Source organism: Callorhinus ursinus, unplaced genomic scaffold (genome assembly GCF_003265705.2).
Source record: "Callorhinus ursinus isolate GAN/ISIS: 27379988/994484 unplaced genomic scaffold, GSC_fseal_2.0 scaffold15, whole genome shotgun sequence".
In the NCBI taxonomy this organism is placed as follows: Eukaryota; Metazoa; Chordata; class Mammalia; order Carnivora; family Otariidae; genus Callorhinus; species Callorhinus ursinus.
The window spans coordinates 39,343,746-39,456,085 of NW_027397077.1; the positions used below are offsets into that span (position 1 = coordinate 39,343,746).

Genomic DNA, 112,340 nt, shown 5'->3' on the forward strand with positions numbered 1-112,340 from the left:
GTGTTCCCTTTCTCACTGTGTCTCTCTGTGTCAAATAAATAAATAAAATCTTAAAAAAAATTAAAAGGATAAGGTTTGTTGGACTATTGGTCTTCTCTTAGTAAGAAATCACAAAGGTTTTTCTTTACCTTTTACATAAATCTACCTGGAAAGGAAAGATTTTGTGTCTTACCAAAATAATTTACTGTGCTTCATGTTGTCTCTTTCAGGTCTTTGATTACTGAAGAAAACCTAGTCTTCTCAATATTAAAAGAGCTAAGGGTGTCTTGTTTTTAAACAACTATGTAACTTTCTGTATTTGCCTTTAAAGTCTTTGTCACTTTGATTAAATGGATTTTTTTCAAAATAAAGTTTTACCTGGGGTGCCTGGGTGGCTCAGTCAGTTGAGCATCGGACTCTTGGTTTTGGCTCAGATCATGATTTCGTGGGTCCTGAGATGGAGCCCCCTGTGGGGCTCCACATTCAGTGGAAGTCTGCTTGAAGATTCTCTCCCTCTGCCCCCTCCCGCCCCCGCTTGCATGCTATCGTGTACTCACTCTCTCTCAAATAAATAAATAAATCTTAAAAAAATATAAAGTTTTAATTATTTAAGTAATCTCTACACCCATGTGGGGCTCAAACTCATGACCCAGAGATCAAGAGTAATATGCTCTTCTGACTGAGTCAGCCAAGCACCCCTAAATGGGTATTTTTGACAGACTTACCCCAAATCAAATTCTAAATGAATTTTTTTTTAATCTTGAACTAACTTTGAGAATTTCAGAGGGTCCCTAGAACATCTCAAAAGATTCTTTCTCCCTATAAAAAGGGAAAATGTTAAACTAGGTTTATTTGATTTATTAAATTACAAAGGAAGCATGCCAAATAGGAAGTGATGTTTAATCTGCTTAGTTTATATTTGTATGGGTATTTTTTTTTTTTAAGATTTTATTATTTGACAGAGACACAGCGAGAGATGGAACACAAGCACTGGGAGTGGGAGAGGGAGAAGCAGACTTCTCGCCTGGCAGGGAGCCCGATGTGGAGCTCGATCCCAGGACCTTGGGACCATGACCTGAGCCGAAGGCAGACGCTTAACGACTGAGCCACCCAGGCACCCCTGTATGGGTATGTTATTAACATACATGTTCCAGAACTTGTATAAAATTCCTTAAAATCTGATAGGCCCTGGCTTAATCAGTTAAAATTTCAGGTATTGGGGCGCCTGGGTGCTCAGTCCATTAAGCATCTGCCTTTAGCTCAGGTCATGATCCCAGGTTCTTGGGATTGATCCCCCATGTCAGGCTGCTGGCTTAGCAGGGAGTCTGCTTCTCCCTCTGCCCCTCCCCCTTCCTTAACCAACTGAGCCACCCAGTGGCCCTGGGAGCTGTTTTTATTTTTTTTATTTTTTATTTTTTTTTTTAAAGATTTTATTTATTTATTTGAGAGACAGAGAGAATGAGAGAGAAAGCACATGAGACAGGGGGAGGGTCAGAGGGAGAAGCAGACTCCCTGGTAAGCAGGGAGCCCGATGCGGGACTCGATCCCGGGACTCCAGGATCATGACCTGAGCCGAAGGCAGTCGCTTAACCAACTGAGCCACTCAGGCGCCCCTGGGAGCTGTTTTTAAAGGGGGAAGATGAGGGCGCCTGGGTGGCTCAGTCGTTAAGCGTCTGCCTTCGGCTCAGGTCATGATCCCAGGGTCCTGAGATCGAGTCCCACATCGGGCTCCCTGCTCAGCGGGAAGCCTGCTTCTCCCTCCCCCACTCCCCCTGCTTGTGTTCCTCCCTCTCTCCCTGTGTCTCTCTGTCAAATAAATAAATAAAATCTTTAAAAATAAATAAATAAAAAATAAAGGGGGAAGATGAGGAGGTGTGGCGGCATATGAAATTTTCCCTTTTTTGGTAACTGTGTCTGGTTGTAAGTAGCCCATTGGTTAGTTAGGGCCTATGGATATTTTGAGGTGTGTCACCTGGTGGGCCTGTCTGTATTCTGCCAGGGTGTCGCTGTGGTCCCTTTCTACATTCCATTGCTCAAGCCTATTTGCCTAAAAGCAGCCTCTACATTTTAGGATTCTTTTCTCCACCTTTTCCCTTCCCCTGACCTGTAAAGATAATGCCATTGTGCACATATCTCAGGCCATTACAAAGGAAGGTAAATCAATTGCTGGATTTGCTATGCTGCCCTGATAATCCTATAGTTCTTTCTGCTTGTGACTGATTTCTTCCTGATTTCCAATGCCTCAGTTTCTCTGGAACAAGCTTGCTGGATAAACACTTCTGGGGAAGTGGAGACATAGTTACATGAAATACACAAAATACATAAGTCAACTGGCCTAAAGAAATATTCTCAGTATTCTAGCTGGTTTGGATCATGGATATTTTTTTGTTGGTAATAATTATTACTGTCTCCCTATACGCTACATTTTCTCAAAAGTTTTATTTTTTTTAAAGATTTTATTTATTTATTTGACAGAGAGAGACACAGTGAGAGAGGGAATACAAGCAGTGGAAGTGGGAGAGGGAGAAGCAGGCTTCCCACCAAGCAGGGAGCCCGATGCAGGGCTCGATCCCAGGACCTGGAATTATGACCTGAGCCGAAGGCAGATGCTTAACGACTGAGCCACCCAAGCGCCTCTCTCAAAAGTTTTAAATGAATGTGTGCAACTGTTGATCATCCAACATATGATTTCTCTCCAACTGGAATGACAACAGAGAACTGAAGAACATAACCAGTTCCAAGGATATAATCCTGATTATCATCTCTTTTGAATACTATACTGAGCCCTGAAGAGACAATGGTAACTGAGAGTCACACTGATACTGATTTTTTTTTAATATTTTATTTATTTATTTGACAGAGAAAGACAGCGAGAGGGAACACCAGCAGGGGGAGTGGGAGAGGGAGAAGCAGACTCCCCACTGAGCAGGGAGCCTGATGCGGGGCTCTATCCCAGGACCCTGAGATCATGACCTGAGCTGAAGGCAGACGCTAATGACTGAGCCACCCAGGCGCCCCCAATACTGATTTTTTTTAAAAAATCGAACCATTCAAGAGAATGATCAAAAAGGGGAACGGGTGAAATAAATTTTTAGTCCCAAGATAGAGCCATTCCTGACTACCAGGTTAACAAACTGAAACTCAGATAACTTGTAAATGCTCTGCTTGACCAGAAACACAGTAGCTTTAGTCAGCCAACCCCCAAACACCAAGCCTGAAAGAGAACTTCAAATCTCTTCATTGTGACTTCAAACTTTCGAGTTAAGTTCTTCCTTCCAGCTTATTTCTTAACTTTCAAGCAAAAGATCTTGCTGGCAAAGTATCAGATGGTGGGAACCAAAACTATCTCCTCAAGCAGTAAGGACTGCCCTAGCCAGCCAGACCTCACCCATGACAATGACTGACCACACCTTTACTGCCTTAGGTACCCACTGACCTTCGTCCCACATTTTCCTTATATAAACCTGAAAGTATTTTTTGGCATTTTGGAGTCTTTGAGGTGCTAGTCGGTTCTCTTCCTTGTGTTGGCCTCACTGAAATAAATTCTCTTGTTTCACTACCACTTGTTGCTCTGCCTTTGGGTTTTGTCAGCATTGAGCGGCAGAACCTAATCGGTCTGGGACCCCCCCGCCCCCAGAGTCTGGTGCTCTTGCATCCCTATGCCCCGGCTACAAGCCAACTCTGGGCTCTCTACTTACTTCCTTGTTCCTTATTCATTTTCGATTTTTTTCTCTTCCTCGTCCCTTATTCTTTATCCTGTAAAAGCTTCCTGTCTCCTGCCCCATTTTGCAGTCCTCTGGACCCTTGGGACCAGAGACTGCCTGCTTCAGGAGGTATTAAGTAAAGTTTGTTTTTATCACCTGTTAAAAAGAAACAATAGGCCCCAAATGGAGTCAATTTTGCTAAGCACCATCAAGACTTAAAACCTAACCTAGTTGCAGTTTCAGCCTCTCCCAGGAGTGTAATTTTAAACCCAATTATTCAGGAATTTACTGATCAGCACTAGTGAGGTAATCTGCACTTTAATAAGACCCCCTGTCTGCCCCTAAGGAAAGGTAAACTGATGAATGAGCCAGTCTTTTAACTTCCTTGTCCTACCTTCTGACTAAGAAATCCTTCCATTTTTTTTTACAGTTCCCCGGAGGTCCTTTCTATTTGCTACCTTGGATGCTGCTGGGTTCATGAACAGTTGATTAAAGCCAAATTTCCTTGAATTTCTTTTAACACACCTAAATTGTCTTTAAAAAAATCATTTTGTAACACTACTAATCTGTTAGAGATAAATGCTGAAATATTCACAGATGAAATAATGAGATTTGCTTTAAAATTATTCTACTGGCTGGGGTAAAGACTGATTAAACAAGATAGATTGGCATATGTTTATTATTGTTAAAATGGACTAATGGATATATGAGGGGGGTCATTATACTATTCTCTCCACTTCTGTGAATGTTTGAAATGTTCCATTAACAGAAAAATAATGGTGCTTTTCAATCACAGAATTTCAACATAGTTATGACTCCCCTTTCCTTCTTTGATAACACGGGTTGACTATAGGAGCATTATAATCATAGGGACGTTGTGAGGAGTAGTGTAAAAAAAAAGTGCCTTATGAAACGCTGTTTTATTTTTACTATTACTACTATGATTGCCAACACTAATTAGTTGCCTCCAAGCATTCCTTCCTCCTCTCTGTAATGGTTTATTCCACTCTTCCTCCGGTTATTTCCCATAGTTCCTTCCTCCTAGTTCCCGCACTAACACCCCTCCCGCAGCCCCAATGGTTTAGCCCGGCTTCCCCAGGGGAAACCCCGAGGGGCGGAGCAAGAGTTATCTGCGAGTAGCCCCGCTCCCTCTCCCTAGACCTTTTGGATCGCTCCACATTTGGGGTGGGTCGGTAATCACGGGGCCGGGCGCGAGTCCCGGGCTCCGATTGGTCAGGGCCGAAGTAAACATCCGGCAGGGTGGGGCGGGGCCGGAAGTGGAAAGGGAAGGCGCCTGCTGAGGCTTTTCCGGAGGTTCCGGACTCGGAGTTGGTGCCTCCAGATGCCATGGGCAGGGCTGAGGCGCGCTGAGGGGGACGCCGGGTGCTGAAGGGGACGCGGGGCTGGGCCATGGCGGGTGCTAGGGCCGCCGCCGCCGCCTCGGGGGGGCCGTCGGCTTCTTCGGGCAACCCGCCGCCGCAGGAGCCGGGGCTTGGGGAGCTGCTGGAGGAGTTCTCCCGGACTCAGTACCGGGCCAAGGACTGCAGCGGGACGGGCGGCTCTAAGGTGAGTTTGGAGGTGTAATGAGCACAAAGAGAACTCCTTGGCTTGAAAAGTTACAGAGGAAAGGCGGAGGTCAGGGGTCAGAGGAAAAAGAGGGAAGTTCCCAGGGTCTGGACCCGGAGGGTAAAGGGTCGGGTTCAAAAACCGAAAAAGGAAGAACTGGGGTCAGAAGAAGCCAAGGAAGGACGTCCTTTGGTTTGAGACAAGGCGTTTGGAGGTCAGGGATCAGAGCTGAGGGACCATGTTCAGACATTAGAGAGGGAAAGCTGAGGAGGATTCTTCCTGTGCATCAGGTGTGGGTACAAAAGCCTCAGGTTGAGATGATACCAAAAAGTATAGAGGATTGCTCCAGGTCAGAGGTCAGAATGGAACCAAGACATGGGCCGAGTGTGTTGCTTCCTTTAAAGCCTTAGCGTGACTTTAGGCCCATCCTTTTCCTTCCCCTACAGATAGGAAAACAGCCCACACTCCCTCTATTCCTTTAAAAAGCAAGTTTCAGTTCCTCTTTTTTCTACCCTTGGGATTCCCTTCAGTCTTCTTATTGCCAGACCTGGAAGGTATCCAGCCTGGTAAGGCCATTCCCATCCTAGGCACTGTTTGGCAGTCAACTGGGAATCTTGCGGATCCTCCTAGCTCTTATTCCCCATGTGCTTTTGGCAGGTTTAGCATCAGGCTTTCCAGTGGGATTCTGTTCCATTCTGGGCCATGAAACTCTGGTTTGGCTCCAGGCGTATTACTTGCTGGAACATACTGCAGTTGGCATCCTGCTACTCTCTGGAGTAGCCTAGGGAAGACTTAAGTAATGATGGGATTTCCCACTCTCCAAACAACCAAGTGGTTTTCAGAGCTTAGCCTGAGGACCACCTGTTTGAGCATTGTCTGGGATCCTTGTTAAAAATAAGGTTCCTTGATCCCATCCAGTTCTACTGAGTCAGAATTTCTGAAGGTGGGAACCTGGAATTTGCATTTTTTAATAGGCTTCTTAATGATACTCATGCATCTTAAAATTTGAGAATTCCTAGTTTAAGCCACTATGAGTTTTCCCATTGGTCTTTTGAGTGGCTGTGGAGGGTCAGTGGTTTGCTGAGCCTCTCTTCCATCTTAACACCTCTAAAGATTAGGGTTGTCTTAAGTTAACCTGACTTTCACTGCAGCTGGCCTTAAAGCCTCTCCAGGCTTCCTGATCTCTTGTAGACTTCTCAAGATAATTACACGTCTTATGCCTTTTTTCTAGTGGACCTTTCCCTGAACTGTGAACTAAATAAGAGCAATTTTAAGGGGAGCTCATCCTTTTATTTGATAAATAAATAGAGTGTGGGGAGACAGCCTTGTCTGTAGCTTTTACTCATTACACTAACTAGAGTGTCTAGGTACTTGTCTGTGGCTAGAGAATGGGGAGTAATCTGGAGCCAGGGGAAGATAATGGATTAATGTTAAAGTAACCTAGAGCAAGAGTTCTTAATATTTTATGGATTGTGGACCACCTTGAAAATCTAATGAAAATTGTAGCCCTTTCCTTCAAATGCTTAACAGTTTCGCTGCAACATTAAGGGGTTCAGAGACCTCCCAAAACATAACCACATATAGGTTAATGAAGTATACATCTAGGGCCTGTGTCCCAGCAAAGTGTCTCTTCCTGGCATTGAATAATAATCACAGAGGCACATGTCATTCCCAGTGACCTCTGCAGGTCCCGAGCTGCCTAATTCTCATACTCAGAATCCCAGAATCTTCTTTATGCTCAGGTCTCCTCCTCTGTGCAGGTTGAGCGCATTGAGAAGAGATGTCTGGAGCTGTTTGGCCGAGACTACTGTTACAGTGTGATCCAAAATGTGAATGGGGATATCTGTGGCCACTACCCCCAGCACATCGTGTTCCTGGAGTATGAAAGTTCTGAGAAGGAGAAAGACACGTGAGCATCATGTAACTAGAGTGTGCCTGTCTGGGGAGGCTCTGACAGCTCATCTCCAGAGTCAGGAAGTCTGCAACTGGGCGGGGAACTGGGCGGGGTAGGGTAGACTCACTTTCTCCAGGTATGAAACCTTATCGGACTCTTTGTTCCTTTCAGGGTTTGGTAAGTTAGATTGACAAAGTAGCATGGCATAGAATGAGCAGTTGGAAGTCACAATCCTGGACTTTTGTTTCTCCCCCACCCTAGGGCCCACTAACCTAAGACAGCTTACATCACACCTCACCATTCTGAACCTTAGTGTCCTTTTTTAAGAGAATGGGGTGGGAGCTGTGCTGTGTTGTTGACATTCTTAAGAGCACTTAACCGTTTATAGGGCTTAAGAGCCTGAGGTCTGGGGTCAGACTGCTTTGAGTTTACGTGCTGGCTGTGTAAGTTACTTGGGCAAATTATGTAATCTCCTTTGTCTCTTGGTTTTCTCATTGGTAAGTTTCTGTCTGTTTAGAAAAGTGGCTAGTGCAATCCTAGATGATAAATGGGGCTATTACAAGCCTGGCATGTTTATTGTAAGAACTAGAAGTAAGAGCTACCATTTATTGAGGGCCTACCAAGGCCCTAGTGCTTTCTCTGGGTAAAAACAGGTCATACACGAGCATATATAAAGCACCCAGCACAGGATACAACCAAAGGTCGTCAGTAAATGGTGGCACTTGTTTGACTCTAATAAATCATGACATAATGGAGGCTCCAGGAAATGCTTTATGTTGATTTCAGTTTGTTCCCTTAGTCTCCGTGCTTGCTGCTGATTTTAAGAGAATCCAGGAGCTGTTGTCCACAGTATCTGTGAAAGCATGGCCCTGTAGATGCGATGTTATGATGAGTGCAGCAGGCCCTCACTATTGAAGTGTGCCCATCAGGAACCTGCTAGAGACTCTGAATCTCTGGCTCCAGAGCCACTGAATCAAAATCACAGCCTAACACGATGCCCTAGTGATTCATATACACATTAAGGTTTAGGAAGTGCTGCTGCAGACAAACCAGGGAGAATGGTTAATTCTGCCTGGAGTGTGTGTGTTTAGGAAGAGCCCGTGGTAGAGGTCCTCTTCAGTGGGAACTGGAAGGATGAGTAGCAGACCTGACATGTCCTAAAAGACCAATTTATATATGGTCTCGATCATATGGGCAAAGAGTGTGGACTTGTGGGTGTTAGTGGTTTTATTGTGCTAGTATCCCCTGAGCACTCATTAAAATCACAGATTTTAGGGTCCCTGAATCAGAATTTCCAGAATCTGCATTCTTTGAGAGCTCTCTAGATGAGTCTTAATATACTGTATAGCCTCAGGAACACTGCTAGAGGCCACAGGGAGCCAGAGAATGCTTTGCAGCAGAGGAATAACCAGGTGAGAGGAGTCTAAGGACTAAGCCTTAGATTCCTTATCTGTAAAATGTAATTTCTCTTAAGTGTGCCATCTCATGAGGTTGTGGTGGGGTTCACTGAGAAAAAGGAAGGTATTAGGAAAACAAATTGTATGTAGATCATAGAAATTATATCATATCCTCAGTCATATAACTTAAGAACTCCAGGGATCTCTGACCCTAAAGATTTGGATTTTGTTAAGGCTCCATTATATTATGGTTTCTATCTCTTCTTAACTTCTTCCAGAATTAGTTAGGTAGACTCAACATCTAAAAGCCCTTAGCTACAGTTTCTGAACAAGATCTCTTTTTCCTTGCCCTTGCCCTCCCCTCCACCCTCTTCAGTCCTGGCTGATGGTTTTATCTTGGTGCCCCAATGGCATTCTGCTATTAAGCTAAGCTTTAGTCAAGATGGTGCTGCTTCAGCTAGACTATGAGCGAATCACCTGCACTTTTAGTGACAACACAAAATCTGACTCAGTAGTCTGGAGTGGGGCCCGAGCTTCTGCATTTTCTCACAAGCTCCCAGGTGATGCCACCCCACCCTGTAGTAGAAGTACATTAAGGAACTCTGTCTTGGTTGCCCCACAGCAGCTTTTCCTGGAAGGAAACCAGCGCAGTGCTGATGGCAGTCGAGCCCTTAAAGAAGGGGAAATGAACGTTTGCCGAGGGCCTAATGTTTGCCAGGTGTTAGAGTTTCATGCACTAGCTCCCTCAAGCCTTGCAACTACCCAGTGAAGTAGATGGTATCACTTCCATTGTCCCGGAGAGAAAGTGACAACCCAGGGAAGTAACTTGGCTTTCCCGAAGACCACAGAAGTAGTAAGCAGGGTGGGTTTAAAATCCGGGTCTTTCCTCACTCTGCTCCATGGGTCTCTCTGCCTTTTCTTTCTGTCATCACCACAGTTCTTCCACCAGCAGGGCCGCACCTTCTAGGCCAGGGCCACGGTGGTGTATTCGTCACCCTAGAGGAGTTATTGAACTTTGTTTTTACTTTTTACTTCTTGTAAGGCCTTGAAGTAACTCTGAGTGGGCAGTGCCTTTCAGTTGAAGAGAAAGGAGTATATGCATGTTTAGGTGGGAAGAAACAGAACTTTTTGCTTCTTTTTTTTTTTTTTTAAGATTTTATTTATTTATTTGACAGAGAGAGACAAGTGAGAGGGAACACAAGCAGGGGGAGTGGGAGAGGGAGTACAGGCTTCCCGCAAAGCAGGGAGCCCGATGTGGGGCTCGATCCCAGAACCCTGGGACCATGACCTGAGCCGAAGGCAGATGCTTAACAACTGAGCCACCCAGGCGCCCCAGACTTTTTGCTTCTTTACATACCTGGCTTTGGTGTTAATAGGACAGTAATTAGACCACATTACACAGGGTAGAACTGGATTTAGGAAGTGGTTTAGTTCTGTTAATCCACCTCCCCAGTTTAGCCCATCATCTGGGAATAGAAGTCTGGATAGGGATCTCTGAACAGCCAAGACATGTGTTTGTCAACAAGTGTTCATTGAGCTGCTGCCATGTGGCAGTCCCCAAGGATCCAGTTGGAAGTCCTACCAGATAAAGTCCCTGCCCTTAGGTCTTTTGGGTAACACAGACCAATAAAGAAGCAATGACTGTGTAACAAGAACCAGAATTATGGGAAGTACAGATGAGGCACTGGGGGATAGTGGTTAAGTTCTGTACCTAATTCCAACACGGGAGGGACTGAGGGGTCCCCCACACCACCAGTTCTTGGACATGAGCTGGGCGTCCTACGATTCAGCTCAATTCTGACGCTATCTACACAGAGATAGCATCAGATTCCACAGGTTAATAGCTCAGTCCCACAAGACAAACGTAAATACACAAGCCTGCGTTTATTCATTCAAATCTGAGTATCATGTGCCAGACATAGCTCAGTGCTTAGCACCGTAAGAAAAAGATCTTAAGGCCAAGAGATAATAAAAATAAAAGCAGGAACTATGAGAATGGAAGCTGAATTGGTTCTTTGAGTAGGGGAACTAGCAAAACAAATCACCACCTAGCCTGACCAGAAAAAGTATGCCACTTCTACATTAAAAGACTGCCCACAGCCCCTAAGAGGGAAATACTGGCATGTTTTCCATCTTGGTTTTATGGAGTTTGCCGAATGGAAGCTCTCAGCCTGGGAGAATCACAGTTTGAAGGCATTTAGAACTTGGAGGGAGCTGCTAGTGTGACTAAGTGAGATCCTGTTGTAATAGATGGCGCTGATCAGATCTGTGAAAATGGCCTGGGGCCACCAAAAGGCAAGAGGAAGACTACTATGGACAGTATTGTATGTGCTGTTTCATATTCTCCTGGCATCTGAGTTGAATTAGGAGATTATTTTGTACTAAGGTGCCTTTTATTTTATTTTATTTTATTTTATTTATTTATTTATTTGACAGAGAGATAGAGAGCACAAGTAGGCAGAGAGGGAGGCAGAGGGAGAGGGAGAAGCAGGCTCCCCGCTGAGCAGGGAACCCGATGTGGGGCTCCATCCCAGGACCCTGGGATCATGATCTGAACCAAAGGCAGCCGCTTAACCAACTGAGCCACCTAGGCGCCCCCCGAGGTGCCTTTTTATTTCATAGAGAAACTGAGTGAGGGGAAGTGGCAGAACTTGGTTTTCAGTGAGCCATGGACTTTCTAGGGCATGGCTGGGTGGCCAGTGCCACCCTGTAGGCACCTTGAAGAAGCACCCCAGCCTCTTCAAGTTTGCCATTCTTGCTGACTCCAAAAAAGAAAAAAAAATGACTACAAAAGTAACATCTTAAATTAGACCTTACAGAAAAACACACCATGGGAAGTGTAAGTTCTGTTCTTTCGCCCCCTTGTTCTCTTTCCAAGATCATTAAACTGCTGGTCCAGGTTTTTATTTGAACCCCTCTTTTTAACTTCAGTTTCAGACCCCCACTTGATAGTAGTTAGTAACTGTGGCTTGCGAATATATCTATGAAGACTACTAAGAATCAGCAGTATTTTTAGAAGACTATTAATCCCACCAGCATCCAGATAGCCTTAAAAAGTTAACCACAGATGTGTTGAACTTACTCATTTGGAAAGAGTTATTTGTGTGCATTTGCTGTGCGAGAACACCTGGATGCCCAGAAGGATTAGGATATAGAAGAAATTAAATGCCCTCTAGGACTTGACCTGGAAGCTCAACCTTATAAGGAGGGAACATGAGCGTCTTCCCTCCCTTCTACTCATTTAATCTACATAGTGTCCCACTCTTTTAACTTTCCTGCCTCTCCTTGTGCAACCAGAAGCTCTGCCTGGCTGATTTGGATTGGTAGGTGAGTCTATAAGAAGAGACCTTGTTTTTAGGGTCTACTGATTTGATTATGGCTTTGACTTGCTGGAGCTCATCTCTAAACCTGACTCTCTGATGTTCTGGAAGTCTCCTTACCAAACCCAGTGCAATAACTACTGTATTTCTCCATGCCACAAATAGCTGCTTTTTTACCTCCTTTGCTCCAGCATTCCCTGCCCTGTTTGCTGTTTGGACTGTTAAAAGACAGTTGGAATGTTGATGAAATACCAGAAGCTTATCACCATGTGAAATACGAACCTTCTTAGCCTACCCCCTGAAAGATCACAAAAATGGCCCTGTGATTTCCATAGGGTCCCCGGGACAACTGGTGTCTTACTCTGGGAGTCAAAAAAGGTACATCCCGGACGTAATCAGCATCTAGTTGGCCATGTATATTTCTGTATTTTATGTACCATGTCTTCAAAGTAGCTCACTTGTTTTTTCATTTTAAGGATTCTAAAATCAGGATGACTTAAATTTTATTACCTATAATACAGCATTTTTTTTCTCTTCCTGAAAAGCTTAACATATCCATGATCTAGAATTTAGGGATTAAAGCATTTACTAAATTTCTTTTTTTTTTTTTTTAAGATTTTATTTATTTATTTGAGAGACAGAGAGAATGAGAGAGAAAGCACATGAGATGGGGGGAGGGTCAGAGGGAGAAGCAGACTCCCTGCTGAGCAGGGAGCCCGATGCGGGACTCGATCCCGGGACTCCAGGATCATGACCTGAGCCGAAGGCAGTCGCTTAACCAACTGAGCCACCCAGGCGCCCAGCATTTACTAAATTTCAAATGAGTATTCACACACACATCTGTAGACTTCACATGGGGTCTTTGTGAACACACACACACACACACACACACACACACACACACACACACACACAATGCCCATTTAGAAGCCAGCCTGACCTGACTCTTGCCTGTGCCTTAGGTTTCAGAGCACTGTGCAAGTGAGCAAGTTGCAAGACCTTGTCAACCGTAGCAAGACGGCCAGGTGCAGAGGGCGGTTTGTCTGTCCAGTGATCCTGTTCAAGGGCAAGGTAAGAATACACCATTCCCTTAGACCCTGTTCTGGGGTAACTGTCTGAATGCAAAGTGCATGGTCGACTTGTTCTCAGCATTTGCCAGCCAAATGTTGGGTGATTACTGGGTACCTGGTGCTGTGCAACGCAGGCCAGAGAAACAGACCGATTCTTTTTTTCTTTTTAAAGATTTTATTTATTTGACACAGAGACAGCGAGAGAGGGAACACAAGCAGGGGGAGTGGGAGAGGGAGAAGCAGGTCTCCTGCTGAGCAGGGAGCCCAACGCAGGGCTCGATCCCAGGACCCTGGGATCATAGTGACCTGAGCCAAAGGCAGATGCTTAACGACTGAGCCACCCAGGTGCCCCAGCAACAATCTAATTCTTATACCACCTTCCAAGGGAGTCTATGTAGGGAAGGGATAGTCACACCAAGAGTACCCCACCCTGTGCTTTTTTTTTTTTTTTAAGATATTTATTTATTTGTCAGAGAGAGAGAGAACAAGCACAAGCAGGGGGAGCGGCAGGCAGAGGGAGAGGCAGGCCTCCTGCTGAGCAGGGAGCCCAATGTGGGACTCAATCCCAGGACCCTGGGATCATGACCTGAGCTAAAGCACATGCTTAGCTAACTGAGCCACCCAGGCATCCCACCCCACCCTGTGTTCTGGAGCCAGATTGCCTAGGTTCAGATCCTGGCCCTGTTACTTCCTGCCTATACAAGGCCTCAGTGTCCTCCTCTATAAAATGGGGATAATAATCATGCCTACATCAAAGGTTTGTGGACTAGATTAGATCAGGTAAGTTAATACATTGTTGTTTGTTCGTTGTTTCAATCCTATAATTTACTAAGTGTTTACTGAATGTATATTAGGTTTCAGGCCTTAAGATACATCAGTGTGTAGACAAAAACCGTTACCCTCATGGAGCTTATACTCTAGTGACGTTCGTTAACTTGGCTCCCCAGTGTGGTCTCATTTACCTATCTTTTAATAATCCTTTGATGTAATTGATGTTCCCATTTTGCAGATAAAACGAAGTCATTTTTTTTTTAATTTTATTTATTTATTTGAGAGAGAGAGAGAGAGAGAATGAGAGATAGAGAGCACAAGAGGGAAGAGGGTCAGAGGGAGAAGCAGACTCCCCACTGAGCGGGGAGCCCGATGCGGGACTCGATCCCAGGACTCCAGGATCATGACCTGAGCCGAAGGCAGTCGCTTAACCAACTGAGCCACCCAGGCGCCCTAAAACGAAGTCATTAAGTAACTTTGCCAAGTTTACCAAAAGAGCTGGGATTTGAAGTGAACCTGGAGTTCCCTCAGGCTACCACACTGAAATTGAGGGTCCTCCAGTGTGGTGTAAGAGAAGCTTGGACAGCGGTGTGGAGTGACTCACGGTGGCCTCATTAAGTGAGCAGGCCTTGGCTTGAGAGCACTGGAGGAAAAACAGAATGCTAGCTGGCACACAGATGGGAGGGTGCTCCTAGCAGGTGGTGCAACATGGGGAAAGGCATGGAGATAGGAACCAGAGGGGCCAGGGCACTTCCCTGGCTGGTTGGGGAAGGTGCGTGCCAGGTCAGAGGGTGGAAGGGATTGATTGCAGGAGGCTGAATGCTGACCAAGGTGCTTGCAATTGCCAGGAGAGCAGTGTGATTTTTGAGCAGAAATATAGGAGGAAAGTAGCATTTTCGGGGGGATTAGTCTGGGAGGAGCAGATGAAAGTAGAGAGAGCCTGGAGGAGGAGAAGGGAGCAGATGCAGTCTCTCTCTTCAGTTGGCAGATACATGAGCATGTGGCTTGCAGAATCCAGCTGCGGTTACTCAGTGTGGGTGGTCGAGTGCCTGGGCAGTGAGGAGGCGAGATGTGAGGCTTGTTTGGGCCCCTTTGTGCCTGCCTTTTCGTGAAATGGGAGAAGGGCAAATGGGGGGGGTAGTTAGGAAAGGGGACTTGAATGAAGGCTTGCTTGGAGAGGTCAATTGTATGGAAAAGCTGATATGGAAGTTCCTGAAGTTGATCATCTTACAGCTTTTTGTCCCCCTCCCCCTTTGGGAAGCTGTCGGGTTCCTGCAAGTTATTGGAACTCCAGTTTAAAGACCACTGCTCTATGGAGCATCGTGCTTGTCACTAGAAATTACATAGGTAATACTCAAACCAGTGTTTGCCAAAGAACAGTAGTTTAAGGATACGCTTGTGAAAAGCATTCCCTTTGTCTGTGAATGAGAAATTCTGCATACCTGAGTTGGCCTGACCACAGGCTCCCCATTCATAAAGTCCGTTGGTACAGGTACATTGATATAACAAAGGCTCCGAGACGTCTTGTAGCAGAGAGACCTGTGTAGCTTTGTCAGGTCTGGTGTTTCTCACTGCTTTGTCTGTACATCACGAGGAAGGAACTTTCCTGAATGTGTTTGAGAAGTGCCACACTGAACAGCTGAACAAGTGGGGTTGCTAAGTGGCAGATTGTTTGCACTTACAGACTAGGCAGGCCTGTGAAAAAGAGCCCTAAGCCCCCTGATTTCAGAGGAAGACTGGGGAGTTAGAAGGATTATTCTGAGGAGTCTTTGCCCTTAATCCTGCTTTCTTCTCTTTTTACACCTTGTCCAGGCAGTGAGATACCTTTCATACCTTTTGGCTTCCTCTGACACAGTCACTTTTTACCTCCCTATCTCCCTACATGGGCTTCATTCTCATTGCGTGTTTGAATGTCTGTCATTTCCTCTCTGCCGTAATCCCTTTGAGGACAGGGGCCTTGTCTCACTGTTGCCCTCCCAGCACCTAGCGAAGTACCCCCCGGCCTAGGCGTGGAGGCTGAGCTCCTGTTGGATAAAGCAGTAGTGGGCCCTCTGCTAGTGTCTGGGCGACAGAGATGAATAAGGTGGCCCTCGTCCTCGTGAGCGCAGTGAGTGGCAGACAAGTGAACGGGCAACCGAGCGGGGGAGTAGGAAAGGTAGGAGAGCATGTTCTGTTGTGAAATGAGGACCTCCTCCTCAGATGTGTGGCACACGGCAGGCGCTTGGTAGCTAGGGCGGTAGTGGCAGTGTTTATTACTAATACTTCAGAGGCAATACCTCTGCTAGGTTGGGGAAGGCAGGTGTGTTAGGAAGTGCTTGCTTCCTTCAAAACTCAGTTCAGTGTGGCTAGTGCAACTGAGGAACAAAGTGTTTGATGTTATTGCAGTTAATTTATAGCTGAAACAACATGGAATTTTTTTGTGAAACACAACCGTATTTGGGGTCAGGACTATTTTCCCCTTTAAATGCTAAAAGTAAAGGGGCACCTGGCTGGCTTAGTCAGTACCCCATGCGATTCTTGACTTCAGAGTCATGAGCTGGAGCCCCACGTTGGGCATAGAGATTACCTAAATTAAAAAAAAAAATTTATTAGTAAAAAAAACAAGGCTAAAAGTAAAGCATTCTAGTAAAATACAGATCGAATTTTAAAGATTTAGTACAAAAAATGTAAAATATTAATGATTTTTAAAGTGGCTATATGTTGACATAATATTTGGGCTATAATTGGGTTAAATAAAATATATTATCCAAAAATTTTTAAAAACTCAGTTCGGGGCGCCTTGGTGGCTCAGTCGTTAAGCGTCTGCCTTCGGCTCAGGTCATGATCTCAGGGTCCTGGGATCGAGCCCCACCTCGGGCTCCCTGCTGGGCGGGAAGCCTGCTTCTCCCTCTCCCACTCCCCCTGCTTGTGTTCACTCTCTCGCTGTCTCTCTCTCTGTCAAATAAATAAATAAAAGCTTAAAAAAATAAAAAAATAAAATCTTTAAAAAAAAAAAACTCAGTTCAGGCATTCAAGGGTAAGGTATTCTCCCTATGCCATTTTCTTCCCTAACACTTGAATTTGACAAGTCATCTTTCTCTTCGTTTCCTCCCTTAAGAGATGGGGAGTAAAGGTCTGCCACTTTTATCTGTGTGTCAGAGTTGGTTAGTAGATGAGCAAATCCTACAGAGCGATACTCTTCATGTGGAATTAGAGGCCTCTCACAATTAGATAAATGGAGAGCATTCACAGTGCATCCTGCTTTCTCAGTCAAGAGCTAAGCTTAAAGTGCAGAAGTGATAGGGTTATGGTTTGGAGCCATGAGGCTGAGGAACAGGGCTCAGGAGATAGAGTCTGCAGTCCAGTACCGCTTCCACCAGGTACAGCCTGAGGACCTTCCTTCAGAGGAGGGTAGTGCCTCACTTGGGGAGTTAGCCAACTTGCCCATTCTTTTCAATCTGCTGAGTCCTCTGGGCCCGCGTCTCGCTGCCTGACTTACCAAAAGGCAAGGACAGACAGATCTAAGGGATATGAGAGAACTGGGACAGAAAGAGGTGTCTGGACCTAGAAAAGAGTTCAAGAAACAGTCTCAAAACTCAAGCGCCAAAGACAGTGTGTGTCTCTGCTCTGAAAAGCTTCAACGACAACAACAACAAAAATGCAAAGAAAAGTGAGATTTGGTATTAGCAACTTAGATGACGGGGGAAGGGTGGGGATGGTAACATGCCAGTCAAACTCAAAGAAGCTTTCCCAGGCGGCTGCCGAAGATGGCAGAGGGGCAGGGCCTGGTGCTCGATGGCAGAGGCTATCTCCTGGGCTGCCGGGCAGCCATTGTGGCCGGCTGGGTGCGGCTAGGCTTGGAGTCGTGCGCTGTGAGGGCATCAACATTTCTGGCAATTTTACAGAAACAAGTTGAAGTAGCTGGCCTTTCTCTGCAAGCGGATGCACACCAACCCATCCTGTGGCCCCTGCCACTTCTGAGTGCCCAGCTGCATCTTTTGGCGGACGGTGCGAGGCCCGCTGCCCCCTCGACCCAGCAGGGCCAGGCTGCCCTGACTGCCTCAAGGGTTCCTGCCACCCTATGACAAGAAAAAGCAGGTGGTGTACTCGCTGCTCCCAAGGTTGTGTCTGAAGCCTACACAAAAGTTCGCTTACCTTGGGTGCCTGGCTCATGAGGTTGGCTGGAAGTACCAGGCAGTAGCAGCCAGCCCTGGAGGACAAGAGGAAGGAGAAGGCCGAGATCCATTACTTGAAGAAAAGGCTGCTCATGAGGCTACAGAAACAGGCTGAAAAGAACCTGGAGAAGAAAAATGACAAATACTCAGAAGTCTTCAAGACCCACAGACCCCCGGTCTGGGCCCAGTAAAATTGGCTGTTTATTTCTGTGGGAGGGAAGCCCTCAAAACAAGCTGAATGCCCCCTATTTTCTTGCTCCTAGGAATCAGACCTCCCCACTTAACGTGAGAGTTTCTTAGGTGCTAACCCTGGGGATTGACACTTGCCTACTGCAGTTTTCCACTTCCCTACTCCCCATTACTGGGGTGGTCCCCTTAGAGCATCTCTTAATGGGGGCTAGAGGGAGGTCCATGGATGGATTTGGGAGAGTCCAGGAACCTCTAAAATGTAAGTTAACTGTGGTGCATACATTTTTTTTCTGGGGATAGTTGATCATTTTCATCAGATTTTCAAAATGCTTTTGGACCCAGAGAAAATTAAGCAGCCCCCACCAGAGTGTATCCTCCTCAGGCCGGCAGGAATCCCCGCTCATGTGCTTCATCACAGACTGCCCGGACAACCTTCCCACGAATCTCCTCTTGTCCTCAGCCCTGAAAAAATACCACACCCTGCCTTAGGTTGTATCCAGGTTGCTTTTCTATTACCTGCCCCCTCCTGCAGGCCTCCACTACCTCAAGAGAGCTGGAAGGTGACCTGGTGATGCCCACCCACACACCTTTCCTGTAGCAACAAAACCTTGTCTCTCCTATTATCTAATAGGTAGAGAAGAAAAAGAAGCCCTCAGGCAGTATTTTGCAGTCTTGCGGGGACCTGCTTTACCTTGCCAGTCTGTATGACCTATTCAGAAATGAACGTCATCCCTCTCTGTCATGCAGCTGTCCTCTAATATAAACTCCTAGCCACCTCACTGCCACCCCTAGCCTTTAGCTAAACTCTGGGTTAGTTGGCTTACCCATTACCACCTATCTCCCATGTCCCCAACCCAACCGGATCCCATCACAGTTTAATTAAAGATACAGCCTTAAAATTAGATTTTGAAGTTCAGTCCAGTTGCTTGGTTTCTAGGATTCTAGCTCTCAAAGTGATTTTTAAGTAATGAGGAAAAGAGTAAAAAAAAAAAAAAGGTAAGCAGTTATAGCTACTACATTTCCTTGGTAAGGAAGAGAGAGATGTAATTTAAAAAAAAAAAACAAACCAAACCACCGAAACGGTTCTCCCTTAATTGCCCCCCCTGCTTCAGAGGTTCCCCCCCCCCCCCCCCCCGCCGTGCTAAACAGTTGCAAGTGATGATAAGCACACAGGCTTTGGAGGTGGGTAGGTCTAGATCAAATCCCAGCTTACCCCTCCTTGCATGACCTTCCGTATCACTTCACCTTCCCGCGCCTTTTATGAAGCAGCGACAGTGCATGCACCCTGCCACGTCTCCTCATGGGCTCACTGAAAATTCAGTGAGAAGGTGGTATAAATGTTTCAGTGCCACGCCCAGCACACATACATAGACCATAACATCGAATCTTATACACATGCACGTGTGACAGCCCCTAAATCTGTCCATTACTCTTAGTAGCACTCTGGTGCCTCTTGTTTGGGAGAGCTGCTCCCTTGACAGGACGTAGATTAAAAATTCTAGGCATTCTTCAGATTGACTGCTGTGGCCTGGGTGCTGATAAGACTTTGGGGAGTGCTCCTGGACCCAGAAGCTGGGCCTGGAAGACTCTGCGGAGTCCTAGGCATTCCTTCAACTGTGCACACTTGAGAAAATCATCTTGACCGTTGGCCAGAGTGTACAAACTTGCGGATCTAAATGTACAGCAGAGTGATTATAGTTGTTAATGTATTATATGCTTGAAAGTTGCAAAGAGAGATGGTCTTAAATGTTTTCACCACATAAAAGAAATGGTAATTGTGTGACATGATAGAGCTGTTAGCTGACTCGATGGTGGTAATGATTTTACAATCTTTAAGTATATCAAATCAGCATATTGTAAACCTTAAACTTACACAGTATTGTATGTCAATTATATCTCAATAAAGCTGGGAAAAACAAGAACAAAAAACCTAGAAAAGCATCTGAAAATGTTGTTTCTCTCCCAGCACATTTGCAGGTCGGCTACCCTGGCTGGATGGGGGGAGCTATATGGACGCACTGGCTACAACTATATTTTCTCAGGTGAATACTGAGCTACCTCCTCTGACTAAGAACAAGAGCCCAGATGTAGAGGATAGCCACCCACACCACAGTGGCATAGGTAGAGAGTATAAGCAATCTGGGTGGAGACCAGGGGCCTTCCCTTCACTCAAGGAGATGCTGGGGTAAAGAAGCCTGCCAGGCATAGGGGATATCTGATGCCGAAAGACATGAGGGCTGTCCTTGGGGGTGGTGTCGGAGTGGGGTGGGAGGAGCCTGGTCAGGAAGGCCCTGGGTGGAGCCCTGTGCAACAGCCTTGGTGCTGACAGGTTTCTCTGGCAGGGGGTGCAGATGATGCCTGGGCAGATTCAGAGGACATCACCGAGGAGGACTGCGCTCTTCGGTCAGTGCCAGATTGTTATGGATCTGGGCTTGTATTGGGGATGGGGTATCTGACCAGTGGTGGGCATTTTCATACCGATGGTGTATGTTCATCACTGGTCCAGGTGAGTGCTTTGGCTCCTTTCCTTCCACGGCTAAGTCCATGCCCCTGAAATAGGGTCATTCAGGTCCATCCCATAGCTTCTCACCAGAGCTGATTTTATCGGCTGTCTGAGCAGTCTGTCTCCCTCCTGGGCAATATCTCAGCCCCAGGGTCTACGGGTCTGAGACAGGGCTCAGACACGTGTGTGTGTTCAAGCCCCGTGGTTTCCAGGGTGTGACCAGGGTGCTGACAGCCAGCCTGCCAGGTGTCACAGCACATCTGGTACCAAGGCACAGGGCAGGGGCTACAGTCCCCATGTGGGAGACCCAGAGACTAGAAGTTACACAGTTCATCAAGTTGTCATCAATGCCATAATAGAGCTTGATACAAAGAATTATTTTAGGCCCCCTTAAAGGGAGGAAATGGGTTGGTTCATGCTCTTCTACCTCCTTTCCAAATGTTTTTAGAAAATGACACCCTAAGATATTTTGGAAAAGCTCCTTTGCATGCATGGCCTGTACCCGTGGGAAGTCTTTAACTGGTGTCAGGCATCTCTGGAATGCACACGAGCACCCTAGTAAGATCAGCTGCCCAAAATCATGGTTTGGTGCATGAAAAGGCATCTCACTATGCCCAGTTCTGCCTGTTAGTTCCGAGAGCAGCAACCCTGGCTTGTGCTCAAGAATGTTTGGCTCTCCCCCTGAGATCAGACGACCTCTGCCTCAGCCAGGCTGTCTTCCATAGCATACACTGTTCTTGGCGAGGACACTGCTGTGGACAGCAAAGCAGTGGGCATTAAAAAATTAATGGTGACTGTACTCATTCTACTTTTGTCTTTATCTGTATGACCGATCAAAAGACAGCCTGGGGGATTAGGAAAAATTTTATCTCCTTGCTGCTTAGACCTGCTAAGAAGAGGGAATTCACTTGGTAGAATTTCACAATCGGGTGATAAAAGAGCTCTAAAAAGTCCATCTCCAACAAGCATTTCACTCTGTTACATTATGAGCAAATCATATGGCTAAAAATGGTCATAAATGGGAAAAGGGCTGGAGGGAGACAAACTCATGGAAGCTCAGAGACTCTATCAGCCACCAGCTTGCTGCTTTTTAGAACTCAAGAGATTATCTTGAGTCTTTTGGCTTAATGCCAAGCAGGGCCAAAAAGCCCTTTCCCAGTTCTTGGCTGCAAATTGCTCCTCTTTGAAATATGTTCCACAGAGCAGGGTAATCTCTTAGAAAGTCACCTTCCCTGAAGCCAGTTGTCCTGTCTCGGCCCTCCTTCCATCGAATGGAGAAGGGAAACAGAAATTCTTGCCAGTGACATCTATACTTCCTTGAACATGCTCCCTACCCCCCAGACTTCTCTGAATGAGTGTGCAGTACAACTTCTCCCTCCGGCTCTTTGTTTCAGAAGTTCCGACACACATCTTTTTGATAAGGTCAGAGGCTATGACATCAAGCTGCTTCGGTACCTGTCAGTCAAATACATCTGCGACCTGATGGTGGAGAACAAGAAGGTGAAGTTTGGCATGAAGTAAGTACAGGCCACCTCCTGCATTGGTGATATGTTCACCGCTTTTCAGGTCGGTGATGGTATGCAGCAGTTACTAAGGGCTCACTATATGCCAGGCCTCATGCTGAGGGCTTGCTGTACATCTTCTAGCTGTATCTTCAAACATTCTTGCAAGGCAGGTTCTACTATGCCCCTCTTGCAAGTGAGAAACTAAAGCACAGAGAGGTTAAGTAACTTGCTCAAGGTCATGCAGGTAATAACTGAGGGGCCACGAGTCTCTAACCTGCGCTCTGCTGCCTTCTTCTCTTAGAAGCTCTTGAAGGTTTGTCCCTTGGCTCCAAGTTCTGCACCATCTCTGGTAGGTTAGAGTCTCTTTCTAAGTGGAACAACAACAACAAAAATCAGTGTATATGCCCAATTTTTACTTCACATATGGACCAAATCTTGAAATTTGATAAGGCAAAATTTGAAAATAATGGAAGTTGGGTTGAGGTGATGAGATTGTAGAATTCCCCCCCCCCCAAAAAATGTTTTATTTTTTCATAATACTGACTTTTACTTACGCGGAGGTTGTCTTAGAAAATAAGACGTACTGAGGCCTTACGGCTCAGCTGTGCACAGACACCTGAATATTCCCTTCTCCCTTCTTCCATCAGAATGTCCAAAGTCTTTCCCTTTCAGATGCCATTTGTCCGCCCTGTTGAGGAGTGTCCTCAGTGAATATTGGAGAAGACAGGAGAGGCTAGAGTCCCCCAGAAGCCGCCTTTGGACAGTGTCTCAGTTACTTGTTCTCATCTCATTCCACCCTCTGGGTCAGGGTGGTCGTGCTGCCTTCATTTGTGGGACTCAGCGGGGAGGTTGTTGCGCTTTTGGATGCTGCAGAATTGGAGAGTAACCTCTCTTGCTTGATAAGTTAGAGTAGGGGGCAGAGAAGTTACATTTCTTAATTGTTCAAGGTCAGCACTGCTGAAGGGAATCATTCCTAAATCTGAAGAGTAGTTTCTTTAGCAAGAGGTTCATTTTACATTGATGTAATACTCATTGGGGAATGGTGCATATGTGTTGTGATGCCATAACACATTGTGTCCTGTCTTGTAGTGTAACCTCCTCCGAGAAGGTGGACAAAGCCCAGCGCTATGCCGACTTCACTCTCCTCTCCATCCCGTATCCAGGTAGGGAGCTCTTTTCAGTGTCTAGTCAAGAGACAGGTTTCCTAGGACTGGGTGCTCTCGGAGGCCATCTGCAGGCTTCTATACTGAGGTACATAGGTGCTCTAGAGCTTTCCCGGATGATCTTAGGTTTTGTGTTTGTCTTGTTTTAAAGATTTATTTCTTTATTTGAGAGAGAAAGAGAGGGAGAGAGGGGAAACTATGCAGACTCCGTGCTGAGCACTGAGCCCAACATGGTGCTCAGTCTCATGAGCCTGAGATCCTGACCTGAGCTGAAACCAGGAGTCAGACGCTTAACCGACTGAGCCACCCAGGCGCACCGCCATGCCTCCTCTCCCCCACCTCCCATCCCCCCTGCCCGGAGGATCCTATGTTGATCAGCATAGGACACTGTGGGTCTCAGTCTTAAGCTCTCACACTTAGGGTAGGACACTGTCCTGGAAGGCACTTTCCATTCGGGGTCCAGGGATTGACCCCTGGCTCAGGTACTACTACTACAGCCCTGAGCGAGTTACTTCACCTCTCCAAGCCTCAGCTTTTCTCAGGTGTCATTTGGAACTTCGAAAGGCTTAACTCAAGGTTTGTTGTGAAGCTTAGATGAGATCATGTTTGTGAAGGTGCTCTGAGCAGGTAAAACACTATTTCAGCATAAAACAACATTACCACTACTCTGTGTCAGCAACTAATCATGCTGCGCCAGCCTTTGTGGATTTGAACCTTTGAATGTCTGTCTTGGGGTGATCAGGTTGTTTATGGAAATTGCCCTAGGTGAGGCCCTCCTGGTGATGAAGAACATAATTGCTGTGTCCCCAGTTGTACACCATGGGTGGCCTCACCATGTTGTAAAACACTTTGGCGTACACAGAGCTTAGCTGCACTTGTCTCTGGTGCCCAGGTACGTATGAGACCTATGGCCAGGGCAGTATTGAATGTACTGGATAGTAAAGCTATGTCCGGTTGGTAACATTGAAACTTTCTGATCATTACCTGCTTATTCAGCAAGGGCCGTCAGAGAGCCCTAATGTCAGCCAGGACTTTGTCAACAGACAGCAGGAAGTCTTCTCTTTCTCCTTGAAACCTCTCTTCTCCTTCTCAGCATCAGCATCCGCCTTCGGTCCTGTGCTGGACCTTGTCTCCTCACGTTGGAGCCACATGGCCAATAGCAAGAGCAGGCCAGGGACAACAGGTTTGCTCTACAGCAGGTCTTCTCATTAGAACTACAAGTTTATCTAGTGACTGGCAGGAGAGGGTATCCTCCCCAGTGTGAGCTGGTGGTATTCAAACCACGACCCTTGATAGCCTGGCACTCTTCCCATAATGGCCTCCCCTGGAGTCTCTCTTCACTCTTCTCTGCCAGCTTAGCGGTTAGTGCTACGTAGAGCAGGGCGCGAGTCCCAGCCCTATAGTTCTGTGTGTCTTTGAATAAGCACCTCAACCCCGCCTCACATTGGCTTCATCCTCCATAAAATGAAGATAATGGGGCTTATCTCAAGGTAAAGTGCCAGATCTACCCCTAACAGGTGTTCAGTAAACAGCAGACTAAATGATGGGTACACAGGGAGGACAGGCTCAGGGAAATTTCTCTTCCCTGAAAGCTGTTGGGGGCAGATGCAAACCATGATGGTGATGCTGTAGGCTTGAGCCACATTGTGACAGAAGTGTCCTACGCAGAGTGTCTGTGCTGGAGCAGTTAGATAGCTCTAAAGCTAATTTTCAGACCCAGCTCCCAACTCCCAGATGTTTTGGGGGTCCACAGACCAACGTATTCTGCTGAACAGGAAGAGTCTGTGCTGTGTGAGGAACCACGCGTCACTTTCTTTGTTGTTTATATTTAGGTTTTAAGTAGAGTTTGGTTTGGAAAAAATCGTTTTTTTATTTTATTCTGGCATGTTAATCACCATACATTACATCATTAGTTTTTGATGTAGTGTTCCATGATTCATTGTTTGTTCATAACACCCAGTGCTCCACACAGAACGTGCCCTCTTTAATACCCATCACAAGGCTAACCCATCCCCCCACCCCTCTCCCCTCGAGAACCCTCAGTTTGTTTCTCAGAGTCCACAGTCTCTCATGGTTCGTCTCCCCCTCTGATTTCCCCCCCTTCATTCTTCCCCTCCTACTTTTTTTTTTTTTTTAGAAAAAACAGTTTTGCAGGAAGTTTGCATACTACTTCTCCAGAACTGTAGCACCGCACCCTTTCTGCTGTAGTGTGACAACTTGCTACAGGACTCCCCAAATCTTAACACCCTTTGACCCCGTTATTCAGCAGGCCATAATGCAGCTAACTCGGGGTTGAGGATGTTCATTGTGATGTCTGTTTATACTAGCAGAACACGAGAAGCATTTTCATTAGAATGATGATTACATAGTCATAGAAAAATGCTTAGAATTTTTGATATGGAAAGATGCTTAAGATGCTAAGCAGGACACAAAATTGTATTAGTACAGTGTCAACAATGTAAGGGAAAAAATGCTTTCACAAAAGGGCGAGCAGGAAATAGCCAAAATGGTTAAGACGCTACAACCTGTGAATTTTTTTCCCTCTTCTTCCCAAGGTATCCGTGTACTACATCTGATAGTTGTGTGTGTGTCTTGGTGGGAGGGAAATTAGTAGACTCCAAATCAATAGAAACCATAAGGCCAGAGGTGGGGGAGATGCCATCACACATCCAGGTAAGGGGACGGGAGAGGCACTTTTTACCTGCTCTGCTTATGTTCTTTACAATTTCTTTACAAGCCTGGATTACTTCTTCCCAAGGAAAAGAAACAGTTAACCATTACTGAAAGGCCAGTCATGAACTGTGCTTTGTAGCTGTTCATGCATCTCAGCTGAGTCCTCTGATGACTGTGAGGCCAGATGGGAACTCTGATGCTCTCAGTTCTAGCTCTGTTAGATGGACTTGGATTTGGACTGGCCCTTGACCTGGAGAAGTGTTCTTGGGAGCACTTCCTTCAACACACGAAAATAGCTGAAGATTCAGCTACACAGGTCTGATTGGTTTTCTTCTTGAGTGAATGGCTGTTCTCACCCCTGCTTTTGGTCTCATCTCTCTTGTCTCTCAGTGGGTTTAGGAGTCTGTTTAGGTAATGAATGTCAGGCATTGCCCTGGGTACTGAATCTCTTTTAATTCTGTCCAGTTCTCTCAAGAAATTGCCTCTGCATCACAGGCTGGCCGGAGCTCAGCCCACAGCCTGCAGTGTTGATTTGAGCAGGTCAAGTTTGGGGAAACTGGTCCTTCGAAGGAGCTCTGAGAGATAATTGGTGGCTTTACTAAACCTGGGCTCATAAGCCCAGGGCCCCTGTCTGATATTTATATTTCTTCTTTCTGCCAGTGAGGCACCTTAGACTGGAGCATTAGAGCTGAGGATGGTTTCCTGACTTCTCGATCAGCAGTGAGGCCTGAGGGATTAGAGTGCAGAAGTGTGTGTGGCTTGGAAGCCCGGGATACAGGACATGGGCTGCGTCTCCAGACCTTCCTCTCCGAAGGAACCTTTCCAGTCTTGCCTGGGGTGGCCTCACACAGGAACTTGGCCCAAGAGTAGCTGGGGAGGTTCCATGTGAATTTTTTTGGCCTGTGGCCACCTCCACAGTATTTCGACAGCTCTTTTATTGCCTTTGGGTGGGGACCTCACCGGGCTTGGACCTGTGGTCAAAGGCATGTGCCCTCTGAAGTTTGTACTGGTTCTGGTCGAGGAAGTGAGAATAACTTCAGGAAACTGCGTCGAAATGCCTTCTCCCACTCTTGAAGCCACAGCAGCCAAAATGCTCCCTGTGCTGTGGTAGATGAGTAAGTCTCATTCTCTGCGACCAAAGCCCCTGTGGGCCCTCCCTGCAGAAGCAGCATGGTATAACCAGCACTATTATTATTCATAATACCAATGGCTGTCATTCAAAAGCCATCTGTACAGTGCTTGCTAGGTGTTTTATATGTAGTATTTCATCTTCAACCATTTTATAAATGAGAAAATCAAGGCTTAGAGAAGTTAAACCACCTGTTTGCAATCACAGAGGTAAGTGAAAGGCTCAGATTTGAAGCCGAGAATGTTGCTGAAGCCCTTTCCGCTGTTCCTCTCTATATTCCTGAGGGCCTACTCTGGCAGAGTTTCTTAGAATTTTTCTAGAGAATGAGACAGAAAAGGACCTCTCAGCCAGGTTTGTTGGAGACGGACGTGTCTCTGGAGCACCTGTCATGTTTCAGGCACTGTCTGTGGTCTTTTCTGCTATGTCCCTGGAGGCATGTGAGGTTGGTGTTAGACAGGAGGGAGAATGGTCCTCGGTAACTAGGGGAGTGGCCGAGGAAAGTGCCGTCGGCACTCAGATCGTAAACCGTGCTTTGTTGGCTGGCTGTTGGCACTTCAGGGACGTGTAGGAAAAAGGGACCTGAAATCAGGGAGAAGTGACCAGTAACTGCTGAGCCCAGCTGGGGACAGAAACAAAGAGGTGTGCTGGCAGGCCGTACCCATCAGGAGGGCTTGTAACTGGAAACCAAAGGAGCACTAGCTCTTGCCTGCCCGTGCCAGTCCCCACCGGTGTCAGCCATGGTCTCACATGGGCCCACCAGTATGGCGGCCACCTGGGTCCTTCAGCATTCAGGGGCATCTCGGGAAACTGGGCTAGCAAGGGTGATGTCTTAACTCTGCCCTTCTCTTGCAGGCTGTGAATTTTTCAAGGAATACAAGGACCGAGATTACATGGCCGAAGGGCTCATTTTTAACTGGAAGCAGGTATGAGCAGTGACATTCGTCAACTTGGGTCTTAACGTTTCTTTGCAAAGGGAGAGCACAGGGAACAGCTTGCAGTCTTTTTGGGGAAAACAACTACCTTTTCCTTTCTCTTCTCTGCCATGGATGAGTATCCTTATTTTCCTTCCCTCTCCTCTTTCTATGCACATGTTGGAATTCTCATATATGCTTTCCTCTCCCCCTTTAATTTATCCCTTTCTTCAAAGGTTTTTTTCAGGGACAAGATAGGAAATATCCTTTCTCTCTGCTCTACCATCTGCATAAAAAGTGGGACCTGCATTCTGTTCCTTTCTCAGTAGGCAGGAGCAGGCCCCGGGAGCCTGCTGGACGCTGACTGCAGAGTCATCCTGTCTGTCGCAGCAGCGAACAGTAGAATGGCCCACTGAAAAACTCCACTTGCAAGCAATGTCTGGTCCCTTTGATTTTCAGACTGTCACTCCTAGGGCAGCACAGGCATCTGGCCCAGAGAAGGCAAGCACTGTGGAAGGATGTCCTGCCTGCCTATGGAAGCCACAGCTTCAGGGTCGTGACCCGCCCTGTCATCATGGCTTCTCCTGGTGGCCACCTGCATCTCACAGGTGTCTTTCTGCCCTCAGGACTACGTCGATGCCCCACTGAGCATCCCCGATTTCCTGACTTGCTCTCTGAACATTGACTGGAGCCAGTATCAGGTGAGGGGCCTTACTGGAGCAGGGCAGGATAAGGGAGGGATGGAGGGGGTCCCCGGTGCCTGCCCTAGAAGTCTTTCATGCGGATACCAGAAGGGCTGGCTCGTGCCCTCTGACCTCTCACAGCCTAGCACAGAAGGAGCTGCTTATCCATTTAGCTCTCTGCAGATTTGCTCTTGGCCCAGAAAATGAAAGCTTTCCGATCATGACTCACTCAAAGATTTACATCCCCCAGCAGCTTCTGTTTCCAGAGGACCTCATGGAGTCTGCTGTTCCAGCTCTGGGCTTTAGTGACTTTTTTTTCATTTTCCTTTTAAATGCATGTTCTGCCAGAGGAAGTGCAGAGCTGTCTGACCTCGTTTGATTATAGAAACTTTAAAATTATTTCCATTGTTCTCCTCTCCCCTCTCCCCATGGAAAGGGCCCCAGTCTTACTGGATGGATTCATCCAGTAAGCATGTTTAGCCCACTGTAGAAACCTGAAGGCCATCAGCAGTTTCCTTGCCACTTGCTTCAGCCAGGACAAGTAGGACAAGTAGCCTTGCTCTCCCCACTGCCTTCCCCATGTCTGTTCCTTCTGCCTGGATGCCACTTCTCACCTTGTCTTCTCATCTTGTCTGGCTGCCACACTGCCTTTAGGATTCGGCTCCCGTGTCCACTCCAGGAAGACTTCCCCGACATACCTCCTCTCCCCTCTCCCCAGAGTTTGGATGCCTCTATCTGCATTCCCATTGACCCTGGGCATATCTGCCATGGAATTTTCCACTGAGCTGAAGTCACTGATGTAGAGATCTGCTTCTCCATCTCTGGTAGACTGAGCTCCGGGAGGATGGGGAACACCAGCTTGTGCATCCCCAGCACAGAAACTGGCACGGAGCCTAGAGCCGGAGAAGCCAAGCCAGTGCATCCCTAGGAAACATCCTGTTTCCTTCCCTTTTTTTGTCCCTGGGTCTGGACAATTCCCATCTAGCCTTGAGGTCTCTCTCTGGCAGAGAGGCCAGGCTCACCGATTAGGCAGCTGTGTGCTCCCGTATCACCTTGAGCTTTGTTGTCCTGGTCTGTAAGGGGTCTGTAAAGGCAGAGGCTGTGCTCATCTTTTACACCCAGCCTCTGACTACAAAGTCGGTACTGCATAACTCTCCGAATGAGTTAGAGTGGTAGCAGGTGTTCTGTCTGCAGGTGAGGGAGAAGAGCAGGCCAGTTTTTTGTTGTGCCGCAGAAGCCTGGAGAAGCAATGGGTTGGGGAACCCTATCCCCTGGTCTCATGTCCTAGGCAGTACCTAGACAGATTGAGTGGACAGATCTTTGTCCCCAGAGATTCCAAAACTTGCAGGTTTCCTTCTTAATTTGTTGTATGCAGAGGTGTCAAATGGGCCCTACCTCCAGCCATTCTTAACTCTTCTTTCTGGCACCATTCTATTTTTTTTTTTTTTAAGATTTATTTATTTTAGAGAGTACGCAAGCATATGCACGCGCACACCGGGGGCAGAGGAAGGGGGAGAGGAGAGAGAATCTCAGGCAGACTCCCCACTGAGCCTGGAGCATGACACAGGGCTCGATCCCATGACCCTGAGATCATGACCTGAGCTGAAACCAGGAGTTGGACGCTCAACCCAACTGAGCCACCCACGCACGCCTCTGGCACCATTCTTCTTATGCACAAACTAGGTCTGATGAACGACTTAACCAAATAAGGTGCAAATAGGGGTTTAATGTGTTGATGCTGCATAGGATGTAGGTCTCTTTAGGAGGGAGTCCTGTGCATATGAGGAAGAGTCCTGCTTAGTAGATCAAGGCCCTGGATCTAGGCCCCAGCTTGTTCGGCCCTTCTGTCAAGGCTTTGTGGTTTTGAGCAATGGCCTCACTTTCCTCAAAAAGTGGTGACGACAACACCTATTTCAGAGTTGTGGGGAGGTTCAAATATGATCACGGTATGAAAGTGGCCTCTTAACTGAAATGCCAGATCAATTTTAATGATGATAATTCAGAAGTAGGCTGCTAGCCTGTTAACTCAAGGGAGTGAACGCTAATAAAATTCTAGGCACAAAAGTAGGAGGGCAGGGCATTTTCCCGTCTCCAGTATTGCTCAGCTACTTGGTCTCACTGGGCTTCCCACCATCCTCTTCCTCAGCCAGGTGTGGGGTCTGCCTTGTTAGCCGCTTCAGCATGAGTGTCCAGGACTCCCTGTTAGTCCTCTTTATCTCCCCAGGTGACCTCATCTATTGTCCACTCCGTAAGCCCACTGCTCTCCCCTACCCGGGATTCTGGGCCATGCCTTTCTTGGGTATCCACATCTACATCACCTTTTTTTTTTTTTTTTTAAGATTTTATTTATTTATTTGACAAAGAGAGACACAGTGAGAGAGGGAACACAAGTGAGGGAGAGGGAGAAGCAGGCTTCCCACAGAGCAGGGAGCCCGATGTGGGGCTCGATCCCAGGACCCAGGATCATGACCTGAGCCGAAGGCAGACGCTTAACGACTGAGTCACCCAGGTGCCTGTCTACATCACCCCTTATCAGTGTCCCTTCAGGCAACCACCTTAAACTCAAACTGTCTGAAATGGAATTGGCCACAACCCACAGCACCCCAGGCCCTCAACCGTTCACCCGGATGCTCAAAGTCAAAATGTGGGTTTTTTTCCTGCCACATCCATTGCCCGGTCCCATCAGTTCTCTAAATCTCTGCTCCTGGTGAAACTCTCCAGATCTTCTTGCCTCCATCTCCTGTACCACTAGCCTAGTCCAGGCCACTGGCATCTGGGTGCGTCTCATGTCTGAACGGGCGCTCCGTTGAGGGGGAGCTGGAAGTAGTGAACGTAAAGCATTTGAATAGGGCCTGGCAGATAGGAATACTCAAATGATGGAACAAGGTCATCATTGTCACCCCTTCCTTAGAATGCGCTACTGACTGTCCCATTTTCCTCAGAGTACAGTCCAGTGACGCTTAGTGGGCCACTCGGCTCCCCACGGTCCAGCCCTGTGCTTGTGACTAGCCGTCCCTTCCCTCTTCTCTAACCACACTGACCTCCTTTTGGCCTCTCAACAGAAGAATGCTCTCCAGGTTTGCACATGCTGTTCTCTCTGGCAGAAAAAACTTGTCTCCTTTCCCTCCCCTCTTATATGGATGTCACTGCCTTCAGGAAGCTTCCCTACTGGTCCTCATGGATCATACTAGGCTCAGCTCGCCAGTTACAGGGTCCTGCACGATCTCACAGGTCTCCTTTTAGTCAGCACACATGTAGAAGTTCACTTTGCCTTTCCGCCCCTGCAGCCCTGTTAGGGGGCTGGGACCGTCATGGACACTGCTGTTTCCCAGGGCCAGGCCTCCAGCAATGTTCCCAAGTGCAGGAACCCTTCTGGCAGTACATGTATGGGTGTTGCTGCCCTCCGTGAAAGGGTTGATTTCCTTAGAGGTCTGCTCATTCTTTCTGTGGCATAGGACCCCTTCCAGTGGTGGCTACTCCTATGAACAGTCAGAGAAGTGACATTCTGCAGTGCCTTCTCGTCCCAAAGCACTAGGCCTTATAGATGCAGAGATTCCAAAACAGCCTCCGGCCCTCACTGGGCTTAGGCTGGGAAAAGAGGCAACAGCATCACCATCACCTGGGTAGTAGAGGTGTTGACCAGGGGTTTCTGAAGACTCAGTAGAAGATAATAGGGCTGGGCCTTTGAAGGATGAGTAGGAGTTGGCCAGCCATGGGGAAGAGTACTCCAAGCATAGACACATAAGCAGTGGCATGGTGCTGAGCTCTGTCCCCAGAGACTTGTTCATGGAGCACTTATGAAGAGAAAGTTAGTGCTGAGCCTAGATTTTAGTGTGTTGCTCAGGTCCCCCTCACATTCTGCAGTCCCCTCAAACTTCAGTTTCAGACTCTGCTATCAGAGAAGTCCCCGCGGTGTAGCATGTGACTACAGACGTGACTCTCACGGTCTGGCAGGGCTGGGTTCAGATTAGCTCTGTGACTTTGGGCCTCTCCCAACCTAGAGCTCCCCAGCCTGCGGTTTCTGTGCCAGCACTGGGCGCAGTGAATCTGCTGCCTCTGCTTGGGCCTTGGTGTCCCCTTCCAGTCGCCACCATGGCTATCGGAGCTCTGCAGGCCACTGCCCTTGGTCACTTCCTGCCCTCTTGCCACTGCGGCCTCTCCCCGGCTTACCTGACCTTCTTGGGCTTCATGCTGCCGCATGGCTCCTGCCTCCTTCCTTGCCCCTCTCCTGCTTTTCCACACCCGCAAGAATCCCGGCTCAGGGGAGATCTGTTGGCAGCGGTGTCTGTGACAGGTTGAGCCAGACGAGCGCCGAGCCCCGTGTGCTGCTGTGGCTAAGGACACTGTGAGTGGCGCGCTGCAGCCGCCGTCTCCAGAGCTGCCGAAGTAGGTCAGAGCCCTCCAGGGCCCGGGCGAGGCTCACGTAAATGAGCCTGTTCTCAATTCCTGGGAAAACCATTCCAATTCCAGGTGCCATGTTCACCCTCCCCCAGGAAGTGCCCTCTCACCGGCACCCGCTGGCCTCTCCACTCAGCCCCAGAACACTGGTAAGCACTTGAGGAGGGAGGCTGTCCCCAGCTGGGGGGAAAGGAGCCTCCAAACTGGCTCAGGCCCCTCCATGGAATTCCGGATTCCACTAGACGGTTTCTCAGAGCATCTGGTCTAGACCTTTAGCTTGGGCTAGAACAGAAGTACCATACTTTCTGCAGTTTTTCTTGTTTTTCATTCCCCCCCCCCCCGCCATGGACCTCCTGTTTTAAAAGATTTTGTCTGCCAATCAGACTGCAGTTATTATTCATCAAAAGACAGAGGATGCAGGGGCGCCTGGGTGGCACAGTCAGTTGAGTGTCCAGTTCTTGGTTTCAGCTTGGGTCGTGATCTCTCGGTCATGAGATCGAGCCCTGCATGGGGCTCCGTGCTTGGGATTCTCTCTCCTCTCCCCCTCCTACTCACTCTCTCTCTCTGTCTAAAATAAATAAATCCTTTAGGGGCACCTGGGTGGCTCAGTTGTTAAGCGTCTATCTTCGGCTCAGGTCATGATCCCAGAGTCTTGGGATCAAGTCCCACATCAGGCTCTCTGCTCCTCGGGGAGCCTGCTTCTCCCTCTCCCACTCCCCCTGCTTGTGGTCCCTCTCTCGCTGTGTCTGTCTCTGTCAAATACATAAATAAAATCTTTAAAAATAATAATAATAAATAAATAAATCCTTTTAAAAAGTATGCAGTGAATAGCCGTGAAAAGTGAATGAAACATGGTTGATGAGGAGGTTGAAGGTTGGTATTTTCTGTGATGTGATTGCAGATGAAAGAATGGCTCTTTCCATTTGGCACCAGTGCTCACGGGCTCAAGCCTCTGTTTGCTTCTCTAACCTCACTGGACAGCCATGCTGGGAGCCCAGGGCTTAGAGAAGGCTAGTGTGTGGCTGCTGCTGGCTGTGAGGCTGTGAGTTGCCCAGGCCGCTGCATGGCTTCCCACTCCTCACCATCACATCGTGTTAGAATGCCGGGTAGGGGTGGCCCACAGGGTGAGGGTGCAGGGAGAGGTGAGAGGAGCTCTTAGCGTGGGAGTGAAATCTCAAATTATCTGGGATTTAGGGCCTAAGGCCTGTGACCAAGATTCTGGGGTACTTGTTGCCCAAGAATAACTCTTGGATTTTATTTCGTAAATACCTTAAGTTCCCAGTCTGAGTGAAATATCGATTCCTAGACACCTTTTATCGTTCGTCAACAGAGTTGGGACCTGGTGCAACAAACACAGAACTACTTGAAACTGCTGCTTTCCATAATTAACAGCGATGGTGAGTCTGCCTCCTCCTCAACCCTCAAGCCATTGGCCCTTCTGGGTATTCCCAGGTCATGATACCATGAATATGTTTGTTGGGGTCACACACCTGCCTTTTGCTTTATGGGGGAAGGATTTAGGGATTCCCTTGGCCATTGGCAAGGGAATTTATTCCTCAAAACCTTAGAAAACAAAATTGTGAGCTCATTACCAGCTGAACTATGCACAGTGTTTCTACACTAGGTCAGCTGACCTTTGATCATCAGTGTTGTGTGTGGGGCCAGAACTGCCTCTTCTAATTCAGAAAGATGAGAGAAAATCAGTTCTGGATTCTTACTGGGCACATATGAAAGTCCCTAGAGGGCCTGTTCTCCGGATGGTACTCCAGCTGGTTTGGCTGTTTTGATTGGATGGGCCCATCATGCTCAGTGTCTCTAGGGTGGGCTGACTAACTCATCGATACCAGTCAAGACTTCTGTGGGGTTGCTCTTGCTTAAACAAGTGGAAATGTATTAGCTTATATAACCAAGAAAGCCCCAAAGCAAAGCCAGGTGCCTAAGAAATGTCACAAAGAATCCCCTTGTTTCTCATACCCGCTGTCTCATTAGCTTTGTAACCACTCTTGTTTCCTGCCATCTGACCTCCCCCAGAAGAGAGAGAGAGAGAGAGAGAGCACCTCTGTCCCAGAGCTCATGCTCATTGACCCGCTTTGGGTCAAGTGCCCATCCTTGAACCAGTCACTGTGGCCAGGTGTGCAAAAACGTCACATGCCTACCTCTGGAGTTAAGCAGTGGTTCTCTACCTGGGACAGTACTGCTTCTGGGGAAGTGGGTGTTGTAGGAACATGGAGGAAGGGGGCTTCTGGAAAAATGGGTGTTACAGGCACTGGAGGAAGGCTACTAGCATTTGATGCGTGGTTAGCCAAGAATCCCAAATGTCCTGCAGTTCCTGGGACAGCCCTGCACAGTGAAGAGTTGTCTTCCTCCAAAATACCTGTAGGGACCCCTGAGAAATGCTGGGTGGGGATATGCACGTCAGCCCCACCTAAATGACCTGGGCCGTACTACCCAAGCAGTACTGCTTTTCTAGAAAGGTAGCCAGAAGAAAGAAGAAGAAATGCTGTGTACAGAGACAAGTGCCTGCCACCCACCTCTTTCTGGGAGTAGGTGGGAGAAGAATCTTGGGGAGGCCCTGCAGGAAGAGGGAGACTAGGGGTGGCATGGCTCTCTAACACCAGACCATGGTGGTGGCATGTCCTCTTCTCATGCACCCATGTTTGCTTTGCTTCTGGGTTTCCTGTCGTGTGGTTCCTGAGTAGATGACAGCGGGCTGCTGGTACACTGTATCTCAGGCTGGGATCGGACCCCCCTCTTCATCTCTCTCCTACGCCTTTCCTTGTGGGCTGTGAGTATGGATGGGCTGGGCCTTGGGGTCAGGGAGCTTGCTGAGGCCATCTACCAAGATCTCTGGGAGCATTAGGAGTGCCTCCAGAAATTAGAGATTTGGGATGAAGAACCCCACGTGTTCAGAGCAAGTGTTAGGTTTAACGCTGTTGTAGGGACTGTTGGGCAGCCCGGTTGTCACTGGGTCTGTGGTTGCAGTTCAGCTCCTGGGACAAGGAGGGGGGCTTTGTCATGGGGAGTCATATTTCTAATCTTAGCATGTCTCTCTGGTCTCTTCCAGGATGGGCTTATCCACACATCCCTGAAGCCTGCTGAGATCCTCTACCTAACCGTGGCCTATGACTGGTTCCTCTTTGGGTAAGCCTTCGGGGAATGTCAGGTTGTTGGGTGGGCACCATGCCTTGGGAACAGTGTTTCTGTGTGTATCTGGATGTGGTGGCTCCTGTGACAGGGTTAGAGGTAAAGACCATCCCACCTCCTTGGGAAAGACTGAAGGTGCTTGTCAGGCCCCGCCTGAGATTGTGGTGCCAAAGCCATGGTCTGTCCCTGTAACTCCAGGCCCCCTTTGCCCTCCCGTCTTGGGGCGCTGCTCGCTTTGACCTCCTCGCCTTCTTGTTTCAGGCACATGTTGGTAGATCGGCTCAGCAAAGGAGAGGAGGTGGGTACTGTGAGCAAATGCTGGGGCTCTGAGAACAACGGCATGACGTCCTGTTTGGCATCCACACTTAGGGGGCAGTTCCTTGCCCAGTGCGTGCAGGGAGCGGGCAGCATGGCCACAAAAGCACCAGCACAACAGCCCCCATCCTGAGCCTCCGTTCCTGTCCTGTGCAGTAGAGAATAACGCTTGCCCACACGGCTGCCCTGAGCTCCGGCTGTCAGTCCGCTTCTCCTTGCTTTGGCTGCCGTCTTTCTCACAGGTGACCTTGTTTTCTGCACTCAGTTACAGAACCAAATTACAAGCCTTTTCCTCGGCTCCTCAGCCCTACGGCTGCAACCCAGAGGCTCTTCCCTGTCTCTCTCTCCTATTCACACCCGTGCAGCAACTTGTAAGCCCCAGGGCCAGCGGGGCAAGCAGGGTCCTGCCCGGCTGCTCCCCACCAGCCCAGGGCACAGCCAGCTGGCCTCCGGGGGCTCCTTACTCTCTGGGCGCTGTCCACTCTTGCTCTCTCGGCCCTCTCTGTACCCCAGCCTTTTCTGCTTTTCGCAGCCTTGGCCTCTGTGGTACGCTTATTTTTCAGGCTGTTTCCCCTGCACGCAGACCTGGAGTCAGACCTGAGTTTGAACCCTGCTTGTTCCACCTATTACTTGGTGACCTTGAGTAACGTGATTCACCTTGAGTCTCCTGGTGCTGATCATGCTGCCTCACAAAGAGAATGAGTCTAGGTGCCCAGCGTGGAAGCTGTCACACAGCATTAGCTCTTTCTCTTCTGCCCTCTGCCCACCCCACCCCCCCTTTCCTGAAGCATCTTTCTCACCCTCCTGAGGCTGCCTTCTTTCCAAGCATCTTATCTTGTGCCTCCTCCTTTTGTTCCTCCCTCTCAGTGGCTCCTCAGGAGCTCCTCTCCCCTTCCAGATCTCTTCGGAGTGCTTATCGCATCTGCAGGGGCTGCAGAGCTCATAAGCCTATTCCTCAGGGGCCTCCATGAGCTCTGTCAGAGGCAGTGACTTTGGCATTGAAATCAGCACGTAAAGCCCTTTTGCAGCCTCTCATTTTGAGACTGGCGCTCCAGAACATTCTGCCCTCCACGCAGCCTCCCCCACCCTCAGAGCAAGCCAGATTCTGCCTTCAGAAACTGGACAGAGGATGAGGCCGAGTCCAGTGGGGTCTGGAATCAGACCCTGGCCGTCTCTCATCATAAACAAGAGGGTCTCCTCAGCTCAAAGGGTTGGTTTTCAGGGTGTGGGCTTTTCTCTTACCCCTACCAGACACTCTAGACGCTGATGCTTTAAAACAGACAAATAAAACAGAGGCCTGTTAAACGGCCTCTCTCCTCCTCCCCGGCCCTTGAGGTTCACAGCACACTAGCATATTAAAGACTAAAGTCTGTGGTGAAGACACCTATTTAATTTTATGTAACCCAACATTTTCGTACTGACCTAACCTGGGGCACCCTCCCTCCCTTTTGGTGAGGGGGCGGTGTTTGTTTGAGGAAATCATATGGGGCTCTGGGATACCATGTGGGTGTTTATCCAAGTGAGGGTTTGATGGACCACACCTTTCAGAATCACTGGGGAGTTTGTGTAAAAACTGCAGAGACTGCCTTGTGTGCACTTCATGGGGGCCCATTTGACTAGGGCACTGGCGGGAAGGGAGGAGAGAGGCGGTGGGAATGCAGCTAGAGGTCAGGAGCCTCCTCCTGCCTCTGCACACCTCAGACTCTGGCTGCCCTTCACCCCTGGTTCTTCTGAACCACCATTTCTGGGTGTTCCTCCTGCAAAATCTGATCCCTTTCCCTTCCATTATGTTCCTGCAGTGTCTGTTAATCTCCTCACCCCCAAATCTCTCTCCCAGCTGTTCTTCCTGGTTAGCCTCTCTCCTTGGGGTCCTTAGGAGAGGCTGAGGGAAAAAGCTGCCATTCTCTTTATCCTTTTCAGTGGCTTGAGAACATGCATGTTGAATTTGAAGATGGTTTGAAAACTCACTGCCTTACCCTTACACATTCCCTTCCTTCCTTTCCCTAACCCAGACACATTACCTTGTCTGCCAAACCCTCTCCCACCCATTTATACCATTTATAGAGCAGAATATCCAACAGGGTCCCTGAGGCAGGGCTGTTGTCCATCAGGGTTGACCCGGTGGCTGGCTGCCCTCTCCTGGGGGCTCAGCCACTTAGATTACTCTCCTTGGAGAAAGCTGTCTTCTCATGTATGCTGCTTTTTGGTTTCTTCAGATTTTCTTCTTCTGCTTCAATTTTTTGAAGCATATCATCTCTGAGGAGTTCTCTGCTCTGAAGACACAGAGGTGAGGAGAGACCTGTTCTCTCACACTGGGCAGGGCACTCTGGGAAGGGCCACTCTGGGAAGAGTAGGCAGGGTCTCACTCACTGTCTGATTCCCTGCCTGGCTTCCTTGCATGCTTGGCAAGTTGGTGTCTCGACCCTGCCTTCCCTCTGAGGCCAGGGTAGGGATTCCTGGTGAGAGCCAGTGGGGAAAGAGGCTCTGTTGCCCATGAGGCAGGCCTGGGGTCAGCCTGCAGTCATACTAACAGAAAGACTGTGGGACAAAGGAGTGGTCTCTGGTGACTAGGAGAGCAGGGCACATTGCTGCCGGGGAAAGCCAGCCTAGGGACAGGAGGACTCCCAGCACTCCACAGTCTGACTGAGACAGCAAATTCTTCTGCCTGCCCTTTCCTGGGCTGCTGCAGAGGTGTGTCTGCATCTCTGTGCAGCCCTCCACTGTGGAACAGTCTGCCTCCAGCCTGGGAAACACAGGAGTCTTGCCTGGCAGTTGCCTTACAACCTCTCTGAGAGTTGGTGTCTTTGAGTTCACTTGGCTCCAAATCCAAGCTCCTAGGTGTGTGGGGCCAGATTGAACTCTGAGGGGCCAAGGTGAAAGGGAGGAGTTGGGCTTTGCTGGCCTTTCAGAAGTGGCCTGACGTTTTGCAACACTCTGGGTAGGATCTGTCTCATTGATTTGCCAGTGAGTTGGAGCTTCTTTCCCAGGCAAGCAGCATGCTGGGTATGGAGACAACAGGGAAGACTGAATGTAATTCACTATTCTGGTTTCTGTCTGCAGGAGGAAGAGTTTGCCAGCCCGGGATGCGGGCTTCACTCTGGAAGATATCTGTATGCTGAGTGAGTTATTGGCCCCAGCAGATTTCCCTTCCTCTGTGCATCTTTCTGAGTATAGACCACACAGGAACTGTTTGTTCTAGAAACTTTTCTTTCCAGCTGTATGGTGTGGAAGAGCTAGGGGACCAGTAGTGTGAGAAGATAATGTGCTAACCAATGGCACTTGCTTCTTTCAGGACGAAAGGACCGCGGCAGCACCACCAGCCTTGGCAGCGACTTCTCTCTGGTCATGGAGAGCTCCCCGGGAGCCGCCGGGAGTTTCACCTATGAGGCCGTGGAGCTGCTCCCTGCAGGAGCACAGACTCAGGCAGCTTGGTGAGGGGCCAGGCTGGAACTAAGCTTGCTCACAGCTGTGGCCCAGGGCCACCAGCTCCAGGGAGCCCCAAGAACAAAGGGGGCCCCCGACAGTAGGGCTGAGAGCACAGCTCCATGCCCTGCTGTCTCTCCTAGCCCTCAGAGGCCAGCCATCTGGTTGGTGAGGGGCACTGGCCGCGGTGGCCCAGGAACATAAAGGGCTGGGGCTCCCTGTGGGATGAAGAAGGAAGCCACAGGGCTGGGCAGACAGGGTGGAGTGAGGGGAGGCTGGTGTTAAAGAGACTCCCTGGGGGAGCTCCCTTGTATCATTTGCTTGGGGGGTGGGGGGCCAGTTAGAAGAAAAGAAAACAGTAAGTGAGTTCAAAATGATGATGGTGAGTTGGGAACTTATTTGAGGGTGAACTCCTGAGAATCTGATGACTCTATCTCTATAGACAGATGACTCAAACTTTTGTACTGCATTTGGAAGGAGGGGCAGTTACTGAGCTGTAAAGCATCTAGCCTGTGCCCAGAGGCCAGTGCGACACAGCGTTATTTGGATGTTACATTCCCTTTCTGAAGACCCAGTCCTTGCTGCTCATGGCCAAGCCTGAGGCAGTGCTAATGTATACCCATCCCCATGTGGTATTTTCCCAGTGGAAGTAAGGACTGGGCCCTGACATTTGGTAAAAGTGGGCAGAGGGCTTGCCTGGGGTGGCCCCTTGGCCAACAGCCCTACTCTTTATATTGCAGGAGGAAGAGCCACTCGTCCTCTCCACAGAGCGTGCTCTGGAACCGGCCACAGCCCTCGGAGGACCGCCTGCCTTCCCACCAGGGGCTGGGGGAAGCCAAGTCTTCCAGCTCCTCATCCTCAAACCATTCTGACTTTTTCAGGATGGGTAGCAGTCCCCTGGAGGTCCCCAAACCCAGGTGAGGAGCTCCAAAGCCCCTAATGGTGGACGTGATTAGCCCTTCCCTCTTAAATAAGCCTGGGGAGTGGGGTTCCAGCCCCTGAGCTGGTGTCTTAAGATGGTGTCTTGGGACAGAGTGGCTTGGCATGCAGCCTGGTGGGCAGTGTATCCAGGAGGCAGAGGGGTTTGACAAGTTTGTAGGCCTACCCCTGTTTGGAGGATGGGTTAATGTTTGTGTAAGAGCTGGTTTGTAGAATGATTTGAGACTCCTTCCCAGAGCCCTAGCAGATGGGGAATCTAGAAGGTGTACTGATTGCAGTGTGATGGGCAGAGGGTCAGGGCTGCCTCCCCCTATTGCCTTTGGCGGGTCTTGGCCTTCATGGCCCTCACGTTCTGCTTAACGAGATGGACCCAGATCTTCAGAGTCCCTGGTTCTCACATTCCATGTCTGAACTGGAAGGGCAGTGAGGAGAACAGACAGGGAGTTAGGCTAGATATGTGTGGCTCAGGCAAACCTTGGGAGACTCTGTACACCTGAGAAGTGCTCAGCCAGATGGACAGGTGTGGCTGGAGTGTGCTGCAGGAATAGTGTTCCCTAGAAGAGAGTAAAGCTGAGCACTGGGCAGGGGTTTAGGATTGAGGGATGGTCTGGCACTTGGGGAAAGCATTTCCTGGAGGACCCCATACCACTTTTTCGTCATACCCACACAGAAAGAATCCTGTGAGTTGCTTTGTTTTTTAAAGTCTTGAGACTGTCTGGCCCTTCTGGAGAGAACAAAGTGCAGAGTGTGACTTACGAGGTCCTTGGTAAATTCCAAGGAGAAAGGGGGCATTTAGCATAAAGAGCCTTGGAGTCTACCTCAGATTTGAACCCAGCTCTGAAATGGACTGCTCCAAAAGTTTCAGGTCTTTTCCTTGTAGCAGGCCTGTTAACAGTGAGGAAACTGAGCCCCAGAGTCACAGGCATGTTACGAGGGAAGACCTGAAACTTCTGGAGCCCGCCTCCTACCCCCACCCTCTGGCTTTTCTCCATGGGCAAACAGCAGGCAATGGAGGAAGACACCTTCCCCATGCCGGCAGAGCAGGTCCGCTCTAGGTCAGTAGGAGCCCCACGGAGTGCACTGACCAGAGGAGTCCTTTGTGCTCACCTCTGAAGGTGAGCCCTTCAACCCGGAGCGCTGCGGTGTCTGCCCGTGGCGTAGCTGAGTCTGTTAAACAAAGACCAGGACTCTGACCGTGCAGGAGGTTTGGTGAAGATAGCTGAGCAGAGATGGTGCCAGGTCGACAAGCCCCCTTGCCTGTGCTCGGTCCTGTCCTCTGTGTGTGCTTACTGCCACTCCACCCACGTCTGCACGCCCGGCTTTCCTCGGGGCTGCCCTGGGGCCGCGGCGGCATGGCCTGACCCCCGCGGTTCCGGGCTGGAACCCTTCTTCAGGGCCCCCCCTCCTTTCCTGCCTGTGCAGCACTGCTGGGCAGCTGGGAGCGAGGCCAGAGAGCCCTCCTCTCCTCTCGGGCCCCGCCGCAGCCTTCACTGTCCAACTGCTAGGGTTTCATCACCTTTACGCACACCCCAGCTTTTTATTATTCCCTTCTTCCTGCCAAGGGATCCTCCTTCCCAATCTGGTGACCATTTCCTTCAGTCTCACCAGTGGGTCTCTGCCTGCACTTGGTGGCTCAGAGCCCTAGGGTTGGCCTGGCAGAGCTGCAGAGGCCCCTCCCTGAGGAGACAGAGGAGGGTTGGGGGTGTCCTCTGGCCTTTCAGCCCTGTGTGCTTGGCCTGGTCGAGGCTGGGGTAGCTGGGCCAAAGTGGGGCACGAGGCCTCGGAGGGGCGTGGGCTGGGCTGCTTTGAAGTGTTTGGCTCTGCCAGTCTATTCTGGGAATGCCTGCTTGGAGCTCGACCGGTCTGGCCAGGCAACAAGGTTCTGGACTGGCTGCCTGTTTGCCAGAGCTTTTGAAAGACTAGATTATTCAGATTTGGAGCATTCTAATTATGTCTTTCCATTAACATTAAAATTAATTTAGTCTGTTTTATCTTAAAGTACCTGAGGGATCCTGTCATTAGCTTCCCTGCCTCTCTTAGGTAACAAGAGCCAATCAGCTTTTTAATGCAGTGGGGGGAACTGTATGGAAAGAAACCCTTTAGTAAAGCTATCTGTGACAGCTGAAATTCCCCTCATTACCTGAAGTCTTTGGGTTTCGAATGCTCCAAATTCTGTAAGTGTATTTCTCTTAAAGCAGGACTTCCCTATGAAAGGAGTCAGTAAAGCTTTGTTCAAAGTTAAGAAGTAGGTGTTGTTCTGGGAAAAAAGTTCTGTGGGGTGCCAATTCTTACCCAGTCCCAGCCCCACGCGCCTCTCTGAGAAGACTGGTGGCTTGTTGCTGCATTAGCTGCCACTTTAACAGCTTCTGATGGAGCTACATTTCTGGAACATTGTTAAATCTCTAATCAGCTGCAGGGCTGGGGGCTGAGAAGAGGCAGGGCTGATGCTCTGAGCTCACATGCCTCCCAGGGTTCTGGTTAGTAAGTGGCTCAGCCCCACGTGGCGTTGGTCTCAGCTCCAGAGTAAGACATCTTTAGGGGTGGGAGGTGGCTAGCACAGTCCTGTCCATGCCCGAGGAGGGATGGTGTCACCACAGAGCCCAGCTTGAAGCTAAGCTGCCTAAAGAGCAAATTAACTTGGCTAAGGGACACCTAGCAGTCTGGTTGAATAGCTAAGTAGAAACATAGGAAGCAACTTCTGTTGCCCAGCTAGCTTCTCTTCCCCATCTTCCACCACATATCAACTGCTCATTATAAGCAGTAAGCTCTGTCCTAAAGGCATTGCCAGCTTAAGACCCAGAAAAGGACGCTTAGAGTCCTAAAATATTTGAGCTGCTGCTCTTTCCTTCTCTCTCTCTCTCTTTCTCCCCCCCCCCCAACACACACCCATGTTTAAAGGCTTAAAGTCCACACACACACACACACACACACTCCCATGTTTAAAGGCTTAAAGTCCAGGCTGGGGAAAACTGATCATTTTTTCCTTAATTTTTTTTTCGAACTGTGGTAAGAAATGCTGCCCTAGCAATCTCTGAAGTCAGTTGCCATGTGAGTTCAGGAACTTGTTGAACTGAAGGAATCTTCCCTAAAGCTCCATTCCTGGCAGCATTCACGTAGGCAGAGGCTCTGGGACCATTATCTAGAGGCTCGGGCGGTTGGCAGGTGTAGGCGTAGATTAGAGGGGACCTCCAGGCCCCCTCAGAGTTTGGGATTTTCGGTCTTGGCTCAAACGTTCATTCCTCGCATGGCTTCAAACATGTCACTTGATGACTCTCAGTTTCTGTTCTCATCTGTGTAATCAAGAGGTTTAGACAGGCAACTCCCAGGTTCTTCCTAGTTCTTCCTAGTTTTTCTAGGACCTAGAAGGTCCTTCCAGCCTTCTGTGTCAGCTCAGGTGTTTCCAGGTGCAGTTACAAAAAAAACCCCATCTCAACAGGTTTAAACAATAAAGGAAAACTGTTGGTTCTTATGGAAAAGTCCAGTGGAAATATGACCTTCAGAGGTAGTCTGATTAAGGCTCCAACTCCATTTTCCTGTGATTCTTTCCCCTTGCCTCCTTCCACATGCTAGCTCTGTCCTCTAGCCAGCTTCCCTAATGGTGAACAGCCACTCCTGGGCACCCTGCTTCCTTTCTCACATCCAGGAATCACATGAGGAACCCCTTTCCAACCATGAATCACAAGCTCTCTGCTTTATGCCAGTTGAAGAGTATGTGCCCATCTCCGAACCAATCCCTGAAGCCCCTACCACCCCTAATGAGGAAGGAACATCAGTATACTATGGGGCTAGTTTGGGCCAAGTTTCAGTCCCAGCTTGGCCACTCCTAGCTATGTGCGGCTTGGAAAAATCACTTCCCTCCTGAGCTCAGTTTTTTCATTCCACCTTTAAAGTTTAAGTGATGATCCTGCCTTCCGTAAGTTTGGGTTTAAATGAGATAGTAGAACTAAGTATCTGGCACACAGTAAATACTCACCCTTTCCACAGATGCTCAGTAAACTGTAGTTGTGGTGAAGGACCAGTCCTTATTCATGTATCTGAGGGTATATGGGCCATGTCAGGGCACTAGGCATCTAGGTAAAAGGCCAGGCCAGGCACCGCAGGGCAGACCTGTTTATTCATGCCTCAGCTGTGTGGGTTGGGCCACCTCTGCTTGTGTGGATATTCTTGTACCTCTTTCCAAAGAGGACTAGCTAAAAGATAACCTCCCTGAGTCCTGTGCACACTGGGTGTCCGGCAGGGGGGGTGGGGGCGGGGAGTGGGAGTTGCAGCTCTTTGGGTGCTATAAAGAGGGGCCTACACTGTATCCAGATAAGGGAGTGAAATGTTGCCAAAAATCCAGTCTCCTGGGCAGAGGTGTGAGCCTTCCTTGACCTGGGGATGTGGACAGATGACCTTGGAAGCATCATCGGCTCCACAGTTCTCCAGTTGGAGGGTAGCTTGGCCCCATCTTCCCTCTGGCCTTGTAGGTAGATTGGAGGAGCTAGAACTCAGACCTGTCTTGCCTCGCCCCGCCCCCTGCCCCCCCCCCCCGCTTTGTTTGTGCTTGAGTAAAGATGCAGGGCAGTAGAGTGTGGGGTCTTAATAAAGCTGATTAAGTTACCCTTGTACTGAGACTATCTTGAAAGTTTTTCTTCTTTCATTAGGCAGGTGCAGGTACTACTTCTGGTGACTGTTTGCTTTCATCTTTAGGTGTCCCCTCCAGCCAGCTAATCCAGACCGGCACTTAAGAGCACCTTTCTGCTTAGCATAGTCCCTTGCTCTCAAACCCAGGAGCTGAACAATTGCTTTGCAACCCTTTCTTTGACAAAAGCCTCAAATTGGAAGATTTGTCTGCAGCTGGTTGCTTCCTGAGATGGCTTTATGTCCCCTGGGATCACCCATGTAGCATGTGATACCCTGTTGCTATCTGTACGGCCTACTTCATTCCACAGCTATCCCCTGGCTCCCCCAAATGTGTTCCTTGCCTGGTGGTGCTAACTGCTAGTTGCTAGGGAAGTGACTAGCCCAAGGGGACCAGGAATCCTCCCATTCCATCTTTCTGTCATTTTTCCATTGGTAGTTGAGTCTCTCATAGCCTGGGGGCGGGGGGTACAGAGAACATAAGAAACCTCCCATGTTCCCAGCCCCAGGAGTGCCCCATCCTACTCAGCATCCCTTCCATTCCTCAACACTGGTGTTCAGCAGTTGTTTTCCTACAAACTGCTAAAACTGGAAGAGAAAATCTGCCCTGTTTCAACAGTAGATGAGATTTGTGGAGCCAGGCTGACCTCAGTCGAGTTATGCTGACTGAAGGCCCAGCATAACCTGGAGGAAGCACAGGGAAACTACCAGACTGTGATGTGATGGCCCATCCTGGGCAGCTGTCTCTCTGATTTGCAGACTGCTTGAGTCTTGCCAAGTTTAGAAACAAGGAAACCCTGCTTTGTGGGGCATGAGGGGCTTCCACCAGGGAGCCAACCGTGTCCTGTTCTCATCCCTAATGCCGTCACACGCCTTCCAGATTTGAGCAGGAATGATGAATGTGGAAGTCTCTGTGTTGCAGGGGGTTCCTATCCATGGCAGCTTTAACGTAGAAGACCATCTGTCTTCCCTGGTCTCAAGGTGGTTCTGTTGTAGGACAAATCTGTAATCAAACTTGGCTTTAAAAATCTTTTCTTGGACTCACTAGCATGGGACCTGCAGTAAGTGTTTTCACCTGTCTGGACTGCCATTTCTTGCTCTGTCTCTTAAGATAAGGATGGTTAACGATTACCAAAGCTGCAGTACCTGGCCAGAGTATCACTCAGGTGGCAGCTGCTTGAGGATGAGGCTGGGGTGGCCACTTATGAGGGCTGTTGCCTCAAACTTGGGAGACACTGATGCCAGCTAACTGGGTGGGCCAAGGTCAGTGAATGTCTCTGTTTCCCACCCCCTGTACCACTCTTCATGCTTCTCTGTTCCAGGGCCCTACAGAAGCACTTTTCTGCTATTCTTCAATTAAAGAATAAAGGGTCAAACATCAAAGATGATGTACCTCTGGGGATGGAGACCTGGGGTAGCCGATGAAAGGGCCTTGTTTGATGTCTTCCTATCTCCTCCCTTCCTCCTCCACCCCCGGTGACTGGGCTACTGCCCTGAGACAGTAGAGGTTAGCTGTCAGCGAGGTGGTGGCCGCAGTAGATTCCCAATGCAGCTTTCCCTTCCCTGCACCGCCCAAACCTCCATCTGAAAAAGGCCCGATGAAGCTGTCAAGTTGCCTGCCTGATTCATCCCTTCCCTTAGGGTATAACCAGTGAGTTTGCCAGGTTGATGCTTGTGAATACAAACTATGGCTCCTGGAAGGTGCTGCAGAGAAAGCCTGTGTGTGGGGTGGGGGGTGCCTCAGGGCTCCCATCACCTCACCCTTCAGGCTAGGTCACCACCCTCCACCGTCTCCAGGAAGCTTATTCTCCCATCGCTCTGATAAGACTTCAGTGGCCCCTGGGTTCTGCCTTGCCCACCCTGCCCATCTGCATGCCAGGGGTGTTTGAGGTGATCCTGCCTCCCTGGTTCCTAGGGCATCCGGCCTTGCTCCCTTCCTTTTGGTGCTGTTGAGATTGTACTTGCTGTGTCAGCCACCGGGGCAGGCATGCCCTGACCTGAGGCTTTGGTTGCTGGCTCACCTCTTCTCATTCTGCTTTGCTCTTGTTTTTTTGCTTCTGTAAGTCTTTGCACGAAGCATTGTCCTCACAGCTGAGCCTATGGCCCAGGACCACCATAGCCCCACCCCAACCCCTCCAAAGGGCCTCCCCTGTCAGGCATATGACTGACTATGCATCATCTCCCCTCTCTCTCCTCTCTGCCCCAGATCAGTGGACCATCCCCTGCCCGGATCCTCTCTCTCCACAGACTTTGGCAGCTGGCAGATGGTAACAGGCTGTGGCAGTATTCAGGAACGGGCTGTCCTGCACACAGACTCCTCTCTCCCTTTCAGCTTCCCGGATGAGCTCCCTAACAGTTGTCTGTAAGTGTCTTGTTGAGGAGGCAGGATGCTCCCCTGCCCGTATCAGAAGCTGGTGAGCCATCAGGAGTGTTGGTTAAGGAGTGAGGCAGCAGCTGGCCCGGGATCCCTGCCCCACCCCAGTGTCTCAGCTAAGTATACCTCACTGCTCCTGGACTCCTGAGGTATGGAAGAGGCTTTCTGGGCTGCTCAGGAAGTGTGTTGCGGTGTGTGTTCACTCTCTTGAGCCTCCGAAACTCGTCTACAGGTGCCTCGGGGCACACCCTGAGGGAAAGCTGTCTGGACTGTAACTATGGAAGGTTCTATTTCTGTCCGAGGCTTTGCCTGACATGAAGAATCCTTTGAAATCAGAACAGTGGGGTAGTGAAGGTAGGTGTATGGTGGAGACCACAGCCGGAATGGAGCCAGGTCAACTCAAGGGGCGTGCTCCTCCGAGCAGAACCAAGGGCTCCTTGCCATCCCCTTCCTCCTCTTGTCTTCTGCTTTTACCTCTAGTCGGGAAAGAAAATTGGATGGGGATACCAGGTCCCAAGGCTATAAAATCCTCTCCCTTTAAGGCTCCAGTACTGGGCTTTCAAGTCTTAACAGTATGTCCGCTTGAGTGGCTGCCTCTGTGGCAGCCCCCTGCCCCCTGCCTGCTTTACTGCTTCATGGGTGTCAGGCTGGGTAGAGCCTCTAGTGGCCTGGGGAACAGGGCCTCTCCTCCCCACAACGGGCTGAATGAACTTCAGGTGCTAGGGATTCATTGTCACCACCAGAATCTGGCTCATAACCCACCAGAGCTGACAGGTCAGAGGCGAGTTGCCCTGGGGCGTTAAGAAGGATCCCTGCTGAGAGCAGGCAGAGGCTGGACCTTGGGGTTCCAGGATGGAATAGGCCCAAGAGCCATCTCTGGAGGAAGCAGACATCTCTGCCCCTGCTTGATGGCACCCCTCACTTACCTGGCATTAACCACTGAAACGGGCAGCTCTCTGAGCTCCTAGCAAACCCCCAGGATCTGGGTGGTTCCCAGAAGAAAGCTAGGTTCTATGTGATCTCATGGCCTCCAAAATTGCAGTGTAGGGATGGGGTCAGGGTTGATTCCTGCTGAGGTCATACAGTATGTCGATTTAGTGCTTGGGCTTTGTTATCAGAGAAATTTAGTCAAACTCCTGGCTGCTCTGCCTTGCCAGCTATGTCTTGGGGTGTCAGCCCTGACTTCTCTGAGCCTGCTAGCTCATCTCTTGAGAGGGAATGGCACTCGAGTATGTCTGCCTGCCTACCCCTTACCTGCTGTGTGTCCTCAAGTAGATCACCTGTCCTCTCTGGGCTCCCATTTTCTTATCTCTTAAATAGGCTGATCCCTCCCTCTTCTGCCTCCCAGAAATAAGGGGCAGTGAGAATGCACACGTGTGTACCTTTGGATATTCCCTGTGAATACAAACCACTAATCTGAATTACATGATATGCTCTAAGGAAAAGCTGAAGAAGAACACATGGCCTACAGCCTATGTGAAACCTAATTAGAGAGTAAAGAAGATCTAGGGACACATGACTCCCCCAAATGCCAAGACAGACTTTGGAGTTCTTCACGGTATTGCAGGAATCCAGTATCCAGCATCAGCTCCATTTTCCTAGTGTTGCTGCAAGAGCTACTTGACTTTCCCTCACCCTAGAACCTGCTGCTTCTCTCTCTCTCCCACACTTAGTCACCTGCTCATACCTACCACTCCCACCAGTCTACTTCCCTTCAGTCTGTTCTCCCCATACCTACCCCAGGACTGCCATTTATCCTCATACCTCCATCTCTTTCCCCCAGGCCCTGGGGTACAAGTCATTTGGGCTTGGGAATTGGAGACATTGCTGCTACTTCTAACAAATTCCCTGGAGGGATTGCACAGGGATTGGTTTCGGGGGAAATTTTGGTGTCAGTGGTCAGGGCTAGTCTTGATTTTTAGGTGGATGGGAACATGAGGGCTCGTGTCATATAGGTCTGTGACCCCTGGAGAAAGCCCTCCAGGGGACAGTTAGGGTGAATACCATGTGAGTTCCTGACCTTTCTTCTGATCCCATGTCCCTCTCACCCCTAGACTGCATACTTTTTAGTTCATAGGTTGGGTGTGGCTGGTACCTCAGGTCTTTTCTCTTCTATTAAAGACCTTTCAAAGTGTCAAGTAGCCTCATGGAATTCATTCTTTGATAAGCCTGAGTTTTCATGCACTTGTTCCCCTTTGGGGGTTTTTGTTTGTTTTTTTTACTTGTTCCCCTTCTTGACTTGTATTTCCAGGCCAAGGAGAGAAGAGGGGCTTCCCGTCTTCTGTGATCAATGTCTGCAGAGACCAGGGAAGGAAGAGCAAATAAAATCAGAACAGCAATCCTGCTGGAAAAGCCAGCACCCTGCTAACTCTTTCCCTAGGGAACACATTTGACTAAAGATGTAGCTGAAGCCTCAGGGGTTTCCGGTTGAGGACCCAGGCCTCTCCAGGACACTTCCAAGAACTTTCTCCCCGAATGCTCCAGGTCCTGGCCTCAAGAAGGCTAAGCTTTTGGTCAGCCAAGGCTTGATGCCTCATCTCGTGGTCTCTCCTTAAGTCTCAGATTTGTGCTTCATATTATTCTCACTGAGGAATGGCAGCCAACAGTTGGCAAACTCCCTCCTGCTCACCTTCCCCCACCCCCCCCGCCCTCCCCAGTGCACCATTAAAACATGCTGGTTCTAGGTAGGAACAGTAGCCTGAGAGTTGAGAGGAAAGATTATGGAGGGGAACAAGGCCAGATGTTTAGGGCCTGAACTACAGGGGTAGTATGGCCACAGGACGAGTGCCGGCCTGTGCTAGCAAAGGCAGAAGGATAGGTAGTATGGTGTGAGGATGAGGGTGTTGGATCCTGCCCAGCATGATGCATTCATTCTTCCTCCTTCCCTCCCCACAGGCTTGCAGCCCTGAGTGAGCGGGAGACTCGGCTGCAGGAAGTACGCTCAGCTTTCTTGGCCGCATACAGCAGCACAGTGGGGCTTCGAGCAGCAGCCCCCAGTCCCTCTGGTGCCATCGGAGGCCTGCTGGAGCAGTTTGTCCGTGGTGTTGGACTCCGGGGCCCCAGCAGCAGCACCTTATGAAGTAGCCAGCCCCCAACAATTTCCTGTTCTCTCACCTGAGCCCTGAGCAGAATGAAAGCCATGCCCGGACAAGGGGTGCTTCAAGATAGGAGAGCCATCTTCTCACTCCTCCTCCTCCTCCATCATGCACATGGCAGCCCCAAAGCTGAGCAGGGCTAAGGACAGGGTTCTCCAACCCCCAGCTTCCTGACTGGTGACCACCCATCCCTCTTGTCACTGCCTTTCCACCCACCCTAGTCTTGGTTGGGATTCCCATCAACTCTCAGAACTGTGTGTGGTTTCCCTGGGGCCTTGTGGAGGCTGAGTCCCCACGAAAGACTCCCCTTTTCCTGGTTTTGTTTCCTGGAGAGGAGGGATCACCTGCACTGAGAATGAGGCTGTTTGACAGATCACAAAGTAAAATCTTTTTGAACAACTGCTCTCTTGCCTCCTCATTTGGTTGCTGTCTTTGTGGAGTTATTTGGAAGGTTCTTACTCTTCTTCCTTGTGCTGGAAGGGGTTGGGGTGGGGGTCAGATAAAGCAGAAAGACAACTGAAGACTGGGTTGTGCCTCTTAACTCCTGAGCCATGACAGTCTCAGTGAGATGGGGACAAGTAGTCACAGGTTGTCAAGATGGGAGCAGTGGTCCTCAGGCGTCAATGGGCCCTAGTCACCCAGGAACCCATTTATTCACACGGATTCCTAGGGCTGCCTGAAATTTAGACTTGGGGTTGCTGAGATGGTCATTCAGCTAGGAATGGGTGGAGGTGGGGGTGGGAGATCCTTCATTTTTAACAAGTTCTGCAGGGAGCACAGTCCTGGTACAGGTGACTTGCAACCCCTACCTTACAAAGCCCTGACTTTGGCGGAGGGTCTGGCTTCTGGGGCTTTGGAGGCAGTAATTGGTGTGGGGAGAATGGACCTGGCTGACTACCACCCTCATCTGCACTGTGACCTAGATAGAGTAGATTGCATCTTCACAGTATGTCTGCATCTGTAACATCATGAAGTCAAGAGTTCAAAGACTTGGGCAAAGGGCTTTTCAGAGTGCTATCAAGCGGCCATTTACTGAGTTCTGGCTCAACACAAAAGAGGTCACAGATGTGACTGCCCAGAGGAAGCAAATAATACCGGTGAACATTTCTTTAGTACTTACTGTGTATAATCCCCTGAGGTAAGTCCTTTATGTGGATTATCTCAAAATTTTACAACACCCCAAGTAGGTGCTATTCCAGCCTTTCACTGATGAGACTGAGCCACAGAGATGTTGAGTAACTTGCCCAAGGTCACACAGCTAATAAGCATAAATGTAAAACTCCTTCTATTTGGAGACCTAGGCAGGGCGGAAGTGGGAAGGGGAAGAAGCAGACTGTTCAGGGAGCAGCTCAGGAAGAGGAAGCATCCCCAACGCCCACCAGGCGCCCCAAACCCTTCAGTACCGCGGACAGTTCTCAGAGGGTTTTTGGGGTTTTTTTTGTTTTTTTTTTTTTGTTTTGGAGGGGGTGGGGGGTTTCGCCGGGGTGAAATGCGCTGGGAGGACTCTCCCACGGTATGGGCTGGATTTGGGGTCAGGGTTAGGTTCCCGGCCGGCTCGAGGCTGCTCCAATGGGGCGGGGGCCACCCGCAGGGCCGGGCGGGGCTAGGTTACCATCTGGAGTCGCTGCCGCCGGCGGCCACAGTCAAGGAGCGATCGCGGGAGTGCAAGCAGGGCTGGAGGGAGTGCAGCCGCCGCCGCCGCTGTCGCGGCGGCACATGGACCAGCCCCGCCGCTGCCCCCGCCCCTAGCCCCGGCGGCCCCTGTCTCACAGCTTCCCGCAGCTCCGGCCACTCGACCAGCCATGTCTCTCAGCGGAGCCTCTGAGCGCAGCGTCCCGGCCACCAAGATTGAAATTACCGTGTCCTGCCGGTGAGCCGCCACGCTGGGGAGGGCGTAGGCACTGCCCCTGCCCCAATCGGCTGTGGGTCTTGGAGCAGACAGGGGCCAGACCCCGGGGGAAAGAAGCATCTAGGGCCGGAAAATCTCAGATTCAGACTTAAGAGAGTCTCTGGCGGGTTCGGGGAGGGGGTTTCTTTGAACAGCTCCATCCGCAAATAAAAGCTCAGCCTGCGGGTTCAAGGAACGGGTCATGGGGATCCAGTAGGATCTGGGCCCCAGGAGGACAAAGTTCTGGGGCTAACCCTCTTTCCTGGGCCCTTGAAGACAGTGTGGACGCATAGATAATGATTCTTGAGCGGATATTTCCGGTGCTGTCCAGGGTGCTGACAACGCGGACCACCCCACCCCCGCAACCCCAACAACTCTCCACTGGGTGTAGTAATGAGGCAAGGAGATGCGATTTGAGCCCCATGCCTCCCCCGGGTGCCCAACTCAGGGCAGAGTCGAAGCACTGGGCTCCAGAATGACCCACCCTCTGTCCGTCTGTCGCTTTCTCTAGGAACCTGCTGGACCTCGACACCTTCTCCAAGTCCGACCCCAGTAGGAGGCGCCAGGGACGGGAGGGGGAACTAGGGTCCGAGCGCGACTGAGGGGTGGGGAGAGGTTCAGGCCAACCTTACATCCTTCCTTCCCCGCCTCCGCTCTCGCCTGCAGTGGTGGTGCTTTACACGCAGAGCCGGGCCAGCCAGGAGTGGCGAGAGGTGAGTCCAAGAGCCCTCTCCCAGCCAAGAGCCGCCACCCCCACCCCCACCCCCACCCCCCGCGAATCACCTGCCCCCTGACCGCCCCGTGCTAACTCTCTGCCCCCTATCCAGTTCGGACGGACAGAGGTGATCGACAACACGCTGAACCCAGACTTTGTGCGCAAATTCGTCCTCGACTACTTCTTTGAGGAAAAGCAAAACCTGCGCTTTGATGTGTGAGCCCCGCCCAGAATCCTGGGTTGGATTCCCCCCGCCCCCGCCCCCGACCTGGATCCACACAAAATTCTGGCACGCTCCTCCCCAGCCCGGCCTCCCATCCTGGCTCCTCCACCAGGCCGTTTGGTCCCATTCTGAAGGCCTCCACTCTAGTCTTAGCTCTGTCCCCAAGTCTAGCTTGGCCCTGTGTTTAGGTCAGATCCAATCCAGTTCACTTCCCAGACCTAGCTGGGCCCAAAGCTTCGCACCCTAATTTAGCTCAGACTCCATCAAGGACCCCCGCCCTGGTAGACCCCACCCACAGCAGGCCCCAGACTTGGCCTCATCCCTGACTCTCTGGACCCTGACTCCTGCCCTAAAGGAGATCCTGACTGATTTTGGATCCAAGGCTGCCCCTCATTCTACCTACAATCTTAACCAGTATTCAAAACACGACCCCTTTTCCAGGCTGTCTTTCACCAGCCCCGCCTTATGCTGGTTCCACTCTCTTCCCAGATACAACGTTGACTCCAAAACCAACATCTCCAAACCGGTGAGCGAGCGTCCCCTCGCGGGCTGGCCAGGCACACAGGAGGCGCTCAGTGTGTTAAACAACCTTCCTTAGAACCCTCCTACCCCTCAACCCCAACTCCACCTTCTTGGGCCCCAAACCCACCCTCCTGGCCCTCCTCTCACGCTCCTGCCTCTTGGTTTCCCACCCATGCCTTTTACTCACTGTTTCTCTTCCTTCTCGGCCATCTCTGGGACACACAGAAGGTGAGGCTGAACGGGGCTGGCTTTGGGATGGGGGGGTGTGGAATGGAAGGTGAGGTGTGGGATGGCATCGTGGAGAGCAGCTTAAACTGACAGCAGGACCAAGAAGCAGAATTGGCCTGGGGACTCCTTCCCCCTCCTTTAAAGCACAGGCAGGGCGATGCTTCTAGCGTTCTGCCATCCTGGAACACACTGGTCGGTGCAGCAGTATCACCAGGGCTAGGCTGGGTCTCTGCATCCCCAGCCCCTCCTGGCCTTCTTGACTCCATGTCCTGGTGCAGGATTTCCTGGGACAAGCGTTCCTGGCCCTGGGAGAGGTGATCGGAGGCCAGGGCAGCCGTGTAGAGCGACCCCTCACGTGAGCTGAACAAGAAGGGGTGCTGGGGAAGGGTGGGTGCCCCCCAATTTTCCTCCCAAGGACACTGCTGACCCAATAGCTGTGAAGGCTGGGACCCCCCCCCCCAGGTTGGGAGACTTCAGTGGCTCCCATCATCCTCCTGGGAAAGACCAATCGCCAGGGCTCCGTTCAAGTCAGTCTTAGGCCTGATATGTCTTGTCTTGTCCTCTCTCTCTCTCTCTTCTGTCTCTGTCTCTACCTGTCTGTCTCTGTCTCTCTCACCTCACTCTTTTTCTAAGTCTGATTCTACCCTTAAGGTCCACTTCCAAGCTTTTTTTTCTCCAGGAAGCTTCCCCTCACTAAATCAAGACCCCTGGAACTTCCACTATATTTACTCACTAAATATTTATTAGCATGTTTTGTATGCCATACCCTGTGCTAGGCACCAGGGACTCGTCCATTCCATAAATACTATTGGGCATATACTCTATGTCAGCCACAGTTCAAGGGGCTTGGATTGTAATGCTGAACATAACAAAGGTTCCTGCCCTTGGGGAGCTTATACTATAGAAGGTGGGGGAGAAACTACAAAATAGACATAACAAATAAGTAAATTATATAATATACTGGAAGACATTAAGTGCTATGGGAAAAAGGCAAAGTAGAGCAGAATTAAGAGGATTGGAAATGCTGGGTGGGTGGGACTTGCAATACTCTACAGAGTGGCTGAGTAGGTTTTATGGAGAGGTAACTTTAGAGCAAAGACCTGTAGGAAGTAAGGAAGTGAGCCATGCAGATATCTGGATATGGGATGTTCCACACAGAGGAAGCTGGGCCAGTGCAAAAGCCTGATATGTTCACAGAGCAGCAAGGAGGCCAGTGTGGCTATAGCCAAGTGAGCAAGGAGGAAGAAAGGAGAAGACAAGATTGGAGAGTTAACAGTTTAGGGCCTTGTAGCCATTATAAAGTCTTTAGTTTTTACTCTGAGTTGGGAGTCACCAGAAGGCTCTGAAGAGAGGAGTGACATGATCTGACCATGTTTTTAAAGAATAATGCTGGCTGCTGGATTGAGAATAAAGCTTAGGTAGATGGAGATAGTAGCAGGGATCCCATTGGAAGGCTATTACAGTAATCCAGGGTGGCAGCAGTGAAGGAAAGAAATGGTCAGATCTGGATATAACTTGAAAGGGTAGCCAACAGATTCCTGACAGGTTGAATATGGATGTGAGAGAAGAGGAGTCCAGGATGACACCAAACCCTTTGGCCTGAACACTTGGAAGGATGGAGTTGCCATAAATGAGATGGTTAAAAAAAAAAAGTGAGGGAGAAGTACATTGCAGGGGGATTTAATCAGGAGTTCATTCTGACTCCTGTTGAATTTGATAATTTTTATTAGACATCCTAGCAGATATGTCAAATAGGCGATAAGATCCATGAGTTGTAGATGCTCTTTCAGACCAGGAGACTAGATGAAATCACCAAAGGGGTGAGCAGAGAAAGAAAAGACCAAACACCAAGGCTCCATGAACTGGAACTAGAAAAGGAGATTGAGAAGGAGCATTAATGAAGTAGAAGGAGGACCAAGAGAAGGGGTGTTGTCCTGGAGGGTAAAGTGAAGTTTGTGTATTGAGGAGAGAGTGACCAGCCATGTCAACGGCTGCTGCGTGTCTGAAGTTCTGAAGGAAGAGGTGGGGGGGACAGCCTGGTTGGAGAGGTTTAGAAGAGAATGGAAGAGAGGGATGAGAGTCAAGAAACCTTTCAAGGGGTTTTGTTGCAAAGAGAAGAGAAAAGGAGGGTTAGGAAAAAGGAAGTGAGGTCAGAATAGGTTTGCATTTTTTAACATGAGAAAAATTATACCACATTTGTATGTTAAGGGGAATGACCCAGTAGAAACTGAAAAATTGACATAATAAAAAAAAAAAGGAGAGAATTGCTGGAATGATGTCCATGTATAGGCAAGAGGGTCTGGAATGTAGCACACAGTGGAGGGATAAATAGGCACACGGATAGTCATTTATAGCAACAGTTGCGTGGGTGAAGATACTGGAGGCAAGGTAGGTGTGGTGGTAGGTCTGTGGACATTCTCTTCTGGTTGCTTCGGTTTTGTCAGTGAAGTAGGAAACAAGGTCATTGGCTGAGTGAGGATGGGGGAGGAGGCTTTCCGGGTTTGAGAAGAGAGGAGGAGTGAAACTGCCATCTAGCCAAACTGGAGAGTGAAGTATGATTAAGGACCCTCTTGAGGTTTGTGGTCATGCATTTAAAATGAGACCAGTTAGGGGCGCCTGGCTGGCTCAGTCAGTAGAGCATGTGACTCTTGATCTCGGGGGTCATGAGTTCGAGCCCCAAGTTGAGTGTAGAGGTGGCTTAAATAAATAAGATGTAAAAAAAAAAAAAAGTGAGGCCAGTTAACAAGATTGTGTGTTTTCCTCTGGCCTTATTCAGTTGCACAGGTGCAGTACAGGTTAGGCAGTGAATTGGATTTAACTAGGGCTGTGGTTCTGCCAAATAAGTGTACTGAAGTGACAGAAAGGCAATGGATAAGAGGTAGGATGCAAGGGAGTGAGTATTATTTTTTTAATCTTTTTTTTTTAGATTTTTTTTTTTTAATTTGACACAGAGAGAGAGATAGCAAGAGCAGGAACACAAGCAGGGGGAGTGGAAGAGGGAGAAGCAGGCTTCCTGCCGAGCAGGGAGCCCAATGTGGGGCTCGATCCCAGGACCCTGGGATCATGACCTGAGCCGAAGGCAGACGCTTAGCGACTGAGCCACCCAGGCGCCCAAGGGAGCGATTATTATAATCATCGACTGGAATTCACACTGGGTAAGGAGGTGAGGGAAAGCATTAAGGGGGCAAAGAACAGAGAGAAAGCAGTAAGATCAGAGACTTGGTCCTCCTGGGTGTGCAGGTGAAGAGTCCCTATACTCCTTACACTGTCTTTTTAAAGCACAGAGTCAAAAATTGAAAGAGCCAAAGAAATGGTTCAACATTCGTATCAAAGATGGGAAAAATCACACAATAAATTGGAGCCAGGACTTGGACACAGAACACTTCTGACCCAGTTTTCTCTCTGCCACACTTGGGGTCCCTTTGGGGTCAGGGTTCACAGGCCCATCAGCAAAGTCCCTGACCACTTGCAGACCCAAGGCAAGGCAAGTGGGGAATGAGTGTCCAAATACATGGAAGTGTCCCTTCTTGGGTCAGGAGAGGATAAGGCTTCCCTTGTCTTTTTTATTTCATTCTCCACATTTTATTTCACTCTTCAAAAGCACAGCATCTTTGATCTAACAAAACAGCCTTTTGCCCTGGGTCTGGATAGAAAATCCTCTCCCTCATTCAGGACTGCTACATCACATTCTACTTGCCTATTGGCTTTGACATCCCACCTCTCTCTAGAAGCTCCCCAAGGGCACAGCCTAACAGAACTGGAGAGTGAACTGGCCAATTCATACCTAGCACAGTGCCTGACATACAGTACCAAGGTCTGCTTTGAGAAATCTAACCACCTTCATATCAATAAAGCTTCCCAATTGCTTGTCCTTCCATGCACTCATTCAGATCTTTTCACAACCCTGAGAGGTAGGCATGATTCCCATTTCGTAGTAGAGGAAACGAGGACCCCAAAAAGAGGAAATAACTTACTCAGGACTTTAAATCCTATGTCTTTCCCATGCTACCATTATAACATGTCCACCTAGGCCAGATTAGCCCCTTCCTTTCAGACTACAGACCCCTTCCCTATCAAAGTCAGGCCCTTCTCCACAAGGAACCACACAGGGCAGAAAGGGATACATTTAGGGGACTGTCAGGAAATGGCATATTGAACCCCCTGGCCCACCTAATCCCAGATTAGCTACCCCATTCTTCGTTGCCTACTCTCCCTCCCCTGACAGAGGCTTTTTCTGCTTCCAGGGGTGTGCCAGGCAAGAAGTGTGGGACCATACTGCTGACTGCAGAGGAGCTTAGCAATTGTCGGGTCAGTAAGAGCCATATACTAGACCCACAAGGCTCCCTTCTCTCCTAAACTCCCTTTAGTGGACTGTTTGAGGCTATGAACAATTTGGGTGTCAACAGCCAAATTTCATCCCTAGGACATCGCCACCATGCAACTTTGTGCAAACAAGCTGGACAAGAAGGATTTCTTTGGGAAGTCAGACCCCTTCCTTGTGTTCTATAGGAGCAATGAGGATGGCACGTGAGTTAACATCTTCTCCAGGGGCACCCACCCCTCCCCCGCTGTGACCGTGGAACCATTAGGGCTCTCAGGCTGGAGTGGGCATCTTAAACTCTACCAGGACCTGAGCTCAGAATTCACTCAAGGCAGCACACAGTATGTGCTTAACAAGTGGGGAAATCCCAGGAATCTCCAAGAGTATGAGTTCCAGTCCTCTTGCTCCTCTCCAGGTTCACCATCTGCCACAAGACGGAGGTTGTGAAAAACACGCTGAATCCTGTGTGGCAACCCTTCAGCATCCCTGTGCGGGCATTGTGCAATGGAGACTATGACAGGTCTGCTTCAGTGTAAACTAGGGAGTAAGGGAACAACGGCATGAGAATGGGATTCCTGAGCCCCAGAATGCTGGCAGAAGTGTCACAATAGTTTTGGAGGATCCTGCCTGGTGAAACAGAGTTTTGGGCATGGAGATAGGTAGATGGGGAAGCAAATGGATGGCCACATAGGTGGATAGGAGGATGGATGGGTGGATGGGTAGATGAAAGGGCAAATGAACAAATGAATAAATAAATACATGGGTGGAGGGTCAGATGGATGGGTAAGCTGGTGAATGAATGGATGGGTATATGGATGGGCATGTAAAAGGACTGGTGGTGGGTGGGTAGAAGGGGAGATGGATGAGTGGGTAACAGATAAGTGGATAAGTGGACTGATGGGCATATCAGTAGATGGATGAATGATGGATAGATTTATGGATGAATGAATAAATGGATGGGTATATGAGAGATTGTTAGATGGCTGGAGAGGCAGAGGGATGACTGAAAAAGCAGGAGGATAAACAGGTAGAGCAAAAGGTGGATTGGTGAATGGATGGTAGATGGATGGAAGGACCAGTAGATTAGTTGATTAATGAGTGTAAAGTAGATGGATAGGCTGACCATATGAACTAATAAATGAACAGTATGAAAGCAGGTGAGTGGGTGGAAGGATGGATGGGCACATACATGAATGGTTAGGTAGGTGAATGGATGATCATATGGACAAATGTGATAGATGGGTGTTTGGTTAGATAGCTGAATGGACAGAGAGATGGATGCTTACATACATCAGTAAGTCAGTGTATGCCTGGATGTATAGTTAGATGGGTGGATAAAGATAGGTATTAAAAGGTAATTAGATTGGCTAATGTATGGGTAAGTGGGTGGCTACATGGATAGATAGTTGTAACTGCAACACAGATATATGGACATATAGGAGGACTTAGGCATAGTACTCAAGAACAAAGTCTTTGGAACCAGGATGTCTGAGTTTAAATCTCAGCTCAGTTACTTACTAGTTATAGTCCTTAGTCAAGTTACTTTTTTTGCACCTCAATTTCCTTATCCAAAAATAAGAATAATAGTATTTACTTTATAGTTAAGTGCTTACTTTTTAGGATGGTTGTTAAATCAAATGAGTCAATCTACAAAAGCACTGGTAACAATGCCTAGAATATAGTAAGACTCAACAAGTAGTAGTAAAGAATAGTAATAGTGGTACAAATAGCAGTAGAAGAAATAATGGCAATGGTAATAGAGAGCTGGGTATGTGCATGGACTGATGAATGAATAAATAGGATGGATGGACTGATGGGAGGAAGGTTGAAGGAAAAACAGTTGCGTGTATGGGAGGATGATTTGTGAATGGTTAAGTAGGTGAGAGTGTCTCTAGGATTTATCATACACACTAGCCTATGTTTATCTCCTGCATTTCAGAACAGTGAAGATTGATGTGTACGACTGGGACCGGGATGGAAGGTAGAACTGCCCCACATAGTACTGTCTTCTTTTGTAGTTATTTTAAACAGCTTCCTATAATACGTAGTACATTCACTAGGAAACCAAAGTGGTCTTGGGAGTCAAGAAGGGTGATAATAGATGCCAGGACCTTGAGTACAATTGACCCTTTCAGTTGGATCTTCCTTCTCTCCCCCTTACCTTGGCCTCTCTTCTGGCCCCAACCCCAGTGCCCTGCAGCCCAAGTAGAGGCAAGGGATAATGGGGGCAAAAGACTAGTTTCAGGGCTGGCTCCAAGCCAACAGTAGCTGCTGCTCACCCACCCCTGGCCTCACTGCAGCCATGACTTCATCGGTGAGTTCACCACCAGCTACCGGGAGCTGAGCAAGGCCCAGAACCAGTTCACAGTGTATGAGGTGAGAACTCCAGCCCTGTCCAGGTTGCCCAGGCCCTCCATCCCAGTGTGCTCAGTCTGTAACTCCCTTCCTCTGTTTCCCACCATCACTATTATCTTCTTCACTCAGGTACTTAACCCTCGGAAGAAATGTAAGAAGAAGAAATATGTCAATTCAGGAACTGTGAGTGTTCCCTGGAGCTCTGGCCCTCCCTAGATCCTTCTGTTTCTATTCCCACTGACATAGTATGACAAATGTTGGGGTTAGACTGTGGGCACAGATTACTTGGACATAGTAACGTTGGGCCCAAGGTGGCTCCATTTAAATTTCTTTTGTTTTCTTTTGATTCTCACCTGAGGAAAATTGTTTGCTCATTACTGTTTTGCAGATTTTCTTAAAACTTAAGTTGTATTTCCCAATTTAATACACTTTTGAAAATCCAAATATGTTTCTGACAGCTTCCTCTTTTTTGCCCTTTCAGAAATTAGACAGGGTTGGGGAGTGTGCGGTAGGGGGTGGAATCATGTGCCTCTCTGCCTTCTGCCACCCAACTGCCCTTTCCAAAGTAGCAGGGCTGTCTCTTTGCCCCACAGGTGACGCTGCTCTCCTTTTCTGTGGACTCTGAATTCACTTTTGTTGATTACATCAAGGGAGGGTGAGTCACAGGCCAGGTTCTGGGCTGAAAGACAAGCATTGAGTTACTCCCAGTTCTAAGCCTCAGTTTTCATATTTACAAATGGTTAAGGTCCATGGAGATAAACTTTTAAAAACACTTGGCATACTATAAAGTGCTCTGTAAAATGCATAATGTTGCCCATCTTAGTTTTCTTCATGAAGCTGACTTTCATCCCTAGCTTCCAGTCCTCCCATGGGAAGATGCGAGACAGGTGGTCTTCAAAGATGGCCCCAGTAACCTGACTGGGGTCCAAATAAAAATCATGGCCAGGCAACAGGAAGAGGCCAAGAGAGAGGGAAAACCCAAGCAGACCAAAGGGGACATTCCTTTTGGCTCAGTAGTGGTAGGCAGACCTGGGTAAAGTACTTTGCTTCTCGGAAGCTCACTTTTCTCCTATGCAAAATGGAGATGTTAATTACTACTTCAGGGTTATAGTAAAGGTTAAGTTAAATGACATAAATTACATACACTTGTCACACAGTAGGCATTTAATTCTGCTACCCAGAGTGTGCTCCATGGACCAGCAGCATCGGCATCATCTGGGAGTTTGTTAGAAATGTAGAATTTCAGGCTCCACACAGATCATCCAGACCAGAATCTGCATTTTAACACTATCTCCAGGTGATGCATATGCACACTAGTGTTTGAGAAATCCTGATATAATAAGTATTTGTCCCTCACTTCTCAATCGATCTACTTCCCCAACAGGACACAGCTGAACTTCACAGTAGCCATTGACTTCACAGCTTCTAATGGTGAGGCATGGATGGGGGAATGGGGTATGGAGGAATTCTAAGGAATTCATTAGGGATTGGCCTAGATTCTGACCTGGGGATAAGAGATCACCTACCAAGGGTCGCCTGGGTGGCTCAGTCAGTTAAGAGTTCACCTACCCAGTAAGCCCAGGCTTGAGGCAAAGTCCAGCCAGGCTGGTACTGGGACAGGAGTTTTGGGAGGAGATTATTGGGTATAATGGGGGACAGAGGGTAAAAGAAAATAGGTGTGTCAATTTTAAAAAGTTGAAAGGAGAGATACCTCAAGAAGTGGATGAGTAAATGAATGGATGGGAGATAATAGGAGTGTAAGGAGAAATGAAGCAGTAAATGAGTGAGTAATGACTGGGTAGGTAAATAAGATGAATAAACCAAGTAGGTAGATGGGTTAGTGAGTGAGTACAATAGGTTGGACAAGTGGATGCATGAATAGGTATGCAGGTGGACAAATGGACAGATGTTTAAATTGGAGAAATAACAGGTAAGTAGCTAGGATAATGAATGAGAGTGGGTAGGTGGATGAATCCATATGAAGACAGAATGAATGGAAATGAATAGGAATGATGGGTGGGTGGTAGTTGGGTAGATACTGGATAAGAGAATGGAGAGGAAGATGCGTAGAAATGGATGGGTAGATTGAAAGATGGATTTATGTCCAGTGGATGGGAGAATGGATATGTGGGTAAGTGGATAAATTGATGGATAAATATAGGGGTCGGTGGATGGATAGATGGATAAATGAACATATGGACAACTGGGCAAAATAATGAAGGAGTACATGGGTAAAGAGTGGGTGAATGGATAGGCAGTTGGATGTATACATGGATGGACAGGTGAATAGATAAATGATCAAGGTGACCATGAGGCTGGGGGTCCTGTGTCCCTACAGGGAATCCTCTGCAGCCCACCTCCCTGCACTACATGAGTCCCTACCAACTCAGCGCCTATGCCATGGCCCTCAAGGCAGTGGGAGAAATCATCCAGGACTATGACAGTGACAAGCTCTTTCCAGCCTATGGCTTTGGGGCCAAACTGCCTCCAGAGGGACGGATCTCCCACCAGTTCCCCCTGGTATAGTATAGGCCGGAGCCTACGCTCCATGCCCTGGCATCTGGTCCACTCACGGTGGTGAATTTCTTCTCAGGATCAAGTACCTGCAGAGGACCAGGGAACTATGAGAGGGGAGCAGAGCAGGGAGGGGAGCAGGGCTGGAGTTTGGAGGGGAGCATGAGAGAGAGAGAGACAGATGGAAAAAAGAAGGAGTGAGCTGGGATCAGAGTACTCCTGGGTATATGCAGCATGGCTCAGCCTAGCAAGTCATCTTTCCCGACAGAACAACAACGATGAGGATCCCAACTGTGCGGGCATTGAAGGTGTTTTGGAGAGCTACTTTCAGAGCCTGCGCACAGTGCAGCTCTATGGGCCCACCTACTTTGCTCCTGTCATCAACCAGGTGGCCAGGTAAGGGAACTGGGTGGGGGCTGGGAGGACTGAGGGGAACCAGACAGGGGACTGACTTCCCAAGGATAGTCAAGACCACTCTTGGGTGAACCTGGGCTTTGGGGAAAGGGTAAAATTTTCAGTGTTGGCCAGGCTCTGATAAAAAGAAATAAATGCCTTATTCTGGGGTAGAGAGGGTGTGAACAAACTACCCCAACCCCACTCTTTGGGAACAACAGTTCAGGACTCAAGTTTGGGGAAAAGAGAGAGGGTCCTATAACACAATGATTAAGGCACACGCTTTGGCATCAGACCTGGCTACACCCCTCACCAACCATGTGACCTTAAGCAACTCACCCTAAGTCCCCATTTTATCCCTACAAATGGGTATAAGGATAACAACAGCACTTCTTTATAGGGTTATTGGGAGGTTAAAATTAGATAACAAATTCAGAATTATTAGCACAGTGTCTGGCCTATAGTAAGTGCTCAATAAATGGTAGGTTAAAAAATAGGAAAGTAACTTCTAAAAATAAAAGAGTAACTCCAGGGGTGCCTGGATGGCTCAGTCAGAAGAGTCTGTGACTCTTGATCTCAGAGTTGTGAGTTTGAGCTCCACGTTGGATGTAGAGATTACTTAAATGAATAAATAAATAAAAACTAAAAAAAATACCTCCAAATTTTCAGAACAAAAAAAAACCAAGATCACATATCAAATCACTTTTTAAAAGGCAAATAAAATAAAATGACAGAACTAAAACCAAACATATGTCACTAAACATAAATTAGATAAGTTCACCTATTAAAAGAAAAAGATTCTCTGATTGAATAAAGCAATAAAATAATAAGTAAATCCTACAATATGCTGAATAGAAGAGACCCAGCTAAAACAAAGTACCTCAGAAAGCTTGAAAGTAAAAAGATGGGCGCCTGGGTGGCTCAGTTGGTTAAGCGACTGCCTTCAGCTCAGGTCATGATCCTGGAGTCCCGGGATCGAGTCCCACATCAGGCTCCCTGCTCGGCAGGGAGTCTGCTTCTCCCTCTGACCCTCTTCCCTCTCGTGCTCTCTATCTCTCATTCTCTCTCTCTCTCAAATAAATAAATAAAATCTTAAAAAAAAAAGAAAGTAAAAAGATTAAACAAAAAAGAATACAAATGGAAGGATTTCAGGGAGGTTTATATGCCTATAGACTTCCCTTTTCCCTAATAAAGATTGCTTATGTAATTCATAATGAATATAATAGTTTCTTTCAATTATGAGAGTAACATAACATTGCTGTAAAAAATTTCAAGGATGAAGAAATGAAATAAGAGATCACCCAGAATACTGCCCATGGGCATATGGATGCATATACAGTTCTTGGCAGTTTTTTCCTTAGGAATCCATAATTGCAGTCAAATTTCATGCAGAGGGGCCTGGCTGGCTCGGTCAGAAGAGCATGCAACTCTTGGTCTTGGGATTGTGAGTTCGAGCCCCACACTGGGTGTAGAGATTACTAAAAAAATAAACAAAAAAATACATGTAATAGTTCACTACTGATTTTTTCACTTAATATTGGAGACTGAGCATATTTTGGTTGTTATTAAACAGATTTCTTAATTTTATCTTAGTTCATTCATTCATTCATTGAATAAACATTCAATAAAGAGGCAACGTAGCATGAATGTGGGCTGTGGAGCCAGACTAGCTAAGTTGATACACCCACTCTACCACTCCCTAGCTGTGTGAATTTGAGCAAGACCCTGAACCTCTCTATGCCTGTTTCCTCAATTGTAAAATGATAATAATAATAATAATAATATCATAGGGTTTTGTGAGGGTTAACTAAATTAATATATGTCAAGCTCTTAGTGCCTGCCACATCATAACTGCTATAAGTGTCAGCTATTACTGTTACTATTATTATCATTATTACTATTCAAAGGGCATCTGCTGTATGCTCAGTTCTCTGCTGGGGCACTGGAGACTCACAGATGAATCACATCTAGTCTCTGCCCTTGGGAGCTCCCGCCTTGGTGCAGGTGACAGAAATATAAATAAATCATTACTTTCCATAGGCCAGAGCTTCCCAGACTTTCCCAGCAAGTTGCCTGTTGGCAAAGGCAAGTGATTGCTTCCCCCAGGGGAATCTTAGGCGCACAGCTGTAAGCAACCAGGCTGAAAATGTCTTTGAAGTCACCATATTTATCTTAAAAATTCATGCAAATTTTACATCCTCCTCATGTTGTGTCCATTTTGCTTTAATTTGTAGGAGAAAAAAAGGTGTTTTAAGTATACTTAGAGTCATCTAGCTTTATCCACCAGATAATACAGTAGAATGGATGCTCCAGGTATTCTGTGACCTTTGGTCTCCCTGGGCACACATGCTGGTACCCTCATGGGTGTGAAAACCCATGTGGAAGGGCTGACAGCCCAACTTGGTGGGTGGTATCCTAGAAGGCAGAGGGAGAGGAGGGGAGGGTATAACCTAGTCTGAAAGACCCAAGGGAGCCTAAATTGTGGAGGGGAATTCTTAGCTGGGTCTAGAGGGCAAGTTGGACTTTATCAGAAAAAGAGATGCAGAGTAGGCCTGGCAGAAGGAAGAGCATGTGAAAAAACACAGAGTCATAAAGAAGCAAGCTCAGGAAACAGTAAACAGTAATGTTATGAACAGAATGTACCATGTATATGGAGGAGTATCCAAAGAACAGGCCGGGAATGGAGAGTGAAGGAATCAAGAGCTCAGGCTTAGTCGGGCTCTTTTACTGAGCATTTGAAATGTAGCTTGGGTGAACAAGAAACCAAATACTTACTTCTATTTAACTTAATTAATTTAAATTTCGATAGTCACATGTGGCCAGGGTCTGCCTTATTGGATAGTGCAACTCTGTCCTTTCCAACCCACTCAGGGCCTAAGACTGGGAGTCAAGAGACCAGGATGTACCATGACCTTTGTGCTCTCTGAAGGTCTCATGTTTCTTATATGTAAAATAAGGGGACTGGACTCAATGGCTTCCGAAGTCCTTTTCAGATAGAAAAATCTTGGATTCAAAGATTGATGGTGAGAGAAGGAAAAAGGAGCTTGGGAGCAGCCGTTAGACTGGCTAAGGACCCAGCAGCATAGACAGTGGAAGGCGGTCAGCAGAGGGGAGAAGGAAGAAAGAAGAAATGGGTGAGAAAGGGAAGAAAGGAGGCCTTTAGCCTTTGGTCTTTCCCTTGCATAAAAACCAAAATCTTTCTAGGGGCTGTCAAAGCCCTGCGTGATCTGGCCCCTACCCCATCTCAGCCACATGGCCCACTTTGCTTCCCTTACTTTCTGGGCTCCAGACACAGTGGGCTTCCTTCAGTCCCATCGCAAGGCCCTTATCTGTGCTGTTCCCTTTGTTCCTCCCCTTTGCTTAGCCTCTCCTTCATCCTCAAACACTGTTTCCTTAAAGAAGCCTTCACTGACCTGCTGGACCATGTCAGGATCCCCTACTAGACACTGTCATAGTAGTGTCCCTTTCCATCACAGTACTCATCACAAGAGTAATTATACCTATTTCTGTGATTCTGGGACTAATGTCCTCCCTCAAGATAGCTGGGATGAATTTGTTTTTTCTCATTGTGTACCTCCAGTGCCTACTATAACACAGTAACTACCATAGTAAGTTCTCCGTAAATGTTACTAGACGGATGTCAGGCAGGGGCAGGCATCCAGGTTTAGGGAAGGAGCATGAGCTTCAGAAACCCTAATCCTTGCCCACTGCTTATTACAGTGATGGTGGAAGCTTTAGGGGTAGGGTGTTCCCTTGGACTCTCTGGACTTTCAGCTGGATTCTGATCTTGGACTTTCAACCAGGGCTGCTGCCAAAATCTCTGATGGTTCCCAGTACTACGTTCTGCTCATCATCACTGATGGGGTAATCTCTGACATGACGCAGACCAAGGAGGCCATTGTCAGTGTGAGTCTAAGGAGGAGGGCTTGGCAGGGAGGGCCACTGTTAATAACTGTGAAGGGTTTGAGGTTTTACCCTACTTGCAAGCTAACAAATTAGCCCTCCAGTTTCATGGATGCTGGCAGAAGACACAAGACTCCTGGATCGGAGACAAAGGACTTTGTTATTCTCAGCCATAGTAGTAGCTCAATTATCAGCATTTGCTTTGATTCTAAGTCCCATTTCCCACAAGATGTTGTGAGGAGGGTCAAATGACACCTGTACTCACAGTGGGATGCACTGTAGGTCAGAAACCCTGAGCTTAGGGTATCTGAATCTTTTATAATGGGCAGTAAGCACGCCTGCCCTTTGTTCTGGTGTGAGATACTTTATTAAACTGAATAGTAAACAAACCTGCCCTTTGCTCCAAAGGAAGACACTATATCTTTCAAGGCTGTTTGATATGCAGACATCCTTGAAAAGACAGGCTGGAACAAAGGGAATCAGTTTCTCTGCTTGCAAGATGTGCAGAAACATGATACATGCACAGAAAATTGTCCCCAGTAGTCACCTCCATTGTTATGATTGCTCACCCCAACCATTCAACCTCTTTCCCTCACAGGCCTCCTCACTGCCCATGTCTATCATTATTGTCGGTGTGGGACCAGCCATGTTTGAAGGTGAGTAGGATCATGGGTGTCCATGAATGAGACCAAGAACTGGGGAAAATAAGGGAGGATCTGGGCACCCAGGCCTGTCAAACATAAAAGATAAGATGGATGCCTCTGTTGGACCTTGGCCAAGTCACAGACCTTCTCTGAACCTATTTCTTTACCATAACCAAGGATGTTGATATGAATACTTCCTTCTTGGGGTTCCTTGGTGGATGGAATGCATGGGAAGGCACAATAATAACTTCATAACAGTGCCTAAAATTTGTTAGGACTTGAATACAACCACTAAATATTCTCATGATGACTACGAAGTGGAGCTAACAAGGAGGGGGGTAACATGGGTCTGGTGTGGGAGAGGGCAATCAGCTGAAGAGTGTCTTCTCTGCAGCAATGGAAGAACTGGATGGTGATGACGTGCGCGTGTCCTCTAGGGGACGCTATGCAGAACGGGACATCGTTCAGGTAGATCTAACCAGGGAGAAGTCATGGAGCCAAAAGGCACAGTGGGAAAGACAGGCTAAGTTGGCAGCCACTCTCCCATTCTGTCTTCTTAATCATCTACCTTTCTCCCCATTACTCTTCCAGCTGTCCTGCATTCATTGAACAAATTCTTTTTGAGAAACAGGCAGGTTGCTGCCGCCATTCTGGATCCATAGTATAGGAGATCCCCAAAGCCCCCACCCTCTAGTGGAGGCAACCAATAATAATCACACAGCTAAATATCAATTAGATTGTGATAAGTGCTCCAGAGGAACAGCAAATGCCACTATATATATATATACATACACACACACACACACACACACACACACACACACACACTATAACAGGGACCTGATTTAGCAGGGTAGTCAGGGAAGGCTTCTATAAGGAAATGACATTTGAGCTAAAACCTAAAGGAGGGTTGCTCTACCTAAACACTGTAGGTAGAGAAGCAGCAGATGCAAAGGCCCTGAGGCTCAAAAGAATTAGCCCAAACGTGGAAAAGGCAAGAGGCCAGGGGGCAGGATCCCAGGAAATGTAAAGAAGAGGGAGCCAAGGCCCTGTTGGTTATGATGAAGATTTGGAGTTTTGTTCTAAAGAATTAGAAATCTCTTGAAGGATTTTACTTAGGGGAATGAGATGGTCAGACTTGCATTTTCAGAGGAGCTCTGCTGCATGGAGGGTTGACAGCAGCAGGTTGAGAGAGAAGGCAAGTAGACAGACCTGTCAGTGAAGAAGGCTTTGAAGTAGCAGAGAAGAGATGACTGGGATCTGGATAGGAATGGAAGCAATGAGGATGGAGAGAAGAAGCAGGTTCAAAAGATTATTTAAGAAAATTTTACAAGAATTGATGCTTTGATTAAATGGTGATGGGGAGTGAGGAGGGCTTTAAGGATGACTCTCAGTTTTCTAGTCTGAGCAACTGAATGAGTGATAGTCCCATTTATTGGGAAGGGGAAGCCTGGGGGAGGAACAGATTTGGAAGAAAGGGCCAGAAATCAGTTGTGAACACATCAGGTTTGAGATATCTAAGACACGTGAATGGAGATGTGATATGGGCAACTAAATATGTGGCTCTGGACCTTAAAAAAGAGGCCAGGGATGGATGTATAAATTTGGGAGTCATCAGAGTACAGTTTTTAAAGTCATGGAAGTATATGAAATCACCCAGGAAGAGAACTGAGAGAGAGAAGTGACCAGGTTTAGGATCAGGTAGACCCCAGAGGAATGGGGGTGATAGGGAGGAGCATCCAGGAAGGAACGAGAAAATCCAGAAGAGTGTGGTATGTCAAGAGTGGGATGTGTCTAGTAGGAAGAGTATGGTCAAATGTAATGAAAAGCTAAAGAGAAGTCAAGCAAGATGAAGACTGACAATTATTGCCCACTGGACTGATTTGGTAACATAAGGGCTATTACATTGGCAAGAGCAGTGTCAGTACTGTGTGAAGCCAAACTGGACTGGGTTGAAGGTGAATAGAAGGTGAAAAAAAAAGGGGGTGGGGAGAATGTAAATGTGGAAAGCTGTCCAAAATAGGGAGGGGAAAGAGATAGTGTGATATTTGGAAAGAGATGTTAGGCCTCAAAGAGGAAACCTCCTTACTGCTCCCCTTCCCATTCCTCTCTTCCCCGGCCATTACCCACACCTGACTGTCTGTGCCTGTCCCAGTTCGTCCCATTCCGAGACTATGTTGACCGGTCAGGAAACCAGGTGCTGAGTATGGCCCGACTAGCCAAGGACGTGCTGGCTGAGATCCCAGAGCAGCTGCTGTCCTACATGCGCACCAGGGATATCCAACCTCGCCCCCCACCTCCTGCCAACTCCAGGCCAACCCCAGCTCCAGAACAGCCCTGAGGAGCCTACCTCTTCCGTAACTAGCAGTCTGCCTGCCTGCCCACCCACTGCTTCTGCTGAAAGCCAGAGGCACCTGGAGCCCTGGACCTTACTGAGTCCAACTTAGAGGATCAGTGCTGGCTGGTCGAGCCCTCTGTCCCCTCACCCATAGAAGGGCCTGGCACTGTCACCACCTCCCTGCCTTCATGCCAATAATAAAGCTGATCTTTACTCCACCTCTGTCTCATGGTTCTTGGGGAAGGAGACTGGGGGACCTGGGGCCTGGGGCCACACCAAGAGAAGTGAGCAAACATAGCTTCAGTTAGGGTTCATCCCCATCCTATCAACCATCCATCCAATCACTTCTTCAGACATTCTTCAAACACTTTAAGAAATGATAAGTGAAACTTTGTGTGCATGTTTTTTTCTGAAGAGAGGCCCATAGCTTTCATCAGGTTCTGAAAAGGATTCCTGACCTCAAAAAGGGTCAGTTTTCCAATGACTCTGTCTAATTCTGCTCTGATCCATTTATTCTGAATCTTTTAATGAGGATAATAAAAACAGCTAAATGCTTGAGTATTCATTATATATGGAGGCGATTTACAAGCATATTTTTATTTTATCCTCACAACAATCCTGTGAGGTAAGCACTATATTTTATCTCCACTTTATACATCAGGAAACTGAGGCTCAGAAAGGTTAAGTCGCTTTTTGAAGAGAACTCATCAGTTTGACTCCAGATCCCAAGATCTTAACCAGCAAACATCTTCCTGGAGTGTTTCTTTTATTAGGATGTTTTACAGAAAATATTATTTATGAAAATACATACATTATAGTGGGTCGAATGCAAGGTTTGCATTAAGATATAACAGAAGCTTCCATTTACTCCGAGCTTTGCCCCAGAACCCTGGAAGACCCTTTCACACTCTTCTTTGGATGGCAAAACTGAAGAGACTCAGCAACAAGCATTGCTTAACAAGTGGACCCTTCCCAGCACCCAAGACCTGACCAAACCCCCAAGAACTGACAATAGTTTTTGAGCCCTCTTTTATAAATGCGGAATTTAAGGCAGGAAGAATTTAACAACTTGCTACTTGTTCACAGAGCTACTAAGTGGCCCAGTCATATTAAAAACAATTGTCTGTTTTGACAGTCTTCCAACCTTCCATCCATAGCCATGATGCATTCCCCCGCCAACCCTAAGGGTTCCCAGCATCTGAATCCCATTTTACCATGCACAAGTCTTTTCACCAGCCTTTTACACCTCCCCAAATTCGGCCCCTTCCTTCAGATCCACACCTTTCCTCCAGTCCTGCTCCTTTGCCTTTCCCAAGCTCCTTCCCTTTCCTTCAGCCACTCCCGTTATCCTTAACCTGGTCCCGCCCTTTCCTTCCAGCCCCGCCCCTTTACCTTTTCCACGCCCCGCCCTTTCACTTCAGTCTCGCGTCGTTATTCCCAGCCCTTGTCCTTTCTCCCCAGCCCAACGCCTTCCAAGCCCATCTAAAGCCCCTCCCTTTCTTTCCTGAGGCCCACTCTTCTGTTTAGCCCCACCCTTTTACCCCTGTTCAGCCCCTATTCTCCTTACTGAGGCCCGCTTTACAGATGTCCCCGCCCATTCTCCGCAAACTCCGCCCCATGGACTGGTTTATTCTCCGCCAGACCCGCCCCACCCCTACCCATAACTCCGAGCCCTTCCTCAGGCTCCAGCCTGCGTCCCTCTTGCTCCCGGCCCTGCCCCCAGCCCCGCCCCATGGCTCCAGCCCCGCCTCGCCGCCTTTCTCGGAGACCAAGGCCAGGTCCCTACTGCAGCCGAGGCGCCAGCAGGAGAGAGGGAGGAGGCAGAGGGGGAAGGGAGAAGGGCGGGCTCCTCAAGCCCAGCCCCGCGCTCACCGTCCGTGTCCGCAGATTCGCCACAAACGGCCCGACTACTCCGGATCCCGAATATCGCGTCTTCAGTCTACAGAAACTCAACTCTAAGATGGAGGTGCTAGAGAAGCCATGTGGGGTGTGCAGGGACTCTTTTGAGTCTCAGAGAATGGCCTCTCGAGACTCAGCAGGCGGGCGGGGATCTGTGGCGAAAGTGCAGCTCGACAGCGCCGAGGTGCCGAGTTTACCCTGCGCAGACGCCGTCGCCGCCGCTGCTGCCGCCGCCGCTGCCACTGCCTTTGCCGCCACGGTCTCCGCCGCCACCGTCTCCGCGCTGCCTCCGGGAGCCTCCATTGTTCCGGCGGTGTCGGGTCCCGAGGCCGGACAACCTAGGGGCTTTCGAAACGGGCGGCGGCCGACGGAGTTGAGACACCAGGGCGCCTGCGGGACCGGGAGCGGCAGGGGTCAGCGCGGGAATCCCGGGGAGCCGGGGCCAGAGCGTGGGGCGGCAGGGGGCCGGGGTGGCGAGATCTGCGGTCTCCGGAGTTGGGGCTCTCTCTCCCCGGCCCGTCTTTCCCCGCCGGCCTCCCCAAGTGGGGTCGGAGCCCCGGCGGGCGCCCCCGGCGATGAGCCCGGACTCGAGGTGGCCGGTGAGTGCGGGCCTGGGACCGGGGCGGGAGTGGCCAGCGGGGAAGGACTAGACTACTTTCGTGGGGCGTGCGCTGAGCTGTCTGGCCGGGCTGCCCCTTGGGCTACTCCAGCTGGGAGAACTGACAGTGCATTACCTCCCAGTCCGCGTCCCAGGGCAACAGAGTATCCTCCAGGGCTGCCTGGGCCAATGGCAGGAGGGGAGCCTTGTTTAACATGTTACACTTCGACAAAAGGAAAACGTCGCCGCATCCGGGAGAGGGCTGCGGGCACCGCCTGGGCCCGGCCTGATCGCTCCGGCCCCCGCCCCCTACTTCCTCCAGCCCCCTGAGCTCTGCCGCCATACCCCTGTGGGCCCTTTGCCTTCCTCACGGGCTTCCAGTCTGAGTTCTTGTCTCCACCCCGTGCGCCTCTGCCGCCCAGTCCCAGCGGGACATCTGCCCGGGGCTCTGTGCTACTTTGGGAGGCAGGGCGACAGAGCCGCAGAGTACACCAGGGACCCATCATTGAAAAAGAAGAGCTTGCGTGTTCCTCTGATTGGTTTGTGTTTAAAGACACAGCTGCAGGTAGGAAGTAAAAGTTGAAGTAGTTTTACCAATGTAGAAGTCAGGGGCTTTGACGAGAGGCTGGAGCAGCCCACTTGGCTTGGCTAAGTAGCTGGAGAGAGGCCAAGAGGGGTCACTGTTTGGCTTTGCCTGGAATGGTGCCAACACCCTAGCTGAATTGTTGAACTCAACTAGGCCTGGAGAAATTGGGGCAGTCTCTGACCAAGCTGGGCTTCCTGGGGGCTGGTGCCATCTGCTGTCACTGCTCACCTAGGAACACTGGAGAGGAGGAAGGGAAGGCCCTGAGGACCATCATGGAGCTGAGTGTGCCTAGATTGTCATGTTCCTGTTTGTACCCTTAGTACCTGGTATCACTTCCAGGGCCAGAGTCTGGTACCACCCCCAGAGCCAGGGCCAGGGCATAGGCTTCCCCTAAAGACCTCAGAAATGAACTGCTTTTTTCTGTAATGCAATGATTTCTGCTGGTGCCCAGGATTAAATCGTTGGCTACCCATTCAAGCAAGCTTCTATATGGGTTAACACTAGCCTTCATCCCTCTGTCAGCTCCAAATCTGGTGATCCCCTCATTTAGCTATTCATTCAACAAGTTTTTCATTCATTTGCCAAAAACTGAGTGTCCACTACATGCCAGGTACTGGGGATATATAGAGGTGGGTAGGCTCTGATGTCTGCACTGCATAGCATGGTCTAGTGGGAGGAGACAAAGAACTTCCAGTGTGTTAAGTGCCATGCCACCATGATGGAATGATGAGAATGGAATGCTATAGAAATATAGCTCCCCATGGGAAAGACAAATCATAACAAGAAGTGACATTTGAGTTGGATTTTGAAGAATGAGTAGGAGCTCACCAATCAGGATGGAAGCCATTTCAAATAGAGATCATCTTGCAGGAATGAGAGGTTATAACATTCAGGGAATGGCAAGTTGCCCTGGGTAGATAGAAGCACACCTGTAACTAGTGAGAAGAGTCTGGAAAGGAGGACTAGGGCCAGACAATGAAAGGAGTACCTTGAATGTCATCATAGGGAATTTGGATATTATCCTGAAATAAGTGGGGAGCATCAGGAAGCTTTTAATCAAAAGATTGACATGATTCTTGCTACTCTTGTCACATTATATGAGATTAGGCTAGAAGAGATATAGGGCAGGATGACTAGGCAGGAGGTGATGAGGCCCAGACTGTGTCCATGGTGTGGAGGCGATGGCATTTAGAGTCATTATAGAGGTGGGCTGGCTAGGACCCTTGGGGAGAAGGAGGGCTGGAGGCAGTAGAGTGGATGGCCAAGAGCTTGTCCCCAGGCCTATGCTAACTAATCTGTACATTCTAGATGTGACAGCATGGGGGTGGACTTTGATGTGAAGACTTTCTGCCACAACTTGCGGGCAACTAAGCCACCGTATGAGTGCCCCGTGGAGACCTGCCGCAAGGTCTACAAGAGTTACAGTGGTATCGAGTACCACCTATATCACTATGACCACGACAACCCACCGCCCCCGCAGCAGACTCCACTCCGCAAGCACAAGAAGAAGGGGCGCCAGTCACGCCCAGCCAACAAGCAGTCTCCCAGCCCCTCAGAGGTATCCCAGTCACCGGGCCGTGAGGTGATGAGCTACGCACAGGCCCAGCGCATGGTGGAGGTGGACCTGCACGGCCGTGTCCACCGCATCAGCATTTTTGACAACCTGGATGTGGTGTCAGAGGATGAGGAGGCCCCTGAGGAGGCTCCTGAAAATGGCAGCAACAAGGAGAACACTGAGACACCAGCTGCTACTCCCAAGTCAGGCAAGCATAAGAACAAGGAGAAGCGCAAGGACTCCAACCATCACCATCACCATAATGCTTCTGTGAGCACCACTCCCAAGCTGCCAGAGGTGGTATATCGGGAGTTGGAGCAGGACACCCCTGATGCCCCGCCCCGGCCAACTTCCTATTACCGGTAAGGCCACCTCTACCTCCCAACTCTGGAAAACTGGTCAAGCAGGGCTCAGGAGCTGGAGAGGTAACAGGCAGCAGAGAGAGTGGCAGAAATAAAGGGTAGCAGAAGCACACTGGTCCTGCCAGGGCAGTGAGAGGAACAGTGCCCCAGCTAATGATGGTGGTACTTACTATATACTGCCACATGCCAGGCCCTGCACTGGGTACTTTACAGCCACTCCCTTATTTTATTCTCACAATTCACTCAGGCAGGTATTGTTCTCATTTCGCAGATGAGGAACCCACAGTCCAGAAAGGGGACCAGAAGTCACATGCTAGTAGATTTGAACTGGAATTCAAATCCAGGTTACTCTGACTCCAAAGCTATACTGTTTCCACTGTATCAAAACATCATGTGTCTGGTTGCTGACCCTCTCCACTCCATCACTGTGTAACCTCGAGAAAAGCTTCTGGTGTTCTAATGACCCCATCTGCAGGGCATATATAATATTCCTCTGCCAGGTAGAGGTAGAAGACTAGGCACCCTGATATTATAAGGTCCTGAAAGCAATTGGTAAATCTGAAGAGGTAATTTTCCCATTATTCTGTTACTGTCACCCATCCTTTGGCATGTATAAGCAATATTTTCATTGCCTATGTTTTGTACTCTTCTGTTGGCCCTTTTATTTATTTCATTTAATTGTTTCTTGGCATCCCATTTCCTTCCAAAATTAGTCATGGTGGCTCCTAACAAAGTCACGGGCGTAAAGCTAAATTCCTTTAACACGAGGTAAAAAATGAAGGGATGGGGGCAGTGTGGTGGTGAAGCTAGATGCAGAAACCTTAGTTGAAGGATGGTACAAAAACAAAGTGTAAAACTTCTCTTGAGTCTTGGCATTCAAGGCAAAGAGGGCATTTGGCTAAGTTAAGGAGCAATGTTTGGTGTCAACTAATCAGAAGGCCTGATCTCTGAAAAGGACTTGAAAAGGTTTTTATATGAAAGGTAGTTTTTACCAAAAATGCAATCCATGTGATGGTATATTCAGTCTCAGTTCTTTAAAATCAAGTCTGTGGGAAAAAAAACAAATATAAAAAAATAAATAAAATCAAGCCTGTGGGAACTCAAGTGATTTGGCCTAGTAAGACACTTTGGTCTCTCCTTTGTGCATATGTTAGCCAGTCTCTTCTTCCTCTCTTCTTTTCTTTCATCTCTCCAGCCCAGCTTCACTCCCTTCGGGCTTTCCACTGCTTCTCTTTTATGTTAGCACTCACTGCTGTGCCCACCCCCCAACACACAGACCCCTGCCTGGGCCTGCCCTCCCTCCTAATGGCTCTTCAGCACTCTCTGCTCTGATAGGCAGTCCAGACCGTTCATTCCACCCAATTTCTTCCTCCCTCTGCTCAGATTCACTCTTTCTTCCTGGGGTTCAAATCTGTTCTCCACGGGAGCAGTGCTCAGCTAGGTACACTGCGATCAGCTGGGAGATATGTTGCATATCATTTATTACTACTGTTAGCAGAACTGTCCAGGTTTTGTAAATGATATTTTTTATATATAAATTTGAGAAGATTTGAGGTTATCTCTCTGAGAACACCATTTTCTCTTGCTTGCATCTGATATGCTTTCTTGAGGGGGAAAGTGGGGGAAGTGTAGGCTGGTGTGCCAGGAATTATACATGACATGCAGCCTACATTATCTATCTGTGCCACAGCCTGTAATCTGGGTACACTGTGGGAGTGTGTTATGCACCATCGCGTAATGTCACATGTGTCATGGCAGAGAAAAGGTGCCAAGGCCTGGAAGTGGCTGGATGGTTCATACAAGCTCTGAGCCACACCCTTTTTCGAGGATGAGGACATTGTGGTCACTTTGGGGAAGAAGTAAAGGGCAAAGGAAGAAACTGCTTCCTATAGAGACAGTATTTTAGTTTCCCTCCTCCATTCCACCTCCAAAATGCCTTTGAAATGAACAACACTCTGCCTATTCTGTGTAGTGAATCACACATGATCCTTGCCTCTAGCCTAGAGTGGAGGAGTTAGACACATAAATAGTTAGAATATAAGGCAAAATAGGTCAGGGCTGTACAAAAGCTAATACTAAAGCTAATGTTTATTGAATACTTGCATCATGCCAGGTACTGTTCTAAGTTCTTTACCTGTATTAACTCATTTAATGCCCACAACAGCTGTATGAAATAGGTTCAGGTTAGCATCATTGCAGATGAGGAAACAGAGGCCCAGGGAAGCCACCTTATTTACCTACTATCGTACAGAGCATTGCTCCAGAGCCTGTGTACACCTGGCCTGTTCTTAGCACCCAGAACCCCATTTCCCTTGTGGATAGGGGAAGGGAGGAACAGAAACTAACATTTATTTAGGACCCGCTATGTTGTGCCACTTCATTTAGCCCATTCATTTTTTAAATTCCATTTAGTCCTGACAAGTGTCTTTGGGAGAAAATAGTAGCATCTTTATCTTATCATCAGTAATACTGAGGTTCAGGAAAGACCAGTGATGACTTGAACGTCACAAAGTGGCAGAGCCAGGATTTAAATCCATGTTTGTCAGAAGCCAAAGCCCCATTCTTTCCATTGTAGCTCTCTGTAGCTTTATAATACCAGAGTCCAGGCAACCTAGAGCATAGCAGGGGGCATGGGGAGCCTTCTCTGTATGCCAGAGACCTGGAGCAGCTCTCAGCTCCAGTCCTGCTGGTGCAGTGAGTGCTGTAGGGTAGAGTGTGAACTGTAGCTCTGCCACTTCCTGGTTGTATGACCTGTCTGTGTTGGGCAGTTAATTAACTTCTCAAAGCTTCATTTTCCTCATCCACAAAATAAGGGCAATAAGAACATTAATGCTATGGCTCTGGTAGAATACATGTGTAACAGTACAATGCTTGGCTCACAGTAAATGCTCAGTAAATCTTAGCTATTCTGTTATCTTCCAAGGCTATCCAGAGAACAAACACAATACCTAGAGTTTGAGGGAGCCCTGAGCTGCCCAGCTGACAGAAGACCCATGGCAACTCCATTCAGGACACTGCCAGCTGGTACTAAAAATGATACATAATTTGCAAGTGACACGTGAGGACCTTCCTTCGGACTCTTTGCACCATCATCCAGACCAACGCAATAGGTCCTAGCTGTCCCACCCTCCTCCCTTCAGGAGTTTGAGTGAACCTCTGCACCTCCGAGGAGGTGGTGTAGTAGCTAGTACACAAGCTTCCTAACTCCCTAAACCTTAGGTTTCCTTTTATGCAAAACCATAATAATTACAAAACCTGGGGTTAAGATGACGATGGAATAAGACAGCATAAGTAAAGGCACAGGCCTGGCATTGAGTAAGTGTCCAGCAATTGTAGCCCATTGTCTTTAAGGGAAGGAAATCTCAACCATATGGTGCTGAGCTGCCTCTGCGCACTGCAGGTACATTGAGAAGTCGGCAGAGGAGCTGGACGAGGAAGTAGAGTATGACATGGACGAGGAGGACTACATCTGGTTGGATATCATGAACGAGCGGCGGAAGACAGAGGGTGTGAGTCCCATCCCACAGGAGATCTTTGAGTACTTAATGGACCGGCTGGAGAAGGAGTCCTACTTTGAAAGCCACAATAAAGGTGACCCCAATGCACTAGTGGACGAGGATGCTGTGTGCTGTATCTGCAATGATGGGGAGTGCCAGAACAGCAATGTCATCCTGTTCTGTGACATGTGCAACCTGGCTGTGCACCAAGAGTGCTACGGTGTCCCCTATATCCCTGAGGGCCAGTGGCTGTGCCGCCGCTGCCTACAGTCACCCTCCCGCGCTGTGGACTGTGCCCTGTGCCCCAACAAGGGTGGTGCCTTCAAGCAGACAGATGATGGGCGCTGGGCCCATGTGGTGTGTGCCCTGTGGATCCCTGAAGTCTGCTTCGCCAACACAGTCTTCCTGGAGCCTATTGACAGCATTGAGCACATCCCGCCAGCTCGCTGGAAGCTGACCTGCTATATTTGCAAACAGCGGGGCTCAGGGGCCTGCATCCAGTGCCACAAGGCCAACTGCTACACAGCCTTCCATGTGACATGTGCCCAGCAGGCTGGCCTTTACATGAAGATGGAGCCTGTGCGGGAGACGGGTGCCAACGGCACCTCTTTCAGCGTCCGCAAGACGGCCTACTGCGACATCCACACGCCCCCAGGTTCAGCGCGCCGCTTGCCTGCCCTGTCCCACAGTGAGGGGGAGGAGGAGGAGGAGGAGGAGGAGGATGAGGGTAAGAGTTGGAGCTCAGAGAAGGTCAAGAAGGCCAAGGCCAAGTCCCGGATCAAGATGAAGAAGGCACGGAAGATCCTGGCAGAGAAGCGTGCAGCAGCACCTGTGGTGTCGGTGCCTTGCATCCCACCACACAGGTATGTGGGGAGTGGATATAGGCTGGTAAGGGAAGAAGAAGCCCTCCTAGAGATGGATAGTCCCAAGTGGAGTGACAGGGTTGGGTTATTTTACCAGGAGCTACAAAGAAGTTTAAAAACAAAAACAATCACACCAGATTCCAAAAGAATTTAACTCTAGCAGGTCACCTGACTTTTACATTAGGAGCCAGAAATGTCAGCTTTTATTGTAGACCTAATAAGTGTTTTCAGCTGCCCTTTATTTTGATGGTCTAGTTTAAGTTAGGAAGAAAGAGGATGGAGTAGTTACCAGCCACAGTGGCAGAAATGGTCTGACCCTGAAGGGAGAAATGGAACGATAAAGGGGGAAGGAAACGCTCAAGGAGTTGCAAAGTGGTCACTGCCACAAATGAATCCAGATGAGGGCTGCCATCATCAGTTATTTTTAACTCTCTCTTATGCTATCCGGTTGATTTTCTATAGTTTACTGCTTTACAGTTGTACTTTATCCTAAAACCTTCCAAGGCTCAATCTGAGCAGGGTATCCCAGGGTCAAATAGTACTCCAGGCTGCCGTGACAAGAGCAGTCTTAGGGGCCAAGCTCCCTGATACCCCTCCCCCACCCAACTTCGTGAACAGGTTTAGGGATCTGGCTTCATGCTGGGAGCTTGGCTTCCTGTCTGGTACCATTTGCTCTTCTTTGCATTAAGCCAAGTGTCACAGGTCTTTTTGACAATAGACTTATTCCCAATTCAGCCCCATTCAGGAATTCTCACTAGCCAGAGACCCCTGTTCTGCTTAAGAAAAGCATGGCTCAGTGGGTTTATCTCTTTATTCCCTGCTTTCCAGGCTCAGTAAAATCACCAACCGCCTGACCATCCAAAGGAAGAGCCAGTTCATGCAGAGGTTACACAGCTACTGGACGCTGAAACGGCAGTCCCGAAATGGAGTCCCGCTGCTACGTCGCCTACAGACACACCTACAGTCTCAGAGGAATTGTGACCAAGTCGGGGTACCGTGTCAGATTCCCTGTGGGCTCTAAGAACTGGGGCCAGGGACACAAGGACTGAGACTTGTGACTGTAGCTTTCAGTATCCGAGGACTTAGGCTATTTCCTCCTTTAAGCTAGCCCTCAAACCAGGCTCAGGACGAAATCCTTATAGATTATCTGCTCACTAGAAGGACACTGTTCCTATGTGTTCATTCATCCATTCACTCAACAAGCATATAGCAAGCATTGATTCTGTGCCAGGCCTAGGGGGCACATTGGTTGAGGAACTCCCACTTTAGCTAGCAAGCCTGCCAATAAACTACTGTGCTCCCTCCTTAAGCTTTACCTACCCTTGCCCCAGGCTTCCTGGGCTCTCCTCCCCTTTGGCCTTTCTTCTGGCTCCCTCATCATCTCCTTTTTTTGCCTCTATAGAGAGATTCTGAGGATAAGAACTGGGCCCTCAAAGAACAGCTCAAGTCCTGGCAGCGACTCCGGCACGACCTGGAGCGAGCTCGGCTGTTGGTGGAGCTCATCCGCAAGCGGGAGAAACTCAAAAGGGAGACGGTGAGTGCTCCTGGGCCAACTCTGTCTTACAAAAGAGAAAACAGTCCAGGGACAAGGAAAAGCATGTATCCCCTGGCCAGGAAGCAACAGGGCTGATGCTGGAGTCAGGTTTCCTGGCACCCAGTGTGTTCTCAAGCTCATTGCAAGCAGAATGTCACAGAAGCGTATGAAAGGGACCCTAGATTATATGATATAGGTAGCTGGCACTGGGAGCTTAAGGAAGGGAAAGGCCAGCCAGAGTAGTTGGGCCTTTTTATAAAGTAGACCTGAGTGAATACACCCAGCTGTGGGCCGGGGAGAAGGAAGGCAATATCCCAAACCAGCTGCTACCATCCCCTCAGACCTCTGCCAAGGGACTGGCCCGGGCCTGGCTGATCGGGCCTTTATGTGTGTCAGATCAAGGTCCAGCAGATCGCCATGGAGATGCAGCTGACCCCTTTCCTCATCCTCCTTCGCAAAACCTTGGAGCAGCTCCAAGAAAAGGACACAGGCAACATCTTCAGCGAGCCGGTCCCTCTGTCTGAGGTAACCGAATTGGACGAAGTAAGAATCCCTTCCCCTCACTCCACCTTCTTTCTGTTCCTCTCCCAGTTGGACCCCTGCTGCAGGTCTGGGCCAGGGACTAGGAGGGGACCATGAAGAGAGGGGCTGGTGGCTCTGGGGCTCCAGGATGAACTGGAGCCACATGCATCACCTGGACTCTGTCTTGTCCCTGTCATACCCCAAGGGCCCAGAATGGGAGGCAATCTGCACTCCTTCCCCAGAGGCAGGGACTGAGTCTGCCAAATGAATAATCCCAGGGCAGGAAGACACTTTCGGGGTGCTGAACCCTAGAACGGAGACTTTAGAAGGCTCAGCACCTAAAGAACCAGCTCTGAAGCCCTAGGTCCTGACTGGCAGACTCTTCTCTCTAAAAGGTATAAAATGAGAGGCCTGAGGCAGTAGCCTCCTTATAAGTCTTAATGATAAGTAAAAAGAACTATAGGAATGCAAGATGGTGTTATTTCCAGAGGATTGCCATAGCCATTTTCTTACTGAAGCCTCATATGGCTGTAGGAAGTAGATTTCACTGTAATTTCATCACCATTTTCCAGGCGAGGAAAAGAAGGCCCAGAGAGGTTAAGAGACTTGCCATGGTCACACAGCTTGTGCCTGGTAAAGTCAAGACTAGAATCCAGCTTTCCTTCCCCCTGTGCTATATGCCTGCCTCTAACTGTGGTGGGAGGAGGTTGCTGGATGCATTTCAGGGGGTGGGGGTATTAGGAGCAAGGGTTCAGGGGAAATGAGGAGCGTATCTCCACTTAGCCACACCTACCCTACTCTCCCAGGTACCTGACTACCTAGACCACATCAAAAAGCCCATGGACTTTTTCACCATGAAGCAGAACTTGGAGGCTTACCGCTACCTGAACTTTGATGATTTTGAGGAGGACTTCAACCTTATCGTCAGCAACTGCCTCAAGTATAACGCCAAGGACACCATCTTCTACCGGGCAGCAGTGCGACTCCGTGAACAGGGTGGCGCTGTGCTCCGCCAGGCCCGGCGCCAGGCAGAAAAAATGGGCATTGACTTTGAGACGGGCATGCATATCCCCCACAGCCTGACTGGAGATGAAGCCCCACAACACACTGAAGATGGTGGGTGATAAGTCATGCTACACACATAGAGGCCAGTGCCAGGGACGAACAGCTTTCCAAAAGCCCCCTACTGGGAACGGGCAGTGTAGGCAGGAAGTAGCTAGGCTGAGCAGTGGCAAGCTATCCCCAGGAATGCTCCCCAAGAAGCCAGACTGGGTGAAGATAGCAGTCCCCGCCATTCCACATCTTGGTGCTGCTGTTATACAGCTGTTCCTGGTGAGAAGCCAAGGGGAAAAGACTGGGTTTCTTGCTGCTTGCCCAGGTTCAGGGGGCCCAGAGGGCTGCCCTGAGTCTAACCTTTCCCCACCTCCCCATGTCCACCCCTAGCAGCAGAGGAAGAGCGGCTGGTCCTGCTGGAGAACCAGAAGCACCTGCCGGTGGAAGAGCAGCTAAAGTTGTTGCTGGAGCGGCTGGATGAGGTGAATGCCAGCAAGCAGAGCGTGGGCCGTTCACGGCGTGCAAAGATGATCAAGAAAGAGATGACGGCACTGCGGCGAAAGCTTGCCCACCAGCGGGAAACTGGAAGGGATGGGCCTGAGCGGCACGGCCCCACGAGCCGGGGCAGCCTGACACCTCACCCGGCAGCCTGTGACAAGGATGGGCAGACAGACAGTGCCGCCGAGGAGAGCAGCAGCCAGGAGACAAGCAAAGGTCTGAACCCCCTAGCAAGGTGGACTCCAAAGCAAGCCAGACTTGACTCTGCAGCACACATTTAGCCCCTGCCATCCCCCAGGCAGAGGTTTCTCCTACACAGCTAGCTGTACTTTTCTCCCTCATTCCCCATTCAGGGGCCTCTCAGCTGCCTCTCTGGCTATTTGTATAAGAGACAATGTTCCCAATTCCATACCCCCCAGATCATCCCCCAACTCTAGCTGGAGTAATGGCCCTATAGACCCAGGGCATACCCTGGGCATCTACCCTTCCCACATCAGGCCCCTCACCAACTCTCCTTCTCTCTTTCTCTGCTCCAGGCCTGGGTCCCAACATGTCCTCAACCCCCGCACATGAGGTGGGCAGGAGAACCTCAGTTCTGTTCTCCAAAAAGAACCCGAAGACGGCTGGACCGCCCAAGAGGCCGGGCCGGCCCCCCAAAAACCGGGAGAGCCAGATGACCCCCAGCCACGGAGGCAGTCCTGTGGGGCCCCCCCAGCTCCCCATCATGGGCTCCCTACGTCAGCGCAAGCGGGGTAGGAGCCCCCGGCCCAGTTCGAGCTCAGACAGCGACAGTGATAAATCCACAGAAGACCCCCCAATGGGTGAGCCTCACCATCACCCAGCCACCCCCCTCCCCAAGAAAGTGAGCTAAGCTGCCATCGTCCCCAACATAACTCCCACTTACCCTTCATTTGCCTATAATATATCAGAGCTAGAAGGGCCCTTAGGGATCCTTTAATTCAGTCCCCTCATTTTACAGATGGGGAAACTGAAGTCCAGAAACACTGACCCAGCTAGATTCCTATCCAGGATCCCCTCCATTGTATCACTTCACCTTTTCTCTTCTCACCCTCCTTGGGGATTTCCTGCCCTTTAAGCCATTTGTGTCTTAAGACCAGTAACTGCCAAGGGAAGAGCAAGGGGTGGGGCAGGACTATGGCCAACTGTGGCAGACCCTGCCCAGAGCTGGCTCTGTTGGCCAAAGTTGGAGGAATTTTCCAGCACAGAAGGGAAAGCTAAGCTCCTAGTCCCCCCTACCCCTGTGCCATCTCTGATCTACATCTTCCTGACCGATTCCTTCCCTCCTCCCCCTCCCGCCAACCAAGACTTACCAGCCAATGGCTTCAGCGGTGGAAATCAGCCAGTGAAGAAGAGTTTCTTGGTATATCGTAATGACTGCAGCCTTCCCCGGAGCAGCTCCGACTCTGAGTCCAGCAGCAGTAGCAGCAGCAGCGCTGCCTCAGACCGAACCAGGTATCAGCCCTCCAGATCAAGGCCCGTCTTCAGGATGCCCTTCCACGTTTCCCTATGAAGTGGGATGCCAGCTACCTCAGCCTAGATTAAGATGGCTCAGACCCAAGGTTCTCTGCAAAATAAACGGCATATATAAGAATGTCACCATAATGGAATAGTGGGAACCATCCTGGGTTAAGCTGACAGAGCAGAGAGTGTAAGCTGATGCCTTGGGGCCTGGATTTGGCCTGCATACATACTTTGTTTGGCCAGCATGGTGTTTTTTAAAAAATGAATCCAGTACTCCCACATAAAATTCCTAGCGTCTGTATTCTCTTTAAAAATCAGATCTGGCAAACCTAGCCAGTGCTGCCTTTAGACGGGGTGTTCTCATCACCACCACTGCTAAATCCAGCTCATGTCCATCACATCACTGCCAACCCTGAGGGCATTTGGGTTTGAAATTTTTCAAGTGGCCTCAGCTTTCAAAAATTCTTAGACCCTGGGGCCCAGTTTAAAGAGAGGACATCTACCATGCCATTACCCACTCTTCCCCTCCTTTACGCTGAGTTCTTATTGTCTTGTCCATAGCACAACACCCTCAAAACAAGGCCGGGGCAAGCCCTCCTTTTCTCGGGGCACGTTCCCGGAAGATAGCAGTGAAGATACCTCAGGCACTGAGAACGAGGCCTACTCCGTGGGCACTGGCCGCGGCGTGGGCCACAGCAGTAAGTACCCTCACCCAAGGCCAGGGATGCCGGGGGCCCGGTGTCAGGGCCTTGCCAGCCCCCTAGCTGCTGATCCACCCCCTCTCTCCCATTCCTGTGAAGTGGTAAGGAAGAGTCTGGGACGGGGAGCTGGCTGGCTGTCAGAGGATGAAGACTCGCCCCTGGATGCTCTGGACCTGGTGTGGGCCAAATGCCGAGGATATCCATCATACCCAGCTCTGGTAGGCTTCCCCTTTTCTTATCATACCCCTTGTCTCCCAACACCAGATGGCAGGCACAGTTAGCAAACTTTACTTACTTTCTGCTGAGCTGCAGAGAACAAGGGTCTTTGGCAGATAGACACTTGAGAGGTTCCTGTTTAGTTGTTCCATGTCTCCCTTTTCCTTCCCTTTGTACCCTTGGGTCTGAAATAGTTCATCATGAGAAGAAGCCAAGGGTCAGCACTGCAGCCTTGTGGCATAATAACCTTTCTCTGTCCCCACTTCAGAGATAGTCTCCCAGTTCTTAGGTAGAGTAAGCCGTGCAGAAGAAGGGGACTGAACCAAACAAAGGTCTTATTACACCCTCAGATAATTGATCCAAAGATGCCCCGGGAAGGTATGTTCCACCATGGGGTTCCCATTCCTGTGCCCCCACTGGAGGTGCTGAAACTTGGGGAGCAGATGACCCAGGAAGCCCGAGAGCATCTCTACCTCGTCCTCTTCTTTGACAACAAGCGAACCTGGTAAGGGAGGAGGGGAGCATTTGGTGTGACTCACAGCCACAGATGCAACTCTGGGTATAGGGGCCGGCTGCCAGGAAATTCCAGCAAGACAGACTGGGCTATCACAAATCAGAGGGGGAGGGATTCAGATCTTTGAGCAAAAGGGTTGTGTTGACCATGAGTCTGAGAGCCTGAGTGGGTAGCAACTGACAAACAGCTATAGCTAGAAGCCGAAGGGCCATTAGTGACTGTGACAAGTGTGCTCCCCACCCAGACTTAGGAGGCTTCTACACTTAGTTTTCCCACCTCTGCCTTCATGGTGACAAGATGGGGATAAAACAAGCATAAACATTCACGCTCTGAATCTCTGTTCTGTCACATGTACGTAATGTGCTTTTGTGCATTGTCTGCAGAGGATATTTAATGTCCATCAAGTCTGCCAGGAGCCTATGGGACAGGGTACCTATTTCAGGTTAGGTCATGGCTCTGCCTTTTCTGCACTCAGAAATACCCTGTGGTTACCCCGTAGTAGGTCTGTTGACTGGGCTCTTTTCATCACTAGACTATGAGCCATTCCTAGAGGGCAGGGACTATTTCTCTTAGTCTCAGTAACCCCATTGCCCAACAGAGCCTGGCTCAGTGTGGGCGCTCAGGAGGTGTTTTTGAATGAGTGTGTGATGAAGGCTGGTGCTTGTTGCTTTCCCAGAGATGACTTATGTGATCCTCACCTCGTCCTACAGGCAGTGGCTGCCGAGAACTAAGCTGGTTCCTCTGGGCGTGAACCAGGACCTCGACAAGGAAAAAATGCTGGAGGGCCGCAAATCCAACATCCGCAAGTCAGTGCAGATTGCCTACCACAGGGCTCTGCAGCACCGCAGCAAGGTGCAGGGCGAGCAGAGCAGTGAGACCAGTGATAGTGACTGATAATGCCCAGCACAGCCCAACCTACAGTGCCCTGCCACCTCTCTCCTCCCCCCTTTGCTCACTGTCCTGGAGTGGCACCGGCCTCTGCACTGACTCATTCCTGGTCTTGGGGCCAGTCTCAGGGGAAGCTGGGTGGGGGAGGTCCCTCCCGCCCTGAGTGCAGCTGGACTGTACAGAACACTCCAAGGGCCCATGGTGGCTCTGCGCAAGGAGAAGGGAGGTCCCACTGGCCAGAAAGCTCCAGAGACCTCACAGCATTGTAGTGCAGGGTGGTGGGCCAAGGTTAGGACACTGCATAAAACAGGCCATCCCACCACCTCTGCCTGCTCTGCTTGTTCCAGGAGAATCTGTAACTGCCTAGTGGCCTGAGGCCCCCTGCAGGTGGTGAGGTGAGAGGGCATCTGCCCAGCCTAGCAGTGGGATTGATGTCTGTCCAGCCCGGAAGAGGGGCACTAGGTGACCCCCTCCCCTGCTGTTGTAAATACTGTAATTAGCGGAGAATTTAAATTATTCTCATTTGTAACTGCGTTTCCGGGTCGCGCCAGAGTCATTTGGTACTAAAAAAGACTGGGGCCTGTCCCCACTTCCCTTTTCCCCATAGATTCCCCCACCTTTCAAACTGGTTTGTATTTATTTCAAAGGAAGAAAATATATTGATTCTTAGAAAATAAATGGTCTGTTTGGAATTCTTGGGTTCTTACCTCCTGCCAGGGCAAAGGGATAAAAAGGGAAGCTCCGTCCCCCAGGGATAGTAAATAATTGGGCTCAAGAGGTTGCTGGTTGCTGTGCCTGCTGCATTTGTAAGACAACAGCAAAGATGATATAACAGTTCCCATTTCCCAGGCACTTAACAGTGGCAGGCCTTGTTCTAAGCACTTTTAGATACACAATTTCATGTAATCCTTGCAATAACTCTGGGGAAAGTTAATAATAGAGTGGGTATCTCCACAAGGACACTGAGGTTAAGAAAAATTAACTTGCCTAAATTTCCACAACTAGGAAGTCGCAGAGCTAGGATTTGAACTCAGGTGTTTGTCTGCCAAGCTGGCTTTTTAGCCAGCATGCAGAACTGCTGGAGGAAGAGTCTACTGCCCATCCCTTCATGAATTTCAGATGCTTCAAGTCCTCTGCCAGTAGGATAGTCCAGGTGTTTCAGAGTCTCTATAGCTGTGACCTTCACCTGTTTAACTGGGGCCAGAGCAGGCATGTAGAGGATTGCTTTTCACTCATTCCCAACCTTGGCACCCCCTTTACAGATTCAGTTACTGAAGGAATACTTTCCAAGTGCTAGGCACCTGTGGGCTGGCACGCCTAGAGATGAGACAGCCACAGGACGTAGGTGCTCAAGGGCCTTGCAGCTGTTGAGTGGAGCAGACAAAAACACCCATTTGATGATAACCATGCTCCTGGTGCTCCCTACTAGGTACTGTGGGTGGGACACAAATCAGCTGCAAATCTTGCCCCTGAGGAATCTGCAGTCTACTCATTCAGACACAGTCACCCCAAATCACTGCTCTACAAGGTGAAAAGTGGCCCAGATAAAGTTCCTGTCTCCTAGCTCCTTGCTGATTGTGCTCCTCCACAAGGGAAAAATTACTTAAAACATCTTTCCTCGGCCCAGACAGGCCCCACTGGGCACGGGTGTGAGATGATGGAGTGCTGTTGAAGGAATGCCCCGAGACTGAAGGGAGCAGCTGGGCACCGCAGCGGCGGCCGGGCCGCGGCAGTCCGAGGAGCCCGGCCTCTGACGGAGTGAAGTCTTGAGGCCTGACCGCGGAGTCGAGGCTCGGTGAGGCCTTCTGGAGCGGAGCGGCCCAGCCGGCGAGTGCGAAGACAGGATCCGCAGGCGACAGAGGCTGTGGAGACGCCTCACGGGGGCTCGCAGGGGCCCGAGCTGTGTTCGGGTCCAATTCTCGGTCAAGAGAGCGAATATCTGACTGGAGAAGCTCGGTGGAGAAAGGCTTTCTGAGGACGGTGAGGGACAGGATTTGGTTCTGCGGGCAGGCAAGCCTGAGGAACCCCGAGGGTCTGAGGAGATCAGGCCGTAAGGATTGGGGCCCGAGAGCGCATTCTGCGGCCGGTCCGCGGGGCGCGGGGATTGGACACCCTGGCGTGCCGAGTGCAGACATCCCCAGAGGAGAGGCCGAGAGCGGGCAGCGAGCCCAGCGCGCGCCAACCGCTGCGGCGCCTCAGAGAGGCCCGCCCACCTACCACCCCACCCTGTTCTCATTGGCGCCTCTCACTTCTTCGCGGATTGGCTACCTCCGGATCCAATAAGCCAGGCCTGAGTCCTACTTCCGGGGAGAATGAGGTCGGCCCCCTGGGGAAGCCGGAAGAGTGCATTTGCGCGCGCTTCCCAAAGTCGCTGCAGCTCGGAGGACAGTGGTGCGCGCCGCGCGGGAGGCGGGGGCTGGGGAGGATACGTAAGGAGGAAGGGCGGAGGATTGGAGGGGGAGGTGCCCTTGCGGACCGTAAGGGGCGGGGCCTACGGGGAGTGGAAGAATTAAATGAAACTGGGCGGGCCTTAAGTAAACTAGGGGACAAGGGCTTGGTGGGCGAGGCCTTAAGGGCTGTGTAGCCTGTGTGGGCGTGGTCTTTTGGCTAAGGGAGATCTGGTACCGAGTGGGCGGGGCCATTATGAGGCGGAGCCTGGCGTGGAATTGTTCGCTCCCTTCTGCTATGCAGCATGGGGCATCGTACTCTAGCTTCTTTCCCGGCCCTGTGGGCCTCCATCCCCTGTCCACGCTCGGAGCTGCGCCTGGACCTGGTTCTGGCTTCCGGACAGTCCTTCCGGTGAGTGACCCTGACTCCTCGACCCTCGACACTGCAGGTCTGGAGTGTAAAGGAATGTTGGGGGTAATGGCAGAAACCTCAGAGTACAAAAGAGGAAATTGAGGCACGGGTGGTGAGCTTGTTTACCCCCTTTATAAAGTGGAGGTAAAAAAGCAGTGCAGGGGTACTTGGGTGGCCGAGTCGGAAGCATCCGACTCTTGATCTCTGCTCAGGTCTTGATCTCAGGGTCCTGAGTTCAAGCCCCACGTTGGGCTCCACGCTGGACATGGAGCTAACTTAAAAAAAAAAAAAAAAAAGCCAGTGTATTGTTGTGAGGATCAAATGACTTGGCATTTCCTAAGTCAGTTTTGTGTATGAAGCTGTTGTAGGATGGGAGGGCCCCAAAGGGTGCAAGAAAGAAAACTGAGTACCAGGGCTGCTGTGTGCCTGGGGGCTCAGGTGGAGGGAACAAAACCCTGCGCACTGGACTGGAGTGCTGGCGAACCAGGTATGGACACTGACCCAGACTGAGGAGCAGCTCTACTGTACTGTGTACCGAGGCGACAAGGGATGGGTTGGCAGGCCTACACCAGAAGAGCTAAAGACTGTGCACCAGTACTTCCAGCTGGATGTCAGCCTGGCTCAACTATATCACCATTGGAGTTCTGTGGACCCCCACTTTCAAGAAGTGGCTCAGAAATTCCAAGGTGAGTTCAAGGATTGGGGCAGGGGTTGGAGTTCTTGTAATTTGGTTAAATTACACAGTTTCACCATCTGTAAAATGGGGATTATATCAGAATTTTACAAGGATTCGTAAATCAGAATTTTACAAGAATTAAAGTAGTTAATTTAACGTGTAAAGTTTTGCTTAGAATAGTGCCTGACACATACTAATTATTTATTACTATTATTATTGTTCTGCTGATTACCACAGTGTAGTGACAAGGATATTGGGCCAAATCCTGGCTGTGTGACCTAGGGCAGGTGACGTCATTCAGTCTGTAACTATTTACAGAGCATCTGCTATGTGACTGGATATAGCAGTGAACAAAACAGACACAAATCCCCATCCTCATAGTGTTTACATTGTGGCTTCTATATCTGTGAAATGTAATGATACCCCAGACCTCATGGATTCTATGAGGAATGAGAGTTCTGGTGTTGCTTTCTTTAAAAATACTGTCCATCATTCCCCTGGGATGCTTCTAGGTCTTTGGTGCCTAGGATCTGAGGGTGAGAAGAGGCCACTCCTGACAGCAGGTCTGTATCCTATCCCCTACCTTTCCCCAGGTGTGCGACTCCTGCAACAGGACCCCATCGAGTGCCTTTTCTCCTTCATCTGTTCCTCCAACAACAACATTGCTCGCATAACTGGCATGGTAGAACGGCTCTGTCAGGCCTTCGGACCTCGGCTCATCCAGCTTGATGATGTCACCTACCATGGCTTCCCCAGCCTGCAGGCTCTGGCTGGTGAGTAGGTGGGTCCCTGCCCTCAGACCCTCCAATAGCTTTCAGGGTCTCTTCACTTCTCCCCTGGTCCCCTCTCCCATCTCAAAGCTTCTTGCCTTCCCAAACACTTCCAGAACCAACTTGCCTGGTCTGATCAGCCCCACCAAATCCTCCCCGTCTGTCCCTAAAATGTCAGCAGCTCACTAGTCTTTGCTTTTTACCCCATGGGTTCAGTGCTTCATCAAAAAAAACAAAACAAAAAAACCCCACTATATATAGTATATGGTACTTTGGGGTTAAGAGCATTCATTCTGGAGACAGACTGCCTAGGTCTGAATTCTACCTTTGGCACTTGACATCTAGCTGTATGACCTTGAGCACATTATTTAGCCTCTGTCAGTTTTTTCATCTGGAACAAGATAATAATGGCACCTACCTATCAGAGTTGCCACAAGGGTGAAGTAAAGAAATACACATACTGCATCTAGGACAGTGTTTGACATACAGGAATTATGCAGAAAACTTAAGTTGCCATCTCTAAGGGAACCCAAAAATTTTGCATCCAAGAACATTAGTGTTCTTCATAGCAGCCCTGTAAGGCAAGTATTTTACAGAGGCAAATATATCTGTTGGCAGATGTGAGAATAAAGCGAAGAGACGTGCTTAGGGACTGCATAGTAAGGAAACGGGCCAGCTAGAGAAAAGAGAATGTTTTTGGTACTTAGAAACCCCATCTTGGGGGGGGTTGGGGAATAGAAACCCAGTCTTATGTCTCAGCTCCCAGTTCAGTAGTCATAAGACCAAAAGAATTCATTTACCTATCCAAGCTTCTCTTGTTTGTAGGGTGGGAATAACAGTTTCTATTCAGAAGGGTTTGAGTGGTGAGTAAAGCATTCATGAGGCAGGGTGCTCTAAGGGTCTAAGAGCATGGGCTTTGGTTTCCCAGACCTGGGTGCAAGATCCCATCTATACCCTGTCCTTTCTCGAGCAAGTTATTACCCTAAATAATAGTGCTGTCGTCAGGGTCCTTGAGAAAAGTGTAATAATGTACCTAAAGCACTTTGCCCCCACACGATACCCAGCACTTGATAATAGAAGCTATTGTTATTATGGTTATTATTTGAGATCATAGATGTGAATGCACTTCGGAAAGGTTAAAGAACTCAACTGGGGAGTTCCACCAGGGCAGCAAGTCCTTCTTGTCCCTGCTCCAGTGCCCAACACTGGGTAGTAGGTGCTCAGAAAACATTTGTAGAGGGGCAGAACCCAGGCTTTAACCCTTACTTTTGCACAAGTAAGTGTCCTGGCATCTCCCAAAGGGCAATGAGGTGGGAGAGAGGTGCCTAGGGAAAGCATTCCTGTGAGGCAGAGGGCTCACACACTAGCTTGAAGACAAGAAGTATTTGAAGATGCTTGACCCCTACTCTCCCCAACTCCCAACAGGGCCAGAGGTAGAGGCTCAGCTCAGGAAGCTGGGCCTGGGGTACCGTGCCCGCTACGTGAGTGCCAGTGCTCGAGCCATCCTAGAAGAACAGGGTGGGCTGCCCTGGCTGCGGCAGCTGCACAAGGCCCCTTACGAGGAGGCCCACAAGGCCCTCTGCACCTTGCCCGGGGTGGGCACCAAGGTGAGGTCCCATTGGGATAGGAGCTACCCTTACCACCCATGTGGAGAATAGCAGAGAAGGAGACAAGGCAAGCCTGAGAGCTGGGTACATGCTTGGCTTCTGGAGGCAGGGCAGGAAGAGAAAGGATACAAGCAGATGTTTTATTAGAGAAAATGCAAAGTGCAGAAGGAGTATACAGGACTTTGTCCCTTGAGTGCATTTTTAAAAAGGCTATTCAGGTGCACATATACACTGCTATATGTGTACAAAAATTTCCAGGAGGAACCACAGGAAACTTAATAGTGGTTACCTATGGGAAGACAAGTGGAAAGATGTTTTTCCTTTTCATGTTGTTCTTATCTTGAAATTATATGTACTTATAAAAGTTTTTGTTTAATATCAACAAGGTTTGCTAGCAGTAAAATGATTGGGAATTGGGCATTTATTGTTTTCTTCTTTATACTTCTGTCTAGATTAAAAATGGATTTTTGTTTAAAAACCTTTTTAATGGGCTCTGAACTTCAGCCTAACAGAGAATCTTGGTTCTGCCTCTTCTAGCCATGTAACCTTGGCTAAGTCACTTCACCTTTCGGAACCTGTTTTCTTGTTTGCAGAATGGATATAGTACTGCCTTCTTCCCAGGTTATGATGAGAACCTGGCCCACATGGGTGTTTACACAGTAGAAATCTCATCATAGCTATTTTTAAAGTTATTACAAGAGGGTGTATATTGATGGAGAATATAAAATAATAGTAACCTCGGAGTAGAGAAGGAAACAGCCAGCTTTGGGACCAGAAGCAGGATGCTGGCTGGATCCTGCCATTCCTCCTCTGTGGCTCACTCTTTTTCTTTCAAAGGTGGCTGACTGCATCTGCTTGATGGCCCTAGACAAGCCCCAGGCCGTGCCCGTGGATGTCCACATGTGGCAGATTGCCCAGCGTGACTACTGCTGGCACCCCACCACGTCCCAGGCCAAGGGTCCAAGCCCCCAGGCTAACAGAGAACTGGGTAAGGAGAGAGTGGGACACTGGAGCTGGGAGTGGGCTGAGGTAGTAGAAACTTTTCACACCTCTCCATAAAATCCCACTCCTGTGGATAGGGAGTAGGAGGGCCAATTAATTTCACCTTATCACTCTGGTGTAGGAAGCTTTTTCCGGAGCCTGTGGGGACCTTATGCTGGCTGGGCCCAAGCAGTAAGTGTACTGAAGCTTCTCTTCCTCCTCCTCCTCCCACCCAGACCCCTTAGGACTCCTCCCCCAGCCCTGACCCAGTTGACTCCTCCACCATCACTGCCATTCCAGGTGGTCCTCCAGGACTCTTCACGCACCCAAGCCCTGACTCTAGTGGGCGCTCCTTGCCCTGACCCTGCTCCCCGTGAACTCTTGTAGCTCTCCACACTGCCACCAGCCCCACCAGCCCTGACTCCGTGTACCCTGACCCCCAAGAGTGTCCTCCCTGCTGCCCCCAGGTACTGTTCAGTGCTGACCTGTGCCAACCCCACCGGGCTCAGGAGCCACCAGCAAAGCGCAGGAGATCTACAGACCCAGAAGGCTACGTGGGGGGCACTGGACAAAGGGGTTCCCCAAATACTTCTCCCCCCATCCAGTTTTGTGTTGGGAAGGGGGCATCCTGCAACTACCTCAGGGGCCAGGTGCACTCAAATTAAGTAGTTTGCACAGCAGTGTGGGGTGGGGATTCCCTGGAGAGACAGAGCTACCTATGTTTTTATCTCTTCCCTTTATTACAAGAAAGAACAATAAAATAGAAACATTTGTATGGAAAATGCAGCAAAGGAGTGATAGGGAAAGGGGTGGGTAGGCGGCGGGGCAGGGTAACTCTCCAATTCAGGGAGGGATGGGGAGCAGGGTGCCCCAACCCCTCCCACGCGAAGGGTTTGGACCCTGGATCTGGGGCCCTAGAGCTGTGGAGGCAGCGCAGGGGACAGTCCCGGACCCGGCTCCGCGCAGCCGTCTCGACAGCAGCAGCCAGCTGCTGGCCCTGCATGAGGAGAGAGAACAGAGTTGGCCATAGGCGCAGACCCTCCACTCCAGCCTGGATGCCTCTTCATGGACCACTCACGCCCTTGCATAGAGCACTGGTCCTCACCCCCAGCTGCTGGTGTCAGCAGCTCCCCGTGGCTCGCCGTCGGTCCCTGCCCCTCCTGGCTGGTGCCCAGCTGGAGCTTCCTCATGTGCCGCACCACAGCCGTGGCATTGAAAGCTTGCTGTGGGGAGAAGGGGGAGATCATGTGACAGGGTCTAGTGGTGGAATTCTTGCACTGGTTTTGTTATTTTTCCTTCAGGTGTTAGTGGTTGATCCGCTAAAGCCCCTGAAACCTCTACAAGTCTTTATTAAATGACACTCAGCCATATTATATATTTACACACACATACATGCATATATATAAAATATGTGTATATGAACAAGTATATATTATAACCCTTTATAATTAATTGATCGCAAACACTTAATATAGCAGCATGTGTCAGGCACTGTTCTAAGCACTTTATTTAGCAATTCATTTAATCTTCACAGAGATCTTTGAGGTGGGCTCTGTTAGTGTCACCATTGCCACAGGAGAAAACAGGCACAGGGAGGTTGAATAACTTGCCCACGTACCTTTGTGTATCATTCTCTACTTCACATATCCACCAAGGTGTCCGGCACATACCTCAAATTCACCATGTCCAAAACCAGAATCATACCCCCCCCAGGTGTGTACCCCTGGGATCCCCATCTCAATGATAGTACCACCATTCACCATTTCCCCAACCAAAATCTTGGGCTAGCCCTTGACATCTCTCTCTGCCAACATCTCTTCTACCATCACTTGTCAGTTCTACCTCCTAAAGGACTCCTGAGCCATCCACTGTTCTCTGGTCCAAGCCCTTACCATCTCCTGCCCACATCTCTGCTACAGCCTCCCAGGCGTGAGTCCATGGCTCTCTCTGCACCCTGAGAGCCCTTTCTGGAAGGCAGGTTACTGCCTTAGTAGGCTTAGTAGGCTAATTCCTACTCAGCTGTCGAGTCTGATAGGTCTGTCAGGCCATCAGCATCCTTCCAGGACCCCGTAGATTGGAGTAGATGTCTCTGAGTTATACTGTTCTCCCTCTAGCCTTGGAGGTCAGGGACTCTCACTGGGATAGAGTAGGTGTCAGGGAGTGTTGAATGAATGAGTTTCTTTAGTAAGCATCCCTGAGCAGTTACTGTGTGCTTGACTTGATGCTAGGTGCTGTGGGAGCTGAGGTCTGGAGTGGGCTGGGAAGGACGCCTAGGGAGGCTGGGACCCAGGATTAGGAACGTGGGCTCACCTTCCACTTGCTCTTGGCAAAATTCTTCTTGATCTGCTCGCTCACCGACTGGTGAATATTCTTATCTAGAGCCGTATCTCCTGCAATCCTAGGATGGGGGTGTGTGGAGGGTTGTCTGTGAAGGCAGAGGCAGCCTTGAGGGCCCCAGACCGCACCCCAGCTTGCAGCTTGTGGGAGCTCTCACCATGGGTGCTGCAAGGCCTGTTCACAGGTGAACCTCTTTTCAGGATCCTTCTCCATCAAGTGCCGGATGAAGTCTTTGGCTGAACCCCCAAGGCAAGAGCAAAGACAGAAACAGCATGGTGGTGCCTGTGGACACCCCCAAGACAAAACCCACCCCCTCAGGTCTGGCCTGGCATTTAAGCAAGACAAGAGGCCAGATCTGTCCATGCAGCACCCGATCCCACTTGTACTCTTTCTCTAAGCCCCCCCCCCCACCGCAGCCTTCCAGCTCTCTCCTTTTTCCCGTATGAAAAACTTGTTCTTAAAGAAGATTCTACTCAGTGTATTCACACTGATGTGTAAGTGACTGATAATGGCTTCATAGGTTTGCCTCCTAATAGGAGGCACAAAAGGACAGATGAGAACCTTCATGGTGGTGTTTGAGGCATTAGGAAGTCAAATGGGTGAGGTATTTTCAAAAATACTATTTTTGAAGGTGAATGAATGCAGGCCTACAAGCTTCTCAGACCGGGGGCCAGGCAGAGGGAAGCACCTGGGGTGGGGTGTCTGGTCTGGAAAACAGCTCTTAGCTTGGGGCTGGGGAATCTGACCAAAGGCAGGCAGTGAAGAGACCCCAAAACAGATGTGAAAGGCACCAGAGGTAGGGCCCAGGGGAAGAAGGCAAAGCCTCAAATACCAGAGTCAGAGATGTCGTCCCAGTAAGGAGAGTCAAACTCGTACTCGGCCTTCAAAATCTGTTCAAAGAGTTTGGCATCATTCTCGTCATAGAAGGGGGGGTAACCGCAGAGCCTGGGCAGGGAGAAACTCATCCTCATATCCACTTTCAGTGCACCCATTGGCTCCAGGAAGGAGCTTTGGGGCAGTCTTGGGTCAGGCAGCACCCACAGGAAGGAGTTCCCCCTTTTACAAAGAGGAGATATCTGCCCCTCTCTGATTTTTTTCATTCCTGTCCAGCTACACTGGCCTTTCTGTTTCTTAATTTTCTACCATCTTTCCTTCCTCAGGGCCTTTGCACTTGCTGTTCCTTCTGCCTAAACCATTCTTCCCCCACACCTCTAATGTCTGGCTCCCTCACTTCATTCAGGAGGCTGTTCAAGTGTCACCTCCTAAGAAAGGACTTTCCTGACCTTATCTAAAATGGCATCCATCCCCATCTCCCTACCCTGCTTGATTTTTCTTCATAGTATTTTAATACCTGACATTATTTTATAGATGTACTTACTTGTTTATTATCTATCTCCCCTACTAGAGTTTTTGCTCCCTGAGGGCAGGCACTTTGTTTTGTTCTCTGCTAAATCCCCAGTGCTTAGCATAATGCCAGAAACATAGTATATATTGAATGAAGTAATCTTACTCATTAATTGCTAGATATAAACATAGGCGGCAGGAAAGAAGAAATAGCAGAGAGGAGGAAGAGAGCAAAGTAGGGGAGAGGAGAACACTGGAGCCACATGCCCCAATGGCCAAGCCCCCACTCACAGAATGTAGGCAATGACCCCAATGGACCAGCAATCCACTGCCTTGCTGTAGGGCTTCTGGGCCAGGACCTCGGGGGCTATGGAGGGAAAGGGACATGGTGGTGACAAATCTCTGCCCTGTAGCTCCCAATTCCTCCCCTACACATGGCCCCAGCCCAGGATGCTCCATACCCACATATCCTGGGGTTCCACAGGCTGTGGAGAGCACACTGCCGGGGTCCTCCATCTTGGAGAGCCCAAAGTCAGAGATCATGATCTTGGAGTCCTCATCCAGGCTGTAGTACAACAGGTTCTCTGGCTTGGAAGGGGGAGGGAAAGGAAGAGGCAGAGATGGCCAGACGCTGGCAGAACCATCTGCCTCCCCAAGCACCCCTCAAAAACTGAGCCTCCCAAAAGCCACTGTGTTGAAGGCACATGAAGCTCAAGGAAGTTCTCAAGGAGGTTAAAAGTACCAGAAAGGACAAGGGCCTCAGGAATGTGAGAGGGAATTTTCTATAAACCTCAGGTTTATATTGTGAGCCCTGAATAATTTTTGAGCACCTACTGTGTGCCAGATCCTGTGCTAGTGCTTGATTTCATTTCTTCCTTACCACATCCCTGTCAGGCCGATCTGAATAATCCCACTTTACAGATGGGAAAACTGATGCCTTGAGAGGCAAAGTGACTTGCCTGAGAACCTACAGTTAGGGAGTAGTAGGGACGGAATTCAAGCCCAGATCTGTCTCACCCCAGCGCTTTTCTAGACCGGAGGAGATGTACTACAAAATGTGAATCCATCATGGTCTCTGAGGTGTAGGATTTCAGGGGTTTCTGGCTTCCTTCTTTATGTTTTGCTGTCCCCTCCAAGTTTTCTACGAAGAGCAAGGGGGACTTTTATTATGAGAAAAAGACCTAGCCGTTATTTGGACAAAAATACCAGCTCCGTTCACCTTTGTATCCATTTAAGTGTCCAAACTGGAAGGGGAGGAGGCAGTTTAGGCTTTACAGGGTGCATTTTGCAGAAGGGAAGCCAAAGCTCAGGGAAGGGGTAAGAGTTGCCCCAGGTCATACAGTGAGGGGTTTGCGGAGGCCCCACCCGGCACCCCAGCTCACCACACACCCTCGTACCCCACCTTGAGGTCTCGGTGTACGATGCCCAGGTCGTGCAGGTACTTGACGGCATCTAGCACCTGGAAGATGAGGCGGCTGGCGTCCCGCTCCGTGTAGAAGCCTTTCTCCACAATGCGGTCAAACAGTTCCCCGCCGGACACCCTGCAGCCGGGGACAGGACAGTCTGGCCACAGAGGCTAGAGAGGGGCAGCAGGGGGAGGTGTGAGCAAGGGGTGGGGCCACTCACAGCTGCATGATGAGGTAGAGGTGACCCCCACTCTCATAGATGTCATCCAGGGCTACAATGTTGGGGTGCTTGATCCTGAGAGGAGAAATGAGGTAGTTCAGAGCTGAGGACAGCTCAGCCACTTTGCTACCCTCACCTCGAAAGACCACCACTGCAGACCTGGGCAGGACAAACCAGAGTTCTGGGTCCCAAAAGGAAAAGCTGATTTACCACAATTTATTATGATGTAATGGAAGGTAGGAGAGCACAGAGATTGTAAACAGACACTGGGCCCTAGCATCGGACCCATCTGACTGGGTCTCACCTGCCTCTAGTGCGTGCTGTCGGAGGCAAGTCTTTTTACCTTGCGGCACTGATCAATACACGCTTTTCAAGTGTTTCTGTGTTTATAAGCCCGTCAGCCTCCGCCACCAGAACACCAGCTCCAGGAGACCAGGGGCTTTATCTTACCATTGTTCCTCCCACACCTGGTGTAGAGTAAGTGCTCACTTATTCATTGAATATTAAGCCTCAGTTTCCTCATCTATAATATGAAGCCAATAACTTCCCTCAGTACTTCCCTCAAAGAGTTGAGGTGAGGATCACGTGAGAAAATGCAGGTAAGAATCTCGGTATAATGCCTGGTACACGGTGAATGCTCAATAAATGAACCAATGATGGTGACTGAGCTTGACAGAAGCCATGGCTCTGCCACAAAGTTGCTGTGTGACCTTGGGCGAATCCCTTACCCTCTCTGGGCCTCAGTCCCCTCCCCCACCCAGTAGTGGAAATTATCATTTCATCCCTGCCCAGGGTGGTTGGAAAGCTCAGGAGAGAGGATGGAAGTGAAGGTTCTCTATAAGCTTTCCAGTGAGGGCAGCAGGTTTCACATCAGTATGAGCTAATCATAGACTAGTTGGTTATTTAATCAGAGGGTCATGAGACAGGCATTTTTTAACTTCCTGAGTGGCTTTAATATATAGGGGGGAACTTGAAGTAGGTCTACGATCGCACCAGTTGAGATACATTGCTTCAAGCCATGTTCAAGGATTGGCTTTTAGATCTGACTGAACAGATTAAACCACTGTAAATAAGCAGTGGCATTTCAGTCACATCTGTCATGTTAACTGCTGCACTAGACACAGGAGATAAAGGAACCTCTAATGTTCTCCACAACCCTACCAAGTGGAGATTATTACCCCATTTTATAAATGAGCAATTTGAGGCTCACAAGTTAAACGATTTGCCCAAAGCACAAAGCAGAGGTAGGAAGAGAATGGGAGGAGTCAAGGCAGGGTCAACCCAGGCAGAAACAAGGTGGCCCACGCACTTGTGCAGGACAGCGATCTCATTCTCCATGCTGCCCTCCTTGCCCTCCAGAGCCTTCTTGGCGATGCATTTGATGGCCACCAGCTTGTGAGTTCTCTTATCTTCTGCCAGGATTACCTCTGAGAAGGCCCCCCTGCAGAGAGAGGGGATTCATGAGCTGGGGAACTGGAACCTTAGCTTCCCTTCAGCCCCTCCTCCATACCCCTAAGGGTTAGGTGACCACCTGTGAACCAAGGATGTGGGATGAGCCTCCCTCCATCACTCTACCACCCACCCACCCACTCCCGACTCCGGCCGCGCGGTGGTCACATGACCCAGGTCTGGCCAATCAGAGTAGCCTATCCCTGGCTACAGTAATTGGGTCCTGTGATGCAAGCCAGGTTACTGGCACTTTGAGAATAAGCAGCTTTTTGGGCGCCTGGGTGGCTGAGTTAGTTAAACGACTGCCTTCGGCTCAGGTCATGATCCTGGAGTCCCGGGATCGAGTCCCGCATCGAGTCCCGCATTGGGCTCCCCACTCAGCGGGGAGTCTGCTTCTCCCTCTGACCCTCTCCCCTCTCATGCTCTATCTCATTCTCTCTCTCAGATAAATATATAAATAAAATCTTTAAAAAAAAAAAGAATGAGCAGCTTTTTTCTGCCAAGCTGGTAAGATGGGAGCCTGGAGCTAATGATGGTTATCTTTGCCACCACTTGAGAAGAGCCTGCTTGAGAATGAAGGTAACACAAAGGAAATCAGAGCTAAGAAATTCCTGATGACAATTTCCTGATAACAACATGTGAGTCTCTGAATCCAGCCATGCCTGACGTTTATGCCCTCAGCTTATTGATTTTTTTTTAAAGGTTTTATTTATTCATCTGACAGAAACAGAGACAGCGAGAGCAGGAACACAAGCAGGAGTGGGAGAGGGAGAAGCAGGCTTCCCGCCGAGCAGGGAGCCCGATGTGGGGCTCGATCCCAGGACCCTGGGATCATGACCCTAGCCGAAGGCAGATGCTTAACAACTGAGCCACCCAGGCGCCCCCTCAGCTTATTGATTTATGCACAACTGATTCATTTCTTTTTCTGCTACAGTCAATTTGAGTCATGGTTTATTAACACCTTTTATATCCTTGAAGAACCATCAGCATCACCTGGGAACTTTTTTATGAGTGCAGAATCTCAGGTCTCAACCCCAGACCCACTAAGTCAGAATCTGCATTTTAACAAGCTCTTCAGGTAATCTATGCTCACTGGAATTTGAGAAGCAATATTTTACAACAAGCTCTTAGAAAAGAGCAAACTCATTTGCACTAGAGTTCACTGATAAGGAGGATATACTGGAGTATTTTTCTAGGACTTCTTGCTTTCTCTGGGATAAGAGGAAGTCATATGTCAAAACCATCTCTTGTGGTAAAATCTCAATCATCAGAGTAACTAGTGACTGTGGGGGCGCCTGCATGGCTCAGTCAGTTGGGCATCTCCCTTTGGCTCAGGTCGTGATCTCGGGGTCCCAGGGTCGAGCCCCATGTCAGGCTCCCTGCTCCACGGGGAGCCTACTTCTCCCTCTGCCTCTCCCCTGACTTGTGCTCTCTCTCTCAAATAAATAAATAAAATCTTGGAAAAAAAACACAAAAAAAACCTAGTGACTCTGGTAGCCTCATTGCTGGTTTCCAGTCTTGTCCCTCTCCAATTTACCCTCCACGCTTTGGCCAGAGTGACCATCCTGAATTGCAAGCCTGCGAAAATGTCTTAAATGTCTTCCTATGGCTCGTGACATAGTCCAGCCTCCATAACTCGGCTTTCAAGGCCTTACATGACCTGTTCTCTCTTCTCAGCCACTTCTTGCACTCTTCCCCAGTCTCTGATTATAATAAGCTCTATCGTTCTTATCCTCTTTCCACACATAACCTGCTTCTCAGCCTTTGCTTATGCTCTTCCTTCTGCCTGGAATGCCCTTCTCCCTCTCTGACAAGTGCATTTCTGCTTATCCTTCAGTCCCTAGCTCAAATACCCGCTTCTCCAGAAAGGTTTCCCCAGGCAGAAGCCACCATTCTGGACTCTACAAAGTCCTCATTCCTGACTTTAACGGGAGCACATCATATACCCTCTTGTCATTTTCCCTGGGTGTGTTTCCCTCACATGTTTAGGACCGACTTGAGGGGCAGAAATCAGGTTTGAGTTATTTCTGGATTCCCACCACTGAGAAAAGAACCATGCCCAGCTTCAGTTCCTAACCTAGGCCAAAACCCCCAGCTCTTGGCCAAAAATTGGAAAAACTGGCTCCTTCCTTCTCCCTTACTTCGTTCTCTTCACAGGAACCCAGAGCTGTAGCCAAGAGCAGCGTCTGTTCTACCCACTGTCAGCCAGAAGTGAAAACATGGGCCAGACTGGGCCATGGCAAGGCTGCCACGGGGCTGGGACTATAGGAAACAGGAAGCGGTGATCAACTGACCAGAGGAAGTACCACCCTGGACTCAGCCTCCCCAGCCAGCCAGGCCCAAGAATGAAGACCTTCCCAACCCACCCCCTAGCTCAGACAGCCTCCCCCCCCCACCGCCCCCGGTTGCCTGCCCTGAGACTCACGTTCCCAGAACATCACGGAAGTCGTAAATGTCCCTAATGTCCTCCACCTGCTTCCAGCTGGGGCCGTCCACTGCCCCCCGCATGGCCCACTGCCCCCTGGCCACAGCCAGGGCTCCTGAGAAGGGGAATGGAGGGAAAAGACTCAGTGGGGCCCAGCCTTCTATGTTGGAACTTCGGGAACTGAGGCCCCATTCAGTCATTCAGCCTGCATTTATTCATTCCTTGGTTCATTCATTTGACAAAATTATTCAGCAAATTCATTCATTCACCAGTCATTTGTTTCTCCCACAAGTCCTCATGCCTAGACATTCGTTCACTAATTTATTCAGCTTACCTCCCAGTTTCTCCCTCTCCAAATCCAAACACTCAGGTGGACACTGACCCCCAGGAGGACAGCAGAGAAGACCCCAGAGCAGCTTGTAGAAGCACAGGGTCCTGGAGGGTCCCCCTATCCCCAGAACCAGCAATGTCTCAGCCCCACCCTGGGAATTGCTGGGGTGTCTCCTCTCCTTCCTCTTTCTTCTCCCACCCAGCCTCTCGGAAATCAGGTTTCCAGCAGCCTGGGCTTCCAGCAATATCTCAGCCACGTTTTTAAATAGCTCCTTCTGCACTGTTACCACAGCAACAACAGCCACAGCTGGAGCTCCCCAGGCCTCCTATTACCCCCCTCTCCCTCCTGGCTCCCTGTTTGGGTCCCAGAAGCCTGAGAAATGGGCTTCTTCTGACCCTGATCTAGCCGGTACCTTTCTCCATTGAGACCTCTGTCAGCCGGAGGGTGGGAGTTCTCTCCCCATTTATCAGATGGACAATGGGGAGACTGAGGTTGGCAATGGATAGGGACTGGGTCCATCTTTGCCCAAATGATGACTGGCTGGGGTCCAGCTAAGCTTGCTGAGGACAAAGGACTTTGATGGGGCCACTCTCAGCTTGTCTTTCCAATATGCAGCCAGACTGGGGCCCATTCAGAGCCCAGCATGCTGTGTGACCTCAAAGAAGGGACTTTCCCTTTCTGTTTCCTCTGTGGGAGAATGAGGGATGGTGTCCTGACTAGAGTCCGTGGTGTGAGATCCCACTCCTTGGATGGGACCTGGTTCTCTGGAGGGGCCTGACCACCTATCCCAGGGGCAGAAACTTTTAGGAAAGGAGACATGATGGTAAGCTCTCAAGGCAGAGTTTTAAAACCCACCTGGAGGCTTGGCAAATGCAACCCTCACAGGTCCACAGACACACCCGGACACACCAAGCTCCACCCACACCTCTGAACCAAAATACCTGCCCCAAGATTCAGTACATTCCATACCCAGATACCCCAACACCCGATCATACATGTAAACCCAGACATCAGCACACATGTCCACATACACACTCCCCCCAGACATCCTCACACCCAAACATCCCTCCCACGGATCCCTCTTACACCCCCCCAAAACACACATCTGCACACACACAACACACACATTCCTCACCTATGTACTGGACATCCCAGATTCACTCATACCCTTCATCCTGTTTCTATACACCTTAGAAACTCCTGTGCTCCAAACCGCACCCCAACTCCTTACACACCTAACTTCAAACATCCTCAATACACAATCGTATAGCCTCAACTCTTACTACTCTTGAGCCAGATACCAGCATGCACAACACTTGGACACACATCTGCAACAAAAACAGATTCCCAGACACCCCCACCCATAAATATACCCTTACATGCAACTCCATATCTGATCCACATGCCTGTGCTAAGACATTAGCACAACCCAACACAGCCCCCACATATCTATAGCTCCAAATGCCAAGTCCGTCCATATTCAGGCCCAGTCGATCACAGGCGCGCGCGCGCGCGCGCGCACACACACACACACACACACACCCTCCCCACCTTCCTCTAGTACACACTCAGTTCCCCCACAGCCGCCCGGCACCTGCTGGGCCTCGGGCCGACGTTGGAGAGAAAGGCCCTGCCTTGCCTCTCCCTGCCTATCCAGAGCCCAGCCCGTCCGGGCACCCACTCCCATCCTTGGGTGAGGGTATCCAGCGAGCGACTGAGGGCGTCTGGCCACCCCTCCTCCGCGCCCCGGAGCACAGGCGGGGCGGCGCCTGGGCTGTACCTGCGGCTGCCCCGCCGCGGGGCTGGCTGGGAGACCCGAGGTGGCTGGCGCCGAGCTCTGGCTGTCGGTTGCCGTCCGCCGCCGCTCCGCTCCTGGCTCGCCCGCCCGCTCTCTCGCTGGGGCTCGGCTCGGGCTCTGCTGGCCCCCTCCGCCCGCCTGCGGCTCTGATGTCAGTGGAGGAGGAGCCTGCGGCGGGGGGACGAGTGACTGGAAGGCTCCGCTGCGCTCCCGGGCTGGGGAAGGGGCGCGGTGGTTGAGGAGGAATCCCCTAGTTCAGGTCAGATCCTCTTCTGGACTCTTCCCTCCCCTCCTCTCTGCTGGAGCCCCCATTTCACAGAGGGGACAACTGAGGCCCTGAGAGCTGAAGGGTTCAAAATCAGCAGTTGGTCAGAGGAAAAATCGAATTCGAATCCAGGTCTGTGTGATGTCAGATTCTGGTGGGTTCCACCCAGTCGTCTTTTGGAGTTTGAGACCAGTTCTGGGAGCTCCCTTGGGGATCTTGGGCTCTTTCTCCCCATTCCCGCTCACCCCCCTTTCCCTCAGTGCCCCAAAGGGAATTAGGCCCTCAAAAGGGCTCAGGAGACTGATGGGGGCGGGGATGAAGGGGTAGAGAAAGGGCAAAGCAAGAGCAGACAGTGAAGAGAAAGGAGGCAGTTATAGGGAGGTGGCCCCAGTTGACAGGCAGGGAAACAGACCCGGTGTTCCTGTTCCAGTCCCCTGCACCTGCCCCTCAAAATAGGTGTGGTGCCCCCGAGGGACTGGGACAGGGAGGGGGAGGGGAGGGGAGGGAGATAAATCAGGATCCTGGAGGAAGCAGGCCAAAGAAGACCAAAGTGCGACGGGACTGGGCGGGTGCCAAGGGCTGATGGCTAGGGGCCAGGTTTGGGGTGAGGGGGGAGCACAAATTGCTCCTGGGATGTGGGCAGGGGGCCAAGGGACCTGACTGAGGTCCTCTTGCGCAAGTCTTTCCTTGGGAAGAAACTTGGTGCAGGGGGAGAGGGGGAGCAATTCAAAGGAAGTGCAGGTGGGGCTGGACTGGGGCCAGTCAGAGAAGGCACATTGCTGTGACCCCCCCACTCCACCCCCATCACTTCCCACTGCCCAAATTTCTGCATTTTCCAGTGGAACATGGGAAAAGGACAATGCTTACCCCAAATCAATTTCCACTGGCTTTTACCTCTCTTATCCTTGGGACTAGGTCAGGGGTGGTCGATGTTATGCCCATTTTACAGAGAGAGGACAATGGCTGAGGTTCCTAGAAAGGCTTTAAAGACTGACTTGAGTCACACTTCACCTCTCTGAGACTCAGTTTTTTCATCTGGAATATGGGAATATGGACGACCAACTCAGAATTCTCCCGAGAATTCTGTGAGATAATGAATGTGAAGTGCCTGGAATATTGTAGGGGTTCAAATATGAGGGCTAAAGTTAGTGTAAACCGAGGCTCCGAGAAGGGACTTGATTTGTCCAGGGGCAAGGGAGTAAGGGGCAATTTCCTTCCCCTGAATCTCAGTATCTCAGACTTCCCAGTCCATGGAAAAATCACATTTCCTGCTCAGGGCTGAGCCCCTACTCTCCCCTATACCCACCCATTGAGCTAGAATTGTTTCACCACAAATTCCTGTTTATCTCATTGACAATATTCCTAAGGTGATAAGGTAGTCTCTGCCTGAAGACTTGTACAACTTTTATACTCTGTTTTACATTTTGCCTGCTTTTGAGTATGTTTGAGGGCACTTGCACTTTCTTTTTTAACAAATACATTTTTTATTTTTAAAATATTTCTACCAAACAAGTAATTACGTCAGATACTAAAACACACAAAGACCATCCTTGTCACTTATCAGATTCTTTCACTTGCCAAGTAACAGAATCCCAACCAAAGCCAGCTTCATCGAAGAGGAAACTGTGACTGCAAGACTGAAGGAAGAACACCATGGATCAGGGTCTTGGAGACTGGAACTGGAGACACAAGACTCACAGGATTTGCTTTCTTGCATCTCTCCTGTCTCGATTTCTCTGCACGTTGACTTCCCTTCCTCTGTAGAGTGATCTCTCTGCCTTGCAGGAAACATGGTATGAGGCAGACCCAGCTTTCAATGTGAACCAAGCAGGAGAGCTATATACCCAGTTTCATATATCACTCTCAGGGAAGGACTCTGATGAGTTCTGCTAGAGTAACATGCCTACCGCATGGCCCCAAACAAACTATTGCCAAGGAAATAAGGTACTATATTGGGCAAATGTACTGGCACGGGCAGCCACACCATGGGATGAAAAGGGGTATCTTGCCAAAAGGAAGTAAGGGTTCTGGGCACACTTTGAATAACAAATCCATCCCAGCCCTGCTCCCATCAATCAGAAATAACCAGTATTAGTATTTTTGGGTACATATTCCTCCAGACTCTTTGGGATGCATATACATATTCACATTTCGTACTACAGTCCCAATCCCCAATGAGCATATTTCTAGGTACTAAAACAAAAAGTCAAGGAAAGTCAAATATATGAAGGAAAAAAGGAAATAATCCTCTTCTCCCCTTTGTTATTAAAAAGGTGACAAAACAACTCAGACATCTCCATCAATTCTCTAACCTGACACTGGAGGGGTGAATGGTTTTCTAAGATTAGAGAAAATGGAAGAATTCTTTTTTTTTTTAAAGATATTTATTTATTTGAGGGGCGCCTGGGTGGCTCAGTTGTTAAGCGGCTGCCTTCGGCTCACGTCATGATCCCAGGGTCCTGGGATGGAGCCCCACATCGGGCTCCCTGCTCGTCCGGAAGCCTGCTTCTCCCTCTCCCGCTCCCCCTGCTTGTGTTCCCTCTCTCGCTGTGTCTCTCTCTGTCAAATACATAAATAAAATCTTTAAAAAAAAGATTTTTATTTATTTGAGAGAGAGAACAGGAGCAGGGGGAGGGGCAGAGGGAGAGGGAGAGAGACAAACACACTCCCCGTTGAGTGGGGAGCCCGACAAGGGGGTGGGGGTGGGGGGGATGGGGGGCTCCATCCCAGGACCCTGGGATCACAAACTGAGCTGAAGGCAGCCCCTTAACCCACTGAGCCACCCAAGCACCCGAAAATGGAAGAATTCTTATGGAAATGATGGACAGGGTTATTTACAAAACAGAAAACCATTCTTTAACTTCTATTGCTGGAAACAAACCAAAAAAACCTACCCTACTCCAAAATTATATCCAGCATTAAAAGGCAAACTTCAGACTGGGGAAATGTCTTACAGACAATGGGATAATATTTCTATTATGTGAGGAACACCTAACATTGATAACAAACAGACTAAGGACCCAATAATTGGTCAGCAGAGACAGATAAAACACGATAAACATGGGACATTTTCTACCTCACATAAGTAACCAAAGCAGTGCAAACTAAAAGGCCATTTATAGTCTTTTGATTTTGAAGTTTAAAAAACTGGTGACACCGAAGACTGTTGTCAGTGTGAGCAACAGATACTTCTACATTTCTGGTGGAAAAAGGACTTGGCTAAAATCTTTTGGAAAGCCATTTGGCAATATTCATCAAAGGCTTAAATAATGGCCAGGGCTTTAAAAAAAAAGATTTTATTTATTTACTTGAGAAAGTGAGAGAGAGAGAGCGAGATCACGAGCAGGGGCGGAGGGCAGAGGGAGAAGCAGACTCCTCACTAAGCAGGGAGCCCGATGCCGGACTCCATCCCAGGACCTTGGGATCATGACCTGAGCTGAGTGCAGATGCTTAAACAAATGTCCAGGCCTTTTGACCTAGGCATTCCTCTTCTGGGAATTAATTTCAGGGAAATAGTCCTAAATTAAGACAAAGCTATATACTCCAAGATATTTGAAGAAATATTTTTCTAACAGCAAAATGTAGAAGAAATCACAAAGAAGGGAATGATTTAAAAACATAAGGTACGCCTATGAGATGTAATCCTTCACAGTTCATAGACTAATGGTAATGCAACCTACTTAATAAAAGGATAGGGGCGCCTGGGTGGCTCATTCGTTAAGCGTCTGCCTTCAGCTCTGGTCATGATCCCAGGGTCCTGGGATCGAGCCCCGCATTGGGCTCCCTGCTCTGCGGGAAGCCTGCTTCTCCCTCTCCCACTCCCCCTGCTTGTGTGTTCCCTCTCTCGCTGTGTCTCTGTCAAATAAATAAATAAAATCTTAAAAAAAATAATATTAAAAAAAGGATAAAAATGCTTGTAATGTTAAGCAGGTACGCAGTTTGGCAACTTGGGTTTAAAATGTGAACCATACATTATTCATAGCAAAGAGTGGAGAGGAACACCACAGATGATAATAATGGTCCAAAAATTATCCGCTTTTGTTTTGTTTCTTTTACTTCTCTCTATAGGTCCGTATTCTCCAAACTTTGTTGAATATGTTCAAACTTTACAGTCAAAAAGTCACTTTAAAAAATTTATGCCAAAAGATGGTGGGTGTGTACCGACTTGGTGTTTAATTTTTAAAATTTTATTTAAAAAAATAACAACAAAGAAATAGAATGGATTTAGGGCGCCTGGGTGGCTCAGTTGGTTAAGCGACTGCCTTCGGCTCAGGTCATGATCCTGGAGTCCCGGAATCGAGTCCCGCATCGGGCTCCCTGCTCAGCAGGGAGTCTGCCTCTCCCTCTGACCCTCTTCCCTCTCGTGCTCTCTATCTCTCATTCTCTCTCTCTCAAATAAATAAATAAAATCTTTTTTTAAAAAAAGAAAAATATTTAAATGTCATATCTATCAACTCTTTTCTCTCCTACTATTGAAACAGTGATGGCTCATTAAAAGAAGTTTTGGGGTCAGACAGACCAGGGTTCAAACTGCATCTCTAACCCTTACCAGCTATGGGATCTTGAACAAATTATTTCAACTGTCCTGAGCCTCAGTTTCTTCAACTATAACATGGCATAATCATACCGAGAAGCATACCTACTTTGTAAGGTTATTTTGAGAATGAGACAGAAAGTGACTTTCAGCCATTGTCACTTGGGTTTCCAGCAGGTATCTGGTGCATAATAGATGCTCAGTAAGAAATGAGATAGAAGAGGGGCACCTGGGTGGCTCAGTTGTTAAGCGTCTGCCTTTGGCTCAGGTCATGATCCCCTGGTCCTGGGATCGAGCCCCACATCAGTCTCCCTGCTCTGCGGGAAGCCTGCTTCTCCCTCTCCCACTCCCCCTGCTTGTGTTCCCTCTCTCGCTGTATCTCTCTCTGTCAAATAAATAAATATCTTTAAAAAAAAAAAGGAATGAGATACAAGAAAGGAGGTTTCTTCTCCTTTTATAGACATCGGCTGCCCTGGGACAGCTGCTTAAATATTATTTTTCCTTCCATTCTTGAAGCCCCACATAGTCTAGTTAAGCTCCAAATGTGGGGTTTCCTTTCTGCCCTTATGGTGCCTACCCCTACTTCTCATCCAATCAGGAGCAGCCCATCTCAGGAGGCTCAGAGGTCCCTCCAATATTTATCAGATCTCACTGATTTCTCCTGGCTGGCAGGCATATTCTGGGGCAATGACTCTCGTGCTTTTCTCTGATAATCAATCCATAATTTTGTATGTGGTGGTTCTGGCAGGTCCAGAGAGGGACACTTAGAATAGGGCCTCTAGAGTCTACAAAACTGGCTTACAAAACTGGTGCCCCACCAGCTATCTGATCTGGCTCTTCCCCTTTCTGTATCTTAGTTCCCTCAACTGTAAAACAGGGTAATGATCTTGCCTGCTCTGACACAGAGAATTCATGTAAAATGCTTGGTGCCACCCTAGCTTGGTCCCTTGCAGAAGCAGCCTCCCGGAGTTGTCTTACAACAATGTGACCTGAGCTTTCATCAAAAGTTGTGATAAGGAATCACCATGTGAAACTCAATTTCCACTTGCTGTCAAATTTGTGGAGAACATTATCAATATATGACTCTAGTGGAGAAATTTCTCCAGCATGAGAAATTACTGGAATTTTTGTCAGGAAAACTGGGAAATGCCCTTTCCTCTGATATCAAAAGTTCTGAGACTGATTCATCTTTTTTTTTTAAAGATTTTATTTATTTATTTGAGAGAGAGAGAATGAGAGATAGAGAGCACGAGAGGGAAGAGGGTCAGAGGAAGAAGCAGGCTCCCCGCCGAGCAGGGAGCCCGATGCGGGACTCAATCCCCGGACTCCAGGATCATGACCTGAGCCGAAGGCAGTCGCTCAACCAACTGAGCCACCCAGGCGCCTGAGACTGATTCATCTTATCTCCATTTTTGTCTTGGCTTCCAGGAAGCTTAGAGCTAAGTCTGATGCTTAATAACAGCAGCTGCATTAAACCTGATGGGCTTAATTCTATATTTGTATTTCATGAAAATCATTGTACACATCCTCAGTTATAAGCTTTCTCAAATTCTTTTGGGGAAGGAAGGAAGGAAAGAAGGAAGGAGACAACAAAGTAAGAAAGAAAGAAAGAAAGAGAAAGGAAGGAAGGAAGGAAGGAAGGAAGGAAGGAAGGAAGGAAGGAAGGA

The 112,340-nt window shown here is 49.2% G+C and overlaps 5 protein-coding genes and 1 pseudogene across 28 annotated transcripts; 5 read left to right on the forward strand and 1 right to left on the reverse strand.

Annotated features, from left to right (window-relative positions):
* The first annotated feature begins 4,961 nt into the window (after positions 1–4,961).
* Positions 4,962–51,322, forward strand: MTMR14 (myotubularin related protein 14). Of its 7 annotated transcripts, none has more exons than XM_025885652.2 (19): positions 4,962–5,249; positions 7,010–7,158; positions 12,823–12,931; positions 20,011–20,086; positions 20,387–20,447; positions 21,945–22,064; positions 23,142–23,215; positions 27,870–27,940; positions 28,555–28,629; positions 34,340–34,406; positions 35,709–35,794; positions 36,074–36,150; positions 36,415–36,451; positions 38,685–38,755; positions 39,529–39,587; positions 39,761–39,899; positions 40,632–40,808; positions 47,657–47,812; positions 50,720–51,322. In XM_025885652.2, exons 1-19 carry the CDS (start codon positions 5,094–5,096, stop codon positions 50,901–50,903), a joined length of 1,944 nt encoding a protein of 647 aa, XP_025741437.1. In that variant the 5' UTR covers positions 4,962–5,093; the 3' UTR covers positions 50,904–51,322. The 7 variants fall into 7 exon arrangements, with proteins under 7 accessions (XP_025741437.1, XP_025741439.1, XP_073757699.1 ...); XM_025885654.2 differs by having other exon boundaries at positions 21,942–22,064; positions 47,698–47,812; positions 50,720–50,859; XM_025885651.2 differs by having other exon boundaries at positions 4,963–5,249; positions 21,942–22,064.
* LOC112834189 (large ribosomal subunit protein uL13 pseudogene) lies at positions 16,657–19,999 on the forward strand (annotated as a pseudogene).
* Positions 51,323–52,575: 1,253 nt separating the features above from the next.
* On the forward strand, positions 52,576–71,175 carry CPNE9 (copine family member 9). 3 transcript variants are annotated; one of them, XM_073901607.1, is made up of 20 exons: positions 52,576–52,789; positions 53,319–53,359; positions 53,474–53,520; positions 53,635–53,738; positions 54,235–54,271; positions 54,774–54,850; positions 58,740–58,803; positions 58,919–59,022; positions 59,232–59,336; positions 60,756–60,797; positions 61,117–61,192; positions 61,301–61,354; positions 61,765–61,826; positions 62,556–62,602; positions 63,510–63,691; positions 63,954–64,081; positions 67,882–67,984; positions 68,580–68,637; positions 69,020–69,093; positions 70,781–71,175. In XM_073901607.1, the coding sequence occupies exons 1-20, from the start codon at positions 52,722–52,724 to the stop codon at positions 70,964–70,966; spliced, it is 1,659 nt and encodes a 552-aa protein (XP_073757708.1). In that variant the 5' UTR covers positions 52,576–52,721; the 3' UTR covers positions 70,967–71,175. The 3 variants fall into 3 exon arrangements, with proteins under 3 accessions (XP_073757708.1, XP_073757709.1, XP_073757710.1); XM_073901608.1 differs by lacking the exon at positions 54,774–54,850 and having other exon boundaries at positions 53,319–53,520; XM_073901609.1 differs by lacking the exons at positions 53,319–53,359; positions 54,774–54,850.
* A 1,870-nt stretch (positions 71,176–73,045) lies between these two features.
* BRPF1 (bromodomain and PHD finger containing 1) lies at positions 73,046–88,409 on the forward strand. 12 transcript variants are annotated; one of them, XM_025885279.2, is made up of 14 exons: positions 73,046–73,461; positions 75,355–75,963; positions 79,364–80,323; positions 81,152–81,314; positions 81,726–81,857; positions 82,254–82,400; positions 83,186–83,495; positions 83,823–84,146; positions 84,467–84,751; positions 85,256–85,403; positions 85,974–86,110; positions 86,213–86,331; positions 86,680–86,834; positions 87,554–88,409. In XM_025885279.2, exons 2-14 carry the CDS (start codon positions 75,365–75,367, stop codon positions 87,735–87,737), a joined length of 3,663 nt encoding a protein of 1,220 aa, XP_025741064.1. In that variant the 5' UTR covers positions 73,046–73,461; positions 75,355–75,364; the 3' UTR covers positions 87,738–88,409. The 12 variants fall into 12 exon arrangements, with proteins under 12 accessions (XP_025741064.1, XP_025741065.1, XP_025741066.1 ...); XM_025885280.2 differs by having other exon boundaries at positions 83,826–84,146; XM_025885281.2 differs by having other exon boundaries at positions 82,254–82,382.
* Positions 88,410–90,100: 1,691 nt separating this feature from the next.
* OGG1 (8-oxoguanine DNA glycosylase) lies at positions 90,101–103,643 on the forward strand. 3 transcript variants are annotated; one of them, XM_073901622.1, is made up of 7 exons: positions 90,115–90,530; positions 90,969–91,216; positions 91,800–91,979; positions 93,402–93,583; positions 94,421–94,571; positions 94,707–94,756; positions 95,032–95,346. In XM_073901622.1, exons 1-7 carry the CDS (start codon positions 90,424–90,426, stop codon positions 95,227–95,229), a joined length of 1,116 nt encoding a protein of 371 aa, XP_073757723.1. In that variant the 5' UTR covers positions 90,115–90,423; the 3' UTR covers positions 95,230–95,346. The 3 variants fall into 3 exon arrangements, with proteins under 3 accessions (XP_073757724.1, XP_025741029.1, XP_073757723.1); XM_073901623.1 differs by lacking the exons at positions 94,707–94,756; positions 95,032–95,346 and adding an exon at positions 103,478–103,643 and having other exon boundaries at positions 90,101–90,530; XM_025885244.2 differs by lacking the exons at positions 93,402–93,583; positions 94,707–94,756; positions 95,032–95,346 and having other exon boundaries at positions 90,111–90,530; positions 94,421–94,534.
* CAMK1 (calcium/calmodulin dependent protein kinase I) lies at positions 95,284–106,200 on the reverse strand. Of its 3 annotated transcripts, XM_025885245.2 has the most exons (12): positions 105,857–106,179; positions 103,746–103,860; positions 101,181–101,312; positions 99,872–99,946; positions 99,648–99,786; positions 98,707–98,833; positions 98,537–98,612; positions 97,734–97,846; positions 97,059–97,137; positions 96,875–96,962; positions 95,670–95,787; positions 95,284–95,561 (listed from the first exon to the last, which is right to left on the reverse strand). In XM_025885245.2, the coding sequence occupies exons 2-12, from the start codon at positions 103,826–103,828 to the stop codon at positions 95,479–95,481; spliced, it is 1,113 nt and encodes a 370-aa protein (XP_025741030.1). In that variant the 5' UTR covers positions 103,829–103,860; positions 105,857–106,179; the 3' UTR covers positions 95,284–95,478. The 3 variants fall into 3 exon arrangements, with proteins under 3 accessions (XP_025741030.1, XP_073757721.1, XP_073757722.1); XM_073901620.1 differs by having other exon boundaries at positions 95,284–95,787; positions 105,857–106,200; XM_073901621.1 differs by lacking the exon at positions 105,857–106,179 and adding an exon at positions 104,080–104,217 and having other exon boundaries at positions 95,284–95,787.
* Between the last annotated feature and the right edge of the window lie 6,140 nt (positions 106,201–112,340).

Coding starts and splice junctions, on each gene's coding strand:
- MTMR14 (XM_025885651.2), top strand. CDS start 5,094: ATGGCGGGTGCTAGGGCCGCCGCCGCCGCCTCGGGGGGGCCGTCGGCT. Junction 20,087..20,386: donor CTACAACTATATTTTCTCAG/GTGAATACTGAG, acceptor TTTCTCTGGCAG/GGGGTGCAGATGATGCCTGG. Junction 27,941..28,554: donor TCATTTTTAACTGGAAGCAG/GTATGAGCAGTG, acceptor TTCTGCCCTCAG/GACTACGTCGATGCCCCACT.
- OGG1 (XM_073901622.1), top strand. CDS start 90,424: ATGGGGCATCGTACTCTAGCTTCTTTCCCGGCCCTGTGGGCCTCCATC. Junction 91,217..91,799: donor AGTGGCTCAGAAATTCCAAG/GTGAGTTCAAGG, acceptor ACCTTTCCCCAG/GTGTGCGACTCCTGCAACAG. Junction 94,757..95,031: donor ATGCTGGCTGGGCCCAAGCA/GTAAGTGTACTG, acceptor TGCTGCCCCCAG/GTACTGTTCAGTGCTGACCT.
- BRPF1 (XM_073901601.1), top strand. CDS start 75,365: ATGGGGGTGGACTTTGATGTGAAGACTTTCTGCCACAACTTGCGGGCA. Junction 75,964..79,363: donor CGGCCAACTTCCTATTACCG/GTAAGGCCACCT, acceptor TGCGCACTGCAG/GTACATTGAGAAGTCGGCAG. Junction 81,858..82,253: donor AGAAACTCAAAAGGGAGACG/GTGAGTGCTCCT, acceptor TATGTGTGTCAG/ATCAAGGTCCAGCAGATCGC.
- CPNE9 (XM_073901607.1), top strand. CDS start 52,722: ATGTCTCTCAGCGGAGCCTCTGAGCGCAGCGTCCCGGCCACCAAGATT. Junction 53,521..53,634: donor CCAGCCAGGAGTGGCGAGAG/GTGAGTCCAAGA, acceptor CCCCCTATCCAG/TTCGGACGGACAGAGGTGAT. Junction 69,094..70,780: donor CAGAACGGGACATCGTTCAG/GTAGATCTAACC, acceptor TGCCTGTCCCAG/TTCGTCCCATTCCGAGACTA.
- CAMK1 (XM_073901620.1), bottom strand. CDS start 103,828: ATGCGGGGGGCAGTGGACGGCCCCAGCTGGAAGCAGGTGGAGGACATT. Junction 101,313..103,745: donor TTCCGTGATGTTCTGGGAAC/GTGAGTCTCAGG, acceptor CTCTCTCTGCAG/GGGGGCCTTCTCAGAGGTAA. Junction 96,963..97,058: donor CAGGCCTTGCAGCACCCATG/GTGAGAGCTCCC, acceptor CCCCCATCCTAG/GATTGCAGGAGATACGGCTC.